This window comes from Zingiber officinale, chromosome 8A (assembly GCF_018446385.1).
Source record: "Zingiber officinale cultivar Zhangliang chromosome 8A, Zo_v1.1, whole genome shotgun sequence".
Lineage (NCBI taxonomy): Eukaryota > Viridiplantae > Streptophyta > Magnoliopsida > Zingiberales > Zingiberaceae > Zingiber > Zingiber officinale.
Window position 1 is genome coordinate 129,967,247 of NC_056000.1, and position 144,179 is coordinate 130,111,425.

The window sequence follows — 144,179 nt, forward strand, 5'->3', positions numbered from 1 at the left end:
ATAAGACATAGATTGTTTAATGTTCTTTTTTTGAAGGGCGATCTGATAAAATTATTAAAATATTGTAGATAAAAGTTAATAAATGAACTAGTGTATGATTGTGATCCCTTGCCCGTTGAAGATAATGAGACAAAACTGCCGCATTTGTCCATATCCACCGTTAATTCCAGTGATTGCCATACACAAAACACCTTTTAATGCATTTAGAATTTTTGCCCCTGGTGGTGAGGGTTCTAATCTGAGCAAGTCTTGGAATGATCAATTTAGTCTTATAAAATTTTTTTATTAGTTATCCAGATAAATTAGAAATTACTCGTGGTAGGTGGTCTAGAAATTCAATATCTCTTGATAAGGTATCCTATTTTAAAAAAATTCTATAAATTTATTATCGATGAGATTAAATTATGAATACTTGAATGACATTCATGATTGATACGAGAGATCAAATGGAAAATATTTTTTGAAAATATGATACATTCATGCTTGTTTTAGAAAATCTAGATGTTTGGTAGGGTTTTGAATTTTAAGTGAGCTTTGGTCAATTATCGAAATATTTTTTTTTGAAAAATAATAAAATAGCACATATATTTAAAATTATATATATAAAAAATTTAGTATATCCTTTGTTACAATGGTCCATCATGCAGCATGGATATTGCTATTAAATATACCCAATAAAATTCCCACCGCCGAACGCTGCAGAGATTAGTTTAAAACGATACTTTGGACCGAATCTAAAAATATTAAATGTTTTTTAAATTGGAATAAAATAAAAATAAATCTAAAAACTCGATTCAGAAAAAGGTCTGTAACAGTTTCAAAACGTTATAGAAGAATGTAGCAGTTCGAATATATCACTAGACGACAACCGAATACGATAGAGAAAGGACATGGAGAAAGGTGTGTACCGGTACAATTTGCTATATACGACAACCGAATAACGTCACTGGAGCCCCTGACACTCCAGTGGCCGAGGCGAAGGGGGCGGAGGGCTGACGGAGTAGCCGTATAATATTTTGAGCATCCGCCGCGCTGCGCCCGTTGCAATTCGAGATTCCCCCTTCGTCTTATCCCTCCTCCAACCTCCTATAATTTGCGGAGCGGGAGGTAGTGCGAGTTGCGACGATGACGCTCGGACTGCCGCTTTCGGGGGAGATTGGAGGCGTCTCCTTCTTGGAGTCCTGCCGGGGCGCCTTTACCCAGCGCAAAGGTGCGACCTTTTTTTTTTTTTTGGTTTTTCTTCTTGTTTGTTAGAATTTGTGTCTGGAGACGCGAGCTGTGTAGTTGGATCTGGTACCTTGGTTTTTCGTTTCCGCTTCGTTGATTTGGGCCGATTTATCTCGAGTTCCAACCTTGAATCAGCGGTTAATTACATTTGGTTGCGATTTAGGTTATCGCCCTATCGATTGTCTTTACATAAATGAATTAGCTGGACTCGAAGAAGGTTTTTTTCCCTACGGTTAGGTCTTTTCAGTGGCTTTTATTTTCTTATTTTAGTTCTGTTCCAGTTCCTTTCCGCAATTGGAGCTTGCAGAAGTGATTTATCCTTTTCTTAATTGTACTTTTAGCTTTTCAAAGTAGTTTTATGAGGAAAAAAAAATCTTTAGAAAAGGGCATCAATTCCTGAAGCTGCTGGAGCAATCCAGAGAACAAGCTTCGCGTATGCTTAGAACCATTTAAGTGTAGGGGTTTGTTACTTGTGTTCGAACGGATAGCATGTGAATTTTTATTCGGCATTGCCGTTCTCAGTGTGCCTTCCTTTGGGACAAAAACAAAAGGGAGCAAAAATTCAATTCTGGAGAGCAAGTTGTTCCATGCAGCAGGGGCCTCCACCGGCCTGGCCTGGTCGAGCTGTTGAGGAACCGGGACGCAAGACTTGGGATGGACCAAAGCCTATTTCAATTGTTGGATCCACTGGGTCAATTGGAACTCAGGTATAAAGTTGAAGGCAGTGACAACATAGATTTCCTCTTATTGTGTATCTTGTAAAATTTTTTTTATCAAACTATTGGCACATTGGGGGAATATTTACTTAAGGGATCTCATCTCATGAATGTTTACTTTCAATATTCTAATTCTAGATGATCTTTTAGAAACTACTAGTTGTTGATTCAAGTTGTTGGATTATTTCTTGCCAAAAAGTACAGTCACTCTTGTTGAGCCTACTTATCAACCAAGCTCAACAGGATTATAAAAAACACAGAATCACTGTTGTTAGGCTTTCTTAAAGACCTAGCGAAAATGAGCACCACCGTTTTGAATTATGACACCAAATTTTTATACTGTTTCTTTCTTTTAATATAATGCGCACAGACATTGGATATAGTTGCTGAAAACCCAGACAAGTTTAAGGTTGTTGCTCTTGCAGCTGGTTCCAATGTGACACTCCTTGCCGATCAGGTAACACTAGTTATGCTAGAGTTACATTAATGTCATTGTACTGTCTAAAAGTCTATTCTTTTTTTTTCCCTTTGATCAGATAAAGACTTTCAGACCTCAACTGGTTTCTGTGAGAAATGAGTCACTGGTTGCTGAACTTAAAAAGGCCTTGGAGGATGCTGAACACAAACCTGAAATCATTCCTGGTGAGGAAGGCATTGTAGAGGTAATTTTCTGTGTGCATATATTGTGAACTGTTCTTAAGTTAACATTGTTCTGATATGAGTTTTTAGGTTGCTCGCCATCCTGATGCCGTGACAGTAGTTACAGGAATAGTAGGATGTGCAGGACTAAAGGTAATGCATTATCTCTTAATTCTATCTCGATATTGTTATCTTGTAATTTAGATTTAGCTTGATGCATATTTCATAATAGTTCATGTTTTGAATGATTGTGGTGCCACTTAAAACATCAAAAATTCTTTTGACATTGAAAACAAACAATTAGACGATGAACCTTTTTGGTTGACTTGATGCTGCTCTTCTCGACAGGATAGACTAATATTTGATCTGTCAAACTGTATCCTTTTGAAATTTACCTTATTGTAGATCAACCCTATAACAACGAATTAGCTTTTCATTTTCAGAAGGTCATTGAGTAACCATTTGATAACTTAGAAGATTGTGAACACCAAGATTGGCTGGGAGAATACTGAATATTGACCTTTTCATAACTATGTTCCTTTGACCTTGCATTAGGTTGCAAATGTTGGAACTTTCGGGCCGCAAAAATCGCTTTTTGCGTTGCGGAAACCCCGAAGTCTTGCCACCGGATCCGTGCGAAGATTAAAATAAATTCATGTACATGTTTGTTATCCTAGATCTACCTTAGATCTACATGATAAGGGGTATGCCTTTGAAGCGAAGCCCTTTGCAAATCCCGCTCGTCCAAGGTTCTTCGGATCTCAAGTGTGTTCAAGTGTACACACCTCTAGAAGTATCCACACGGGACAAGAGATGGAAGAAAAAACACCTAGAGTGTGCTAGCACTCTTGGATGTTTCGGCCAAGGAGGATGAGAGGGAGAGAAGAGAAGAGAGGAGGAAGAAGAAGGAATCAATTGCCTTGAATTAGCACACAAATGCTAATTCATCTCTTTAAGTGGTTGGCCACTAAAGGAATACCAAGAGTCATGGCTCTTGATTTTCCTCATGAGGTGGCACTCACTTGAAGTTGCCTTGATGATGTGGCACATCATCATTGGCCGACCCTATGCCAAGTCACAATGACATGGCATTTGGTCAAGTCAAGGTCAAGTCAAACTTGACTCTTCATCTTCCCTCTCAAGTCAAGTCAAACTTAACTTAAATTCTCCCATGGTTGATCAAATCTAACCATTGATTCAAGCCAATTTGATTTAATGAATCTCTATTTATTAAATCAAATTGATTCAATGAGTCATAATCTAAATTAGACTCATTGTCATTGGACACATGAATCAAATTGAGTCCAACTCAATTAGTTTAATTTGGATTACTCTTAATCCAATTTGGTTCATCACATGAACCTAATCCTCTTGGTTCATCATATGAACATATTCTCCATCTAATTGCCCTTTGTGTGTGACCCTATAGGTTATTGTAACGTTGGCAATGCTCCTAAACCCATTTAGAAGCATAAGTAATGAGCGGTATCTAGCAACACATCATTACTACCCAAGTTACAAGAATGCTGAGATCCAACATCACCTTGTGACTACTAATTGTGACCCTTCACAATATATGATAATGCCCTTCTATCTTTGACATCTAGATTGATCAATTTGAGGCATAGACCGTGTCATCCTCTAATCAATCTAAATCTTAAACTCCAAGTAGACTCACTCTAATCAATTGAGCTCAATATCTCATATTGACTCATTTGGGCATGACCATGCACTTAGTGGTTTCACTTTATCAAGAATGATGATGTCACTCCCATCATATAGGAGGGATAGATTCCATCTACATTACTCACATCCCTCCGCATAATTTGTTACATACCCAGTAATCGCCTTTATGGTCGACCCAGTTACGGGTGACGTTTAACGAAGCCAAAGTATGTAACTCCTTATGTAGGGAACCATGGTGACTTCAGGTCCAAGGACTGATAGTCATACTAATAGTCACATGAGAAAGTATATGACACTCATATAACGATCCATGATACTTTCTCATGGCGGGTCATTCAGTATACATTCTCCAATGCATGCCTATGTGTCAACTTGATATCTCTATATCCATGACTTGTGAGATCAAGTCATCGAGTTGATCTACATGCTAGTCTCATCGCATTAACATTGTCCCTGAATGTTAATACTTGACTAGGAATGATTAAGAGTAGTGTTCTCTATATCATCTCACTATCGATTCAACCAATCGATTGATATAGATAAGAACCTTCTACTCAAGGACGCTATTATACTTAGTTATTTCACACCAATACAAGTAAGTATAATAACCATAAAGAAATGCCTTTATAAACATATAGGAATATGATACATCGAGTCTATACAACAATCATCATATGATTGGCTCTAGGGCTCTAACTAACAGCAAATGCTTCTTCAGATTTCATCACAAGAGAAACACAAAGAATATGTGTTGGATATTAAATGGATGTGCATGCACTTACTTTGAATACTCATATATGCAACGAGCTAGTTCAACATGATTCAGCATACCAACATGTTTATCATCATTGCCTTCATTTTTCAATGGCGCTTGTGACACCTGAAATGGCTGAAATTTAAGAGCTCTAGTTCTTTAAGTGTTCTAGATTTTCAGGAGAAGAAGAATATCTTGACTGATAGTTTTGAAGAATTCCAGGTTTTTTTAATACAATTTCCTAATTTTTTTGGTTATTTGAAATTTTATATGGTTGTTTTATTGTTTGCATTAGAATTATTCAAAAAGATGCATATACTGATATAAAACACATCTGGATCTAATAATTATTCTCTCTACATTCAGTTTAATGCTTTAAATTAATCCAATTTTATATGATCAGCCTACAGTTGCTGCTATTCAGGCTGGGAAAGACATAGCCTTGGCAAATAAAGAAACTCTTATTGCTGGCGGTCCTTTTGTGCTACCACTTGCGCACAAACACAATGTGAAAATTCTTCCTGCTGATTCAGAACATTCTGCCATATTCCAGGTATTCATTTCTCGATGCATCACTCATTCAATTAGCAGTTGGTGATTTCATCTCCTTTTGCTCCAAAATTCTGTTTTTCATTAAAGGCTTGATTTAGTTTCCCAGATACCTGATCTTTAGGAAGTATCATTTTTTTTTTCTCAGTGTATCCAAGGCTTGTCAGAGGGTGCACTGCGACGCATAATTTTGACTGCATCGGGAGGAGCCTTCAGGTATAAGAAATGCAAAGAAGCTTCCATTTGTCATCTTTTATAAATGACTAAAAAATGCTAACAATTATCTGGTTAGGGCATACATTTTAACAATCTATGTTCTAGACACAGAAGAGTGGAGTCCTATGGCTATGGATATAGTCGTGTGACAATTGTACGATCAGTCCATTGTTTATGCATCATGTCAGTTAGACAACACTTATCTGAATCAAACTATAAATTGAAAGACGGTTTTACTTCTTATTATCAAACGATGATGAGGGTTATTATTGGAAAATTTAAGCTCTAAAAAAAAAAAACTGGCCAGGTTTTGTCAATCTGACTGGTTTGGCTTGTGTGACAAAAATTGACTGCTAGGACCAGTTTTTTATTTGTTCAATTGCACATCTGATCCACTCATAGAACCGGACCGGACTAGGACCCAGCCCCAGTGTTTTCTAATTTCATAGCTAGGAGTTAGACTATTGTAACTGAGGTTGATTCCTTCTTTCTCAAAAACAATGCGAGCCTGTTTATGTTTGCAGATATCAGTAATGCAATTCTCTGTTTCCACCTGTGATTTACCATCGAGTAAGTTATCGAAACATCTACTTTGGTGTTTGACATAGGGATTTGCCTGTTGAAAAACTAAAAGACGTGAAGGTTGCTGATGCTTTGAAGCATCCCAACTGGAACATGGGAAAAAAGATCACTGTGGATTCTGCTACCCTGTTCAACAAGGTATTGTCAGCATTATCATAAAATTTGTTAGGATTCGATTCTATACCCTACATTTTCAGATTCAACTAGAATATTCTTTGTCATACAGGGACTAGAAGTTATAGAAGCACACTATTTGTTTGGAGCAGATTATGATAATATAGAGATTGTGATTCATCCACAATCGATAATCCACTCCATGGTTGAGACTCAGGTAAAATCTATCGCAAACCCATTATCTCTGATCTTCGTTATAGATTTTTGTCAACAACTACTGTCATATTCTGGCATAAAGAATGTTAAACTCATAGTTTTGAACAAATTTATGTTTATTTTGCAGGACTCATCTGTATTGGCTCAACTAGGGTGGCCTGATATGCGCCTTCCAATCCTTTACACACTATCATGGCCGGACAGAATCTATTGCTCAGAGATTTCATGGCCTCGACTTGATCTTTGCAAGTATGAGATTCTAATCTAATTTGTTACGTTTTTTCATATCCTACATGCATACTGTCTTGTTACAAAGTTACCGACATCAACAGCGCGTGAAAGCTTTTGCCATTATATTTAGCATTGAGTGAGGCAATGTACAATCATTGAGTGAACAAAATAGAAAACTTATCGCAAATTTGCAATGCAGGCAAGGCTCATTGACCTTCAAAGCTCCAGATAATGTGAAGTACCCTTCAATGGATCTCGCCTATGCAGCTGGCCGAGCCGGGGGCACAATGACAGGAGTCCTTAGTGCTGCAAATGAAAAGGCAGTGGAGATGTTCATTAATGAGAAGTACTTCTCCCTTATTTCAATTCCTTTGATGCTTCATTCTTACAGTTCAACCGAAGTCGCAAAACATAATGTTCCACTTTGCAGAATCAACTATCTGGACATATTCAAGGTAGTGGAACTCACATGCGATGCTCACCGAAACGAACTCGTCGCGCGCCCTTCGCTCGAGGAAATCGTGCACTATGATCTGTGGGCTCGGGACTATGCCGCCAATTTACAGCTCTCATCTGGCTTGAGTCCTGTGGCTGCTTGAGACACACATTTCCTTTATGTAGACTGCTGGCCTCTAAGCTAAATTATGGTCACTTCCTAGAGTCAAATGGTATTATTGTGATTACAATGTACACATTTGTATTGCTCAATCTTTAGGTCTCATTTAGTTTGCATGAATAAATATTTAGCCATTGACTTAGTCCCATCTCCCATGTCAAACTCTTGTGAAGTTCTATCATTTCTTTAGCTTTCAAAACAAGTTGGACAAGCTCTTGATAGAGACCTCTTCATTTTTTAAGAAATAAGAAAACCATTAGAAGAAATATAATTTAATGGTTAGTGGGTTAGATTCACTATTCCACATTAAAATAACCTTAAGACTTATCCAAGTGTTGAAAATTTTCATATTCATTTATTAATTTAAATTTTCAGATTGAAATGGTTAATTATAAAGATTTTCTCATTTTTGGACACAATGAATTTCAATAAGAATTGTTTTCTCTACAAAATGAGATGAAAAGATAATAATGGATATTTATTAATAATAAAACGGGTTTCTTTTATGGGTATTATGCGTCAATGCATTGGCAGGAGCGAACAGCCCCAGTAGTTCCTGCCTGTACGGTAAGAATGACCGCCGCGGTCCCTTCACCGCCTTGTTGGTTGTTCCCTTGCCGTACAAGGGAGGGTTGGCGGTGACCGCATCTGCCTCCGCCGCCCGCGGCCCCTTCTTCGAGACCTTGTTGGAGATCATCTTCTTCGCCGACGCCGACCCCGGCGCCGACGCCTCGATGAACACGAACTTATCCCTCCCGTCGCTTTGGCTCCGTCCGATCGTAAAGCTCCGGAACAGACCCCGCAGCGTTCCGGTGGAGGCGCTTTTCTTGCACCGCTCCGGCTGGTGCTCCTCCCGCTCCACCTCCTTCTCCGCGATTAGAAGCTTCCGGATGGGTATCGTGTCAGCCTCCGGCTCCTCCGCTTCCGCGGGGCGGCGGATCAGATCGCGATTGAAGACAGGGTAGACAGGGAGCATCCGCCCGCCGCAGAAGATCTCGTCCGCGTCGGCGGGAGGAAACCCGAAAGCTCCATTCGATTCGACGGAAAACTCGAAATCATCGCTGGAAGCGTCGTATTCTTCGTCGTCGCCGTCGGCGGAGGCTTTGGCCGGCGGAGGCAGCGTCTCCAAGCGGTGAGCGACGCCGAAAGTGGGGGAGTCGGAGCCATCGTACGCTGCCTTTTCGTACTCGACGGGTGCTCTTCCGAAGCTGGGGGACGAGGAGAAGTAGGGAAACGTCGCCGGCGCCGGGCGTTCAGTCGCCATCTCGATTTCCGATAAGATTTGAGAGAGAAGAAAACGAAAGACGATGACTTTTATAGAGGGAGCAGGAAGGAAACCTTGGGAAGTAAGTTAGTATTCTCAACCGTTGGATGCGATTTATCGATTCTAGAAGTCCAAGGGGTCGAATCTGGACCGTCCGTGGGATGGACGAACTGCTCACTGTGGACGCGTGGAAAGTTTAAAACTAACGGTGAGGACCGCCGTTGCAGTCGTCGATGATTTCGGTTGGTGCGGACGCACGACGTGGGGGTTTTAGTTCCTGTACGCGGTCGCGTGCTCCCAATCACGTGACTAGTCTTCCAGAAAGCTTTTTGTTTTTTATCTCGGATGTAAATATTTTTTGAACGGTAAATTTTATTGGCCAACTAATTATAATATATTATATAATTCATATATATATATATATGATATTATTAAAATATCTTTGATATAATTTATAAAATATATTAAATTCTAGTTATTTAGTATTATCTTTTTTAATAATATTTGAATTTCAAATATATTAAATGATGCAGTGCAATTCTGGAAATAGCCGCCTTTGTTTTTTTTTTGTGTGCGCGCACAGCACGAAATTGATCAAATCGGCATTAAATTCTACGAATATATAATTTATTCGGATCAAGATATCATGCGTACATTGATCGATCAGTAGCTGGGGACAACTCACTGTATATAATTTGCTAATTTAATGTGACCCAAAGACGTTTAACTGTCTCTCAGATACCTATTGTTTAATTTTAAATTATGATGTATTTATAATTCAAGGATGCTGGACGACGGACCGCTAAATTATATAAATCATTAAAAAAAATTAAAAGACATTTTCAATACTATAATAACTAATACAACACGTTAACATCTATTAAATAGGACAAACTCCAAAATGCATCTCTAGTTTTTTCAAATAGTTAAAAAAAAAAAAACAAAATTAAAATCAATTAATTTTTTTTTTATCGAAACGATGCCCCATCCCGTATAAGATACCCCACCCCGTATAAGATGACATGAATATTTTTAAGTAGACAAGTACTATTCTCATTATTATCCCACCTACATGTTACATCTTCCGCCTAAATTTTGAATCAGTCGGAAGCATTGTATCAACTACAAAATTGTAAATGTTACAACATGTGTAGCACATACAATTTCATACCTACTATAATAGGGAAGATACCATTATTACCATTACCTAATATTCATATTGTAATAATTTTAATTTCATAACTATTACAATTATATGATATCTCAATTATAACAACTATGAAATCATACCAACTACAATTATATAACAGCTAGTAGTTTAGTTTCACCATGTCCAGTTCAAAATTTAGATGAAAAATATAAATGAGGGATAATAATAGAAATAATATAATAAAAGATAGTTAAATAATTATATATGGGATGGAGCGCCATAAAAAATTGGGGCATCTGGTGATTTCAAAAATAAAAAAAAATGCCCTTCTAATTTGTATAATACTGAATAACTACTCCCATATTACAATAACTAGTACAACTATATAACAACTACTTAAATAATTACTATAATAATTTTAAAATAATTTCAACTAACTTAATATAATTTTAATAATTTTAATCAAATAAAAAAATATTTTTAATATAATAATATTCTACTTATCATGCGAATTTCATGAAGCCTACTAAGATACCTCGTTCCATCACATTAGGAGAGCAAGTCAAAATAGGAAAAAGAATTGATAAACTAACTGAAACGGCAAGACTTCCCATAAGTCTTGATTTAACCTTTTGTAACAAATTCCAAGTTCCCGAGGAAGATAGCAGTTGAATGGATTATTTTCCAACAGGCCGTTGGAAAAACAAAGACTCATTTCTGCACTTTTCTCGAAGCATAACTAAACCATTGAATACTAAAATCTCGCTTTGGAAAGAAAAAAAGAAGTGAAGAACCTTCTATCTTTTCAAACACACTGCGAAATTGTCATCAGGAACATTCAAATAGATTATAAATATTATTGCTATATTGACCAACAATTTTCCTAGCTGTCCCTCTATCCTCTAGAACTTTTATCTCAGCCTAGAAAGAACAAGGTGGGCATAACCTATAATAGCACATGATGAATAAAACATTCTGAAAATAGGGAAACACATTAAATTGATCACACAGAACAAGCACTTAATTATATTATTCCTACTAAACAAAGATTAATAGTAGAGTATGAAACCACACATACAGCATAACAACTACTTTCCTCAGCATTAAAACCAATTGGTATTGAAGAAATTTGCAGCAAGTTGGCATAATTGTAAACAAAGTGCAAGTCGAGTAAATACGAGTTTTAGTATCTTCTGGATGATCACTACCGCAGGATCCAAACTGCCTTGGAAACACCTTGATGATTATTCTAGTGACCATATTTCTGGAACTCCCATTCGCTGTTGTCTGTAATGAAGAAAAGGTATTATCAGGTAAAAGTATGAGAGAAATGCAGCAGAAAAATCTGAGATCAAGTGGCGGGAGACAAGATTATTTACCCAAGGGGCAGACTTGGCGAGTTTTAAGCCAACGGCTGATACAGTGGAAATGGAAGGCATGATTGCAGACACCTGTCCGAACAAGATAATATTGAACACGGTAAATAAAAAAAAGGAAACAAATGTCAGAAATTATGGATGATCAAAGGAAACAAGTGGTGTATGCAAGGCGTTGTAGATGTGTATCTACAAAATTACCAAAGCTATCTTTCTTTACATAACCAAAAGTCTGAGTTGGTAACTAATGTAAATTTATGTAATAATTAGCTTGACATAGTGAGAATATTTATATATAAAAAAAAGGGTTTCAAAAAGTCATCAATTAGGCCAAAATCATTATGGTTATGTGATTTTCCTGTAAATATAAAAACCTTTGCCTGTAAATAAAAAGGCTATGATCCTGAGAACAAATCTTACAAGTCTGAAACATCTCAACCATATCAAACTGCAATCTGTTTGTAAGGTCCAATCATAACAAAATTAGAAATGACAGAGAGAGACCCTTCATACTCTTGTGACAACCACAGATGCAGTCTGAAACAATGCTTCTATCAGATGTTTGTTCATACCAAACAGGAGATAACATAATAACATATGTTGGGAACAAATAAGACAGAAAGTCATGTCGGGAATAAATATGACAGAAAGCGCCCTCTACTCTACCAATATATCTCTAGGACTTAGATCCAGAATGCAGTCATTCTTCATATGCATAATTATCAAATCACATGCCCTAAACGTAGTCATAAAGAGAAGATATAACTATATTTATGTTTCTTCCCATTCCCTAGGAAATTTTATTGAGGCATTATACTTTTAGTTATAACTTATTCAAGTATCAGGACAATATAGCGGTATCGTATCTGATATTTTACAGTACACTTTTCTGATTGGTTGGATCTCAAAATTATCCCTAAAACACACTTCATGTACATTATCTCATAATACTAAAAGTTCTCTAACTCTCTTCCTATCAAAGTGCAAACTATACATATCAAACACTTTCCGTATGCAAGTGCAAACCATACACCCTAAAATCAGCATCAAGTTCTCTTCAAAATGCACTCTAAGATAACAATTCAATTTTGTGATAATATGAAAGAGACAAAAAAACAGTTTCCTTGTTGGTCTGTAGGATTAGTTATTGGCTGAATTTTTTTCATGCAATAAAAACATAAAATTAAACTGAAATTTTGAAAACAATCGTAGAACAAAAGAATTGGTTGTGCCATATACTCAGAAGTCCTTCAATTTGTTGTTAAAATAAGTAAACGCGAAGCATACCCCAAGCCACTGTGCACTCCTCACTAGTCGCACTCGCCTGGTTAGCCTGGCACTCGATGCCTGCAAACAGACCACAGAGCTAACATTGAGTATCAAATCAAAAACCCTACTAATTTAAACTGAAGAAACACTAAAATGTGCAACATAAAGGCTGCTGAAAACCCAGAAATCACGGGAAGTGAGAGAACTCACAGAGATCCATGATGTGATTCCTACAAATAGCGCAGTTGTCCACCACAATATCTGCAAAATACAATAAAATTAGTATATCTACTCGGAGGACTCAAGCACAGAAAATCAAAGAAATCAAACAGTCAAGAGGAGAATCCAAAATAGAATCCATCAAAAACTTGTGACTAGGAGGCATACCCCAGGCCCAGAGGGAGACAGCGTTCCACTTCTTGATCTCGAACCTCTTCGGCTTTTTCGAAGAGGAGGAAGCGGCGGCGGAGGACGATCCCGCGACGCCGACGCTTGAACCTTCACCGACTGGAACCATGTCGACGTCCGTGTCGATAGAAGCCATGGATCGAAGGAGGGTCGGGATTCGGCAGCAGCACGGCGGAGGAGAAATACAGCGGGTGACGTTTGTCTCTCTGCTGGAACCGAAGTGCTGCCCTAACCCGCGTCCCGAAGGAAATTGGAGAAAAGGATGAGAGGCAGATCGAACCCTTAAAGTCTCTGAAAAACTAATTTGATTAATCAATTGTATTATTTATAGCTAAAGGTATATAGGGCTAGGCATGTGTAAATACTTTTTTTTTTCTAAACAGAAAAACTAATAGTAAATTTAACAACCTGTTTTAACATAAAAATAAGAATAAAAATGAGAATAAATTTAATTACTTATTCTTATATTTTAAAATAAAATACTAAATCAAATATCTCATTCTAAAGAATAATATTTTTTTAAAAAATATTAATAATAAATTTAATGGTTTATTCTAAAAAAAAAAAATACTATATTGAACTCGTTATGTGAATATATTTATTTGGAAATTGTATATTCCATTGTAGAGTAAAATAATTGTGTACTTAGTTTTTTTTTTCCGATGATTTGTATAAATATTTTTTATCGTGAACCAATTGAAAAATATCTCCTTTTTATGAAGTTATGATCATAGTCAGGAGAATTTGCTATTGATGGTCGTACAATTTAGAAATATTAAATTAATTTGAGATAATTTGGAGTCATATTTTATAGTGGAATTGGAGCAGAATCAGTATGATTCCACGTTACAATGATTCTAAATATTTTTTATTGGATTGATTTGTTGGTGAGGTGGCAGATAAGGGACCTCATATGTGGCACGACCTGATTAAAGGTCAAGATATTCAATCAAAAGTTAAGCAGAGGTGTAAGTTAAAGAGATCATCTCAGAACAAAACATACCCTAATCGAGACCAAGCTCATCTGACTCAGTCCACCTGACTCTTTCAACTTGGTTTCATCCACCTCTTTTACCCGACCTCTCTAGACGCCTCCAACTTAGTTTCGGCCAACTTCTCTTGATGCCTTCAGCTCAGTCTCACCCAACCACACCTAACTCTTCTAGCTCGGCCTAGGCTAAGTCTCTCCATAGGCTCCGGCCCCCGTGCTAAATAATACCATATCCTAAGAGCTCTCCTCATCAAAGACCAACGATGGAGGTAGGGGAGGGGGGGGAGACCAAACTCATCTAACTCAGTCCACCTAACTCTTTCAACTTGGTTTCGTCCACCTCTTTTACCCAACCTCTCTAGATGCCTCCAACTTAGTTTCGCCCAACCTCTCTTGATGCCTCCAGCTCAGTCTCACCCAACCACACCTAACTCTTCTAGCTCGGCCTAGGCTAAGTCTCTCCATAGGCTCCGACCCCCATGCTAAATAATACCATATCCTAAGAGTTCTCCTCATCAAAGACCAACGACGGAGGTAGGGGGGGGGGGGGGGGGGACCACCCCCTTGCTTCTAGGAAAAAAAATGAAAAATATAATTATGATTAAAAAAATAAAGGGTATAATTATAATTTTTCAAACTTATTGGACTTTTTCTCAAAAGTGCCATTAAAAACACCTTTCCTTTTCTTTCTCATTCCCGATCATTTTTCTAGCAGCCGAACCTTCTTTTTCTAAGCCAATCTTGTATTCTTCAAACCAAAAACCCTAATTGCGCTAAGAGATCTCATCGTTTCTCCCTCTCCGGTCTCCTCAAACCATTGCCCTCATCTTTGTCGCCTCTTCACTTTATCGACGCCTCACGCCAGTGACGCCACTACTGCTCGCTTGTTCCATCGACGCCACTTCCACTGTGCTCCAGCGGCGATCCTCCACAATAAGCAAAATCCCTTCAATTTTAAGTGAATCTTGTTCCTTATTTCATCTAATTTCTAATTTCATAATTTATATTTGGTAGTACTGTAATTGTTACGTTAATTGCATAAATCAATAATTTTAATGAATTGACATAGGTTATGGAGAAATTTTTAAAACGAAGTATTGAGTCTTCTAAGAATTCTATGAAAGAAAATAGTAAGAAAAAATATTCTCGCGTTGAATTCAACCCGAATGATGTTGTTAGTGACCCAGGGCTACACAAACCAGGGCTACACAAACCAATTAATGAATTTGATGTTTCTATTAGAGATCAGATTCGGAGAAAATATTTGATTATATGACCTTGTTAACCATTTGGTCATAGTTATCCTCAAAGACAATTTGGTAAAGAGCATAGAAATTTCCAAGTTACTTGGTTTAAAAAAATTTCATGGTTAGAGTACAATATATCAAAAGATGCAGCTTTTTTGTTTTTGGTGTTATCTCTTTAAAAATTCTCATAGAAGATGTCGAGTTGGAGATGAGACATTTACTAATTCAATGATGAATAATTGGAGAAAAGCAATAGGAGTATTTAATACGCATGTTGGTGGTGTAGCTAGTGCTCATAATGATGCAAGAACACAATTTGAGGCTTCTCAAAATCAACGACAAAGTGTGTCACATTTGTTACAAGCACAGGGGCGTTGAATGGAGGTTGCATATCGCACTCGGTTAATGATAACTTTGGATGTTACACGCTTTCTTTTGAAACAAGATTTGTCTTTCCGTGGACATGACGAGTCATTGAGTTCCTCAAATAAAGGTAACTTTCTTGAATTGATTGAGTGATATACCCAAAGAAATGATGAGGTTGCCAAGACAATGAATGAAAATGCCCCTAGAAACAATCAAATGAAGCCTCCAATAGTTCAAAAGGATTTAACATGGCCTTGTGCTGCTGAAGTCACAAATGTCATTCTTAATGATATAAAAGACAATATATTTTCTCTTATGGTTGATGAGTGTTGAGATATTTCAGTTAAAGAGCAAATGAGAGTTGTTTTAAGATACGTGAATAAATATGGATGTGTTATCGAAAGATTTCTTGCTATTGTACATGTGTCTGAAACTTCTGCTATTTCTTATTGATGAATTGTTTGCAAAACATAAGTTGTCCTTATCAAGATTGAGAGGTCAAGGATACGATAGAGCTTCAAATATACGAGGTGAGTATAATGGATTGAAGGCTCTCATATTGAAGGACAGTTATCTGCAAGATATGTCCATTGTTTTGCTCACCAACTTCAACTAGTTGTTGTTGCAGTTGCTAAAAGCAATCGAATTATGAGTGATTTCTTCCAATATGTTACTATGACGGTGAATATTACTAGTGCTTCATGCAAAAGAAAAGATAAGTTAGACAACTTGAACATGATAGACTTGTAGAATGTTTGAAGAAAGGAGATATTGTTAGTGGCAAAGGAAAAAATTAGGAAATCAGTTTAAAATGACCAGGGGATACTAGTTGGGGTTCATATTATATGACTATTGTCCGTTTGATGTTTACGCGGACTTCTATTTTTCAAGTGCTTGAAAATGTATATGATGATGGTACTAATGATGATAATAGTGGTATCGCACCAGTTTGATTGATAAGATGGAGAGTTATGAATTTGTGTTTGTGATGCATTTGATGAAATCTTTATTGGGAATAACAAATGAATTGTCACTTGCCTTACAACAAAAGGATCGAAACATTGTACTGGTTGTCAGTTTGATCAAGACGATGAAAGTTCGATTACAAAAATTGAGAGAGGAAGGATGGGAGAATTTTTTGGACATCGTCAACAAATTTTGTAGTAACCATATGATCCCAGTACCGAATATGGAAGAAAATATGAGAACTCGTTGTTACAGCAGATGTAATAGACAAATGATTACTAATTTTCATCACTATCGTGTTGAAATTTTTTTATCAGGTATTATTTTTAAATATTTTATTAAATTTTAATTTTTCTAATAATGTTTTTTATTCATTTTTTTATTGTTACAATATTAGGTTCTTGATATGATGGTTCAAGAGATGAATAATCGATTTTCAAAATCAAGTACAGAGGTACTTACTTGCATTGCTTGCTTAGATCCAAAGGACTCTTTTTTCTCAATTTCATATTTGGTAAGCTACTCCAACTTGCTGAACTTTATCCGAAGGACTTTTCATTAACTGATCGTGTAATACTTGAGGACCAACTTGAGACTTACATTCAAAATGTATGAGGTGAATTTTCTATGATTGAATATTTGGGAAGTCTTACCAAAAAGATGGTTGAAACGGGCAATAATACAGTTTTTTCATTGGTATATCGTTTGATCGAATTAACGTTGGTTTTACCAGTTGCAACTACTTCTGTTGAAAGGGTTTTTTCTGCGATGAAAATTATCAAGACTGATTTACGTAATAGGATGGGGGATGAGTGGATAAATGACAATTTGGTAGTATACATCGAGAAGGATATTTTTGCCACAATTGAAAATAAATAAATTTTACAACATTTTCAATAGATGAACACTCGTAGGATACAGTTGCCTCCTCTTGTTTGTATGTCTAGATCTGGTATTAGTGGTTCAAGTATCAAAAAATAATTACTTTCTTGGTATGTATATATTTTTATGTCTGTATCATTATCATTATCAATTTAGTACTTTTATCTTTTGATATATTTGTTTGATAACAAGAAATAATTTTTTAGTCTCTTCTTTGAGCACCCCTCCAAATTTTTGTCTGGATCTGCCACTGTCAAGGACTTTCTCCCCGACCGTTGTTCACTAGCGACTCACTTAGAAGCATTTCAGACATAAACAATTTGACGTCGTTTATGAGAATTACCTGAGTTGAAACTAAACGATAGTGGAACCTGAGAGAACTGATGAGAATACCAATCCCATAAGAGACAAAGCTCATGATGAAGTTATCACCATGGCAAGAGAGGATTTCCAATTACTGGTCACAGGCTTTGCAGCGGATCCTACAAAGACTCCCGTAAGAAAATCTGACTCTTGAAGAAGTACTTGCCACCTCAACTGAGGTACCTCCTATCCCTAATCAAGTGCCACAGGATCTGGCAGGTCCTCCTCCGTTGTATTTGGAAATCAATGGAACAAGATAGTTATACCACTCGAAAAACACTCACATGGATCGATTGCAAGAGAGACACTTCCTTATAATCGAAATAAAGTCAAAGGACTCTTACTTGTTGAGGAGAGGAATCTTCAAGACATGTCCTTCTCATGCCTCATTGAGTCTTCCTTTGTTTAGTCTTACATTGAGTTCTCATCTAGTTAGGATAAAAGAATAGTTCATGTTATGAATGTTGATAATGACTTTCTTTATTCTCTTAAACGACAAAAATAGAACCCTGGGGCTATAGTGTAGCAGAAGGGTATCAAGTTATCCCTCAAGTATTCACGATTCAATTCCCATCTACGATGCATGTTGTAAAATTTTTCCTTCAAATGGGGCGCACAACCAGAGGATGCTGGGATTCTAGGTCACTCGCCGTGAGTGCTTTCCGATTTAACGGTCAGTGGAAAACTTCCTTGGGGCAGGATTAGTCGCTCTAGATCTAGTATTATCATTTTTTTTAAATGATAAAAATAGAGATTGTTGTGGACTTCTGTATTATTATTATCAATTATTACACAACTTAAATTAAATGGGCCAATACTATTCGTACATAATGATAGTAAACAGAATACTAATAAACTAGATAGGCCAACACCACTCCCACTAGGACAAATACTAGTGCAGCAACCAAAATTATCCTTATCAACCTGGACTCATTTGGGATAATTTCAAATGGGTCAACTTCAAGATTCTCCATTGAATCCATTTCTAGATTTTCCTTGAACATTTCCTAGTCCTCTTCAGACTCTTCAAGCTCTTCTTCACTCATATGGTGAAGTAGTTCCTCACACAGTTCTGAATATGTGACGCGTCCTTCATGACGTCCCCATACATAATTTGCTATTATCCTAGGATACTCTGGCAATGAACTGATCAAAGCCCAGATCCTATAAGTGTCAGGGTTGGAAATTCTTCTTGCTCAAGTTTCCAAAATAGTCTATCAAGCCGTCTAACATGTCCGTCGATTCCATAACATCTCCTGAATCTCCTCCTGGAGTTAGTTTCGTCGCACTTCGCGATGAGTCAATGTGATAATCGTTCATGCCATCTGAAAAATTGAATTTAAATAAGTTAGTACAAAATCAGTTCAATTTATACAGACATAGAACCATCATTATAAATTAAGAAAAATAAATCTTCTCGATTTTTAAGAGTTTAAGTCGACTGATCCATTTGATCGGTCGATCAGAAATTCAGATTCTAAGCTTAGTCTATTGTTCTCATTAGAACTAATCTAATTGGACAGATATTTCTGACCTATATTCTGTTATTGTTTTAATCTAAGTCCATTTAAGTTAATTTCAAACTTATTGACCAAACTTAAGTCCGTTTGATCAATCTAATGTCCATTGGATTAAGTTTGATCCATTAGAACAAATCTAATCTTTTTTGATCAAATCTGACACAATAGAACTAATCATGTCATATTCGATCATCCCAACTTATGTAATCAAAATCACCCCAATTAATTCAATAATAAACCGAACTAGTTAAATCAACAAATGATTTTAACTAGATTTAGGTATTATTGAATCAAACTGGTCAGCTTAAATCAACTAATGATTTAAGCTCGACTTGGGTTTGATTGAATAAGTTGGTCTAGTTTAATTTTCAATTAATTGAACCATAAAATAATTAAATATATATTTATTAATTAATAATACATTTCTATATGTATTTAATTACTTAATAAATATATTTAATTAAATTTTAAAGATGAAATATACTGTTCATGGATGGTTTAACAATCGTGTTATGAGAAAATTTATTTCTTTTTTCCTTTTTATTTAATAAAATAAATTTTTTCTCAAAACACACCTTCGTCAAACTACTGTTCATCTTTTTTCTTCTTGAATCGATTAAAATTCAAATGAATTGATTGATTAATCAATTAAAATGAATTCAATCAATTGATGAATCGATTAAGTACATAAATCACTGTACCATAAAATTAATCCATTCAATTTTCTTATCAATCGATTCAAATGAATGAATCGATTAAAATAAGAAAAAAACTATGCCGTCAAATAGCACTGTTCATCTTCTATCTCGCGACAAACACGAGGCTTCCCTCGGCTAACTTTCACCGGTATTTAAACACGGTCGTCGGCGCTCCTCTGCTGCGACTCTATGCCGTCAAGGACTACACGATTTCCATGTAGCTAGGTGGAAATCATGACTTCGGGATGCTGATTCTCGTAGAGATCGAGTGAAATCGCAACATCGCGATTTCTCAGTTCCGTGCATTGAAATTCATGCTTTCAAAATCGCTCTGATACCATTGTTGTCTTTTTGACAACATGAATCAAAAACAAGAAAAAGCGGTAACAACTCACAGTGATCTCCTGAGAAGAAATCGAAGAAGGCGCTGGATGTCGTTGTCGTCGGAAGCGCGATCACGAATGAACCGGAAAGCTCTTCGAGTTTCACAAGCCAAATCCCTATCCTCTCGGATGTTCTCCTATGCCCACTGTCGCTTCCACTGTGTGCACTCTGATCATCGTTGCCTCACTTGCCGATTGCTCTTGGACACCATTATAAATAGGAAGCATCGGTTACAAACCGATGCGTTTATGGCTTTCAATAGAGGAAGATGAAGGTGAATGAGCATCCCTTCATCTTCTTAACGTTGCAACTGATGCAACGTCTTACACCACCATTTGGCAATCAGTTATAAATTGACTTTGTAATTTACCTCCCTCCACATAACTTGGAGACAAATTATGAGAATTATCTGGAGTGAGCATAATTACCTTTTACTACTGTCATCATCCCATGAATATAATCGTATTAGTAGTTGAGTAATAAATTGTCACATAAAAATAGAGATAGAATTTCCAAAGAAATAATATTTTAGAAATAAAATCCCTCCCATAAAAATCGTCCTTTGATTATTTGATTTACTCTCTTATTTCATCGTGGGATCAACCATGAAAAACACATGAGGTGAGCATCTTTTTGCGTATTTCAATGTCACTTATTATTTCTTTATACTTTCTCTTTAATTTTCTCTTCTTTCAATAGTAAAAGATAATATAACTGTAAGATACAGTGAATAAATAATAATTGTTATTGGAGATTAATCTTTTAAAAATTTTTAGAAATTTTTAGGAATTTTTCAGGATTTATTCTGAGCTTGAATGAGACGTTTAATGGGTAGATTTATTCAATTAAGAGAAGTCTGTTTAGAATATCTATTAAGTGGGAGTTGATATATTTAATTAACATAATGTTTTAATTAAATTAACCTAGGTATAAAAGCTAATGTTATTGTTATTGTGCCCTAAACCGAAGCTTTACCAAAACCTTTCTCCTTCTCCCTCATTTGCGCCGATGTCGGCCCCCTTCTCATCGCCCTCTGCCCTAATCCATTGCCATCTCTTCATTGACGGCTCTGATGCTCTCTCTCTGAGGCCCTTTGTCTTGATCCAACGTCAGCTGAGCTCTCTCCCATTTCCTGATCTATCTCCGATGTCCACTTTTGGTCGTTTGTTGATTTGGGTGTTTGGTACAAGCACGAGGCAACATCATCGGCTTCTTTGCTGTCACGAGCAATCGTTCGTTGGCTCTCCAGCTCAACAATGTCATAACCACAGTGTTCTTCGTCTGTGCAGAGGTTAGTCAGCGATCATGGCTATCTTGGAGGTTGCCACTATCCTGAAGGCAACCGTTGTTCTGTCTCTCATTTTCAATCAAGGTTAGCCTATGTGAGTAGTCTCAAGTTTGGCAACCACCGTGGTTGTTTCCATCTCCGGTTATCAACCACTACATCTAGCCATGTGCCACCGCCGATCAAGTAAGTCATCATCGGATGTTTCATTTGGTTCTATTTTCTTGCTAGCCAAACTCACTGATCTGTAACCTTGCAATTGCATCTGGTTTTCCTTCGCCAAGTAGCGATAGATCAGATTAAGGTAAGATCGAATAGTGTTTGATTATTAGAGTGATTGCTCCATTCTTTGTATTGGGATATTGTGATTTGTTGTTGTTGGCCTTTGTAGCTCTAATCATCACTGATTTTGAGTGATTCAGATACCCGACCATCACTGTTTTCCGGCCCTGAATCCCTCCGGTCATGTGCCACCAGCGATTACCTTAAACTTGGGTGGGTTTTTGTAGATGATTTTGTTAGAGTGTATACTAAAAGCCTGGCTTTTGTATAAACATTTATTTTATAAATAAAGAATCACATTGGTCAAATGTCTACATGTTAAGTGTAGTTGTTCAATTAATTTATATTGTAGATAACATGGTGTGTTGTGTCACATACAGAAGATCATGTTATTAATTCCTTATAAATTATAAACAGTAGATCACGACTAAGATGGAAAGGAACAAACCATTAGAATAGTCGTAGTGTAATTTGGTATTAGTTTATCTTAACTATAAAATTACACTAGTACACTCTGAGTGTATTGAGCAGGACCATTTAAGGTAAGTTCTTTTTATACTGACTGAATAAAATAACAAGACCTTTGTTATTGTGGAAGTGTGTGCTCTTAATCCTAATATAATAACAATCACATATATCTAGTATTTATTTCTTTTACTTATCAATGGGTGAGATTTAGTTCGATAAAATAAGAGGCCCGATAAGTTGGGAAATGATATTATTTATAGTGTGTGTTGTTGATTATAGAAGAAAACTATGTCCTAGTAATCTAGGTTGATAATGTTCCCAAGAGGAGCTCATAAAGATTGTCATGTAAACCCTGCAAGTGGACTTGGTCTGGCATGACGATAAGGTTGAGTGGTACTACTTTTCGACTAGATATTAATTAAGTGAGTTGTCAGCAACTCATTTAATTAGTAGACATTATATATCTTAAACACAGGGAGACTAACACACTCATGATAAGAAGGAGCCTAAAATGTAATTTGAGATTGGTGCGGTGGTTCAATAATAATTCTTTAGTCATATGAATTATTATTGATGAAATTAAGTTGGGTGTTCAAGGCGAACACGGGAAGCTTAATTTCATTGGGAGACCAAAACCAATTCCTCCTCTCAGTCCCTATCATAGTCTCTTATTTATAAATTATTATATCAACTCATACCCACCTTCTTACCCACCTTAAGGTGGCCGGCCAAGCCTAGCTTAGAGCCCAAGCTAGGGCTGGCCAAACCAAGGTGAGTTGGTTTCATTAGGTGGTCGACCCTAGCTTGAACCCAAGCTTGGTGTGGCCGACTGATAACCATGATTTTTATTGCATTATTTTGATTCATATATGCATGGTTTGATGTTGATTTCATAGTTTAAATCATGGTTACATTACATTTTGTACATTGTGTGTATTTTTGGGCATAATTGCAAATTATCTTATTTTAGGTGTTATTTGGTGCTAATATTTAATTCTTATTTTGTAGGCATCAAAGGATCTTCGATTTGGATCTATTTGGACTGAAATTGGGCTCGAATCGGAGTTCAAACAAGAAAATCAAGCGTTGGGTCGTTTTGGACCGTTCATCAAGAATAGGACAGATCTGGACCATCCGTTGAAGATCTGGCCGATCCAACTTAATGGGGAGTAGATATGAGCCATTTATGAAGATATAGAAGTTTTGATCCAGATCTGAGTTCATCCAGCCATTGATCCAGCCGGATTAATTTGGACCGTTCATTGTAGACTGGGCAGATCTGGGCCATCCAGTGATGATCTGATCGATCCGACCTACAGTAGAGTAGATCCAGGCCCTAGATCAACATCAGTACCTTCGGATCGGATTTTGGATGACTCTTCACCGTTGATTTAGCTTCAAATAAATCTCAGCCGTCGGTTCAAATCTGAGATCTGTTTAAATGAGAAGCTACAGTGTTCCAGCGTCTTCGTCGATTCCTCCGCACTGTGCTTCACGTCCCGCGACGAGTTTTCTTCAGGATTTCGGCCCCATCCTCCTTCAGATCTACTTCTCAACGAGTCTAATTGGCGTTGGAGCTTCCATTCTTTTGCTTCTAGGCTCGGATCTTTCGCATGCGTCGGCGATCTCCACCTCCGGAGCTCAGATTTGTGCGATCGAATCCTCTGTTTCAGCCATCGTCGGAGGATTTCTTCGGTGATATTGGCTTGTTCTCCGTCAGAGAGCATCGGGACAGAGAATTCTGATTCCAGATCTGCGGAATTTCGAGCTGGGCAGTTCCATTCTTTTCCAGCTTTTCCAGGAAAGTCTTCTTTGGTGCTGGAAGAGATTAAATTGAATTGAAGTTTCATTCAATTAGTTTGTGTCGTAGCAAGAGAAGGCTTGTTAGAAGAGTAGATTTGGATAGAGATGGCTTAGATTTTGATTTTACAGTCTATTGTTTCTACAATTTTGTTTCCTTTAGATGTTGTTTTCGTTTTTGGATTCCTGCTCTTTGAATTTGAACCGAGTAGTTATAATTGTGCTCCTCTAGGTTTTATTTCTGCAATAAAATTCTGTTGTATCTGTTCTTTGATTAGAAATGGTTTAGAATCAGTTTTTGCAAATGTATGAATTTCTGCATCCTTGTTTCTTTAGCTTATGCTATTAAATTTCTTTGTTCTCGAATTCTGAATTGTTTAGTTCTGTTTTTGTTACCTTCGAGTGCTTTTGTGCAATTCAATTCCATTTTCTCTCCTTCTTGTTTCAATAGCTAGAGTTCTACATTATGTTTTCAGTTTTTTTTTCCTTGCTGAGATTCCAGCTTCGTATCAAGTCTTTGCACATGTTATATTCTGCAATTTAAGTTCCATGTATTCATTTTGGTTAATAAAGCAAAGGGTAAGTTAGTGTCTTTAGCTAGGTTTAAATCATTGTAATTAGATCAGTTTGCTTAGTTGCAATTCAATTCGTAATTTAGGTTATGAACAAAACCAAAACATTTTCATTTTATCAGAAGAAAACCTCAAAAAGAAGAATAACTCTAGACTAAGATCAAACATTCTATTATTAGTTTCCTTGTGAGATTCGACTTGGGACTCCATATTACACGAGATTACTAAAGTTAATTGAGTCCTTAACTTTTATTAATTTGATGTGCCATGTGACATGAAAATGGTAAACACCAAATTTTGGCGCCGTTGCCGGGGAAACTAGTGGAGTTTGCTTGTTTTTAGATTGCGTATAGTTCATCTTTTCTTTGTTTTCACTTTCTTGATTTTATTGTCTATCTATTTTTATTCTAACTATTGATTTTTGGTGATATGACCAGGTCCTCGTGTGGTAAACTACTTGATTTTGATCTAGAAATTGAAAGGACCTTCAGAGCTTTGAGAATTCAAGAGAACATTTCAGAGGACTCAGGAAGTTCTTTATCATCTTCAAATACCCCTATGGCTGATCATAGCAGAACAATGAAGGAGCTTGCAGCTCCTGATGAGGCTTTCAAATATTCTTGCATTACATATCCAGATTTGGCAGGAGACTTCGAGCTTATATCTGGATTGATTCATTTGCTGCCAAAATATCAAGGATTATCTGGAGAAGACCCAAATAGACATTTGCATGAATTCCATGTGGTCTGCTCAACCATGAAGCCACAAGGAATCTCAGAAGAAGATATCAAGCTGAGGGCTTTTCCATTTTCATTGACTGGAGTAGCAAAAGATTGGTTATATTATTTGCCACCAGGATACATTACTTCTTGGATAGATATGAAGAAGGTTTTCTTGGAGAAATTCTTTCCAACTTCAAGGACTGCAATTATCAGGAAAAGTATCTGTGGGATTCAGCAAGTGGTGGGAGAGACATTATACGACTATTGGGAGCAATTCAAGAAATTATGTTCAAGTTGTCCTCAACATCAAATCAGTGAGCAGCTACTAGTCCAATACTTCTATGAGGGTTTGCTACCTATGGACAGAAGTATGATAGATGCAGCAGCTGGAGGAGCTTTAGTGAACAAGACTCCAGAACAAGCTAGGGAGCTTATTTCAAACATGGCAAAAAATTCACAACAATTTGGAAGTAGAGCTTTGACAGCAAGAGGGGTTGGAGAGGTTCAAATGGTTTCCAATGAACAGAAGGAGATAAGAAGCTCATTATTGGAGTTAACATCTTTGGTAAAGCAATTGGCACTGAATAATACTAATCAAGCTTCCATGTTGCCAAGTACACATTTTCCATATCAATCGAAGGGAGTTTGTGGCATTTGTTCAAGCCAAGACCACAATTCAGAATTGTGCCCAAATCTTCATCAAGATGAGTCAGTAGCAGCATTTTCTAGAGCTCAATTTCCTCAAAAATATGACCCCCATTCTTCTACTTATAATCCTGGTTGGAGAGATCATCCCAATTTCAAGTATAGCAATTCATTTTATCAGCAACCAACTTCGAATCAGAATTTCCAGCATTCTTACCAGCCTGCAAATCAATTCCAGCAGCAGAATCAGCCTTTCCAGCAATATTATCAACCTACAAATCAATTCCAGCAGCAATTTCAGCCTTTTCAGCAGTTTCCAAATCAAAATCAGCAATGGCAAGTCCAAAATCAGGGAGTTCAGCAGGGGCAAAATGCAATCCAGAATGCACTTCCAGCACCTTTAAGGTTAAGTTTGACTCAAGGAAGTTCTAATAATTCTTCTAATTCCGATTCACAACAGAAGATGGATGAATTGCTACAACAAATTTTGCAACAGCAGCAATTATTTTTACAGCAGCAGCAACATCAACAAAGGACAGATTCAGCTTTGCAAAATCTTGAAAGACAGATTAGCCAACTAGCAACGAACTTAAATCAAATGCAAGCTCAAGGTTCAAGAAACTACCTTCTCAAACAATGCCAAACCCAAAGAATGTGAGTTCGTTGACTCTTCGAAGTGGAAGGACTATAACTGAACCCATGAAGAATATTCCAATTGGATCAGATTATGTTGCACCAGCTCCGGACTCACATTCACCAGATCTTGCACCAAGAAATTTGAATTCAGAATCCACTCAACCAGTACATAACAGTGGAAGAAATACAGCAGAACAGATTTCAACAGATTTTGGTTCAACAGAACAAAATGACTCGCAATCAGCTCCAATTTCAGCTCAAAATGTAGAGAAAGAATCACAACAGCAAGGTACTGAGATTTCTGCTCCCTTACCATTTCCTCAAAGAAGAATCCAGCAAAAGAAACATGTTGAGGAGGAGAAAGCTAGGGAATTTCAAGAACTTGTTAATTTGTTTAGCAAAGTGGAGGTGAATGTGCCCTTGTTAACCATGATAGAGCAAGTTCCGAAATATGCAAAATTTCTCAAGGATGTATGTGTGCATAAGAAGAAATTAAAGGGAAATGAATTAGTTAGCATGGGAAAAAATGTTTCTGTTCTTATTCGACCTATTCCTCAGAAGTGTGATGATCCAGGAGTTTTCACCGTGCCATGTACTATTGGAAATTATGTATTTGAGGATGCTATGCTGGATTTAGGAGCTTCTATTAATGTAATGCCGAAATCAGTTTTTCTATCATTGGGTATTGGTCCTCTACAGCCTACGGGAGTTGTTATTCAGTTGGCCAACCGTAGTCAGGCTCATCCAACTGGAGTAATTGAGAATGTTTTGGTTAAAGTGAGTGACCTTATATTTCCAGCTGATTTCTACATTTTGGATATGGAAGGTGATGTATTAATGAATAGAGCTCCAATTATTTTGGGAAGACCATTCCTTAAGACTGCTAGAACCAAGATTGATGTGCATGCGGGAACTCTATCTATGGAGATTGCTGATGTAATTGTTCAATTCAGCATTTTTGATACGATGCAACAGAAGAAGAACCATTCTATTTTCAGTGTTTATAAATCTGAATGGCTGGATACTATGAATTTTATTGATGCGGATTATGATGAAATTGTTTCAGTCTCTAATGAATTGGGTTGTGAATCTAAACAGGGAAATAGTTGAGGTAAGATCTGATTGTGGTCAAACTTCTGTGGATGAACCTATAAGTGTAGGGGATTGCAAGGAATCAATATCCCAAGAATCACCAAAATTGGATGTTAATGAGGAGAGTGTAGGGACTTGTGCTATGGAGCCAAGCACCCAAGAATCACTACCAATTATTGCATCTTCATCAGAACTAGATATTGAATCACAGGAAATTTCAAAGGGCATTTCAGAGGAAGTTGTGGAGCCAGTGAGACAACCAAAGGAATTAACTAACCCATTGAACTCTTTTTGTGTTAGTAATATTTTTTCTAATGGTGTTATTGAGATGCAGGAGGTGTCTACTGGTCAACCCTTCAAAGTGTATAGCAACCAACTTAAGAAATTCCTTCGGGGGAGGAAATGATGCAGAGTGGACAAGGTGGACAATAATGATGCAATTCACCAAAATCAAAGGGGAGTTCGTTCCAACTTAGCTTTTATTTTTGCTTTCACAAATAATAAGTCTTTGCTTTCACAATTTAGTTTTTAGTTTGTTTTCTTTTAGCTTGCTTAGTTGCTTAATAAATTCTTTGTTTTCAAATAATAAGTTTAGTATATGGGAATAAATTCTTTACTGTTATAATTTTCCTAAAGAATAAGTTTGAATTTGGAATAAAAAAATGGTACCCCCTTGACAAGTTTTCTATAGCATGTTAGAAGTAGAGAATGTGAGCTAGATTTGAAAATCTATTTTGGAGCTTAATGTCAATTATGGACTTTTAATTTTCTTAAGGTTTCTACTTAATGATGGACACTTGATTGGTAAATTGGATTGATACATTTTCATGCCTAGTGAGGATAAGCCTTAATTGAGTGATGCACTTGTGTTATTGCACTCTAGAACTTGCTTTGATTCTTTCAAAACTATAATTCAATGGATTGAATCATATTTGTGAAGGGTAAATAAATTTGTTTTAATATTCTCCCACACAATATCTTGCTTATCTACTTGTTTATCATCATATCATTTCATTTCCTCTTTTTTTTTTTCTTAATCTTTTGGATATGGATACATAGTTTGTTATATGATGATATTTTGGCCTAGGAGGATTAAGTTGAAGTGTGGGAGAAAGAGTGAGGATTAAATTTTGTTTTGAAGTAATGGGATGCATGAAAAAGATTGGAGTGGTTCAAGATTGGGTAGAGCATTTGTTAGAGATGTGATTTTGTGAAGGATTTCTTGTGCCAACTGATAATTCTATTTTTGAATGACAAGGTTTTAAATGCAAGCTCTTAATATTGCAATTCCAAATAGAATCATTCCTTAAGCTTAATCATGTATAGAGCAAGCTTAATTAGTTTTGAATATCTGAACTTCTGAGCATGGCTAATCTGAACTTCTGTTATGGCCGGGGCGTTATAGATGGTATCAGAGCAACCTTGCGACCGTGAGTGCGCCTGTGGCAGGAGCACCCAGGGCACCACCTAGCAAGGGAGATTCTGGGATTTGTCTGTGATGTGATTCGTGGTTACACAACGAGGACGTTGTGTCTTTAAGTGGGGGTGATTGTAATACCCCGGTTCTAAAGATTCTGGTTAAGTATGGCTTAAAGGTTAGATGGTACTATCCATATCACCAAGGTGCACCTTCCTTTTCGGAAACCCAAACTTAAGAACTCCAAAGTTAAGCGTGCTTGGCTTGGAGAAAACTGAGGATGGGTGACCTCCTGGGAAGTTTTCCAGGGTGCGTGCGAGTGAGGACAAAGCACGCTGAAAGGACCTCTGGTGGTCTGTGGAGCTAGTCATCAAACCGATAGGTAATTCTGGTGTCGTTCCTGGTTCGGTCCGGGGGGGGGTCCCGCCCAAATCAGTCAAAAAAAAACAGAACAGAATTCAGTTCTGAATTGATACCAAAAATGTACCATAGATGATAGAAAGTGAAGCTTACAATTTTTACAGTGAAAGAGTTTCAGAAACAGGAAAGAAGAAATGCTGTTGGAGCTGGAGCTGGAATTTTACAGGTTTTGGACTTGTGGAGCTGTACCAGATTGCTTTAAGTTAAGCTTTGAGAAGACAAAGGTTTCGGTACCAAATGCAGAAACTGAAAGCAAGAAACTGCTGGTGACAGTGAGCATGTGTAGCTGCTGGGAATCTGATTGTTAGGATCGGGATTCAAAATTCAAGTGGAAGAACCACTCCATTTATGAAGTTCTACACCAAGCTATTGGAAGCTTCTGACATTAGTAAATTTGATTGTACTGCTCATTTAATCTTTGAAATCAGATTTTGTTGCTAAAGTTATGGATTTGTGATGTAAGGTTCGTATCAATAGAGAGTTTTAGCTTTCCATTTCTTTACAAAATGCTGTGAACAGAATTCTGGAAATGGAAGCAGTGCACATTATTAGTAACAACACTCAAATCAATGAAGAAATACATTGAAGCTGTTGAATTTTCAGTAATATATGGAATTCTATTGCCTTCCATTACTTCATAAGTTGAACTGGATGGAATTTAGGAAGTATCAAATTGCTGAAATGAAATCAGTGAAGTTGTAGAAACTGCACTGAAAATGCAGAATTCAGAAACTGAACAGCATTGAAATTTTTGTACAAATTGGAAGTAGAGATTGGAGTTTCAAGGCTTTAATCCTTGAGTGGAATCAGAGGCTGAAATGAAACTGCACAGTGATATTTTAGAGGGTGCTGTTTTACTGGAAACTGAGTTATAGAAGATGAATTGTATTCAATAAGCATTCAAGATGGTTTATAATTCAGCGTTTCTGTTGAACATTTCAGATAAGAAGTGTTGATTCTGGGCAGTGCAGAAGAAGAGTTTTGCTGAACCCTGCGGTATTTTGAAGGCAGTTGATTGAAATGTGATTTTAGGAATTATTTGAATTGCTAAGTGCTAATGATATATGTTATTAAGAGGTCTTCATATAGCAATATAATTCTGATACATGTAAATACAAAAAGTTGCAGATTTTGTGCAGAATCTGTACAAATCCTGGAATTTGAATTGTAGCAAGCTTGAGTTGTTTTAATTCAGGAATCTTTGGAGGATGAATTGTTAAGGATTTTAGGAGGCCAGTTGTAAAGAAATTGGAATTTTTAGAGGCTAGTTGATGGAGAGTTGATACAAATTCAGAACATTGCAGAAAATCAGAAAATCTGTAATTTGTTGTGATAACTGGAATTTAAAGTTGTTTGTTCTTTGAAAATCTGTAGGCTAGTTGTTTGTAAAGTGTTGATTAAGAGAATGTGCTATTTTCATAGTTTAGTTGAGTTTTGAGTGGCAGTTTGATACAGAAAAGTGACAACATCTGGAAACAGGAAGTTGAAACTTGAAATCTGATTCTGTCAATTCTGCAGTTGAGTTTTGAATTGCAGTTAAGTTGAATTTGCAGTCATTAAAGATGAAATGCGAAGTGAATTGAGTTGGTTCTTGTTGAGGATTAATTGTAAAGGAAGGCTACAGAATAGAGGATGTTTCCAGCACTGTGCCAGATTCTGTGAAATGCTAAATTACTGAAGTTGTGTTCACAAGTTGTTATCCTGAAGCTGAAAACAGGAAATTGAATATGCCAATTCTGCAGTTAGTTTAGGATTTGAATTTGCAATTATTGATTGAATGAGTGGAGTTGTCCTCATTAATTAATTCGATTTGGACTTCAAAATTGACAGATTAAGGGAATCATCTTGTATCAGAATTTGGATGTTAAGTTCAGGTTTCAAATTTGAAGGAATTCTTGAGTTAGTTGACCATTTTTGTTGAGTTTCATTGCTCGAGACGAGCAAGGATCTAAGTGTGGGGGAAGTGTATAAGAAGTGTATAATGTTTTGCAAGTTTTGGATTCTCTACAAACTGATTTATATCAAGTTCAATTGGGGGGTCAGAAATGCAGCAGTCTGGAAAATGGAATTGGAAATAGGAATTAGTGCTGTATTTCGAACAAAAAGGAGGAAATTCAAGAAAAGGAAGTTAGAAGCTTTGAATTGAAGTTGTTTCATGAGTTGTTAGTTAAAAGAGAATATTGGGAAGGCTTTGACAGAGAATTTTGAAACTAAACAGCTGTTACTGTGAGTGCAGTTTTTTGTGCCGGATTGTGCCGGATTTTTGAAAGGATAAGAAATGCAATTAAATAAATGAAGATTGCTGGAATTGGTAATGAATGAAATGGTTTTCAAGGGTTAAGTTTTAGTTATGCATTCATTGAAATTAAAGGAATGAGAAGTAAATTGTTGAACAGTGCTTGAGCAATTGGAAGAATGTTAAGGAAGAAGGTAAAAGAGGGAAGTATGGTCATGTATTCATTATATAACACTCTTTTGTATCCATGTCTTCCACTAGAATTAAATTCATACTTTCTTTCTTATCTTGTCTTTTGTTGCTAATTCTACCTTTTCTTGCCTTTCCTTGCTACTTATGCTTTGATTTGCACTTAATTCACATTCTTACATTTTCTTTTTCATGATTAATCTTCATAGTATGGTTTGTATCCATGATCATGGTGGAGAGTAGAAGATAAGCAAGCTTATGGTAGTTCATGAAGCACAAGTAGCATGAGTGCTCTCCACTTTTGTGATTAAATTGAGATAGGATGAGGGCCACAAAAAACTCAATCTTGTGAAGTTTGTAGTGTGAAATCAATTTCAATTTACTCATGATGGATGGAAATTATTATGTTGTTAACCAAGAGTAAAGTTTTAAGTCCATGAATGCTTGAGATTTTGGAATGTGATAATCTTAGATGGTCTACTTTCTTTATTTTCTAATCATGTTTAGGAATTTGTTTAGGGGGTGCCATTTAAGTAGGATTTTAGTTCTCTTTACCGACCACATTAAAATAAAAGAATTTTATTTTTTAAAATCTTTTCTTATGTGGAAGTCATGGTTTTAAAAGAGATTTAAAATTTAAATCTTTCCTTTTATAGTTTTCTACAAAAGATTAAGAGAAAGGTTTAATATCTTTTCTTATTTGTAGTTAAAAGAAAGATTTTAATTTTTGATAAAACTTTTATTTTTGTAACCATCCTCATGATTTTAAAAGAGAGTTTTAAAATTAAATCTTTCCTTTTATAGTTTCTACAAAAGATTAAGAAAAGATTTGATATCTTTCCTTATTTGTAGATTGAAAGGAAAATTTTAATTTTAGAGAAAACTTTCCTTTTTGTAAATCATCCACATGTTTTAATATAGCTATTTTAATTTATAAAAGTTTTCTTTTATGACCAACCATGAAAGGAATTTTCAAAAGAGAAATTTTTATTTAAAAATTTCCGGAAACAAATTAGGAAGTTTTAATTTTGTGTTTAAAACTTTCCTTGTTTGGAGGGATTAAGGTGGTCGGCCATATATGGTTTGAAAGAAAAATTTTATTAAACTTTCCTTTCATTGGCAAAGAGAATAAGGAACTTTTAATAAAACTTTCCTTATTTGCCAAGAACAAGGAATATAAAAGAGAGGGTAGAGGTGCCTCACCTTATAACAATATATCTTCTATTGGTTCCTCTCTTCCTTGGTTGTTGGCCGACCCCTCTCTTCCTCTCCATCTCTATTCTTCTTCCTTGGCCGGCGACATCTTCATCTCAAGGAGTTTTTGTTGGTGGCCGGATATTGCTAAAGGAAGAAGGAGAGATAGGAGACTTTGTTTCTAGCATCCCTTGGAGCTTAGTGGTGGTGGCCGAACCTCATCTTCTCTTGGAGTTCTTGTGGTGGCTGAAACTTGTTGGAGAAGAAGGAAGCTTGGGTGGTTCTCGTCTCGGTAGATCATCACCCACACGACGTCCTAGATAAGAAGAGGAATACGATAGAAGATCAAAAAGTTGTTGCTTACAAAGAAAGGTATAACTAGTAATTCTATTCCGCATCATACTAGTTTTCTTTATATAGATTTTGAAATACCAAATACAAGAGGCATATGATTCTAGGTTTCAAATTTGTGATTCGAGTTTGTGTTCTTTTCTTTTTCGATCTTGTGATTCGATTGTTCTTATTGGTTAAACCTAGGGTTAATATAAAGAGATTGAATATTGAATTTTTTTAAAAGGCTTTGTCAAGGAAGTGGTAGATGATCCCATAACCAAGAAGGCCTAGTGCCTCGCCATGTTTAACCTGGAAGCCAATTTTAGAAATAAATATTTAATCAACTTTGTAACATGGGTAGACTTGGATTAATAATGTTAAGCATCGTTTGCGATCTAACTCTAAACCTTTAAGAACAGATAAGTTAAATTTGGAATCAATAATGTTAAGTTCTGCTTGCGATTCCTAATTTAATTTCTAAAAAATACAATAGGTTGTTAGGAATAGTTCAGGACTTATACAAAATTTTTGTACAGGGGAACCGGTACGATATTTCGCGTATCAACCAACAGATTCATATATAAACCCAATCAAAATATGTGGTGGAAATGGAATGAGTTAATTAGCTAGGGTTGAAATGGGATTAAATCATATTTAAGCAGTGAATTGTAGTGAGACCTAACAAGTTAATTGGGGGTTAATCTAAGATCATGTTAGATTAGGGATACCCTAATGAGTTTGGGAATTCAATTTAGCTATTTAATTTATATGAAAGTAGCTAAATTGTTTACGTTGATATAGGACTTTGATTGAGATGAAATCACAATGCGGAGGTTATTTCTGACACTAGTTATATTGAGATGAGTACTTCTTGCTTTATCTCTTTAGTACTTTGATCTTAGTGTATAAGCTATATATTCGGATAGTTGCTGTATTTATCTTGACTCTACTCATATTTTACCTGAGCTTGATACTTACTTGCTTAACCTTAGAGATGTTCAATTTGATATTTAGTAGATACTAGATGTCTTGTTTACTCGCATTGATTGCTATATATACATGTCCTTTGATAAGCATGCCAGTTTCACTATAGCATAGTTGATTGCTATTTATATACCTGTGGTGATTACTGTTCATATCTTGTTCATCATATCATTGCATGCATGTCGATAACCATATCTCCCTTGTGATTGAGAAAGTCATTGGCCAGAGCCGCACACTCGACCACTCATAGGTAGTGGTAGCTGGAGTACGTGTCGCTTGTCCTGTCGTGACTCCACTCAGCCACTCATGAGTAGTGGTTGTTGGAGTTGCGAGCAACAGGGACCCCGTTGCTATGTAGCTAGTCATCTACTATGCAAACCGTCCACTCGATCACTTGAGAGTAGTGGTGGATAGAGTCTTATACAATTGTCATTGTCCCGACCTCTCAACCATCAGGGTCATGGTGCTGAGGGGTGGGTGAGAGTGACCATGTCGTGCATATGCATATGATATTGTGATTGCATATGCAGTTATTTTATTGTATTCATATGACTGTAATATGTTTACATATGATTGAGATATGTCTGTTGCATGTGTATCGACACTGGCTTACATATTGGTAGTATGTATATGTCTTACATGTTGCTCTTATAGTTATGAGCAGTATTATTGCAGATCCTCACTTACACCTGACTTTCTATTATTTGCTTAGTATATGGTGTAAGTACTCCGTGATAGTTTTGATGTGACCAACAAAGTTAAGTTAGATCCTATTTGTATTTGATGCCTTGTGTCTAAGTATGAAGAAACTTAGAAACACAAAAAGTTGAGCAAAAGACGTAGCTGATGATAAGGATGGCACGAGAATCAAGTTGATGAGTTCGGTGCATCCAAGGGACGAAAAGTGGAAGAGTATGCTGATGGAGTGAGAAGGATGTGCACAACACTTCCGAGGGACGAGAAGCCAGAGCAAAAGTTTGCTCGAGGAGAAGGTCGGAGTTGAGTTTGGGTAAGCTTAACTCCGAATAATCGGGGCATCACCCACTCAAAGAAGACCAGTTGAAAGTTGATAAGCCTTGTGGAAGGTGCCTTCAACCAGATTGAAGGCACCTTCAATACTTTATGGAAGACGCCTTCAAGCATGTTGAAGGCGCCTTCAATACCCGTTAGGCGAAGATAAAATTTTATCTTCTGCGGATAAAACTTGTCTTATATAAGGCGCCTTGAACCTACTTAGAGGCGCCTTTGAGCAGCAAATAAATTTTTCCAGGGGCTATAAAAAGATCCTTGGAGCTAGGAATTAAACAACAACTCTAGTAAATAATTCTTAGTTTATTCCTGAACTTTTAAAGAGTGTAAGAGGTTTTTTCGCCTTCAACGAAGGAGATTTTTATTGAGCTTTCAACCGTCTTGAATTAACAACCACCTAGGTTGTAACCAAGTAACTATTGTGTCTCTTTTCTTTTAAGTTATTATTATTTCTTTAATGTTAATTGCTTGTGTGTAACTAACTTATATTCTTGCCAAGTTAGAAAAGCAAAAGATTATTCTATTTTATTCCAGGGCTATTCACCACCCTTTTTAGCCGGCCTACCTGCACCAACAAGCGGTATCAGAGCCTAATTGCTTCAGAAGTACTAACCGTTGATTGAAGCATAAAGACGATTGTCGGACCTAGCATCTACCCGCCTAAGTTCGAGGGGGAGTTTGTGCCTTGGAAAAATAAGATAGAGATATTCTTTAAAACAGATTTCGATTTTTTTTAATAATGAAATATAGTTTTGTAACATCTCAAGATCAGCAAGGAGCCGATAAAGAAGAATATCTGTGGACAAAGGAGCAAGTTGACTTCGTGGCTAATGACAAGGTAGAATTCCATCTGCTAAACGTTCGACCACCACAAGAAGTCAACCGGATCAGAGCCTACGAGTTAACCAAAGACCTTTGGAAAAAATTTCTGGAACTGCACGAAGGTATGAAACATCCCTAGTTTTTTTTAATTTTTTTCCTGAATCACAAATCCACTTACAACCATAACATATTCCCGATTTAACTGATGTACTTAAGTAGTTCTTAAAAATAATTAACCACTAGCAACAATAGCTGGTCATATAGTTCTAAAACTTATTATATAAAAAGGAAACATCTAACTAGTGTGAAAACTAAACTGGAAGGTTTTCATATTGTACTACCATTGTCCCAAGCTGACTCACTTGTCAACACCTCTAGCCTCATTCATCTCATTATTTGAAATAGTTAAAATCGGTGAGTCAAGAGACTCAGTACATCCAACCCATACTTATGCATTAATCAGTTCCTATATTCATGGGTCCTAAAGAGTAATCGAGTGCATACTAAGACTTTATTCTTGTTAAAGTATTTTCTTTGCGTTTACATACTAAAACATGAACGTAAACATACCAAGTGCAAAGTCATGCACATGAACATGAATATGAACATGAACATAAAGGTATATATATGCGCATGAACATACCTAGACTTAAGCATAAACTTATAGGAACATAAATGTGAACATGAGCATGAACATACATAATATAAACATATATAAACATAATCGTGAACATGACCATAAGAGCATAGGCATACATATTATAAACATAACCATGTATGAACATAAACGTGAACATGAGCATAAGAGCATAAGCATGAGTATGAACATACATAACATAAACCTAAACATATACGTACATAAACGTGAACATGAGCTTAACAAAAACATAATCTGAATTAAGCATAACTAATGTGAAGATCTAAAACCTATCAAGAGCATAACATAAGCAAGAACATAACTAGGAAGCATGGAGCATAAATTTACTTTATATAAAAGAAAGCTTATGCATAATTTAATAAGGGATGAACATGATGCAGGTGTGGTGACCATCATAAGAGCACATTCTTTTGGTTCATGATCATGTAGTTAGTTGCACAACAAGCATATGACTTATGGTACAACTCACACTAGTTGAAACCAATGCATTGTACTATTATTCATTTTGGAAAGACTCTCCCCTGAGCTCATCCTGAGGCACCAATCCTATGCTGTCATCACACATGCACATATTCCTCTAGAGGAGGATTTCATGGCATGAAAAACACTAATAAAACCAAAACTAACAGTCTCACAGGGTTCCCCAAAACATGAGGATTTCATGGCCTCCTAAAACCCTCAAAACGACAACTTACCCAATCTAGAATATGAGACCTACTTCAAGCCTGCAGGGTTATCTTGATATGGAACAAGTAGAAATATAAACACCATCACAACTAACTAAATTCCGTAATTATCACTTAAACTATCATGGTGTCTAAGCGTGCGTGAATTTAGGGAACTAGTTAAAGCATAAGAAAGGATAGAACATGCTTGCAACTCCTTCTTGCTACTAAGCCTCTGACTGTTCACTGATTCAACAGCTACTCATGGAAACAAGTGGCCAATGAAGGTGTTGACGACATGAACATAAACAACAAGAGGAATTAGGGAATTTCGTCAAACAAATGTTCTGCATCACCGATATGACCAAATGCGCAATTCATCGACATAAGAGCAGTGTTGACAAAGACATCCAAGTCACAACCAACCTTAGTAACGCATTCATGATGGCAAGATGGGCGATCGGGAGGTGGCCATAGTAGGGCGGCAGGGTCATCACCAATGTCGGTGACGTCAGGATCGATGGTCAGCAGATGAAGAAAAAGCTACGGTGAGGGGGATCCGACTCTAGGGTTCGCGCGAAGGGGACTCGGGTAGCTGGTGGCCGACTGACGCCGATTTACGGAGTCGGCAAGGGTGACGACGCACGAGGGCGGGCGGAGTGGCGAGATCGTGAGGAAGAAGCAAAGGATCAGGTGGAGAGGGGGAATCAGGACGTTGACACAAAGAGGGGAGGAGATCGGGAGAAAAGTGAGAGGCAATATTATTAGATTTTTCCCATTTATACCATAAACCTAGGTTAATAAGATTAATCAACTCCCAACTTATTTGATATTCAAAACAAGCTTTTCTTTAAGTCTAACCAATTCATTCCCTTAAACATGTCATATGACGTCCATTTAAATCCCGAAAATTTTCTAAAAATTTTCGAAAAATCCAGTAAGGTTATTTATCTAATAACACTTATTATTTAATTTGTTATATTTTACATACCTCAGAGGTGAAACTCACAAGACGAGATATGCTCCGGAATCATATCAGCAACCTCTGAATGGAAGAAGATGAAACAATTGCACATCTACACTCAAGATTCAAAGAACTGATCATCGGACTCACGAATCTTGGAGAAAAGGTAACAAACTGAGATTCATTAAGGTACGCTTTAAATGCATTTCTGAGAACGCCCGAGTGAACATCGATAGTCAACTCATTTTATATCTCTAAGGACCTCGAGGCTAGTACCTTAGAAAATTTATTTTCTACTTTTGAACTTTACGAATCGAGATGTGCAGGCCTAAAAAATAAAGAAGAAAAGACAACTCAAAACGTAGTACTGAAAACTAACCAGAAAGATGAACCAGATTTAGACATATCGCTTGACAAAGACGAGGTTGCATTTATGGTAAGTAAATTTAGTAAATTTCTTAAAACTAACAAATTTAACAAGTCGTAGGCTAAAAAACATTCACGAAGCAAATGAAATGTGAGATGTTATAACTGCCAAGAAAATGGCATATGAAAGATCATTGCCCAAAACTGAAGATAAGGAAAATAATAAAGGGCCGACCCAGACGAAACACAAAAATCTAAAGGTGACGTGGGATGAAATTTCATCATCAAAATTAAAAATCGAAACCTACGCTAGACTTGCATTGATGGCAAGTCATCAAGAAGACGACGAAGCGAGTTCATCCAAAATGAGCATCGAGAGCATCGATGAACGAGGAGCCACTTTAGAAGGAAGCAAGAATACAGGGGGGAGTATCGGATAATGAGTTCGACAATGTAAGTCAGATACGATCTCTACCTCCTGACAAATTATACAAGTTCATTAAGATGCTTTCTAAGAATTCCTGTTAATTAAAAACTGGAAATGAAAAATTATTAAAGGAAAACTTAGAATTAAAAGAAACTTTAGCAAAATCTTATCGATTAGAAGATTTTGACAAGTTAAAAATTAAAAAGTCAAATAGAAAACATGAAAAAATCAGTTATGCGCACATATTTCAAATTATAAGAACTATTAAGGACTAAATTGATATTTCAAATATCATAAGAGTCAAATTAAAAAAATAACTAGAAAATTTATTTCTAGAAAATATTTGATTAATCCAATAGGTATGAACCTATATTGGATTCTAAAATCATACTTATATTAAATTTTCATGCATTTACCTTAATATTTTATTTGCATGCTTAAAATTATCAAATCTTTTCAAATAAATTGTTTCATATTCTTTCTCTTCGAAATTAATTAGATCTTAATTTTTTTCGTGAAAAATCATTTTATTACTTATCTATAGAGAAAAATTTTAAATCTTTTGACTGTTAATGAATTTTCTATAAATTTTTTACCAAAATATTAATTTTTAATATTAAAAATTCTCAAAAAGTCAAATTTTGAAAATTAATTTTTTCTAAATATATAATTTCTGTTTTATATAGAAAAAGATACAAGAATTTTAGAATTCAAAATCTATTTATTAAGCATTTTTCTTTACAAATACATCTCCTTGTGTAAAATAATTTATTACTATCTATATTAATTATGTTTATTCGTGAAAATTTTGTCACTATTTTAGATCAGTATGTTTAACAGTGACAAAAATTTTCAAAATTTTTCAACAATTAAAAATAATTTATTTATTTATTTTTTCAAAAACTAGTTTTTAATTCGTCAAAATTTAGATTTTTTGAAAAATAATTCCTAGAATTTTTCTATGTGTTTGTCACTGTTTGTGTAACAATAGGATTCTTACCCCTATTTTTAATATGATCAAAGGAGGGAGAATTATAGATTAAGTCTAAGGGAAAGTATATATATATATATATATATATATTGCATATTAAGTGTTTTAACTTTACATATTTATCACTTGCATAACATATTTATTAATTGCAATTATTTCCATATTATTTTACTATTTTTTTTTAAATTTTTTAACCCTAGCTTAAATTTGGGTTGATATACATCAAAAAGAAGGATATTGTAAGTACCCTGTAGTAGTTTTAAAGTAATCAACCAATTTAAGTTAGGTCCTGTTTGTGTTTGATGTCTTGTATCTAAGTTTGCAGGAACTTAGGAGCACAAAAAGTCGAGCGGAAGATGCAGCGGATGAGAATGATGACATGAGAATCGAGTTGATGGGCTCGGTGCATCTAAGAGATGAGAAGCTACGGAAGAGTATGTCGGTGGAGCGAGAAGGACGCGTACGACATTTCCGAGGGGCGAGAAGTCAGAGTAGAAGCCTGCTCGAGGAGAAGGTTAGAGTTGTGTTTGGGTGAGCTCAACTCTGGATAACCGAAGCATCATCCACGCAAAGAAGACTAGCTGAAAGTTGATCAACCTTGTGAAAGGCACCTTCAATGCCTTATGGAAGGCACCTTTAAACATGTTAAAGACACCTTCAATACCCGTTAGCCAAAGATAAAGTTTTCTATTCGGCGGATAAAAGTTGTCTTATAGAAGGCACCTTGGACCTACTTGAAAGGGTCTTCGAGCAACGGATAAATTTTTCCAGAGGCTATAAAAAAACTCCTGGAGCTAGGAATTAAACAACAACTCTAGTAATCAATTCATAGTTTTTTTCTAAGCTTTCAAAGAGTGTAAGAAGCTTGTCCACTTTTAACGAAGGAGATTTTCATTGAGATTTCAACTGTCTTGGATTAACAACCATCTAAATTGTAATCAAGTAACTATTGTATCTCTTTTCTTTTAAGTTATTATTTCTTTAATATTAATTGCTTGTGTGTAACTAACTTATATCCTTGCTAAGTTTGAAAAGAAAAAGATTGCTCTATTTTATTACAGGACTATTCACCCCCTCTAGCCGACCTATCTGTGTAAACATATGAGTTCAGGTATGGACATTTACTATGATATAACTATTGTTCTTGCTATTATTTCCTCATAAGAATGTATACCTTTGAATTTCTAAATATATTATGTTCATATACTATCTGTCTATTATCCATTAAGTCATCCGTACTCATCACCCTTTGTACTAGTTTTCTTTCGCTAGGGAATAGACAGGGGATTTATGGAGTCAGCTAAAGATCTTGTCCGCTAATCACATGTCACATCTAACAACTTCTTTCATTATTACTTCCACTGCTCAAGTCTTAAGGCCTATGCCTTAGGCTCTATAATATTGGGACCTATTATTATTAAACAAAATCAAATAAATTTAATGATTAAAATTTGTATCCGATAGAACATGCATCACGTCGTGAGTGCACATAACACTTTGATTTTATAGCACCATGTTTAGATTTTGCTCCACGCTTTGATTAACCTAACTTTATTTCCGCTCCAGCACTCATCAATTAATTCCAATGATGACTATCAATTAATTACATATTAATTATAATTGTTATATTTCCCGATCCTAAAATTCTATATAGAGTTAAATATAAGACCGAATTTTATTTTATTTTTTCATCCTTTTTATATTAGTTGATGATCTCGTATCCTCGATGAGTCATTCTCATTGATGCTTTACATTTTTCCCTATAGTGATTCGCTACTATCTAACAAGACATCATTCTTCTTCCTTATTTGGTAATATTTTTTTTGCTCTTTTATTCTTCCTCAAAATATTATTTATTATTTTGTATAAATGATAAATTAAGGATGGAATAGATTATGGATCTAAACATCGTTGGAAAATTATTAACAATTGCAAGTAATTTTTTTTTCCATTTTTTTTGGTGCAAGCAAATTACTACCATAACAAATATAATTTATACACTTAAAAAGTCATAAAATATGATTCATAGTTTTTAAAATACTTTTAAAATGTACTTATTTGATTTATTATATACTTTAAGTGTTGGTTCGTTATTTCTGTTTAAATTAGTTGATTCAAATCAAAATTAATAATTTTTTTTTATTTTCTTATTATATTTGTGTGGATAATAGTCAAACTAAATTTAATAATAATTTTAAATCTCAAAAACCTAAAAAACTAAATTTTATATAAAATCTATTTTTAAATTAATATTTTATTTTTTAAAATAAAAATTTGAACCCGTCGTTGTTGGTCCCAAGTCTGAATGAAAAAGTTTGAGGAAAAATATTATTTTTTTATAAAATTGTTAAAGGTCTCTAAAAAATTTTGACCTAGGGTCTCATGGAACCTTGAGACGACCTTGCTTCCACTCGCATTATTAGTTTTGGACTTATATATGTAATATGTATCTTTTGTATGGAGTTTAGCTTTGTAGTTTCTTGTACTTGTTTTGATGTTGTTGTGTCAAGTCGGGCTGACTTGTAGTCAATTATTTGAGGTTTAAAGGTTTACTTTATATTTTCAGCTGTGTTTTTTATCCAGCCATGTAAGCCACATATTATACTACGTTTCCAGCCGTGTAAGTTGTAAATATTATTTTACATTGCCTTGTGCCCATGTATCCAAATTTTATATGTTATCATAAGAGGAGAGATATTATCCGTTTATCAAACAGGGACTCTCTCAGGACATGACAATAACTTTATAATACGAGGATCGTATGTTTTAACCTCATTGTGAATATTAGGATAATCTTTTACTAAATGTGTTCAATTATTCATATGCATACTTTTTTATAAAAAAAATACTCAACCAGTTAACATAAAATCTAAACCAACTCTGTCCCATAAAAATTTCCATCAGCCTTTAAAATAAATCAAAAAGTGTTTACAGCGGACAATTTAGAAACTTAGAGCTCAATAACCCATGATTACATGTCTCATCTAAAATAAAAATCTCTATAAATACATCATAGTTGAAAATTGAACTATAAATTCCTAAATGATAATAATTTGACACTCATCCATCGTGCCATAAAGAATCAAAGAAAGGGACTACGACCTTATGCTATGGTTGTGATCTATTAAATTTCAAATAGAGAGAGAAAAAAGATTCCCCTTATTCCCTATCTTTAATTCTTCAGCAGAAATAAGTTGTTTTTGTGAATTAGCAAAGTTTTGATTAAAATTTCTCTCAAGTAATATTCACAAGCATACAAATGGAAAACATGGAAATGGCAACATAAATGGAATAGATTGGCTTCCTAAGTGTTCAGTTAAAGCGTCTAAATATCAAACAATATTCATTCACACAAGCTCGTCCAAGACGGCAATTCATTCAAACAAGCTCACTAAAGTGTTCCCCCAATATTGTACCTTCACCTGAATCACAATTCATCAGATAGGAAACATCACAGAACAACTATAAGTTGTTCTAGATTTTTGAAAGAAGATGATTATTTTCACAAGTTCTACTTTTTGCATAAAGATGAAAAACTTGGGAGCTCATGTAAAATGAAAATTTCAGGCCTACATCAGGTAGCAAGTTCAAGAATAATTGTCCAACCAAACCTAACAGAAATTGGTTGATCAGAAACTCATTAATGACTTAAGACCGAGGCTTCTCCTTCTTCTCCTTGAAAAGTGCCAACAAGGACACTCCCGAGACCTTCACCACCTTGAATCTGACTCCAGGAATATCACCCACAGCATGACCCTTACGCCCAAAACCAGCAATCAAGACTTCATCCTGCGGGAAAAATGAAGAATAGTCTTGTAAGCTTCTACAAAGCACACAAACAAAGAACTTAACAATAAAGTGTAGCTAGTGCAATAGCCTTAAAATTAATTGACTCGAAGTGATTCAATATTTTATATTCAAAATAATAATAATAATAATAATAATAATAATAACACAGGTATACTGATCTTTTAGCTTGGGTGCAACTTTATGGATATTGTAAGTACTAAGTTATGTGCATTGCAATTATTGCAGAATGGTGGCAGGGGATTAGTTGATTCTTCTGAAAAAGCTAGATGACAATCAGAACAAATAGATAGATGCAACTCACATTTTCTTCAATGTAATTTAAGCAACCATCATTAGGAACAAAAGCTGCAATTTTCTTCCCATTCTTAATCAGCTGAACTCTAGCACATTTTCTGATAGCAGAGTTGGGCTGCTTAGCTTCAATACCTCTGCAAGAGGCAATGTAATATAGTACTCCAAGCATGAGCAGCAGTAAACTGAAAGAAATATTAAGTAGGATGTTGCTTACATCTTCTCGAGGACTATACCCTTGGCATGTGATGATCCAGCAAAGGGCTTCTTCCACTCATTGCCCAGATGACTTTTCTTGTATGACTTGTCTGCCCATCTTTGACGCCTCCTGTGAGTTTTGAGCTTGCGCCCAGCTCCCATACCACGAGTTTTCCTGCGACATCGCTTACAATTGAGCGGGAAAAAACTCAATTCAAACAAACATGTTTACTCTCTGTGATGACTGAAGTGGCAAAATCTAAACTTGGTTTGTGCTTCTTGTTATCTTAGAGCAAGTCTATTATCATCTTCAGTGCACATTTAAGAGTCAGCATCAAAAGCTGGTGAATTACAAACAAATTGGAGGCCAAAATATTTTTCTAGTTGCCAGAAAATGCATATCTTCAACATCTTCTAATCAAGGCCAAAATTAAAAACATCTCTCGTAAAAATACCCAAATAACTTTATCAATTTATGATATGGACAGCCAAAATCATAGAAATCATGTTCCAAGACAATATAGCTACATGGACGATAAATTTGGAACCACAATCAAGTTAAGAATGGCAGTATCAGTTAAGCAAATAATGCAGGACCAAACACCAAAATAACCAAAACTGATTTTTTTGTTAACTTACAGTATGAACAAGACAAAGATACCTTAACCTGGTAGGCTTATACGAAAATAATATGAAAGACAGAACAGCATATACATTAGTTAATAAAAAATAATCATCAGTGAACACTACACAACTATTCAATGGATAACAATACACTGTAATTTTCCTACAAAGCCATGTTTCTCAGTAATAAAAGCCAGATATGGGAGTTTACTGCCCACACATTTACAATTCGTCGTCTGACTTTCCATATAGATTTACAAGATCTGGACCAAGACAAATGATCAATTTATGCAAGATAATAGCCTGTTAACGGTCCAGTTATACGGACTTATACAGTTGCTAGTAGCGAATCCCAAAAATGCAAATGAAGCACCCTACCACCAGTAACCTCATCAATTCGATAGCCATAATAGATAACTAACACCTGCCATATATCTTCTCCAGCTATCACTTCCAGTACCTTTCAAAAATCTAATCTTTAGCCACAGAACGTACTCCAATGTTTCAAACAAAAGAAACCACCCAAACATAATCCAAGAATCTCGGTACAAGGAGGAAACCAAACAACATGGCCAACTGAGAGCAACGTGCTCCATACATTTGTGTTCGTACTTCTCATTAAGGCTAAAAACAAATAGTAGTATCAGATATTGGGGAGAAAAAACTAACCCCATCGTGTTAGATGCCGAGGACCTCTTTCCTTTCTTCCACTACGTCTGCGTCTTTGCAGGTGCGATGGAGGAGCAGAGTCGGCAATGCAAAACCCTAGAGGCGGCCTCCTTATATCGCCATAGTATTCATAGATCGCATGTTCTCGACCGGACTTGTGTAGTTCGGTTTGAACCGAGTTTCTCTCTAAACCTTAAATTTTATATAAAAAAAAACATTAAACAAAATTATACTTGTGCAACATAATATAATCCTATATATACAAGACAGGATCTCCTGGATCATTTTTTATGGTCCAGATCATTAATATTTACGATTAAATCATGACTACGATCTGGTGGTAATTAATTGTGATCCTTTCCTCGGTTCATCATCTCTATCAGATTATAGTTTGGTTCGGAACGGATGATCGGAAGTCGTCCGGAAGCCACCGATGATGGATAAGTGATCAGATTACTGGGCGTCGAGTAAGGGTATCCTTCGGGTGGCCTCCAACCGCCCGCTTCGAACCAAATTATAATTTGATGGGACGGTGAACTCAGGAAGGGACCGCAACCAATTACGACCGGATTACGACCACGATCAGACCGTAAATACAAATGCTCCATCTCTTGGTTCACAAAAAAAATGATCCAGGAGATGTGTTCTCCCTATATATATATATATTACAAAATTTTAAAAACTTGGCTTCAAAATCATCGATTACTAGATTTAGATCTATTTCTAAATTCATCGAACATGAAAAACTTGTTTCATATTTCCAATCTAAAATCGTTTTCTTTCTTCATTTTTTTTTTATCCCCACTCAAAGTCGAGATCGAGATTACAAAAAAGCATCGAGTCCACAAGGTTAACAAAGAACAGAAACATATTCCACTCCAAGTAGAGAAAGCGTCCAATAAAGATGAGAAACAACACAAAGCAACTAAAGATAAAACTAAACAACAATTACTAGTGTTTTCAGACGGCTATTCTCCAGCGTATCATATACCAGGCTAGTGGATGAGAACATTTGGATGGAAGCACAGAAAATAAACGTTTTTAACAGAATATATCCTTCAATTTTCCAATCGAGTAAAACTAATAAAGGTATCAATTAAGTGAAGATACTGAACATCTGGATGCTCTTAACCCCGTGAGAGATCAATCACTTGACCGGCTACTGCTTCCAGAATTCCTTTTCCCTCCGTACCTCTGAATCAAAACAGTAAACCAATTCAAGAAAAACCCACAGGAATACATTTATCAAAACACATGAAAACATAAAAGTTAGGGAAAATAAAGTAATCTTATTTTCAAATTGAACATTAAAGTCCAACATGACTCTAATTTAACCTCTTGAAGCGCTAATCTTTTAGTTTTAACCGTTATAATTTAGTATCAATTTTCAGTTAACAGTTATTTGAAATGAGTTAAGATGATTCACTATATTCCGCAACTTAATTGACTTCTTAGGAACATTAAGGGCCAAAACAATCAGAGGCAAAATGAGAAGCTAATCTTAAACCTATTTTGCCATTATGTTCAGGTATCAATAAGAAAATAATTGGTCTTTTAACTGAGCATATAGACTATATCAATTTTGCTAGCTGCCTTAAGGCAGAAGCAAGTCAAGTTTACATGAAGGGAAACTAAAGGGGATATAGGAAGTTATATTTTGCGAAGAAAATAATTAAATAATGATCATCTTTGCTTCACTCCTTTTTTCCAAGTAAACAAACTGTATCCATAGTGAGTATCCTGGCGTTGGCTAGAGTTGTGCCTTTGTATTCTAACACTTTCAGAACCATTATAATGAAATATTAAAGAAAGAATTGTGACTCCATAACTGTAAAGCCTAAAATACTACCGAGACTAACCTGCTTCCCAAGGCTGAATGGCACATACTTGAACTTGATCATGTGGGTAATTTGACGTTTCATTGTCAGAAAGAAAAGAACCACCCAATAACATAGCAGTATGGGCCAGAAGACAGGAACATCAAACACAGAGAAGAAAGTCATCACAAAAGCAACACAGAAAGCTTTTGTTATTGAATACCTGAATAATTGTGAAGTAAAATGATTACATGGACATTATACTTAACGTCATTTTAAATGAACAGGTAACAGAAACAAAGGGATGACAAAGTTCAAACATAAATATAAAAGTAGAACAGAAATATATATCAGCAAACAGCAACAAGTCAAATTAACTCCTTAGACATCTCTAAAAGTAGAACAGAAATATATATATCAGCAAACATCAACAAGAAGTCAAATTAACTACTTAGACATCTCTAAAAGTAGAACAGAAATATATATCAGCAAATAACAACAAGAAGTCAATTTAACTCCTTAGACGTCTCTAATAATTTAACTGATTAAATAAACGGCTACACAGGATAACTAACTGTCTCTTGGAGGCAGTATCATATAATTGTAAAAATTGGACGCAACAGAAAAAAGAGAATGAAGATGTTATCAAACATGAGTTTATGATATAATTATTAAAAAATTCTATGCAAACATCACACAGCTTCGCTTACACTTTTTTCATATTGTTTTTTTAAATCATATCAATAATAATGAAGGAATTAAATTTTGTTCCTCTTCCTGTTTATGATTTTTATTTGTAGTAACAACCATTTTTTATGAGATTTGATCACTGTACAATGCTTGTTTATGTTTTGAAGAATGCTTTATTTATCCATTATCCTTGTTTAACCAAAATGTAGTAGTCTATTACATTAGCAACCAGTGATGCTATTACATGGGATCACTGTTATTGAATACACTAGGAGATTTTGAGGCTGGAAGATACTGCAATGCTTGAGTTGTAAGAGACGAAAGGTACTAATCTAAGCATAGTATGAACTTTTATATAAATATATCATTTTAATATATATAATTTAAATATAAGGAATAAATAAAAAATCACTACCCTATCTTAGAACTTTATCCATTAAGTCAACAAACAAATAAATCAATATTAATAATGATAATGGAGCAATAAGGATTCATAGACCCCCCAACTTCCAAGTGTAAATCAAGTGCTCAACTAACGCTAGAAATAATTGACAAACTCTATTTTAAACTATCCATTGAGGTTGAGCATTAAATGATAAACCTAGAAAGAGTAAAATACCACAGATGTAAAACATACACAGTATTGATCGACATTACCAAAGCAAGATTAAAAAAAAGGAAAAAAAAATGGGAAAGACATCTTGAATTTTTCCTTGTCCCTCTTATAACTTGAATCAGTGAGGTGACCACCTAGATGCCTGGGATCCAGCTGAAGACACTTGCCTAAGTCATGCCTGGCCGAAAGCACTCCCTCAAGATGCACTGGAGGTGCTCAAGACTCACCTGGTCTGACCACCTACATGAGCACCTCGAAACAGCAGTGGATACAAGCAAATCATGGGTGCTGCATGTGTGAAGCTGGAAAGTCCAAATACCCACAGAGGGCATAAGCAGCTGCATAGCACAGAGCACATGATGCAACCAACAGAAGTGGAAGAGCATGATACTACAGGCCACTGGCGAATACTATTAGCCAAGGTCGGTAAAGCTGCATGCAGCAGAATGAAGACCACATGGTCACAGATCAAAGGCTACAAGCTACAAGGCCATGACAAATAGGCTGGGGTTTGGCATACTGTAAGCTGCATGACTGCCACACCATATGACTTGGAATCACCAAAATCTAGAGGGTCAGAATGCATGAGCCACAATTATTGTCAGTTTTCAGGAAGTTACTATGGTATACTTTTATATCAATTGTAGCAATCAAATGTTATCTTACAACTACAATTGGATGTTCACCTACAGATTCTAAATGGATTTGTTTTACCTAAAATAAAACAGAAGTAAAATCATAGTGCTAAATGGATCAAAATAACTAAAAGCAAGCTCAGAACCTGACTAGAGAGTTATCAGTTTAAACAGAGGCAGATGAGTAGATTCAGAGTGAGCTTAGACCAATGGGTCAGATACATGTAAACGGAAATAGATTCTCTATCATAGTACTAAATGGATAGAGAATAAAAGCAAGCCCAGAACCTAACCTGAGAATTATCAGTTTGAATAGAGGAAGATAAGTAGATTCAGGGTGAGCCTAGACCAATGGATCAGATACATGTAAACTAAAATTGATAACATATCAACATTTCAATAATCAAATTACCTTTAGAATTCCTCTTTTCCAAACACTTTGACTATCATGTCCATTAGCACTAGCTTACTTAGTCACTAGACCATTTAGTTAAGACTATGATAGGTTTATCAGTATGTCTATTATTTCATTTTCTAGTAACAGGAACGTCTCAATGGCAAATCAGGAAAGGCGAGCATGTTCCTCAATAGCTCATATTTGCATGAACATGAGCACGTCTATTGTTAGATCATCACCCTAAATGAACGTTGCATGAACTAAATTTATGGGTAATGTTATTGTCCATAACAGCATCATACTCGGTCAACAGGCAAGGATGTTCCTAATTGATGACAGGAATACCTTCAAACAAAAGTTGAGTAAGACATGTCGCCCGCTAACATTGGGTGTCTTGTTTTACCAAACAAAGAAACGTCATTAAGTTAGTGTATTTGTATATCTATAGTGTTGGTTACTGATATAATTACACCTTTCAAATGTCTTGCAATCACCAAGATGCCATACCCATTACCCAAAAAATTTATTTATCAGAACAATTTTTAAGTTTCATTTTTTTTTTACACTGGTACTTCAAGAAACTGATAACCCTTTTTCAGATACGTAGGTAAATATCAAGAGTAGACGATGTCAAAACAAAAGATTCAACCATAATATATTCATACAACAACCTACTCTTTGGAAGACAAATAATAATGTATATCACGAAGAGAATGACAGACTTTCCAACATAATGTGCATCATAAAAGCTAATGTCTAACATATGGTCTGTCTAAACATGTTTTAGCTCCTTTTGCAGCTTAAAAAATGTCGAATAGTTTGATGGAAGCATCTTTCTCAAACAAAGCAGACCATAGTAGACATCATATACACAATGCACATGAAGTTAAAGTTCTGAGAAGTGGAAATTGAACTGGATATTGGAAATTTTTAGGAGCGAGTGGATCTAAGAGAAAGGGAAAGTAAATTCATCCCGGTGGCTAATAAAATAAAAGGCAAATAAAATTTTACCAGAACTTGAACTCCGGAAGACGACGAACGAAAGGTTTGAATTCGTCAGAGCCCCTTGTAGGCAGAGCAAGGCCGTCAGAAACTTCGAGCTCCGGATCAACCAGCGGAGACAGGAACCCAATCAGGAGATTCAACAGATAGATCCCCAAACCGTAGCTGATGATATAAAAGCCCTGCAGTAAATACACGCGCAGGCAGTAGATCGCAGCGACTCCAGCAGTCCCGATCCACCTTTCGGTCGCGTGGGGCGTCGATTTATCCAAGTAGTACTGAAACGCCCTGGAGAAATCACTTCTCCATTTTGCCAGGGGAAACGAAGCAGTAGGATCATCAACCTCCATTAAAGTCTCCCACTTCTTCTCCTGACGTCGATCTACGGATATTTCTTCAAGAAGATGAAGTTCTGAAAAATGGAAGATCAATTAGGTCAGTCGACAAGGAGATCAGAGTTCGAGACCAAGGAAACGATGAAGAAGCATCGGATTAACCGAGGATTTACCTGCATGAATCGACCTTCTCCTCTTCGGCGATTTGGGACGGAGCAACCGACGGAAATCGAGGGATTGGAAAAGAACGACGAACTTCCGGATCCTGAAAAGAGGAATCGAGGTCAAAGTTTCGAAGACACGGAACCCACACGCGTAGTCGACTGAACCGGGCCGGTTCGACCGCCCCTCGAAAGAAGTGGCTTGGAAGTTGAACCGACGAGACGAACGTCCTTTATTCGTGAAGAATTTATAGTTTATATTTATGAATAAACAAATTGAAGATGGTTGAAGATGCATATTCATTTAAACTAAATCAGTTATTTAAATTTATTTACTTAATTGAAAAAATTGATATAATAACAAATTATATGCAACACTTCTATTTAAGAATAATGTTATTTTATGTTAAGTCTATTTTAAGATGAAAAATAAAATGATAATTTACCGACGTATGTATAGATTTAAATTTATTAAAATACGTACATTATTTTGGTATTTATCAAAGAACGATACATTTTTAAGTACATTTCCGATTTTATCCTTATGACAAATCTGACCTTTTTTTCACTGTCATTTTCTCACTCTCTCTTCTATGTAGTTTATCTTATGTATGCAATCAATCTAATTTTTCCTCTATGCTCTTCTCTTTCCTCTCTTTTTTTCCATGCCTGCATGCATAACATAGGCCTGATATATAAATCATATCAGGCCCACAATGTTTAGAATTTAGTTGATTTTTTTGATAATATTAGAATACATTTGGAGAAGTCGAAATAATCAATAGATGATATATTTGAATTTTTTGTAACCCCATAAATCAATAGAGATTGATCCATTATTTATTTCAACTTTTATGGAAATGTAAAATTATAATAATAATGAATTGACAAAAATCCTTATGTGTGGGTCTGATATGAATCATATCAAGCCCAACGTATCGAGATTGTTTTGATGATTATTTTATCTCCTCATATCAGGCTCAATGTGGGTCTGATATCTCCCCATATCAGACCCAATGCCTAACAACAGAAAAAATAATAAAAAAAGAAAGAGATATTTAAGTTTTTCAAAACCTCTGGTCCACCACTAGAAATAATAATGGAGAGTATATTTGGACTCCTTGCAATTTTAAAAATCCACAGGGCCTGAAATGACTGCAATCTAAGGTCTTTAGGTCGATTAGTGGGTTTCGGTCAAAACTCATTGATGGACCTAGAGAGCTCCGATTGTACCCATTTTCAGTTCCTGTGAATTTCTGATATTTGAAGGAGTTCAAATATATTATCTATTATTTATTTCAACTTCTAAAAGATGTTAAAATATAATAAAAAAATCAGCAAAACAATCCTCAACGTTTTAGGTTTTTCAAAACCTCCGGTACACCACTAGGAATGTCAAAAATAATAATTGAGGACATATTTGGGCTCCTTGTAATTTTAGAAAACCACATGATTTGAAATAACTGCAATCTGAGGTCTCTAGGTCGATAAGTGAATTTCGGTCAAAATCCACCGATGGACTTAGTGAATAACTGCAATTTCAGTTTTTGTGGATTTCTAAAATTGTAAGGAGTCTAAATATGATCTCCATTGTTATTTTAGGCATTCCTAGTGGTGGACTAGAGGTTTTGAAAAATCTAAATATTTCTTTCTTCCTTTTTTTTTTTTTTCCTTTTTTTCTTGTTGGTAGGCCTTATATCACCTCATATCATGGCCACATTGGGCTTGATATGGAGAGATATCAGGCCCAACGTGGGTCTGATCTCCTGTAACATGTTTGAGAAAAAAAAAAAAGAGAAGATAAAAAAAAGGATAGGAAAGAGAAGATACGTAGAGAAGGGAGAGAAATGACAAAGAAAAGAAAAAAGAAATCAGTTAAATTTATTAGGAGGATAGAATAGGAAGAGTATTGTAAAAAGATGCCTCCTTTGATAAATACTACAGTAATATGCAACTTTTAGTAAATTCAAAAAATCTAAGTATGTGTTTTGGTAAATTACCGAAAATAAAAAGAGGACTCCATGGAGATAATAAAAATAAGGGGGCGCTTTTTCCAATTTTTCCCCTACATTTATGAGTCTCTAATCGAAGGATATAAAAATGCAAGCTCAATGACCAATTTCAATGTCTTCACATTTTGCAAGCGAAGATCTGAATTCTGTTCCTTTGGACATCTTCCGTGCCCTAACGCTCTTTGTCTCTGCATCATCTTCCTTGTTTCTATCTTTCCCTCCTCTCCATCATCCGCCAATTAGCTTCTGCTTTAGAGCGAACGACCCGTTCCCATTCCGAGGAGTTTCGTGTTACCGTTGCCTTTTTCCTTCCGGCGGTACGTGGAGCAGGTCAGCGATTTCCCACCATTCGCAGTATGAGCCACAACGGGAAGGTATGAACAATCCACATTGGTACAGGCGATAACAATTTATACACGTTCCGAGAATGAAAAAAAAAAAAAAATCTAATTTTGAGGTTTTTATATGTAAATTTAATCAGGTTTCCTTCTTAGTAAAATTGACTCCAAGCATGAATTGGTGCATTCCTTTTGATCGTTAGTCGTTTAGAATGTTAAATCTCAAATTTTGAATCTACTCTCCTTTCCCCTCGTTTTTCTGTGTGCGAAGAACAGATGATCGTAGGAGAAAGCACTGCCAAGGATTGGTTCTACAAAGGAGAAGGAGCTGCCAATCTGGTCCTGGGATATTGCGGCTCTTCTCCCTTTTTGGTAGCCTTCGTGTTATCTTAGTGTTGATATTTTTTTCCCTTTTTTTTGGGTTTGCTTATGGGTTAAGACGTTATGAGCACATTGCTTAGATTATTTTTATGGACCTTATGATTTCTTTCCTACAAAAAACAAATAGACGAAACAGTGCCAATTTGATGTTTTTATGAAGCAGGTCGGAAAGGTATTACGCATTCAGAAAATTCCAAATAAGAAGACTCTGTCTGCGCATAAAGGATTGGACCTATCTAATCATGAAAAACTTATATGGAAAGATGTAGGGGAAATTCTAGAGTCCGCTACCAGAGACTTTGCTTCCAGAGCTTTTATTCAGCATGTCATGGCTGATTTATTGAACTCCAAACATATAGATGCGGGGGTAAACTTTTTTGGAGCCATTTTATTTTATTTTCTTATGTACTATGGTTTCCTGTCTTGGTTGAGATCTTTATAATCTTTGTTTGTTTATCAATTTAAGATAAAGACTATAATTCATACTGCAATCTTTTCCTATTCAAGCTCTTTTACTTATTTCCTGTACTTAGAAGACATGTATCCAATTTTGGCATAGGGATGCTTAGTGCCTGAACGTGTATGTGATTGAGTAGGTATTTTCCATACCATATTCTTCTATTCTATATGATGAAAATCAACATTGATCATATAAGCTTAAAAGACCTTAAACATATACTTTCTTGAATGGCTTGCACTTTTGAAATAATAGGACAGGTTTACTATGAAGCATACTGCATGCTTTAGTTTTTATTCTGTTATCATTATCTCTGTCATACTTTTGCAGTGTTTGGAGTAGCTGCAGCTTTTATGTATGAGAGATTTTTGAAGTTGCTAACAGTTTTCAGAGTTCTCACATTCTTTTCTGTTTTTTTTTTCTTTCAATTTGCAGATTCTTATCTATGTTTCTAAGGAATTTTTGGATGTTATGGAGACGAATATTAAAAGTCAACGTCCAACACGGAGGGTTGATGCTGCCAATATCAATAAGCTGTGTGAATTTGCGCTTCTTATTTCTGACCATTCAGTTATTACTAGTGAGAACTAAACTATTTTCCTCATAACATAGTTTGTTTTGTTTTTCCATGGAGGAACATTGTCATGTTAAGAGCATGACAGAAACATGCATTATACTCTTCAGGAATGATAGTTTAACCCACTAGTTCCTGCAAGAAGGAAGAATGTGGATCAGTAAAATAGCCTCGTATTTTTAAACAAGCCATAGGAAACGCAGAAACGTAGGTAATGTTAGATACTTAGGAAATGAGCTTCTAGCATCTAGTATGATTTTCGTGTCTCTTAAGCTAAAAAGAAAATTTTATAAGATTGCGGTACGACTTGTCATATTTTATAAGTCAAGAGTATTAGGACTCTATAAAACAAATTAATGTAGCTGTCTAAGAATCTTAAGATGAAAGTGTGGAGTTACATAGAAGAATAAAATTAAAAAAATATATTTGAGAGCAATTAAGTGGAACTCTAATAGATGATAAAATGAAAGCAAATACATTGAGATTTGAGATGGTACAAATATATTCAAAGTTGGCTGACTGATTCTATTGTGAGAAGACTTAAATTTATTAAAGTGGAAGGGATAAGGGGTAGTGGGAGATTAAATTTGATATGATATTGCCTTGCATAGAGCTCGATGGAGTGATCAAATTTGAATTGATCCTAGATAGTTGGAATGAACATGACCTGATAATGATGATGATGTCTAATGGGTGGATATTTAGAAGAACTTGCCCATTCAATTTCTGCTATAGGTTAGTTTGTGGTAGCCTGGTAGGTTCTTTTTCTTTTTTAACTTTGTTGACTCTCATCAACTTCTTCTGTAAAATTGAATACAATCTGGATTTTATGTAGGCAATGACCAGTAGAAAAATTGTATGTCTTACAGGGTTTATTACAACGTCTTGGCATACTGAATTACCTAACTGATACTGTGATAGTGTGTTATGGCCTAGGATCCATTCCCCCGTGTGTTTGACATGGTTGTGCTCGGTTGTGATATTGTTGGGTAGAGAACTCACAATTTGTTTGAGAAGTTGAACTTCAATTAATATCGGTGTCCAGAGAACTTTTGATGTGTTCTCTTACTTGGTACCATACCTTCAATTTTCACATCTGAATGTCTAAACTTCTCATCTATCCTCTCCTTAGTAATACAAGGTGATCTCAACAAGTTGTTCACCAACTGGCGTGTAACTCCCCACTAATTTCTGTCATTACTTCACAATTACATGATTCCTTATGGCCAGAAAATCCAAGATAGGGATAAATGCCTATGACTTTGTACTTGACCATGTCTACCAATATGGCAATATGGAACACAATTAGCTAAACATGACTCCAACCCTAATAGATAATGTGCAAGTGTGAATGTAACGCTAATTCAACAATGCTACTAGGAATATAAGCTGCATACAGATTAGATTGAGTCTGGCATAGGAAAAGAATCATGGGTGTAGGCACCAGCAAGTGACAAACTTCACTGTAATACTGATTTTTGAGGAAGAAATTTAATATAAACTAATACAAAAACAATAATTTTCAATAAGGGAATAAAAATTTGAACAAGATCAATTGATATTAAACTGCCTAGCCTTTAAGTAGCCAGAACCCAGAAGTAAACTAGTGCTTAAAAGATTGAAGCGACCAGCATTCGACTAACAATGCAATAAAATTCAAATGCAACAAGAATTTTTTTATATTCTGATAATATGTTATCAGAAATATTCAAATGCTTATGTATTAACTAGAACACTAAAAAAACAAAGATGTTTCTTATGGTTCTACATTTACCCACCTGCTGATAGATGGGCATAGAGTGAAAGGGCAAATACGAACTTTTGCTAAGAATTAATAGTAAAAGAAAATGACTTTTCTAGTAATGTTTCATACAATCATAGTCTGCAGAATTATACCTTTTAAAATTTTAATGAGATGTTAATTAGTGGGCCAACTAGGTGACTGTTATGATCATCTTTCTTACATCTCCAAAATTTGCAGGTACTTTTGTTATTCAAAACACTCAATTACACTCAGATCAAGCAATAGTAGTAAAAGCAAAAAAGTTCATTAGTGATAAAATTACAACAGGTGGATTAACAAGATAACAATTAAGGACACTGAAATTGATTATATACATGTGCACATGCACATGTTATTGAACTGCAGTATAAACAGCAAGAGCAAGTTTTCTGGCTGATTTTTAAGAAGAGTTTTCTGGTTAATTTTAGTAGATAGTGGAGATAATGCCATATTCTCAGACTACATGTTTCTAGGTTTTTCCCTGATATAAATTCCATCACTTCTAGCCCTTGGAGGGAACAAAATAAACTTCCAGAGTTCCAGGCTTCCAGCCTTTGTAGCCAGCATGAGACTCAAACATAATTTCAGTAAAATTTTAGTTATTTTCTCAAAGGAAATTTCAACTTTCAACCTTGGGAATGTACACAAATAATTATTTAATGATACAATCTGTTGCCTTTAACCTGTCTGTATTCATATTTTTAATCAATTGTTATTTGCCAAAAAAATTCTCTGCTACATGCCTTTTATCATAGTTTGTTATTCGTCTTTCACTAATTTGTCTCTCTTCTGTATGACTTTTATTATTAACTCTGACCAGAACCTATCAGCTTTTTTTATTTTCTGTTGAAGAGACTATTTTATGAATATGCTTTGAAGGTACATTTTTAATGCTTATCACAAAATTGTGCCTTGGGATCATGACACTTTCAGCACAATTTCAGGTACTCCGAAATGTGATTTCAGCATTGCAGTTGAAATAAAGGTGCTTCCTCTTATAGCAGATCAGTTTCTTTCTTTTCCCGTTTTGGCTTGGTTTCTATTGTACCTCAGCCTTACTTCTAGCCTGTGGTTCCATTGCTTAATCTTTTTTCATGACAATGTATTAGCCAAAGTGTGGTTTCCTCCCATCTTCAGAATACATCACAGAAGCAAATGCAATTAAGAAGAATGCAACACGATTTAAAATGCATCAATTCCTAAAACATCATCGGGGAGAGGTACACATTGCTTTATTATATTTCATATTTTGATTTTTAACGTTGACAGTCATTTGAAGTTTTGCCAAAAGCTATTCGTACGATACTGTCTGAAAACACAGGTCACATTGGTTCCTGTAATTGTTTTATCTACTAAAATAACACTCCTTTTGATGCCAACGTCTCTCTTGATTGTTAACATGATTATTAATATTGAAGCTTATGGATCATTAACTATCAACATCTACATTTGTGAAGCTTTCTTGATATATTACATTTTTTGTATTGCAGATCTTACAAATAAGTGGGTACAACCCACTTGATCTATTCTCTGGATCAAGGGACAGAATATTACAGGCCATCGTTGCCTTGTTTGAATCTCCTCAGAATAATTTCCGTATATTTTTTGATGGATCTCTTGTGTTTGGAGGATTGGGTGGTGGCTTAGATAATACAACTGAACAGTTTAATAACAGCAAAGAAGCAATTGCAAACTTGATTGCTTCCAGTGGCTTACAGTTAGCTAGCTTTTTTGAACTAGTAGCAGAGACAGGCTTTAGGTCTGGGATCTTTGATAGACTTTTAGCAACTCAGAAGTTGGATGTCCTTGACATAGAAGGGGCTATTCATCTATATTACAATATTATTTCTCAGCCATGTCCAATCTGCAAAAATTTGAGCAACATGAAGGTTTTGCACAAGTATTCCTCCTTGCATTCTCTACCATTAGAGAAAAGCATGAAAATTGTTAGGGAATATCTTATATCAGCTACTGCAAAAGATTGCAGCCTGATGATCAGCTTTAGGCCTTCAGAACTTGGCTGTACTACATCTAATTATGATTCTGTATTTCTCAGATCATCAAATCAAACCTATGCTTACAAGGTATCCGATCATTGTAGTTGCTCTTTTACTTATGATCCCTATTAATCCTAGGAACATCCATGTCGAATAAGGGAATCCTGTAAGAATGCTAAACGGCCAAGAACAAAGGCACATGCTATTTTACACATATTCACCTTGGCGTTATCACATTTCTGTTTCCATGTTATAGATCAGTTGCAGTTTTAGCATTCACATGCTTCTCACTCAGCCGTAAACCAGTCTTCTTAAAACTAGATCGGCAGGAGAGCTGGTGGCTCCTCAGCCGATCCAGTTCTTGAATCAGCTGGTCTTTTTTTTTTTAATTATTGCCTTTAGCATATTAGCTGGCCTACAAATATTGCATCCTTTTGGATTTACTAGTTACTACAGGTCTGACTTGGTATGTTTTTGTTTCCAGGCTTTTTTTATTGACTTGGATTTGAAACCTCTAGATAAGATGTTTCATTATTACGAGTTAGATCAGAAGATTGTGAACTTTTATAAAATGAATCAGGAGATTGAACAAAAGTGACAGTGCCAGAAGAGATCCATCTGCAGCAGTGATGAAGAATAGTGGTTAAGGATATATTTGCATCCTGCATTACAAACCGAGGTAACTCCTAAAGGAATTTCAATTCCCAATCTTTGTGAACCTGTGTTATGCTAGTGTGTCAAACCTTGATGGATCATTGCATGCAGTAAACAACATGTTCTGAAGAATGTGATCATCTAAAACATTCTACCTCAACGTGCAGAAGAGGATTTGATCAGCTGGTTGATACTGTAAGCTCCATGATCCTCAGAGCCGAATTTAATCAATTAATTTGTCAGAATTGAAAAATATCTAAGGATTGCACTCCTACAATGCATGATTCATGGTTGGACTTGTGTCACGCATACTCTCTTTCATTTCTGCAACACTTAAGACCAACAAAAGTAGAAAATCTATAAAGACAGACTCAGAAACTTTTCCCTTAAGTGAAGTTATCGTGCTTTCTCTTCCATTTGAATCAGTAAATTGCTTGCTACATTCTTTTGGAAATAGCTTTACTGTATATTATCTGAATATTCTTCATATCTCATCTTTTGCCATCATTATCCTCCTACTTTTCTTTCTGACTGTTCAAAAGTCATGGAAGAAAAGACAGCCAAAATGAATGGATTAGTTCCTCCTATGCAGGACATGCTTTTTCGGCCCCTCTTTAAACACTATTGTCATAATATTTGATTCATCTGATCTGATGAAACAAAACCACATAGCTGTTATCATCAACTTCCATTATTGATCCTTAGCTAGCTTTTGCATGTACCTCTCCGACATATGGCTACTGTGCATATATATCTAATTTATTCTTTATAGTCCTGAAAAGACCTCTTTTGATTCCTGCCATTATTTTCCTTTTTTTATTTATAAAAGCTAAAGAAGAATTCCATTCAAGTGCTATTCTCTATAAGTGGGAAAACTGACTAGATTACAACTCCATAACATTATAATATCTCCATATTTGATGACATTGAAGAAATGGAGAATTGAATCATGATAATTTTGTTTGCAAACAAGTTTAAGATGGTTTTTTCCATGTACATATTTGTGAAAAAAAAGGGAAGAACAAAAAAAAAAAAACTTTCCCTACAATTTTGACAGTTCTTAGAAGTCTGCACAAGATTCACAGTGAAGAGTTATTGGAGCACAATCTCCTCAAACAAAATAATGATAACAATAATAATATATCAACAAACCTAAGTTTTACGCTAAGAGGAACATGATTCATGATGATGCATGCAAAGTAAAACGGTTGTCTTTATTTTAATTGCTAGTGGTTGAAAGAATCCCAATGGTTAAAACTAAACTCTAAACCCTAAATTTATATTGTGGGCTAGATTCAACCCCCCATTATCCAATAAAGGAATGACTATCTGATCTTTGGCCAAAAAGAAGAAAGAAAGATTACGAGGGCTAGAATATGTCATTCTCGGAACCATATCCCACCTCATTGCATAAAGTGAGTGAAAGAGGTGAGAATCCAAGGTTGTTTTCTTCAACTTGCACATTATGACTTGGGTTTTGAGGTTGTTGTTCAGTGGAATAGAATCCACTTTGTCATGGAAGAAGAAGCAGCAGGAGAAGGAGAGGCACATTAGGCTCGTCGGGAGGTTAATTAGTATCGGGATTAGCATATCCTAAAGTGTACTTAACATTTTAAATTGAATTTAGTCCTGAAGGGAATCCATCACCTCTATAGATTATTGTGCTCAAGGGACATGTGATAGTAAATTAAAAAAGAGTAGAAAACAAGAAGATTTCTACATTATTGTTATTAAGCGAGGTTTGTTGTTCTACTTTTGCACTAGCAAACCTGCGACGTGTGTTAGGTTCGAGCCTGAGTCCAAACTATTGGTTCCGAATCGGTTCCACCACTACCTCAGTCCCTATAAAAGAGCCCCCTATCACGTACCCCTTCTCCAAACAACTTCCTCAACCCCTTTCACTCACTGTTCCATCCAAACCTCTTCAATTCCCTCCCCCTCAACATCCAACATGGCCTCAGCATGGACCGAGCATCAGAACAAGCTCTTTGAGCGCGCTCTAGCAGTCTTCGACAAGGACACCCCCGACCGGTGGCACAACGTGGCCCGAGCAGTCGGCGGGGGCAAGACTGCCGAGGAGGTCAAGTCCCACTACGACCTCCTAATCGAGGACCTCAAAAGCATTGAGTCCGGCCGCGTCCCTTTCCCCAACTACAAGTAGCTAGCCGTCCAACACCTACAGGTACACCACTTCCTCCCCAATGTCATTCGGTATCTTACTATCGATCCCAGCTTGTACCTTTGAGACACCAAGAATCTAAGGACTTTGTCTGTTACTGAACCTAGCAACCTCACGTGAGATGTAATCATAGACATAATCTCACTTTGTCACCATATGAATACAGAAAATTAACTAGCTATATTTTTCGATAGATTCGATAAGATACTGACATTAATTCCTCTGTTCATAACAAGTTTCTTAAATATTTAAGTTTCAGGGTGAGCAAGTATATGGCCTTGGAGTGGAGATTTCACTTATTCAGTATCAACTATTATGAAGTAGATGGGCCAATGCTATGTATCAATGACAACTTTTATAATGAATGAGTAATGTTATAGTACACCTGAGAAGTTTGAATTAGAATTACTTGAAACACTGGACCGTCCGCAAACCTATATGCATTTGGACCGTCCGCAAACCTATATGCACTTCTCCGAACCGAGCTAGTAAGAGGTTCGAGCTTGGCTTGGTTGGTTTTCTCCCTAAACTCGAGTTCGGCTTGAATTTGATTCGAGCTTTAATTCTTAAGCTCGAGCTTGGTTCGTCATGAAATTAAATAGTTCACGAACAGTTCGAGCTCGGTTCAAAAATAACTTGTTTAAAAGTTAAACAAGCTTAGCTCAAGCTCGGCTCGAGTTTGATTCGAGATTTACTTCTTAAGTTCGAGCTTGGTTCGTAATGAAATTAAATAGTTCTCAAACGGCTCGAGCTCAATTCAAAAATAGCTCGTTTAAAAGTTAAACGAGTTTAGTTTGAGATTGGCTTGTTCACATATCATTTTCAGATTGTTAAACAAGCTCGAGTTCTAACTCGTTAGACATATAATTGAGTTCAAATTAACTGATATATATATATATATATCTTAAAATTAAAAAAAAATATTTTAGATCCTTACAGGATGTGCAGTGTAAGAGGCGTATCAAAACTCACTCTCTATATATAAACGAGTCTCTTCTTAACGAATATGTTTACGAACCTCTTAATGGATGGACATGTTCATAAGTCTCAAAATGAATATATTCATAAATTCACGAATTAAATATTGTTAAGTTTGAGCTTAGCTCGATAATATTAGCTCGAAATTAAGCTTGAACTCAACTCGTTAATTTAATCAAATTATTTTTTTTTTTCAAACTGAGACCCTAGCGACTTGGCTTATTTACAATTCTATTTTCTGATTTATCCTAGTGGCAGTGAAAAATATCCATGGGATTGCACCCCGATCACACGTAGATATAAAGAGTAATACTAGACATTTATAATCCTGAATTCTTGATCTCCACGCATATGACAACGTTGGCCCAATTAGCTTAGGATTTGGACCGGCCTAAAGGCCATTTGTTGATCAACTAAAATGTTTAAAATCCAAGAGGTAGGGAGACTATGGAATTTAATTTTATTCAGTCACTTTTTGATAAAATTTTAAAATACAAATTGGCCCTTGGAGCTACACTGTTGTAGTGAAAGGATCGTAAGTTGTCATCCAAATATTTACAATTCAATCTTCAATTACGATATATTTACATAAATTTTTCTTTCACATGAGGCACGTAATCATGAGATGTTAGACTTCCGGACAGTCCAACGTGAGCGTTTTCTTATTTATCCCGATGATTGATGAAAATTTTTTCTAGAACCAGATCGATCATCCAAATTTAATGTTACTGGTTCATCATTATATTTGAAAATGTAAATTGAAAAAAAAGCTACATGTTTTTGACAAAAATATTTTTTAAAAAACTTTCGTTTTTAAGTTGCTGCCTAATCGGTCTGGTCCACACCGACCCCTAGACTAAGCATGGAAAATAGTTTTCGGTCTACGATCATCATGATTTTTTTTTTTATTAAATTATCAGTAGAATAAAATATCATTATGTGCCAATTAAGACAGCTGAGTCGACCGAATATATATAGTAAACCAAACGTGATAAAAACGTACATAAAATTAGCATTCACCAATAAAACATGAGCCGTACTGGAATTAGATTGTGTTTTTTTTAATATATATATACCTGATAAAAATCCCAACAGGAAGCCCATGCACCTTCCTCAGCATATCACACCTAACAATCTACCATGCAATACAACGATCGACGTCATATCGATTACGTTTGTTTAGTTTAAATTATATATATTAATAAGACTAAAAAAAACGAGATTCATGTTGTCTTATCCGTGATCACCAACTACAGTTGCTGATGGGAACATTGCTTCTTCTTCTGAGTTGGAATGACATGAGGACGAGCATTACATTCTCCTGATGAAAGATTTATTTTATAGAGTTTGTTTAAATTACAAAGATGGCATTGCAGTCTAATTTGTTGATCCTACGTGCTCCAAAAGTAAAAGATTTATTTTGGAGGGAGATACATCGGTGACGTGATAAATATATATTGGCTGTTGCTACTTAGAAATATCAGAAGAAGGAGAATAAAGAGAAAAACCACCGTCGTCGGAGAACCTAAAGAATAATTGACTGAAAATAAGAAATTAGAATAGGGCTGGAATGCCCTAGCATTCTCATTCCGACGTTCAAATCAGAATTAGTCAAAGGATGAGATCAAAATAGAAACAGGAAACAGTTGAGAGTTATTTTTTTTAGAATTAGAAAAAAATAAGTGAAGGACCATTAGTATAAGGAAGATAAGAAGTCATCTAAGATAGCATAAAAGGGGAGTCAGCAGGAGGCAAGGTAAATTCTTCTTTTTTCTAATTCTAAAAAAGCAATTCTCAACTGTTCCTTGTTTCTACTTTATTCCCTTTCTTTGATTGGTTTTGACTTCATAAGAGTGGTAATGCTGGGGCATCCACTACAAAACAACTACTATTTAGGGACGAATTTGATAAAAAAATTCGTCGCAAAATTTTTTGCGACGAATTTTGGGATGAATTTATATTCGTCCCAAAAATGGCGTTGCAAAATGTTAGCGACGAATACATAATTTTCGTTGGAAATATTTGCGACAAATTTAAATTTTCGTCGCAGAATTTGTTGCAAATCTGCAACGAACATTTATTCGTTGCAAATTTCATAATTTTATATTGCGACAAACATATACTTTTGTCCCAAATTTGCAACGAAAATTTTTCGTCGCAAAAAACGTTGCCTAATTACAAATGACTAGAGGGAAAAAAACCTAAGAAATTTGTGACAAAAAAATATTTTCGTCCCAAATTTGCGACGAATCCAGATTCGTCGCAAATTTGGGACGAATCCAGATTCGTCCCAAATTTTGGACGAATCCAGATTTGTCGCAAATTTGCGACGAACCTAGATTCGTCCCAAAAACATCGCTTTAACCACGTTGGGTAAAAAGGCTATTTGCGACGAATTTTGGGACGAATCTGAATTCGTCCCAAAAGTTGTTCCTAATTTGCGACGAAAAACTTAATTTTGTCCCAAATCTGCGACGAATTCTGGGACAAATCTTAATTCATCGCAAAAGATTTATGATAAATTTGCGACAAAAACATATTTGTCGCAAAATTTATCCCAAAAATTAAAAAAAAATCCAGAATCTATTTTTGATTTTTCTATTATTTTGTTTACTTATTACACTTGCAACATCTTCAACAATTTATATCAAATACATCCATATACAACATCCAAACAAATCATCCCAAAACTAAACACATCATATCCATCACATCCATAATCCATATATCTTATATCCAAACAAATCATCCCAAAACTAAACACATCATATTCATATATACAACTAACCAAAATCCAAACAAGTTCAACAACTCATAATATCAAACATGAAAGTTCTATAACAATCCAAACAACAAATGTAACAAGACATTCAAAGGAAAATAAAATACATATCGTCATGTCTCAGGAGCTTCGGTCGCCTTCCATTTTTCTTTTTCTGCGTCAAATTACAAATAAGTAACATTTATAACTAAAAAAAAATGTATCAAACATATTAATGATATCTGTATCTAACATTTACATACATGAATGAAATTTGTTACTAAGATTGTTTGTTATAACATGCAAAGTATCATCATGACATAAAATGCAAAGTATCAATGTGAAATTAAAGTTGTTTGTAATTCATATCCTTTGTTCAAGCCTCATGTTCATATATACAAATAACCAAAATCCAAACAACAAGTTCAACAAATTGATAATGAAATAAGTACATTGATAATCCTTTTACTACTTGGGTGGTTAATTTTGTATAGTTAAATGTGTGTATAAGTGCTCTTAAAAAGAGCACATTAGTATACTCACATTAGTATATATATTACATATATACTCATAAAATGCACTCTTAGTTCCTAATAGTCACTGTTATCCCCCCTACCATGTTGATTGTTGTTCAATTGGTATGCATTTGATTGTATTGCATCTGGAGGATCTGCTTGTTCTATCACTTGGGTGTGAAACTTATTACATTATTTCACTTTTTAGAAAATGTTGTTAGATGTTCACATCTCCTATGTGTGAATATTTTCAAAGTTTCATTTGTTAAATATTCTTTTTCTGTTTCTTTATCAGAGTATCACATCATTTTTAGTTTGAAACCGTCTAACCGAATAGATTTCTTCAGAACTGTTTCGAGTCTTGCATTGAACATTCAGATAGTTCCTCGATGAGTATGACCACATGCACTCCTTTTAATGATCATGGAGTGGATTCCGTATTTGCTTATGTTTAGCCTTGCTTATTTCCATGTTGGCCAAAATCTTTTGTTCAAATCATTCATATGTAATGTGTTCTAATTGTACAATGGAGGGATAAGAACTACAGCCAATCCCAAATAGTTGACACTAATATGACTTGACAGTGATGATTATATGTTGTCATTTATTCTCTTTAATTTGCAACTCAGTGAATATGCCAAACATAAGCCTTCCTGATTCATATTTCAATATATATTTGCATATCGTTATGTAACTTTTCAGGTTTGAGAACTACATTGCTCAAATGATAAATCATGTAACTGATCAGCCCCCTTCATAATTCTATTCCATATTTGCTCCTTATTCTACTTTATCTAATTGGTATATATATTAGTATATATATTACATATATACTAATGTGATTATACTAGAACAAGATTTCCAGTGCCAACAAAAATAATAACAAATGCTGGTAAAAGAATTGACAAAAGAACTCAAATCAATATTAGAGATAGTTACTCTATGAAAGGTTCAAAAGAATGATCACCAAATTAAACTAATCACTGCATCAAAAAGATGACATAATTGTAACTCAAACATCAAAATTATGCAAAGGCAGCATGGAATTAGTATAACACATCACAGTATAAGGTGTTCTAAAAAACAATCAAAAGAGCAAGGACATGAAGATACAAAGCTAAATTAATAATAAGGTAGTAGAATTTGTTTGGCAGCGTTATCTTATATAGATAGCAAACATGACATAAGAAGCAATGTATCAAGGTAAAATGAAAATATAGAATCAATTATAACATGACATGAAAAAAAATTCAAACATAAAATTTACCATAAATTTATCAAGAATCACCACCACCGCCATTATCATCATCACCATCATCATCGTCACCGGGAGGAATTTGACTTGAAACAGAACTTAACTGAAGATGCCGCATAATAACATCTTGTTGTCGACGCATTTCTCTCATTTCTTCATCCCTGTCCTTTATAATGTCCTTCAACTGGGAAATCTCTTCAGTCAAGTTATGCATCTGCTGGGTATGTGAGGAGTAGGAAGAAGATATACGATCAACCCTATGTGTTCTGCTCAATGAACCCATTCCGAATATCTTTCTTCCCCCTTTTGGCCCCCCCACTCGCCTGTAGCCATAAATTGAAATCACTACCAACAGATGGCTCAGACCCCTCAATATCAGAACTAGCAGAAGCTGAACATCTCTGTGGTACCTCTAGCTCAACATATTTTTCTTGTATTGTAAAAAAAAAATAAAACAAATTTATAATAATAAAATTTTAGGAATGCAAGAGTATAAAGTTAGAACAGATACATTAATAATAGATTCTAAGTTATAAATTAAGATCCAAAGTTTATTCAAACCTTAATTGCTTTAGCTCTGTCCCCGCTCCAAGTCTTATCTTTTTTCTGAAATGTGCGGGTGAAAGTATCTATAAAATTAGGCTCCTTTCCCAATTCTTTGGTCTAAACAAGATAATTAGAAATAATTAAATAGTAAAAAAATATATTAAGAAAATATTTGAGAGTTAAAAAATTACCAATCTACGTCTATGCTCATCCACATTGATAGAGCCTCCTGCATATGTCGAAGACATTTCTCCAAGAATTAAAAGATTGATTTATTTTATTCTGTTGACTTCTTTTTTTAAACTCCTCACTTTCCCAAAAATTTGAAATCCTTATCCAATTTTCCTCGGTGATGAATGGTGGTTTTTTCCCCCTCGACTTTGCATGATTGAGTACATGACGAATGTGATCGCCACATTTTTTCATGAAAATCCTCTTTATTTCCATCTCATCAAACATGTCCCAAGTGAATGATCGCTGCAATAGAAGAAAAATAAATATTATATATTCACTTTTATTTAAGATATAAAATGATTGAGATATACCTTAAATTCACTCCACCATAGCTCTCTTGTCGGTGTTGGAGTGCTTGTATAACTCATCGAGTCTCCTCTCCAATGGTTATTCACGATTCTATTAGTCTCGTGAATAACATGGACAGAATTATCAAATCTATTATAAATTATAAAAAAATTTGTTAAATAATTTAAATAGTTAAAAAATGAAATAGTTTGATTCTACTTACGAATCTCCACAAGGGGATATATGCTCTCGAGTGTCTGGTCTCTCAGCAACTGAGTGTCGAGAAGGAACGAAAGAGGGTACTGGCGACTCAATCGGTGAAGGTACTGTGGAAGGAGAAGGCACTGCCGAAGGAGAAGGCGATCATATAGAGGAAGGTACTGGCGTAGCTATATGCGATCGTACTGGCATAGGTGTATGCGATGGTACTGGCATAGGCGTATGCGACGGTGCTGCATCCTCTACTGGGGGTGTAGCAACAGTGTTTGCAGGTGCTGTAACTTGAGAGCTCCGTCTACGACCACTCCGTCGAAACATATTCTGAAAATTCAAAAATATGATAAAGTAAATACAAATATTATGCTTAATGACTAATTTGAAAAAAAAACTCACCATAATTCCTAAAAATAAGAGAGTGCACAAACCCCTGAGACGACAATGAAATATAACTTCTAATTACCTATAGAAAAACTACAGAGTATTAACATATAAAATATATAAATGAAAAAATAAAATAATTATATACTAATTGAGACAGATTAACTAATTGAGCTATGAGTTTTGTAATTTGCAGATTAAAACTAAATTTGCTCCTAAAAAATCAGTATCATATATGAAAATAAAATATCATAAAGTTTATTTTATTAAGATAACAAAACTTATCCATTACAAAAAATCAAAGTCCTCATTGTCATTATCATCCTCGTCATCATCATCGTCGTCTCGTCGTCGTCGTCGTCGTCCTCCTCCTCCTCCTCCTCCTCATCATCATCATCAATTTCAATTTCAATTGCATCCACATTTATGACTACTCCACTGGGATCTCGTAACGTTGGAATAATATATTCCTCAGTATGAAATGTATTTGTAACTTTCTCTTGTTGATAAGCAATGTCCTCCCAACGTTCCTTAATTTTTTTTCCGTGCTTTCGTTTTACAAACGACCCACCAATCAACTTTGTCACGTTTCAAACTAGGATATGAAGCATAGAAAACTTGAATTGCTTGTTGTGCCAACACAAATGGTTCATATTTCTTGTACAATCTCTTATGATTTATTTCAACCAAATTATATCGTGGATGCACCTTCATCCCTCTGATAGGGTCAAACCAACGACACATGTATAGAATTACTCGCATTTCTGGGCCAGGATATTCTATCTCTAAAATTTCATCCAGCAAACCATAAAAATCATTGCTTGCATCTCCATCATTGGATGACTTAACACAAACTCCACTTCTGATTGTAGTTTTTCCCATTCCATAATTTTCAGTATGAAAATTATATCCATTTATGAAATAAGCTGGCTAAGTGTGTACCATTGCTTTTGGACCCCATGCCAGATGGATTAGAAATTCTTGTTGAATGTTAGTTTGATTATCAAGAACCTAAATTCAAATACAACAATTATTACAAAATTCATAAACGAAAACCAAATTTAAATAGACTACTTACATATGATTTGAACCATGGTGCAAATTCTTCTTGACATAAGCAATCAAGCTCTTGTGTTGACAAATCAGAATATAAGTTTTCAAAAATCCTACAATAAAAAAAAAATATATAACTCTAAATGTTATGACATAAAAAATATAATATCTATATATATATATATATATATATATATATATATATATATATATATATATATATATATATATATATATATATACTAACTCATAAAATGATGATACTTCTGGACAATTCAGTAAAATATATGTATGGGATGCCCGCCATTCTTGACCAGTTAAATATCTCTACTTACAGGGTCCACTTGATCGACCAAGGTAGTTAAAAATTGAGAATGAGTTTAAATTCGGATCAATAGGGCCCTCATCGTTTCTTCCTGGCCTTTGCCTTTTGTTCTGAACGTGAGACTCAAAATAATATGATGCAAAAGTTGTCACTTCCTCAACAATGTATGCATTAACAATAGATGCTTCAACATGTGTCTTATTTTTTATTTTTTTCTTCAAATGATATAAGAATCTGATGATGATAAAAATAAATTGTATTAGATATTAATCTATAATTAAATTAGTAAATTTTTATGCATTCAGAGTATGGAAGTATAGTAGAAAAAAATTACCTTTCAAAAGGATACATTCATCGAAAATGAACAGGTCCTCCAACTTTGGCTTCGTATGGCAAGTGAATTAAAAGGTATTCCATGGAATCAAAAAATGAGGGTGGAAATATCCTTTCCAAGTTACACAAAATAATTGGAATGTCTCTTTCTCATTTCTCCATGTGTGATTGTCTCAAAACTGTGGAGCATATATCATGTAGAAAAATGTTTAACTCTGTAATAGCACCCCATACAAAATTTGGTAAGAGTTCCCTAAAGACAATAGGAATGAGTCTTTGCATGATTATATGATAGTCATGACTTTTCAAACCAATCAATTTGCATTCTTTCATATCGACACATATTCCAAGATTAGAGACATATCCATCTAGAAATTTTAATGATTTAAACCATTCACACATAACACGTCTCTGATCCTTATTCAATGTATAAACAACCTTTGGCTTTTGTCCCTTACTATTTTCATCGACATCAAGAGTGGGCCTTTTACAAATGAGTCGCATATCTTTTCTTGCATTCAGGTTGTCTTTGGTTTTTCCATTAATATCCATCACTGTATTTGTGAGATTATCAAAAACATTCTTCTCAATATGCATTATATCGAGATTATGATGAATCAAATGACTAAACCAATATGGCAAATCCCAAAATATACTCCGTTTAATCTATTTATGTGTACTTCCATATTCATATGTTGTATCATGTGGCTCTTCAATAACAGATGAAAAGTTAACTACTCTCCACCAAATCTGTTCACCAGTTAATCTCAATGGTGGAGGGGTTCTTTCAATTTTATTCATAGTGAATTCATCTTTATTTCTTCTAAAAATATGATTTGGTGGTAAAAATTGTCTATGACAATCAAAATAACTCGGCTTTTTTTCATGTTTTAATCGGATTGACTTCGATCTCTCCATACATATTGGGCATCCTAATCTCCCAGCGATACTCCAACCCGATAGCATACCATAAGCCAGAAAGTCATTTATGGTCCAAAGAAGAGCAGCCTTCATTATAAACATCTGATTAGTTTGAACATCGTATGTAGGAAAACCTTCATCCTATAATTGTTTCAATTCTGCAATCAGTGGTTGCTCTTCTTTGGAGACCGACAGTTGAAACAATTAAGCAGCTGCTGACGGCAGACGGAGACCGACAGCAGCCCCCGAGGCATCCAGGCGGTCGGCAACAACCCAACACCATTCTAATTCTTATTTTCAGTCTATTATTCTCCAGGTTCTCCAATGGTGGTGGTTTCTCTCTTCGTTCACCTTCCTCTAACGGTTCTAAGCGACAACAACCAATATACAATTGCCATGTCACCGGTGGATCTCCCAGTCTTGGTGCAGGATCATTTGTAATTTAGTTAAAACATTGAGACTTATATTATACATCATCCTGCGCTAAGACTTTTGGAGGAAAGCCCATTGGTGACATGGCGAATATATATATTAACTGTTGCCGCTTAGAACCACAAAAGGAGGAAGAACGAAGGGAGGAACCATTGCCCTGGGAGAACCTGGAGAATGACAAAAACTGAAGAGAAGGGTTAAAATGATGCCGGGATACCTTAGCGTTGCCACTCCAACTCCCAAGTAAGAACCAATTCAAGGATGGGAAGTAAAGTGAGCTAATGAATAGTTTAGAGTGACTTTTTTCTATGAAAAAGAAGAACCTGGTTGTTTCTTGCTTGCTCCTCTTTTTATGCTACCTTTCATGACTTCTCATCTTCCCTGTATTAGTGAACCTTTATTTCTCTTATCGATTTTACACCTTCCGGATGTGCTAATTATTATCATTTAGTGGGTGTGTTAAAATTATAATTTAATGGGTGTGTTATAAATTATCATTAATCATAGGCATATTAAGGATGATCATTAGTGCCCTTGACCCTTCGTCTTCGACCTATTGAATGCTATCTCACACCAATAGATTATCAGCCTAATGGAACCATTCATATCAAAGGCATAACTGCTCAAGAGAACACGGACATCGCTGGTCAAGGGTCTAGGGTATAGCCGCTTGGGAGTAATTGCGAATGAGCATCTAAGACGACTAAGCGATCCTTGTCTCGGTTGGCAGGGTGAGCATGTCTAATCACCTTCTCGGTCGGCTAAGCAATCTTTGTCCCGGTCGGCTAGCAATCCTCGTCTCGGTCGATGGGTTGAGCATGTCTGATCCCCTTCTCAATTGGCTAAACAATCTTCATCCTAATCGGCAGGTTGAGCCGGTCTATCTTTGATTTCTTCCACGTAGACAGATATCTTAACTTGTAAAAAACACATGGAGGCTCTACTATTCCCTCACACTACAAAAAAAACCTAGTTTACCAATGGAATTATCGACAGAAATATATTTTTGTCGGTATTCCCCGATGGAACTATTCTTCCATCGGGGAAGCACAGATATAATAAAAAAACTAAAAAAGTACTGACGAAATCACGATTTCATCGTAATACCATAAGTGTTTATCGACTAAAATGTGATTTCATCGATAATTGATAACTAGCATTTTTATCTATTATTGTGGCTCTTATTCTTGTATTTTTACCTTCTCATATGATAAATTTAGTGTTTATATTATATTTTACGAGTAGGAATTCATTTTGGACTTAATTATAAATTTCCTACCATTGTGGAATTAAATCTCATGATTTTAATGTGGTTTTGTAGAAAATTTAAAGAGTTATGGATTAGGGTCGAGTTGGATCAAATTTAGCTTGATTTGGAGATAAAATGGAGGAGATCAAACTAAATCAATATAAATCGTTGATCTAAATCTAGAGAGATCTTGTTCTTTCACTCAGATCTAGTCATCCAACCTTCTATCCAGATCTAGAGCTACATAGACTATTTGTTCAAATTAATCTCAATTTAATTTTAAAAGATCTAAACTGCTCATCTCATGATCTAATGGTCAGATCTTCATCCATCTTCCTCATCAAAATGGATGGCTGAGATTGAGAGAAAACCTTTTATTTCCTCTCCTCCACACGAATAAATAGTGGGGCTAGGTTACTATGGTGATAACCTTTTCTTCCCACATGCCTGACGCCCCCTTTCCTATCCCCAATCGAAGACGAAGAGGGTGACGGAGGTGGCTTCCGGTAGAGTTGCAGCAGCGACGTCCTAAGGCTGAACCGGAGTGGTCTTGTTGGATCAATCACACGTAAGACGGAGGTGAATCACGTGATTTTCAAAACTTTTCTTTTAGGTTTTAAAAACATATTAGAGTACGCAGTGGAAAATTAATATGAAAAATCCAACACCAGAAAACACAAGCGGTTTACTTGGTTCGGAGCCTTCGGTGACTCCTTCTCCAAGACCCAGGTTCCACGGACCTATCGATGGGTAATTCACTAAAGACCTCTTCCGGTACCCCCGGAAGAGGGAATCGAATATAGAGAATAATTTGAATAAGTGTAACAGGCTACACTTTCCGTTTGCAGAATGTAAGTACAACAGTAAAGTTTGTTACCGACACCTAGAGTTTGAATGTGGAAGTGTTCTTGTGTCGATGTCGGCCTACCGCCGCGATCGGATGTCCTTGGTGTTGGTACCCCAAGGTAGTTTTGATATGATCAAACAAGTTAAGTTAGGTCATGTTGTGTTTAATCTTATGTCTAAGTGTACAGGAACTTAGGAGCACAAGGCGTCGAGCGAAATACGCAGCTAGCGAGAAGGACGACACGAGAGAGAGCCTACGGGCTCGGTGCGTCTGAGGGACGAGGTGCTGCGGAAGAGTACACTGGTAGACGAGAAGGGAGCGTGCGGTGTTTTCGAGGGATGAGAAGTCAGAGTAGAAGATTGCTCGAGGAGCAAAAGACATAGCTATCTGAGGGACGAAAAGTCGTGGAAGAGTATGCTGGCGGATGAGAAAGAAGCAAGAAGTGATTCCGAGGGACGAGAAGCTGGAGCGTAAGTTTGCTCGAGAAGGCCGGAAGTTGAGTTCGGGTGAGTCCTATTTCGGATGGTCGAAATCACCAAAGCGAGCGGAGCCAGAGCGGAAGACTCGGACCGAGGCGAGCGGATCTAAAGAAGGAGGCTTGGACCAAAAGTCAGCAAAAGGCTGACTTTTGATGCCCGGGGTGCCCGGACCAGTCCGGGGCGGCCGAATCAGTCCGGGGTGCTCGGACCAGTCCGGGGCGCCCGTTACCATTCCAGGCACTTGGAATCCGACTTTTATCCAGATCAGCCCGATACTTATCCGCTACGACGTCAAAAATTTATCTTATGAAAGGCGCCTTCCATAGCCATGGAAGGCGCCTTCTATAAACAGTAAGAAGGCTTGATTCAGAAACGAGTGTGGACTTGTGACTTGATTCATCTTCAGACTCGTCATCTTGATCCATCTCATTTTCTAATTCCAATTTTTGGATGCTATCAATGCGAGGTAGTTGTGATGCTTCCGATATTCAATGTCCTATTCTTCGGAAGAAGCCTCATCCCAAGTTACATTTTCTTCTTCCTGCATTTTGATGTTAGGTATTTTATTCAGAGATGAATCCTTTTCAGTTATCTTTGTCTCGTTTGTTCCTTCGTGCAACTCGATGAGTTTATCCCAAAGTTTCTTTGCATTTTTGTACGGGCCGATACGGTTCAATTCTTCCTTCATGAGTCTGCACTGGATCGTGTTTAATGCCTTAAAGTCGGTTTACACCTTTTTCATCTCCAAATTCTAGTTTTCTGGGTCCATTGGAATTCTAGTGTTGTTAGCAACCGAAGGCGTGTATCCTTTGCGGATGCTAAACCATTGGACGAAGTATGTCTTCAGATACACTTTCATACGCTTCTTTCAATATGGGAAGTCATCCCCGTTGAAGAGGGGGGATGAATGGTGTTGTATCCCTCATTTTGGGCCATTAGTTTCTGAAAGAAAAACTTAAAAATATTGCCAAGACTTAGTATTGAGGTAAGTGGTGTGGGAGAAAAAAAGACCTGATTGGTGTTGCACTAATTCAAGTTATTGCAGAAAGAGACAAGAAGATTTTTCCAAAGAGGTAATTGCACCAATTTGGATTATATCGAAAAACTCAAAACTGAAATAAAAAAATTAAAAGAAGGTTTGAAAGTCACCCCCTTGCCTGATTGGTGGTTGCACCAATTTAGACCTAACTTGGCTATGATACCACTTATTAGATCAGAAAGACGCTAGAGGGTAGGTGAATAGTGATCGTTACTTTTTAGAAAATCAAGAATACGCAGCAGAAAAGAAACACAAAAGTTCAAACTCTAACACAAGTAATTTTTTATTTGGTTCGGAGCCTTCGACGACTCCTACTCCAAGGCTTGCACTCCCTGAGTGATTTGGTTAGGCAATCACTATCAGTTCAAAAATGAGTTACAATGATATCTGAGTATAAAAACTAAAATGAAAATGTTACCGACAAACAGAAAGGAAATTTCAAGAAGTTTTCGTTCTTCGAACTTCAGAGCAACCTTTTAGTATCATCGGAGCCTTTTCGGAGCAGCGTGTGAATATGAAAGTCATAGCAGATGATTGTCTGAAGATGTTGGTGCGGGAAGCATCCGACGATCGAACCTTAGTTTTGATAATGGCAAAGGATTCAAAGTTAAGTTAGTGTGTGATCTAACATGTTTGAATGAGTGTCTCAGGAAAGTCCTAGCTGCAGCTAGGTGGAGAAAAACCCTAAGGGGCGGTAACCTTAGGTCCTAGGGGGCGGTAACCCTAGGTGGAGAAAAACCCTAAGGGGCGGTAACCTTAGGTCCTAGGGGGCGGTAACCCTAGGTGGAGAAAAACCCTAAGGGGCGGTAACCTTAGGTCCTAGGGGTTGATAACCCTAGGCGGAAAGTCTAGTCGGTCTGGAGGACCGGGCTGCCATCAGGTAATCTCTCCTGAGGGGAGTAGGTGAGGACGCGTTCCCCGTAGAGAGAACAGTAGGCGTCGGGTCGACCTAGGGTTTCCGGTTGGAAATCCGAAGTCAGACTCGGACAGTCCGAAGACTGTCAGCTCTTTTTCACGTATGAATTATCAGATTCTAACATTGTCTTGCAGGGTATGAAATTGCTCGGACTAACCTTGTTTTGTAGGAGAAGCGGCTCCTGGAAAAAGGTGGTCCGGGCGCCCGGAATGGATCCGGGCGCCCGGGACCAAATTTTATCCCCTGCGCGACTTCACCACGTAGAGCAACCTAGTTGGCTGGCCACGTCACACTCCAGGCGCCCGGAAAGGTCCCAGGCGCCCGGAAAGGTCCCAGGCGCCCGGAACCTCATATAAAAGGAGGGTTGAGGTGCAGCTTTAGGAAACAACACATTCTAAGCTTTCTTCTGTGAAGTGCTGCCAACGAGACGACCTTGAAGCGCTACTACTCGACGTCGACAACCCGAAGCTCAGACTCTTCGATCTTTTGTTGTCGGTATTAGTTTACTTATTGCATTAATTGTAATTCAAATTGTAATCTTTCCGATATTATAGTTGTTGCCCATCGAAAGCGGTCAAGGATCGCGGGCATTCGAGTAGGAGTCGCCATAGGCTCCGAACGAAGTAAACATCTGCGTCTGTTGTGTTTGCTTTTACTTTCCGCTGCGTAACTCTTTTACGATTTCCGAAAAACGTTAAAATAGCCACGAGCGCTATTCACCCCCCTCTAGCGCTTTCGATCCATCAATTGGTATCAGAGCGGGGTCATTTTGAATCGGTGCAACCACCATTCAAAATATTTTTTCGTGGTATTTTTTTTATTTTCGGAGTCGATTAGAATTTAGCCTCATAGCTATATTCTAATTCTTTTTCCCTCGAATCGATTTTTCTCGGAATTGGTGCAACACCACCCGAGTTCGTAATCCATTCTTTTTCCCTACCGCACTACTAAGCCAGGATCAATCCTGGGACATTCCTTTTTGGTTGTTTTTTCGCTTTAGGTAAAACTGAAATGACCCTTCAAGAAGGCTACAGTATTGCCCGCCCTCCGCTATTCACCGGAGACGACTTCGGGTACTGGAAGAGTCGGATGGAAGCATATTTCCAAACTCACTTTGAAGTCTGGATGATTGTCAAAACCGGACTGCAACTACCAACTGATAGCGTCGGCAAACCACTACCATACGAGGATTGGGACGCATCTCTAATTAAGAAGGTGGAAGCAAATGCAAAAGCAACGTATACACTTCAGTGTGGCTTAACGAATAAGGAGCTGAATCACGCCGGCCCATTCTCAAGTGCCAAGGAGCTGTGGGAGAATATGATTGAGTTACACGAAGGTATTCCTGATACAAAAACAGGTAACCATGTTTTAATAAATAAATTATTTGAGCAGACTAATACTAGTCCGGCCGAGGAAGGTGTTGCGTTATTTGCAGGAACAAGCAAGACGAAGAAAGCACTGAAGGCAACATGGGACGAGTCTTCCTCCGAGGAATCCGACGACGAAGAACTAGAGCAGACTAATTTTCTCGCATTGACAGCCCGGGACTACACCAACGAATCCGGAAGCGAGGACGAATCGGAAGCCGAGTCCGAGAGAAGCCACGGATCCGCATCCATTTCCGAAGGGCCAAACCTCTCTGTAAGTCAAAATAGGTTATATTGCATAATCAATTATTTAATGCATAAAGTAGCTAAGTCCAAAATTCGAATCAAGTCGCTTCTAAAGGAGGTAACACTCCTTAAAGAGACGACTAATAACGAATCCTTGACTGATCCAGTTTAGACTGGAACCTCAACTCAAGTTCAAAAACTCGAGGAAGAGAATTCCAACCTGAAAAGTCAAGTCATGGATTTGAAGACAACCTTAGAACGATTTTCCTTGGGATCCAAGAATCTTGACATGATTCTTGGAACACAAAGGGCAATCTACAATCGAACTGGACTAGGATACAAAACGAAAAACAAATATAGGTCATACCTATCTCTCATACAAAGAACCAATAGAAAAATGGTCCAAGCATGGGTTGCCAAGTCCAACTTGATCAATCAAGTTGGATTTGGACAGTTTTGGGTCCCTAAGGATCAAATACATTACCTCAATAGACCTTATCGAGGCTATGATCCAGGGGGATCTAAAACGATCAAAATTCGAAATTAATTATTAAAATTCTAAATTCTAAATTCGAAATTAATTATTAAAATTCAAAACTCTAAATTCGAAATTAATTATTAAAATTCAAAATTCAAAATTCGAAATTAATTATTAAGTATTAAAATTCAAAACTCTAAATTCGAAATTAATTATTCAAAATTCAAAATTCGAAATTAATTATTAAAATTCAAACTCGAAATTAATTATTAAAATTTAAAATTTAAACTCGAAATTAAAATTCAAAATTAATTATCAAAATTCAAATCCGAAATCAATTATTAAAATTCAAAATTCAAAATTTGAAATTAATTCAAAAATTCAAGGAGGGTCCAGAATAGCTGGCAACTCCGAAATCTATTTACCCGACTGGGTAACCGAACTTAATTTACCCGAAATGGGTAAACAAGAGTAGATTACCCGACAGGATAAGTAAGGATAGATTAAAAGGGTTAGTTTTAACTTGAAACATAGTACTGGTGAAGTTTTTGGATGATAGTAAGTTAGGGAAGCTTGGACATCGCATGTCTAGGAAGATATGGCTTCGACCTGGTGCATTTGGCCAAGTGGAACTGACCGAAGCTACCCTTAAATGGATCATAACTAGTTAGACCAATGTTTAGTATTAAGTTCAATGGATATGACTATTTGGAAAACCTCGAAGGCATGATTACTTTAATGAGTTCCTTGTGACTCACCATAGCCCAGAAGTTTATCCAAAGAATGCTTACTTGTTGAACCCAAAGCTAAACCTGAATCTAACACAAAGTTAAACCAAACCCTTAAATTGAACCTCAATTCATCTCACAAAAATTATAGGATTTCTTGATTGAAAATTCAGATCGGGTGAGATGACTAAGTAATTAAAAACAAACTGATAATTAATTCAAATTCAAATTAATTTCAAAATTACTTCAAAACTTAATTTTAAAATTTATTTAAAAATCTTTCAAATTAATTTCAAAATTACTTGAAAAATCTTTTAAATCATTTAAAAATTATTTTAAAAAAAACTCGTTTAAAAATCATTTGAAAATTCATTTCAAAAATCTTTTGAAAATGCATTTCAAAATCATTAAATTTCTTTCAAAATATTATTCAATTAATTTCAGAATGTTATTCAATTAATTTAAAAGGGTTTAAAAATATTTAATTCTCAAATCATATTACAAAATTATGATTGCAAATGTTAACTCAATCTCACGCTCACTCATATGCTAAACATGCTTGTTTATCTAGAATAAGTGAGATGGAAAGATAGGAAAAAAAATTTTTAACCTCTTATGCTTGGACTCCTGAACTCAAAAATTTATTAAGGTATTTATTAAGGGGAAGTGATTTTAAATTGGTTTTAAAATTAGTTTTTCGTTAAAATAAAATTTTAACTTGACCTCAAAATTAAAAACTATCTTTTACTTATCTTCAAAAATTCAGGTTATTCTTAACTTAACTTTAAAATTGAAATTATTTATGACCTGGCTCTTAAATTATAACTCTTCTAGAATGTTTTCAAAGCCAAGCCTTTATGTAAAACCTCTTTAAGCTAAGTACTTAATCAAGTCTTCTTTAACTAAGCTTAGTTAGACTATACTCTAAACTTAGCTATTTGGCAAGAAGTTTTCTCAAGGCAATCAGTTTTAAGCTAAATATATAGCTAAGTATTTTCAAATTTAGCTAAGTATTTTTTAAAGTTAAAAAAAAAAAATTAGTTAAGTGTCTCTCAAAGCAATTGTTTTCAAATGCTAAGTTTTGCTGAAAATGCTAAGTATTTTTCAAAGCATTCTCAAAATTTCATCAAAACATTTTTTTAAACTAGGTCTTTTTAAGGTTAAATACTTAACAAAACTATTATCTTCATAAGTTTAGCTAAGTCTTTGATAAAAGTATTTTAAATTTAAAAATCTTAGCTAAACTGAGTCTTGATCAAATTTCTTGTGCTAAACTCCCTCTTTAAAAACTAAGAATTTAAAGTGTTGTGATATCACAAACATTTGCTTAGTTATTTGTTAAAGACAAAAATAACCTTATGTTAGCTAAAAGTATCTCTCAAACTAAAGGAAATGGAAATATTAAGATTAAGCATACTTGTACTTTAGGGCTCTGATACCTGATCAACACCAATTAGATAATTTAATTGTTGCTTGCACCTAAGGGATCTGATACCTGATCAAAACAAATCTTAACTCATGCTTGGACCTTAGGGCTCTGATACCTTACTAAAACAAAATTTGTAAACTATTAAACACTAAGGTTAACACTTCTCCTTTGCCTTATGTATTCTTGAAATTCATTTCAAAAATATGCCTTAAACAACTTTTCAAAAACCTCTCCAAATTTAAAACTCTCTAGTGTCCTCTATTTTGAAAATTCTTTTTTGGAATTTTGTTAGAAAATTATTTAAGCAGAAACTTTTTCGAAAATTCGTTAAGTTAAAATTTTTTTTCTTAAGTTAGAAAATTCTTTAAAGTTTGAAAAATTTTTGTTAAGCTGCAATTAACTTCTTTAAGTTGAAAATTTTCCTTGGAAATGTTCTTTAAAAAAAAAAAACCTGAATATTTTTTTTCCCGGAAAATTTCTGAAGTTGAAAATTGTGTTTTGAAAATTTTCCTGTGAAAATTTTGGAAACTCCTCAAAATACACTAAGTTAAAAAGAGCTCCTTTTTGCTATATCTCTTCAAGCAAAATCAATTCTAAGGTGTTGTCTTTCACTTGCTCCTTGCCTAAGTTAAAATGTTTTCTGCTAAATTCTGTCTTGAAAAGTTAAAATTTTCAAAACTAGCTCATTTTTGATATATGGCAAAGGGGGAGAGTAGAGAAATTCAAAGAAATATTTTAAAGGGAGCTTGTATTAAGGGGGAGCTATGACTATTAGTAAAAAATTCAAAGAGAATCACTTATATTAAGGGGGAGCTATGTTTATCTTGCTATCACGCTTATCTTGGTTCTTGTGCTTATACATAAATCTTGGTTCTTGTGCTTATACATAACTGCATATTTTTACTTAACATTGAATTTCGGTTGCCATTATCAAAAAGGGGGAGATTGTTGGTGCGGGAAGCATCCGACGATCGAACCTTAGTTTTGATAATGGCAAAGGATTCAAAGTTAAGTTAGTGTGTGATCTAACATGTTTGAATGAGTGTCTCAGGAAAGTCCTAGCTGCGGCTAGATGGAGAAAAACCCTAAGGGGCGGTAACCTTAGGTCCTAGGGGGCGGTAACCCTAGGTGGAGAAAAACCCTAAGGGGCGGTAACCTTAGGTCCTAGGGGGCGGTAATCCTAGGTGGAGAAAAACCCTAAGGGGCGGTAACCTTAGGTCCTAAGGGGTGGTAACCCTAGGCGGAAAGTCCAGTCGGTCTGGAGGACCGGATTAGCATCAGGTAATCTCTCTTGAGGGGAGTAGGTGAGGACGCGTTCCCCGTAGAGGGAACAGTAGGCGTCGGGTCGACCTAGGGTTTCCGGTTGGAAATCCGAAGTCAGACTCGGACAGTTTGAAAACTGTCAGCTCTTTTTCACGTATGAATTATCAGATTCTAACATTGTCTTGCAGGGTATGAAATTGCTCGGACTAACCTTGTTTTGCAGGAGAAGCGGCTCTTGGAAAAAGGTGGTTCGGGCGCCTGGAACAGGTCCGGGCGCCCGGGACCAAATTTTATCCCCTGCGCGACTTCACCACGTGGAGCAACCTAGTTGGCTGGCCACGTCACACTCCAGGCGCCCAGAAAGGTCCCAGGCGCCCGGAACCTCATATAAAAGGAGGGTTGAGGTGCAGCTTTAGGAAACAACACATTCTAAGCTTTCTTCTGTGAAGTGCTGCCAACGAGACGACCTTGAAGCGCTACTACTCGACGTCGACAACCCGAAGCTCAGACTCTTCGATCTTTTGTTGTCGGTATTAGTTTACTTATTGCATTAATTGTAATTCAAATTGTAATCTTTCCGATATTATAGTTGTTGCCCATCGAAAGCGGTCAAGGATCGCGGGCCTTCGAGTAGGAGTCGCCATAGGCTCCGAACGAAGTAAACATCTGCGTCTGTTGTGTTTGCTTTTACTTTCCGCTGCGTAACTCTTTTACGATTTCCGAAAAACGTTAAAATAGCCACGAGCGCTATTCACCCCCCCTCTAGCGCTTTCGATCCATCAGAAGATGCTGGTCGAAGGTCTTTATATAGGCTCATTTTGGTCACCTGTGTTAGAATGTATACTAAAAGTCTAGTTTTTTGTATACACATTTATTTTGAAATAAGAATCACATTGGTCAAATGTCTACATTTATATGCTAAATGTAGTTATTCATTTAATTTATATTGAAGATAACATGGTGTGTGGTGTCACACAAAAGATCATGTTATCAGTTCCTTAAAAATTATAAATAGTTGCTCACAACCAAGATGGAATGAGACAAATCATTGGAATGATTGTAGTGTAATTTGGTATTAGTTTATCTTGACTATAAAATTACACTAGTATACTCTGAATGTATTGAGGAGGACCATTTGAGGTTGTTCTTTTTATACTGACTGTAAAAAAAAGAACAGGACCTCTGTTATTATGGAAGTGCGTACACTTAATCATGATATAATAACAAGCACGTATACTTAATATTTATTTCTTTAATTTATCAAAGGGTGAGATTTAGTTCGTTAAATCAAAAAGCCCGATAAGTTGAGAAATGATATTATTTATATGGTGTGTTGTTAATTATAGAATGAAACTATGTCCTAGTGAAATGAGACCCTAACGACTTAGCTTATTTACAACTCTACTTTCTTATTTATTTTAGTGGCAGTGAAAAATATCCGTGGGATTGCACTACGATCACACGTAGATATAAAGAGTAATACTAGACATTTATAATCCTGAATTCCTGATCTCTACCCATATGACAACGTTGGCCCATTTAGCTTAGGATTTGGACCGGCCTAAAGGCCATTTGTTGATCAACTAAAATGTTTAAAATCCAAGAGGTAGGGAGACTATGGAATTTAATTTTATCCAGTCACTCTTTGGTAAAATTTTAAAATGTAAATTGGCCCTTAGAGTTACGGTGTAGTGGAAGGACGGGGTAGTGGAAGGACAGTAAGTTACCATCCAAATATCTATACTTCAATCTTCAATTACGACATATTTATATAATTTTTTTTTTCAAATGGGACTAGCAATCATAAGATGTTAGACTTCTGGATAGCTCAACATGAACACTTTTTTATTTATCTTGATGATCAGTAAAAATTTTTTTTAGACAAGATCAATCATCTGGATTCAATGTTACTGGTTCATTATATGTTTGAAAATGTACATTGAAAAAAAAGCTACATGTTTTTGACCAAAATATTTTTTAAAAAAATTTCACAATAAAAAACTTTGTTTTTAGGTTGCTACCTAATCGGCCTGGTCCACACCAACCCAACCCCTAAACTAAGCATGGAAAATAGTTTTCGGTCTACGATCATCATGATTCTTTTTTTTATTAAATATATATAGTAAACCAAACGTGATAAAAACGTACATAAAATTAGCATTCACCACTAAAATATGAGCCGTACTGGAATTAGATTGTGTTTTCTTTAATATATATATACCTGATAAAAATCCAAGCAGGAAGCCCATGCACCTTCCTCAGCATATCACACCTACCAATCTACCATGCAATACAACGATCGACGTCATATCGATTACGTTTGTTTAGTTTAAATTATATATATTAATAAGACTCAGAAAAACCGAGATTCATGTTGTCTTATCCGTCATCACCAACTACAGCACCTGATGGGAACATTGCTTCTTCTTCTGAGTTGGAATCACACGAGGACGAGCATTACATCCTCTGCCTATTCTCCTGATGAAAGATTTATTTTATAGAGTTTGTTTAAATTACAAATATGGCATTGTAGTCTAATTTGTTGATCCTACGTGCACCAAGACTTTTGGAGGGAGATTCATCGGTGACGTGATAAATGTATATTTGCTGCTGCTATTTAAAACTATCAGAGGAAGGAGAATAAAGAGAGAAACCACCGTCCTCGGAGAACCTGAAGAATAATTGACTGAAAATAGGAAATTAGAATGGGGCTGGGATGTCTTAGCGTTGCCACTCCGACGTTCAAATCAAAATCAATCAAAGGATGGGAATAAAGTAGAAACATAAACAATTGAGAGTTATTTTTTTTAGAATTAGAAGTTAGAACAAAAAAAGTGAAGGACCATTAATATAGGGAAAATAAGAAGCCACCGAAGATAGCATAAAAGGGGAGTCAGCAGAGACAAGGAGGTCCTTCTTTTTTCTAATTCCAAAAAAGCAATTCTCAACTATTCTTTGTTTCTACTTTATTCCCTTTCTTTGATTGGTTTTGACTTGGACGTCAGAGTGGCAACGCTGGAGCATTTCAGCGCCATTCTAATTCCTATTTTCAGTCTATTATTCTCCAGATTCTCCGATGGCGGTGGTTTCTCTCTTCGTTCACCTTCCTCTAGCGGTTCTAAGCGACAACAACCAATATACATTCGCCATGTCATCGGTGGATCTCCCAGTCTTGGCGCAAGATCATTTGTAATTTAGTTAAAACATTGAGATTTATATTATACATCATACTGCACTAAGACTTTTGGAGGAAAGTCCATTGGTGACATGGTGAATATATTGACTGTTGCCGCTTAGAACCACTAAAGGAGGAAGAACGAAGGGAGGAACCATTGCCTCATGAGAACTTGGAGAATGACAAAAACTGAAGACAAGGGTTAAAATGACATCGAGATACCTTAGTGTTGCCACTCCAATGCCCAAGTAAGAACCAATTCAAGGATGGGAAGTAAAGTGAGCTAATGAATAGTTTAGAGTGACTTTTTTCTATGAAAAAGAAGAACCTGGTTGTTTCTTGCTTGCTCCTCTTTTTTATGCTACCTTTCATGACTACTCATCTTCCCTGTATTAGTGAACCTTTATTTCTCTTATCTATTTTACACCTTTTGAATGTGCTAATTATTATCATTTAGAGTCCCCTCGGGGCGGTGTGATGGTTAAGACATGGGTGTTACCACATGAGATCTTGGGGTCGAAACTCGGCGTGACCGAGCATAACCTCCCTCATGTCTTGTCCATTTGCACTAATGGCTAGTAGCCACCTGTGATTTACCTCCTCCGCGTTGGCCTAGGGACGGGTTGGCGGAGGCGCTGGGGGCGAGCGAATCACCTTTTTGCCACATAATTATTATCATTTAGTGGGTGTGTTAAAATTATAATTTAATGGGCGTGTTATAGATTATAATTAATCATAGGCATATTAACGATGATCATTAATGTCCTTGTCCCTTCGTCTTCGACCTATTGAATTCTATCGCACACCAATAGATTATCAGCCTGATGGAACCATTCACATCAAAGGCATAACTGCTCAAGAGAACATGGGCATCGCTGTCAAGGGTCCAGGGTATAGCAGCTCGGGAGTAATTACGAAAGAGATCCTTGTCTCGGTCGGCAGGGTGAGCCTGTCCAATCACCTTCTCAGTCGGCTAAGCAATCTTTGTCCCGGTCGGCTGGCAATCCTCGTCTTGGTCGATGGGTTGAGCATGTCCGATCCCCTTCTTAATTGGCTAAACAATCTTCATCCCATTTGGCAGGTTTAGCCGATTTATCTTTGATTTCTTCCACGTAGACAGATATCTTGTAAAAAACACATGGAGGCTCTACCATTCCCTCACACACTGCAAAAAAAAAAAAACTTGGTTTACCAATGGAATTATCGACGGAAATATATTTTTGTCAGTATTCCCTGATGGAAATATTCTTCGATCGGGGAAGCACAGATATAATAAAAATATTGAAAAAGTACTAACGGAATCACGATTCCATCGTAATTCCAGTAGTGTTTATCGAATAAAATGTGGTTTCATCGATAATTGATAACTAGTATTTTTATCTATTATTGTAGCTCTTATTCTTATATTTTTACCTTTTCATATGATAAATTTAGTGTTTATATTATATTTTACGAGTAGAAATTCATTTTGGACTTAATTATAAATTTCCTACCATTGTGGAATTAATTCTCATGATTTTAATGTGGTTTTGTTGAAAATTTAAAGAGTTATGGATTAGGGTCAAATTGGATCAAATTTATCTTGATTTGGAGATAAAATGGAGGAGATCAAACTAAATCAATCGTTGATCTAAATCTAGAGAGATCTTGTTCTTTCACTCAAATCTAGTCATCCAACCTTCTATTAAGATCTGGAGCTACTTAGGCTATTTGTTCAAATTAATCTCAATTTAATTTCAAAAGATCTAAACTGCTCATCTCATGATCTAATGGTCAGATCTTCATCCATCTTCCTCATCAAAATGGATGGCTGAGATTGAGAGAAAACCTTTTATTTCCTCTCCTCCACACGGATAAACAGTGGGGCTAGGTTACTATGGCGATTCCCTTTTCTTCTCCCACACGCCTGATGCCCCCTTTCCTATCCCCAATCGAAGACAAAGAGGGTGAGGAGGTGGCATCCGGTAGAGTTGCAGCGGCGGCACCCTAAGGTTGAACCGGAGTGGTCTTGTTGGATCGATCATACGTGAGACGGGGGGTGAATCACGTGATTTTCAAAACTTTTCTTTTAGGTTTTAAAAATAGATTAGAATATGCAGTGGAAAATTAAGATGAAATCCGACACCAGAAAACACAAGCGATTTACTTGGTTCGGAGCATTCGATGACTTCTACTCCAAGACCCAAGTCCCGCGGACCTATCGATGGGTAATTCACTAAAGACCTCTTCCGATACCCCCGGGAAAGGGAATCGAATACAGAGAATAATTCAAATAAGTGTAATATGCTACACTTTCCGTTTACAGAATGTAAGTACAACAGTAAAGTTTGTTACCGACACCTAGAGTTTGAATGTGGAAACGTTCGTGTGTCGATGTCGGTCTACCGACCGCGATCGGATGCCCTCGGTGTTAGTACCCCAAGGTAGTTTTGATGTAATCAAACAAGTTAAGTTAGGTCCTGTTGTGTTTAATTTTGTGTCTAAGTGTATAGAAACTTAGGAGCACAAGGCGTCGAGCGAAAGACGTAGCTAGTGAGAAGGACGACACGGGAGAGAGCCGACGGGCTCGGTGCATCTGAGGGACAAGGTGTTGCGGAAGAGTACACCGGCGGACGAGAAGGGAGCGTGTGGTGTTTCCGAGGGATGAGAAGCTGGAGCGGAAGATTGCTCGAGGAGCAAAAGACACAGCTATCCGAGGGACGAAAAACTGTGGAAGAGTATGCTAGCAGACGAAAAAGAAGCAAGCAGTGATTTCGAGGGACGAGAAGCCGGAACTTAAGTTTGCTCGAGAAGGCCGGAAGTTCAATTCGGGTGAGCCCTATTCCGGATGGTCGAAATCACCAAAGTGAACGGAGCCGGAGCGGAAGACTCAGACCGAGACGAGCAGAACTAAAGAAGGAAGCTCGGACCAAAAGTCAGCAAAAGGCTGACTTCTGATGCCCGGGGCGTCTGGACCAGTCCGAGGCGCCCAAATCAGTCCGGGGTGCTCGGACCAGTCCAGGGTGCTCGAACCAGTCCGGGGTGCCCTTAACCATTCCAAGCACCTGGAACCCGACTTTTATCCAGATCAGCCCGACACTTATCTGCTGCAACGTCAAAAATTTATCCTATGGAAGGCGCTTTCTATAAACAATAAGAAGGCTTGATTCAGAAATGAGTGTGGACTTGTAGCTTGATTCATCTTCAGACTCATCATCTTGATCCGCCTAATTTTCTAATTCAGATTTTTGGATGCTGTCAACGCGAGGTAGTTGTGATGCTTCCGATCTTCAATGTCCTATTCTTCGGAAGACGCCTCATCCCAAGTTACATTTTCTTCTTCCTACATTTTGATGTTAAGTATTTTATTCAGAGATGAATCCTTTTCAGTTACCTTTGCCTCGTTTGTTCCTTTGTGCAACTTGATGAATTTATCCCAAAGTTCCTTTGCATTTTTGTGCGGGCCGATGTGGTTCAATTCTTCCTTCATGAGTTTGCACTGGATCGTGTTTAATGCCTTAAAGTTAGTTTGCACCTTCTTTTTCATCTCCAAATTCTAGTTTTCTGGGTCCATTGGAATTCTAGTGTTGTTATCAATTGAAGGCTTATATCCTTTGCGGATGCTAAACCATTGGTCGAAATCTATCTTCTGATACACTTTCATACGCTTCTTTCAATATGGGAAGTCGTCCCCGTTGAAGAGGGGGGATGAACGGTGCTGTATCCCTTATTTTGGGCCATTAGTTTCTGAAAGAAAAACTTAAAAATATTGCCAAGACTTAGTATTGGGGTAAGTAGTGTGGGAGAAAAAAAGATCTGATTGGTGTTGCATTAATTCAAGTTATTGCAGAAAGAGACGAGAAGATTTTTCTAAAGAGGTAATTGCACCAATTTGGATTATATCGAGAAGCTCAAAACTGAAATAAAAAAATTAAAAGAAGGTTTGAAAGTCACCCCCTTGCCTGATTGGTGGTTGCACCAATTTAGAGCTAACTTGGCTATGATACCACTTATTGGATCGGAGAGACGCTAGAGGGTAGGTGAATAGCGATCGTCACTTTTTAGAAAATCAAGAATACGCAGCAGAAAATAAACACAAAAGTTCAAACGCTAACACAAGTAATTTTTTACTTGGTTCGGAGCCTTCGACGACTCCTATTCCAAGGCTTGGAATCCCTGAGTGATTTGGTTAGACAATCACTATCAGTTCAAAAATGAGTTACAATGATATCTGAGTATAAAAACTAAAATGAACATGTTACCGACAAACAGAAAGGAAATTTGAAGAAGTTTTCGTTTTTCGAACTTCAAAGTAGCCTTTCAGTGTCGTCGAAGCCTTTTCGGAGCAACGCGTGAATATGAAAGTCATAGCAGATGATTGTCTGAAGCTGTTGGTTGAAGGTCTTTATATAGGTCCATTTCGAGCACCTGGAACCCCCCTAGGAGCTTGGACCATTTCTAATGTGGTGATCTCTCGTCGAAACTTGATTCGTCAAATTTATCCACCTCTTAGCGCCTGGACACCCTCTGGCGCCTGGACACCCTCTGGCGCCTGGACCATTGACATGGGTTCGGTTAGTTGTCGAGCTCCAACTCAACTTCTGGATGATTTTTTTAGTCCAGGCATTGGACCAACTCCGGGTACCTGGACCGCTCGGGTGTTTGCCCAGGCACCCGCTGCGAAGCTTACCCAAGCACCTGGAGCAACTCTAGGGGGTCAGACCATCCAGGTGCCTAGATCGCTTCAGGCGCTTGGACACCTTGTTTTAAGCCCCCTTTTCCCTTTTTTCCTGCAATAAGGTTAGCACAAAGCAATAATAGGAAAAAGGAAAAGTAGCAATTTGACAATCTCTGGACTGTCTGGTCTTGACCTTTTGTTTTGCTGAAACTCCTGGGTCGGATCGACGCTTACTGTTTCCTCGATTAGGAATGCGTCCTCATTGAATCTCTCCTCCAGTTGTTTACCTTTTACTTACCAACTGGAGTTGCTTGACTCATATTTAACACACTAGGTCTTCCCATCAGTTGTTAGATCCACAAACCCAACTGGAATTTGGCCGGTTGTCAGGCTCCGTGGATCCAACCAGACTTCCCTCTAGATATCAGGTCCCATGGACCTATCTGAAATTCGCACCAACTATCAGGTCTCACCAACCTAGTTGAATTTCAGCCTGGTGTCAGGTCCTACAAACTCGTCAACTCCTGCACACTTGCTAAAGTAATTAGACCATAAACACTCTAACTTTAATCCACTTGTCATTCATCAAAATCTGAGTTAAATCATTAATGTAAATTGCACAAATAATTTCTCCCTTTTTGATACAATGACAACCTAGGTTAAAATTAGAAAAAAAAAATTATTGAAAGGCAGTATGCAAATAGCAAATAAATGATCTAAGTTAGTTTTCAGTTTGATTTACTTGATCAAGTTTGCCTGTTCTTTTTCTACATTAACCCTTACTCTCTCTCTTTGGTATTCATTAGAAAAACTAATGTGAAAGAAAAATAAGCATAATATGTGATTAATAATGCAGAAATATAACTGAAAGTAAACACTTTATATATATCGGATTTAGGGAGAGGTTTGAACAAAAGTTCAATTTAGTAAAAAAAAAAATTTGTAAATATTTTTAAAAGTATTTTTGAAGTAAAGGTTTGTCAAAAATTATGTTTCAAGTAAGGCTTTGAAAAAAAACTTTCAAGTAAACTTCTTTAAAAATTTTTAAGTAATCTATTTTTAAAATTTTTAAGTAAACTTTTTCAAAGGATTTTTATAAAAAATTCTAAGTGAACTTTTTCAAAGTAAGGATTTTCAAAAAAAAATTCTAAGCGAGCTTTTTCAAAATAAGAATTTTCAAAAAAAAATCTAAGTGAACTTTTCAAAGTAAGGATTTAAAAAAAAAAATTCTAAGTGAGTTGATATTTGGAGGATTTTTTTTAAAAAAATCTAGGGGGTTGAATAACGACTATCACTTAAAAAAAAAAAAAGAATCAAGAATAAAACGGAAAAGAGACACAAAAATTCAAACGCTAACACAAGTAATTTTTTATTTGGTTCAGAACCTTCAATAACTCCTACTCCAAGGCCGACAAGTGAGAGTACTTTCGATGGACAATCACTATCAATTCAAAATAGATTTACAAGTTAAGTACAAATAACTGAAATATAAATGTTACCGACAAATAGAAAGAAAAATGGAAAAAGTTTTCATTCTTCAAACTTTGGAGCAACTTTTTGGTGTTGTCGGAGCCTTTTTGGAGTAACGCGCGAATATGAAAGTCATAGCAGATGATTTTTTTAAACCGTTAGTCAAAAGCCTTTATATAGGCTCATTCCGAGAGCCTAGAACCCCTCCGGGCACTTGGACCATTGTGACGTGGTGATCTCTCATTAAAACTTGATCCGTCAAGTTTATCCATCTAATTACTTTATCTAGTTAGAGTGTTTGTGATCTAATTACTTTTTCAAAGTAATAAACTATTTACTATTATTTATTGTTATGATTTAATTAACTTTGAATTGTGTTGCCATAATATAAAAGGGGAGATTGTTGGTGCAGGAACACCAGATGATCAAACCTAAGTTTTGATTATGGCAAAGGGTTCAAAGTTAAGGTTTCTTATTATCTAACAAGTGTAATTGAGTTTGCAGGAAAGTCCTAAGTGATTTTAGGTAAAGAAAAAGTCATAATTGAGGCTAGGCAAGTGGAAAGCCCTAGCTGTGGTTAGACAACGAAGTCATGGTCTGGGGGAAAAATCTTGGCAAGTCAAGGACTTTGGGCAAAATCCTAGAGTCAAGGAATCTAGGTGAAAATCCTGGGGGTTGCGGATACCAGGTGGAAGATCGGACAGGTCGTGGATCAGACTTCCAGCATGAAGTCCTGAAGTCTCGAATGGTAAGCAAAAGTCCAAACGGTATGGAGAACTGATCTGACAAAAGATAAACTCTCCTGAAAGGAGTAGGTGAGGACGCATTCCTGAAGAGAGAACAGTAGGCGTCGGTCCGGCCTAGAGTTTCAATGAAACTCAAAGTTAAGATTGGACAATCCGAAGGCTGTCAAAACTTATCGTTCTTTACATATTATTACCTAGACTAATCTTATTTTACAGAAAGATAAACTTAGCAAAATGGTGGTCCAAGCGCCCGGAGGGAGACTGGTCGCTCGGAGTCCAGGCGCCCGGAGCTGCTCATAGAACCCGAGAAGCCTTCACCTGGGCAGGGTTCCTGGCCAAGCGCCCTCATGGTACGAGGATCCGAAGTTGCTCAAGGCGCCCAGACCGCCAAAAGATGATTGGTTTGATGAGCTGGAGGGCACTGACTTGCGAGACTACGTCATGGTCCAAGTGCCCGGGGGTGGTCCGGGCACCCAGAGGTGGATAACTTTTGGCTAATTGAGTTTCGACGAGAGCACACCATGTCAGCCCAATGGGGGCACCCGGGAGAGGTTTCGGGTCCCCAGAGTGGGCTATAAAAGGAGGATTCAACCATCTCCTCAAAAAAAGCATTCTAAGCATCTTCCGCTTCTACGCACTACTCCGATAAATCCTCCACGACACCCAAAAGTCTCTACTGCGCTAAAGATTTGATTCTTCAAGTCGTTGGTATTATTTACATTTCAAATTGCATGTACTTAAGTTGAAATTGTACTTGTAATCTTCCGTTTGATTAGTGATTACCCATTGAAAGTAATCTCACGTGCATGTCTTGGAGTAGGAGTTATCACAGGCTCTAAACTAAGTAAATCTTGGTGTGTTTACGATTGCTTGTGTTTTTACTTTCAATTTTCGCTACGAGTTATTCTGATTGAACATTTTTTGAAAATTATGAAAACCGCGAGTGCTATTCACACCCCCCCCCCCCAACGTAATGATCCTACAATATCGAAACCTCAATGGGCGTCTGTTACATCAGGTATTCTCTCCATCAGCGTTTGACATGTGGCAACAAAATACCAACGACATTTATGAGGGATGGACGATAATAATCTAGCTTATGATGAAAATGCATGCTCATTATGTTCTGCATTAATGATGAGTGATGTGCCATATTTCCAAGGTATCATAGTGACGTCAGCTCGAGCTGAGCGGGCAATGTTGCAAAGAGGAAGAGTTCGTTCGGGAAACAAATGATACTAAAAGTGTCAACAAATAAGTTAAACATTAGATTAAGCCAAACGGTACAATAAAGAACGAGCATCCAATCAGAGGATAAGGGAGCACCAGCGACACAATTATCTAGTCAGTCGGACTATCAACCTCCTTCAACTAGATTTAAAGGGAAGCTTGTGATACGGCAGATAATGTGGAGCCTCTGAGGCTGGTCAAAGTTAAGAAGGTCGGTTGACATGACAGTCAAAATCAAGAAAGGATCAACCTTTGAACCTAGCACAACTGATCGACTGATCAAGAGGTTATCCGATCGGACTAGTGGGCCAATCAGATGTCAAGTTCCTCAGCATTGAGAAATAAAGATGAGTCAACACTCTCCAGAGCCAAGACTTCTTTTCTATTTGAAGACAGCACGATTATTAGCAAGGTCGAGTCATCCAGCCGATCGGAACTGCGCTCCGATCGGACAAAATGGATGCCTGTTTCGATCTAACTCTTTGGCTAAAACAGATAGGTCGAGTGATGGACAAGTTCCTGGAAACACTCTATAAGTCTGATTAGCTTGAGCGATTATCGATCAGGTCGTAGAAGGAGCTCGATAGACTTGCCATATAAGCACATTATGGGTCCCTATCTCAACAGTCTCATATTTTTTTTTTAGCATTTTGTGTCACGGAAGGCATAGAATATTCTACATGCAAGTTGTACATAAGAAACTTCCTCTTTATCAAACACAAAAATTACGAGTCCATTTTAGAAAAGATGTCAAAATATCTTTATGGTCTGTCCTTTTTTTTGGAAACATTTTGAAATTTATGCACAGATAAACAGTAACACTATAAAAGGAGATCTCTATCTACAGGCACAGGTATGCTCACACGACATAAGGTCATATAATTTTACACACACATATATTATTTTTACTATTGTTCATCACTTTTTACCAATCACTGCCTTGAATATTAGAGGACCTATATTAAGGACTTCTTTCTTGATCCAATCACTCAGGCTCATTTTGACACATAAGAGTATTTGAAAGTTATTTTTAGGAAAAAAAAAACATCTTTATTCAGTCAACATTTTATCAGAGTCACATATCCAGTACTTCACTGATTTCAGGATCAAATGGTTTGTCTAAATTAATTGAAATATAGTAATCACTTAACATTTTGGATTGTTCAAGCTCTTACTTTCTAGCCAGTAGGCGTCCAAATATGACTTGACATTTGCATGGGATTCACATTGAATTGCTTGCTGCCTTGATAAAATTGAATAAAAATTAAATATTCAGGGTAGTAAAAAATAATTACGGCGCACCCTTCGTTTTTAAGTTATGTAAAAAATAAATAAATAAATAAATAAATCATATTAACTATGATATTATAAATATTTATGTAAAAAATAATTATACTCGTTTCAAATATCTTTCATAATGTATTTTCAATAATACGAAGAAAGATAAATTTATAATCGACCGTCAAATGATTAAAGTATGGGAGGAATTTTTTTTCTTCGAAAACATATACACGATCAACTTATAATCAATCGTCAAATGATCAAAAAGTGGAAGCAATTTTTTTCGTCAAAGACAAACATCAGTCATGAATTAATCCTTTATCCCACTAATTAAAGTTGTCATCTTCTCATCAACAGGACACCCTAATTCAAAATCTAGAACTGGTCGTATTAAAAACCTCCAAGCAACAGCGAAAGGTTTTATTATCTGCCAAAAGCTGAGACGAGGTTGGTGGAATGGAGGTCATGTTTGAACATCTAACAGAGAAAAAGAACAAACACAGAACTAAATACTGACCATCACCATCAACAAGAATGACATTCATGGCAGTGGTAGGTGATTATATATGTGGCTAATTATAAACGCGTACGTGATACAGTTGATTCAATCAACTATGATCATTAAAATTTTACATTGCATTGAGTGTGACCGTTCTGGACAATGATCTGTTATTAACATTTTTTTTCTACCTATTCAACTGTGTAACGGAAGTATTAATGATCCATCTGAAAGTGATCAGATGTTAATAGTAAATACGTAACCTATAAATTATAGAGAAGAGAAGAGAACAGCTAGCAAAAACTTCAGCAATATTTCTTTGCAATGGCATTCGGGTACCTATAAATTTATAAATTTATCATGAATAATCAGTGCTTGATTGTGATGACGATTATTCATAAGTTATATCCTAAAAATCAAAAGGTTCAATATAATCTAGAAGCACTGTGTCTCGAGAAATCTACATGGTGGTTAAGAACTCAACTCGTTCGGCTAACCCAACAGTGCTCGGACTCACAACAATATCATCTTCCAATACATCAAACCATCTTCACAAATAAATCTGCTTATTTAATTTTTTAAATTTTTGATTCACACTATTTCATATATCTCCAATAAAATCTATAATAATTTTGAAATTGTCCAACAACTTTAATACCTTTCGACTACCGGCAATGAAACTCCTAGTATTATAGAGTTCTACGGGTGGAAATACAAGATACCGTCCCTTATTCCAAGTAAAAATCATCCTTCTATATTTGAATTTCTGGATTCGCCACTAGATACAATGGATAATTATTAGTTCTGTAACTAATATAGGGCATAAGTTATTGAATTGTTGATTGAGGTAGGAATATCAAAAAGGGTAATGCTAAATGGCCAGAATCTGGTCAGCTAGAATCAATACATGTAAATGTACACATGGGTATTTTGGTAATATCATCTATGTACATTAATTACATGTATGTATATACATGCATTTTAATTGAAGCATAAAAAAATCTAGCTGGCCAGATTCTGACCTACAAGAATTATCGTATACTCTGTCAGTTAAATTAAGGAGAAATACTAAAACATAGAAAAAATTTGGCATTACCGAGAAAGACACGGCGGATAAAAATAATAATAATAAACTATCTCAAAATAACTAAAAAGGTTACTTATAAAACCCAAAATTGTAATTGCAAGACTAAAATAATAAAAATATTTTAAATACGAAAAATATAAAAATTATTAAAAATAGTAAAAAAAAAATATTCGGACCCTCAAAATACTCTAAATGATGTTTTAGAATCCAAAAGCAGTCGGTTATGGATTTTATCTGATAATAAATCTAGGTGATGTCTATCAAGATTAGATTCAAATGTAATATTTGAGTTAAAAAATCATAGCATTCAAAAGTGATGAATATATGTGAATAGAGAAGAGATAAAAAGGAAAAAAAGTTTATTATGAATAGGACTATACTCCTATATTGGGATTTTTCAAAGCATTAATTTATATTGATTCGCATGTTTTGATGATATGAATAAATACATGAGTAGAGGTTCTTTTTCTCACACTTGAGTACATAGGGGGTGTGAGCACGACCCGCGCGTGCCGTACGTTGGATTAGTCGAAACAAAATTTACCTAAGTAGAACAACCAATATTTTACCATATAAACTTTTTACTATTTATTTAAGTGTGTAACAGATGCATTAATAATGCAGAATATAGTGAAATGTTGACGTTTCACAGCTCGACGAGTAATGATCATTGATTTGAGCTCCTATATAAGGAGGTTGCGATTACAGACAAAAGACACACACAAAGCTGAAGCTCTTCACCTACGTCCCCCTCCTCTGTCATGCATCTCTTACTCGGCTGAGTACTCATGATAGAAGTCGGGTATCTCTCAGTTCGCTATGACCACCAGTACTTGGTGTGTATCATGGTTAATCGTTGTATTCCGGGAAACAAATGACTCGAGAAAACCTCGAAATTACAGCCAGAGGTGAGACACATCTATTTCAAGAAAAATACGTCCATCGTAGGCCTTGGTTCGCTTCGCCCGCTCGACCTGCTTTGCCCGTTCAACCACATTACTTGATCAGCTGTTGTGTCGCGTTGGCCACTCGACTTGGCCGATTTGATTTGCTGCTCTGCTCACTCGACCATACTACCAGATCGGCTGCTCTGCCCAGTCGACCACTAGGCTTGATCAACCTCTTTGCAACTTGGCTCCACTACCACTCAGTTGCTTGGCCCGCTCAGCCCAATTAGCCGCTTTGCTGCTCTTCCCGCCCAGCCACTCAGCCACTCTACTTGCTTAGTCACTCTATAATTTACATTTGATAGAAACCAGTCTCTACTAACAATCTAAGATTATTTGTTTAGATCATCTCGACATATAAATTAAATTTAATTTAGTATAATTTAAATTTAATTAATTCCTTAAAATCGTAGTAAATTGTAAAAAAAAAAAAAAAAAAAAAAAAAAACTCCGTAACTCACGTAGGCCCAGACTCTGTGTTTATTAATTTTGATTCAAACTATTTCTTATATCTCCAATAATATCTCTAATAATTTTGAAATTGTCTAACAACTTTATGCAAACACTTGTGTTAATATCTTTTCCTTCCCAAAAAAACTCAATGTTATTGATCCGGCGGATAATTATCAGTTTCTCGTAATTAATGTAGCTTAAGTTATTGAATTCATTGATTGACGTACAAATATGGTAAATAGTCTTATACAATTATCCGTTGATTAAAAGACAAATACCATAAAATAGGAAAAAAATTGATGTTATCAAGAAAGAGACTACGATTAGAAATAGTAATAAGTATAAAATATCTCAAAATAATTAACATACTCTCATATAGACCTAAAACTTTAATCACAAGATGAAAATATCAAAAATATCTTATTTGATACGGCGGATAATTATTAATTCTGTAATTGATGCAATGTAAATTATTAAATTCGTTGATTGACATATGAATAACAAAATCAATTTTCAATAACTCGTTGATGTGAACAAAAATATTAAAAAAAAAAATTGACGTTATAAGAAAGAGTCGATAATTAAAAATAATAATAATAAAATATCTTAAAATAGTTAAATATGATGTCTATATAGACCCAAAACTTTAATTACTCGAAGAAAATACCTTAAATATTAAAAAAAAATTAAAAATATTCAGATCTTTTAAAAAAAGACTCTAAATAATATTTTTTTTTTAATAAAAAGATGATCTTTTAAGGATTTTATCTAATAATAAATTTATATCTCTCTACAAATTTTGATTAAATCAAATAACAACTCGTTGTGATAGTTGAGTCAAAAATTAGATCATGCAAAAGTTTACTCCGTCGAACCGTATCAGCGGTCGAGACAATGTTTTTATAAATTTTGATTCACACTATTTTTTTTATGTTTCCGATAATATCTCTAATAATTTTGAAATTGTCCAACAATTTTCTGCAAACACACGTGTCAATATAATATATGTTCCTTGCCAACAACGTCAATGTTATTGATATCGTGGATAACTATCAGTTCGTAATTGATATAGCATAAGCTATTGAATTATTAACGTACAAATATCGAAAATAATATTTATTTGAAGAGAAATACTATTCGAAGAGAAATACTATGAAAAAAAGTGACCTTACCGAGACAGAGACGGTAATTAAAATTAGTAATGATGTGGGATAAGGGAGAGTCTATTTGTTACGAGTTAATTGATATGATATCAATTAAAATTAAGATGGTCAATATTGAGACTTATGAAAAGAGTCTCGATCAAAGGTAATTATCTTGGCCGACAAAGAAAGAGTTGAGCGGATTACCCGACCGGTCAGACAAATGAACATCATAGGCCAATCGGGCGAATGGACAAACCTGTAGCCGATTGTTTCAATCGGTAGGAAAATAAGCCGCTCGGACCCCGTCCGATGTAAGGAATGACATTACATAGAAGGGGACGAGAAAATAAACGAAAACACTCAGTCTATCATTAAATATAAAAAAGTTAAGACAAAGAAGAACACTCCAACTATCATTAATGCACGAAAGTTAAGATAAAGAAATCTTCCTCTGGCAATTAATATCATTAAATAAGGGTAGATGAACGATCAAAAAAAAGGTATAAAAGTGTACACTAGGTATGAGGAAAGAAAAAATTTATCTATTTTTTGATTACTCATTTTCTCTTTCTGATTCTAACTTGAGTGTCGGAAGATCAACACAAGGACTCCTTCCCTAAGTTGATTTTATTTTACATGATTAAAATCTTCATCCCATCAATAATCACTCCATCCTTCCAGTTTCCCTCATTCAGACATGATGAAATAATAAATACAAACATTATAAAATAATTAAACATGATACTCATATAGACTTAAAACTCTCATTACAAAATAAAAATATCAAAAATATCTTAAATATTAAAAATATAAAATATACTCAGATCTTTAAAAAGGATGTTTTTTAATCCAAAAGATGATCAATTATAGATTTTATTCTATAATAAATATAATAAATCTAGATTTATGAATAAACTTCAATGCAAATCAAATAACGACTCCTTCCTTCTGATATCACAACAACAAAAATTATGATATTCTAAAGTTTACTATATCAAATTTCCATTCGCATTCGCATTTGCTCTGTTTTGATCGAGTGTTCAGATTCGCGTGTTAAATCAGGGTAGTTGAGTCGATAAACCAGAAGAAACAGGTCAACCAATTGACTTGAATTGGTTGGTGAAATCGAACCGGGGTTGGCATCGATCCACTCCCATCCCACTTGAATAGAAGACCGGTGCGGCCTGGCCTATAAATTAATTCCACCGATCGAGCATCGATACTTGCGCCGCAGCCAGTTCGTCTCTCTTAGCTTTCTCCTTCATCTTCTCCATGGCCTCCATTAACAACGCCGTCGTCGATGCATTCCCCAAGCCCCAAAGGGCTCGAGGTCCAGCCACCGTCATGGCCATCGGCACCGCCAACCCTCCAAACCTCTACGAACAGAGCGCTTACCCCGACTTCTATTTCCGTGTCACCAATTCCGACCACAAGCCGGAGCTCAAGCAGAAGTTCCGCCGTCTCTGTAATACACAATTCATCATCCCGTCGCGATCGTCGTCGCCTACTGTTAATTTGATCAATCAATTAATGATCGTGTCTGTTGCTTGCTTGCAGGCGAAAGGAGCATGATCAAGAAGCGATATATGCACCTGACGGAGGAGCTGCTGAAGGAGAAACCCGGGATGTGCTCCTACATGGACACTTCCTTCGACGAGCGGCAGGATATCGTGGTGGAGGAGGTGCCTCGGCTGGCCAAGGAGGCCGCCGTCAATACCATCAAGGAGTGGGGACGTTCCAAGTCGGAGATCACCCACTTGGTTTTCTGCTCCACCAGCGGCGTCGATATGCCGGGGGCTGATTACCGACTCGCCAACCTTCTCGGCCTCTCCTCCTCCGTCAACCGCATCATGCTCTACAACCAGGCCTGCCACATCGGGGCGCAGACGCTCCGCATCGCCAAGGACATCGCCGAGAACAACCGGGCCGCCCGCGTCCTCGTCGTCGCCTGCGAGGTCAACACGCTCATTTTCCGCGGCCCCGAAGAGCGCGACTTCCAGAGCCTCGCGGCTCAGGTCGCGTTCGGGGACGGAGCGGCGGCGATCGTCGTCGGGGCCGACCCCGTCGAGGGCGTCGAGAGGCCGATCTTCGAGATCATGGCGGCGCTGCCGTTCACGGTGCCGGAGACCCAGATGGCGGTCGGCGGGCAGCTGAAGCAGATCGGGCTGACCTTCCATTTCGCCCACCAGCTGCCGGGGCTGATAGCCAACAACTTGGAGACCTGCCTCGGCGAGGCGTTGAAGCCGCTGGGGATCTCCGACTGGAACGACGTGTTCTGGGTGGCTCACCCGGGGAACTGGGGGATCATGGACGCCGTCGAGGCCAAGCTGGGCCTGGAACAGGGGAAGCTGCAGTCGTCGAGGCACGTCTTCAGCGAGTTCGGGAACATGATGAGCGCCACCGTTCTGTTCGTGATGGACGACGTGAGGAAGCGAGCGGCGGCGAAGGGCGCGGCGACCACCGGCGACGGCCTGCAGTGGGGCGTGCTCTGTGGGTTCGGCCCAGGGCTGTCCATCGAGACGCTGGTGCTTCGCAGCGTCCCTCTCTAGCCTATTCCGGCGAGCTAACTACCGCCGATCGAACACAAATAATAATAATTAAAAGCTGTTTAATGCTAAAATATTATAATCGATTAAATTAATTACAGTTGTTACCAGAACAGATGTCTCCGTTCCTTTCGTCATCTTTCTTCCTCACTTTTCTTCGTCAGCAAGATTCTCTCATGTTATTCCAAAGATTATTAAATAACAATGTTAATTAATTAATCTCTGATGTCTGGAATTTTAGTAGTCTAAGGCCGGATGAGTTATTGCTGAGGTTGACGGAGAAATAATTAGGATGTCTTTATCACACGTGCTCAAGAAAATACATCCTCAAGCGGCGCTGACGAATGACGGTTACTGAAGCGGCGATATTTCGGTACTTGGAGCTCTATGCACAGATAAGTACATAGAATGTTAAAAATCAGACACTAAGGAAAAAGTCCTTGATGCAGATCCGTCGACGCTCAAGTCAGGTACTTTTCCCTCGGAAGAACAATATACGAAGGAAAATGAAAAGTATAAGATAAGTAAGAATTTAAGAGAGAGCGTATCTGCTCAAGGGAAAGAACCTCCCTTTTTATATGCTAGTGCGTACCTTTGGAGCCTGACCGATGTCGAGGAATGTCGGGTGTCAAGGCCTATTTGGTGATGGAGGACGTGTGACACCCTCTTGTGGACTAGAAGAAGGTTCCATTCGCAGATGACCGTAAACTATTGAAATATTTTCTGACATACAACAGTTATTCTCTGACAGACGGTTACGATTCCTTAACCTTATTGTTGCGTAGCGCCTTATGTCCCACCCAGGTATAACTAGGAGCAGCTTAGAGTGATCTATCAGGTATAACACCTGACCTAAGTCGTGAGGAGCAGGAAGAGCTGTGGCCAAATCACCCAAGAGATGACCGGAAGTTAGCTTACTGAGAGAACCAGGCCTGGATATGATCGCGTTGTGAAAACCCAGCCAGTCCGAATAGGTCAGGGCATCACCCTGGTTGCACATCCTGATTCAAGTCTGTGGTCCTGATATGTAATCGTCCACTCGGGCATCATGCGGTTGATAACATCAGGCGGTCCTACCTTTTCTTTCCCTAACTGTTGACTGCCACATCCTCCTGACTGTTGATTGTCACACCCCTTGACTTCTGACTGTCACGCTTCCTTGATTTCTGACTGCTACATCCTCTTGATTTCTGACTATCACTTCTCCTTTACTTCTGACTATCTGACCATATCGGACCTTGCCACTTCTCCTTGACTTCTGATTATTTGACCTTATCAGACTCTACCATTATGCATCGTATCAATCTTAATCGATGATCTTATTGCAATGTAAAAATGGTAAAATATATATATATATATATATATATATATATATATATAGAAAATACAAAGAATCTAATGTCGTTCAACCTAATAATACATTCAAAATTTAGAGATTTTAATATATAACCTATTACTCTCAATTTTAAAATATTAATATTTTTAAAAATACATCTTTATTTTTTAATAGAATATAAATATATATTTTTTATTTAATTTTTATAATTTAAAATGAAAATTTTGCTATAAAAATATTAGGGGTATTTTTTATCCAAAAGTATAAATATTGAAAGATATTTTTAGTTAAAAAATTTGATTAATCTCAGAATCTAGAAAAATCTTACTTTTTCGAAAATTTTCGATTCCAAATTGTAGACCCTTTTGCCTATGTGTCAGGAATGAATTATTACTCGGGAACCACTGATTACTTAAACTAAATAGAATTTTTTATGAATAACTAAGATTAAAGATAACCCCTAACATGATAGGATCTCCTAGGATTTTCTCAACCTGGTTTCACTCATCAGGACTCGGTATTCAGCTATCCAGGGATCAAGTCCTCCAGACTTATCCACCTGTCTTCCACGATATACTGAGATTTCTCTCCTTGCCTAGCCTACAACTAGAACTCAGTATTCGGCTACCCAAGAATCATGTCTTCCAGACCTATCCACCTGGCTTCCACGACATACCGAGATTTCTCTCCTTTCCTAACTTACAACTAGGACTTCTTTTGATTAAGCTCCATACTTAAACATACTTAAACATATTTGTCTGACATTAAAACCATGAAGGTCGATTGTACCAACACAAACTTGTCATTGTTACGCGCTATGTGTCGAAAACATCACACGATACCGGTTTAATATTTCTCACGGCATATAGCGCGTAAAAATGACAAGTTTGAAGGTGAACATCACACGATATCGGTTTAATATCCCTCACGGCATATAGCGCGTAAAAATGACAAGTTTGAAGGTGTCAAAATGGATGCCATTATGGCTCCTTGTGAAGCACACAAACAACAATGGCAAACAAATTAAAATTAAGGTCGATCACTATCATTTTCATTCAAACACGTAAACATTATGGTGCTGAAACTCCATTCTCACGTCTGGAAGTTGGTGGATTACTCCATTTCTCACGTCTGGAAGTTGGTGGATTATCAAAAAATAGTAATAAATGGAATGAGTCCGTCCATTTGACACTAAATCTAATGGATCGGATCCATTTTGTCACCTTCAAACTGTACGTGATACCATATCATGCAAAAACATCGACATCACACAATATCGGTTTAATATTCCTCACGGCATATAGCGCTTAAAAATGACCAGTCTGAAGGTGAACATCACATGATATCGGTTTACTATTCCTCACAGCATATAGCGCGTAAAAATGATAAGTTTGAAGGTGTCAAAATGGAGAGAGCAGATCCTTTGATCCGCAAATTATGGATCAGGGGATGATCCATTACATAAGGATCCTTGATTTGGATTGATCCCATCTTTAAATAGGTGGAGTCCATCCAAATCAAGGGTCCACATCAACGGATCATCTCCAGATCCACAATTTACGAACCAGAGGATCCTTACTGCAAAATGAATGGCACTATGGCTCCTTGATAAGCCAACAAACAACAATGGCAAACAAATTAAAAGGTCGATCACTATCATTTTTCATTCAAACACGTAAACATTATGGTGCTGAAACTCCATCTCTCACGTCTGGAAGTTGGTGGATTACTGAAAAGAAAGAAATAGTTGGCGAGTGGGAAACCGCACAGCAACCTACCTCGTCTCCTTCTTGACCCGACCCACCAACCCACGACGGCTGACTAACTAATCGACTACTAGCTAGCTAGGTGTGTGACTGGTCCAAGAAAGACCACTCTCAGTGGAATCCGAGCATTCGACCGCACGTGTCGATTCCAATCTGTTTTCCTCACACCAACCCATTCAATCGAGCGTTCGGAGCTGATCACTTAATTCATGCATCCAATTTTCCGAATTGGAAAATTCAATTTTTCCTGTGTAAGAAGTGTTGCAACGTGATTAAATTGGATGACTTCCACTGATCCTCCGGTAAGTCCCAAACACCGGATACATAGTCAAGGTCGAATTTTCGCAATTCTTACTGTTCTAGATCGATCTGATTTTTTATAGGTTAATCGAGAAGTGTATGAGTAAATGGTCTAGCTATAGCATGACAAGTAACCAACCATCACTGTTGTGTTTTCTAACCAATATATCCAGATCAGACTAAAATTAAGTTAGGTTGTTAACCGGTAAAAAAAACTAGATAGATTGATATATAACAGATAGTGTAGGTCCACATGGACATCATATGCTACAATAACATCGCTACTATAGTAAGTCGCTGCTACGTGACACTACACTAAATCGTTATAATAACAGGCTCCTACACTGCTACAGTAAGAATGCTACAATCTGCTCACTGCTACAGCCCGGCCAAATGTTCATCCGAGCTATCGTTACAATATGCTACAGCAATTGAGCATTTTGTTCAAGCAATCGCTACAGACTGGTTACAACAATGTTACACTACGGTTACAGCAGTGCTACAGCGCCTCAACCTGCCCCTTGAGCAATCACCTTCTATGTGCGACACTAAACATTATAGTGTACTCATTACAACATGCTACACTATCAAATATCTTGTTTATCCAAGTAATCGCTATTATTAGTACAGTAGGCTATTATCATCCCAGCAATAACAGATGCGTTTTCCGATTTACTTTGATAGTCAATAAAAAATTTTCATAGAATCAGATCAATCATCCAGATAATAAATGAAGTTAACTGAGATTATTTTTTTTAATAGTACTTTCTATTATTATCCGAGCAATGTAAATATTATCATTTGAACAATAATTAGTACAGCAACCGTCACAGATACAGTATGTTAATTAATGCAGTGTTGTCCACAATACCTTACCTGTTATCGTATCTTCCCATTATTTTCCGAGCAATACTACTAAGTGCCTTGTCTGCTAGGTATCTTCAATGCTACTAAACCCTCTAATTATTGCCGCGGCAATGCCATGTTGCTACAGTAAATTACAGTAAAATAAAGTTGTGATGCTATCAAAAATCAATCTATTTTGCCGAGCAATATAACTAAATTCAACCGAACATTAGAGGTCCTGAAATTTTTAGTTAATGATATGTGGTGATGAGGGGAGAAGCGGACATGTATGTCCTAGGTGATTTTCTTAATTCTTTCTTCTTAAGACTTGACAATTAATGAATGGAAGGATGACATAATGGCCTATAAGAAGCACAACATTGGATGTCAAGATATTTTTCTGATAACTATATAAACATCATGTATGATAAATTCTAGGTACGTTGGTTTTTTTCTTCTCGCAAAAGGAGGCGACTCCTTTCTATTTGTTTTCTTCTTCATATTCTTCTTTAGTCATCGTTTTCTTTTTCTTTCTTCTCTAATCGATGACTAAGTTAAGTGTCGGAGGGACTCTGCAGGCAAGCCAGTCCTAACTTTAATCGGTGTTTTATCTCAAGTCATCGGATTTTGGGTGAACATTCGGTTAATTTAATTAATTTTGCATACTTTTTTTAATTATTTTTTAAACAAATTCGGTTAACCGAAATAATTGATTTTTAATTTGATTCAATTAATTTGATTTTAGTACAATTTTGATTCGATTCAGTTAGCCAATATTAAATCGATTTTCGATTAATTCGATTAATTTATGGATCGAATCAACCAAATGCTCACCCCTAGATCTAGTTTGGTGGGAAGCCGATTTCGCGTTCTAGAGATCTAGGGGTGAGCATTTGGTTGAGTAGGACCATTTGAGGTCGTTTCTTTTATACTGACTTTATAAAGGAACAAAGACCTCAGTTATTATGGAAATGTGTGCTCTTAATCCTAATATAATAACAAGTACATATATTTGATATTTATTTCTTTAATTTATCAATGGGTGAGATTTAGTTCGATGAATCGATAAACCCGATAAGTTGGGAAATGATATCACTTATAGTGTGTGTTGTTGATTATAGAAGGAAACTGTGTCCTAGAGATACTAGGTTGATAATGTCCTCAAGAGGAGCTCATAAGGATTGTCATGTTAAACCCTGCAGGTGGACTTAGTCCGACATGACGATAAGGTTGAGTGGTACTACTCTTGGACTAAGATATTAATTAAATGAGTTGTCAGTAACTCACTTAATTAGTGGACATTCGATATCTTAAACACAGGGAGACTAACACACTCATAATAAGAAGGAGCCCAAAAATGTAATTTGAGATTGGTGCGGTAGTTCAATAATAGTTCTCTAGTGGAATGAATTATTATTGATAAAATTAAGTTGTGTGTTCGGGGCGAACACGGGATGCTTAATTTTATCGGGAGACCAAAATCAATTCCTCCTCTCGGTCCCTATCGTAGCTTCTTATTTATAGAGTACTATACCCACCTATACCCACCTTCTATACCCACCAATAGGGGGCCGGCCAAGCTAGCTTGGGAACCAAGCTAGGGCCGGCCTAGGTATAAAATTGGGTGGCCGGCCCTAGCTTGAACCCAAGCTAGTAGGGCCGGCCAAATTAAATTAAAAAAGAAATTTAATTTTAATTTTTATTATGTGGAAGATATAATTTATTAAAGAGAATTAAAATTAAAATATCTCTCTTGTAAAAGATCTACAATAGATTAAAGAAAGAGATTAGATCTCTTTTCTTATTTGTAGATTGGTGAGATATTGTATTTTCTCTTTAAAAATTATTCACATGTTGTAAAATTAGAATTATGAAAATTTCTTTTTATCAACCATGAAGAGATTTTTGAAGAGAAATTTTAATTTTAAAATTTCCGGAAACAAATTAGGAAGTTTTAATTGTTGATTGAAACTTGTCCAATTTGTTCTTCATGATGTGGCCGGTCACTTGAATTTAATTGAGGAAATTTTATTTTATTTTTCTCAATTAAATCATGTCAAGGAAATTAAGAAAATTTTATTGTAATTAAATTTCCTAATTTGCCTAGGCCAAGGAATATAAAAGAAGGGGTGAGGGTGCCTTCATGAGACACAACCTCTATTATTTCTCTCCCTCTTTTGTTCCTTGGTGTGGCCGGCCATCCTTTCCCTCTCTTCCTCTTGTGGTGGCCGAACCCCTCTCTTTCCTTGGAGCTCTTGTGGTGGCCGGATACTACTTGGAGAAGAAGAAGAAGAAGAAGAAGAAGAAGAAGAAGAAGGAGAGAAAGCGAGCATCTCTTGGAGCTTGGTTAGTGTTTTGATTTTCTTCCTTGGTGAAACTTCTTTCTTTGTGGCCGATCCTAGCTAGGAGGAGAAGAAGGTGGTTGGTGGTTTCTCATCTCGGAAGATCGTTGCCCACACAACGTCCGAGGTTAGAAGAGGAATACGATAGAAGATCAAGAGGTCTTTCTAGAATGTATAACTAGTAGTTTTTCCTTTTCCGCATCATACTAGTTATTTATGGAAATAATACCAAATACAAGAGGCTTACGTTCTAATATTTCGAATATGTTTTTCGATGTTGTGTTCTTTTGTTTTATTTATCCTTGTGATTTGATTGTTCTTTTCGGTTAACCTAAAGTTATTTTAGGAAATTAAATATTAGCTTTCTATAAAATGTTTTGTCTAGTCGGTGGTGGTTGCTCCCATATCCAAGAAGGCCATGTGCCTCGCCACGTCAGTACTGGGAACCAATTATGGAAATTAATATTTAATGGAATTAATAACTTAAGGCTATTTGGGTCGAACGTGTTAAGTTCCGCAGGAGTCCCAAGTTAAAACCTAAAAGAACGAATAGATTAAGTTTTGGATCAAACGTGTTAAGTTCCGCAGGCGATCCAAAATTTAATTTAAAAGAACACATGGTAGCTAGGACAAGGTTCAGATCTTTGTACAAAATTTTTGTACAGTGAAACCTCTAGGTTTTTCGAGTAGCAACCAACAATTGTTTGGCTTGAAATGAAGCTGGTGTTGGGATCTTAGATGGCTAGAGGGGGGTGAATAGCCTCTTTGAAAACTTAAACACAATCTTTCTTAAAGAAAAACTTGTTAGCTCAACGGAAGTAGAAAACTAAAACGAAGGAAGAAAAACACACACAGCAGACACAAGGATATACGAGGTTCGGGGATAACTTGCCCCTACTCCTCGGCGTGTCCGTAAGGAGGACGACTTCTTGATCTTTCGGTAGATCACACCCCAGACAAAATTCGGATAAAGATGTCTCCTTCTCGGTGGAGCAACCTCTCAACAGAGTCTCAGTTGATTATAGAATTAAGCACAAGACTTACAGTGGCTGAGAAGAATAATCAGATGAGCTTACAGCCACGTGGAGAAAAAACAGAGCAGAGAGCGCACAACGACCTTCTTAGCAAGGAGCTCACAGCTTCACCAACTTGCTTTCTCAAAGGATTGATCGAAAAGAAACAGAGAATGCAGCTCTTTCTGAACCTCTCTTCTTCCTTCTTATGTCTCTCTGCTTTACTGGCTCGAATCACCGCCGCCTGCAGAATCGCTGCTGCCAACAAGGCGTAGCCAATCACCTCTCCTCCTCATCTGGTTCTCTGAACCCATGCCAATGGAAATCACTGGCGTCTCTGGATACGAACCAATAAGTAGAGGTCAAACTGAGCGCAGCCCAATCGCAATCAGATTCGCCAGTGAACGTTGATGCCTCAAATGCATCTGTTGCAGCAAATCACAGTGAAAAGAGCACTTGTCTTCTTCTCTTAATGAAGCTCAATTTGAATTCAACCTTGAGAGTGTGACCTGCAATCTGCAAGATAAAAAGACTCACAGCAGATGGTTAAAAACAGATGGGTGAAAACAAATACGACAATCAGAAAAAGTGCATGCAAAACAAACAATACCGTGGGTCGGTCTGCAGACCGATCCACGCTTTCTGGATCATCGCTGATCGGTCTGGCAGACCGATCAGGAACTAATCTGATCGGGCCGGAGACTCGTCTCGCAACCAGCCGCCGACGATCGATCGCGAGCGTGTGTCAATGCTGACCCCGTCGATGGATCGGGTGAGCTCCAGGGGAATCGGGTGATTTCGGCGGAGTGGACACGAAGGGAATGAGGCGGCCTTTAGGGCTCGAGTCACCGTAGCTTCTGATTTCGATCGGTCGCCAGACCGATCAGGTGTCCAAGGTTTCACTGGATCGGTCTGCCGACCGATCTAGCTTCTTGACTCAGTCCGGGTCGAGCCCTCTCTGACCTAGTCCGGAGAAACGAGCTCCCTAGCCCTCTCCGACTTCATCTGGTCCTAGAGAACTGTTGGGTTTTTCGGGCCGTGAAAACCGCTTTTCGCGTCGCGGAAACCCCGAATCGCCCAAGCCACGGATCTCGTGCAAGGTAAAACCGAACGAAAATACGAGTACGAGTTTGAAAACTTTAATCTACAGTAGATCTACATAAGGATAAACCATTTATACCTTTGATGCGATGCCCTTCGCGTTCCCGCTCGTCCAAATGATGCCGGATCTCAAGACCGTCAAGCGTCGGTCCTCTAGAAGTATCCACACGGACACACTAGATGGAGATGACCAAAAAAACCAAGGTGTGCTAGCACCTATGTGGTTCGGCCAAGGGAGGAGAGGGAGAGGGAGAGCTTGAGAGGGAGAAGGAGGAAGATGCACACAAGTGAATGAAAAATGAATTTTTTCACCCAAAAAACCAAGTGGCCGGCCACTTTTCAAAATTCACATTAATTGCATTAATTGCAATTAATATGAAACCATAAAATCACATTAATTGCAATTAATATGAAACCATTAAGAGAGTGGCTTTGTAACTTCCATGAGGTGGCACCCATGATGATGTGGAACATCATTATTGGTCCACCTAATGCCAACTCACCAATGAGGTGGCAAAAAGGTCAAGTCAAAATTGACCTTTGGTCTTCCTTCTCAAGTCAAGTCAAACTTGACTCAATCTCTACCATGGTAGATCTAATCCAACCATTTGATTCCAGCCAACTTAATATAATGAATCAAATTCATTAAATTAAATTGATTCAATGAGTCAAAATCTAAATTAGACTCATTTAACACATGAATCAACTTGAGTCGAACTCAAGTTAGCCCAATTAGGATTACTCTTAATCCAATTTGATTCATCAAATGAATCTAATCCTCTTGGTTCATCATATGAACCTAATCTCCACCTAATTGTCCTAAGTGTGTGACCCTATAGGTTCTTGTAGCGTTGGCAATGCCCTAAACCCATTTAGGAGCATAAGTAATGAGCGGTATCTAGCAACACATCATTACTACCCAAGTTACAAGAATATCGAGATCCGACATCACCTTGTGACTACCAATTGTGACTACTCACAAAATAATGACAAGTGTCCTTCTATCCTAGACATCTAGATTGATCAATATGAGGCATAGACCGTGTCATCCTCTAATCAATCTAAATCTTGAACTCCAAGTTAGACTCACTCGATCAAATGAGCTCAACATCTAATGTTGACTCATTTGGGCATGACCATGCGCTTAGTGGTCTCACTCTATCAAGAATAGCGATGTCGCTCCGGTCATATGGGAGGGATAGATCCCATCTACATCACTCACATCCCTCTGCATAATTCGTTACATACCCAGTAATCGCCTTTATAGTCCACCCAGTTACGGGTGACGTTTGAAGAAACTAAACTACATAACTCCTTATGTAGGGATCCATGGTGACTTCAGGTCTAAGGACTAATAGTCATACTAATAGCCACATGAGAAAGTATATGACACTCATATAACGATCCATGATACTTTCTCATGGCGGGTCATTCAATATACATTCTCTAATGCATACCCATGTGTCAGCTTGATATCTCTATATCCATGACTTGTGAGATCAAGTCATCGAGCTGACCTACATGCTAGTCTTATTGTATTAACATTGTCCCTGAATGCTAATACTCGACTAGGAATGATTTAGAGTAGTGTTCCCTATATCATCTCACTATCGATTCAACTAATCGATTGATATAGGTATGAACTTTCTACTCAAGGACGCTATTATACTTAGTCTATTTGGCACTAATATAAATAAGTATAATAACCAAACAAATGCCTTTATTAATATACAAGAATATGATATACATGAGTCCATACAATCATCAAATGATTGGCTCTAGGGCTCTAACTAACAATCTCCCACTAGCACTAGTGCCAATCAGTATAGGCTCTAAGGCCTAAAGACCTAGTGTGACCATCATGCTTCCTCGTACAAAGCCTTGGTCAAGGGATTTGCGATATTAGCATCTCGTAGGTACTCTACAAATCTTCACATCTCCTCTATCGATAATCTCGAATGAGATGGAAACGTAGTAGTTGGTCCTCCGGTGTGAGCGAGGTTCCTTCGCCCGTGCTATAGCTCCATTGTTGTCACAATAGAGCTTAATTGGGTCAGCGATGCTAGGAACCACCCCAAGTTCGATGATGAACTTGCGGATCCAACGCCTCCTTCGCCTCGATGCAGCAATATACTCGTTGTAGAATCACCATCGTATCCCGCTTGAACTCTTCCAAATGACACCACCATTAATGCAAAATACTAACCCGATTGCGATCTATAGTCATCGGTCGGAAGCTAGCATCACTGTAACCCTTTACGGTTAGCTCATCATTGCCTCCATATATCAAGAAATATTCTTTAGTCCTTCTTAAGTACTTAAGAATATTCTTGACCGCTATCCGATGACTTTCACCGGTATCTGTGCGTCATGCTCAAAGCATACAAGACATCGGTCGAGTACATAGCATGGCGTACATGATCGATCCTATGGCTGAGGCATAAGGGATCTGATCCATGCGGTCTCTCTCTCTCTAGAAGAGGGACCTTGAGTCTTGAAAGACTCACGCCATGTGACATCGGCGAAATCCTTCTTGGAGTTCTGCATGGCAGACCGAAGGAGTACCTTGTCAATGTATGTACTCTGACTTAGGCCAAGTAATCTCTTAGATCTATCTCTATAGATCTGAATCCCTAGAATGCGGGATGCCTCACCTAAGTCCTTCATTGAGAAGCAACTCCCTAGCCAGGTCTTGACAGAATGAAGCATAGGAATGCCCTTCCCAATGAGTAGTATGTCATCCACATACAATATGAGGAAGACAACTATGTCCCCTACAACCTTCTTGTAGACACAAGGCTCATCTTCGTTCTTGATGAAACCAAACTGTTTGATCGCATCATCGAATCGAAGATTCCAGCTCCGAGAAACTTGCTTTAGTCCATAAATGGACCTATGCAGCTTGCATACTCTACTAGTATGCTGTGGATCTAAAAAACCCTCAGGTTGTGTCATGTACACATCCTCGAGTAGGTTTCCATTCAGAAACGCGGTTTTGACATCCATCTGTCATATCTCATAGTCATGGTAGGCTGCAATAGCAAGCATGATCCGAATGGACTTAAACATCGCTACTGGAGAAAAGGTTTCATCATAGTCAATACCATGAATCTGCTTGAAACCTTTAGCTACCAAGCGACCCTTATAGATAAGTCCATCCATGTCAGTCTTTCTCTTAAAGACCCACTTACACCCAATGGGTTTTACCCCTTCAGGTGGATCAACCAAAGTCCATACTTGGTTGGTGTACATGGATTCCATCTCGGATCTCATGGCTTCTAGCCATTTCTCGGAATCTGGTCTCATCACAGCTTCCTGATAGGTGGTAGGCTCATCCTCTATGAGCATAATGTCATCATGGTCAGACAAGAGAAATGAGTATCTCTCAGGCTGACGACGTACCCTATCAGACCTGCGAAGAGGTATGTCTACTTGAACTGGTTGTTGTTCCTCAACTCTTTGTGGAACAACATCATCCACAACACTTTGTGGTTCCAGTTCAACTTCCATCGAGGCATCAGTGCTATTGTTCGCATCTTGAACTTCTTCAAAATCGAACGCGCTCCCACTAGTCTTTCTAGAAACAAAGTCCCTTTCTAGAAAGACTCCAGTCTTTGCCACAACTACCTTGTGCTGACTGGGAATGTAGAAGTAATATCCCTTAGTTTCCTTGGGATATCCGATGAAATAGAACTTGTCGGATTTGGGTCCTAATTTGTCTGAGACTTGACGTCGTACGTAAGCCTCACAGCCCCAAATCCTCATGAAAGACACCTGGGCATCTCTCCCAGTCCATATCCTATATGGTGTCTTTATCACGGCCTTGGATGGAACTCGGTTGAGAATGAAAGCTGCCGTGTCTAGAGCATATCCCCATAGATATGTCGGAAGATCTGTGTGACTCATCATAGATCGTACCATATCTAATAAGGTATGATTCCTCCTTTCGGATACACCATTCCACTGTGGTGTTCCAGGAGGAGTGAGTTGAGATAAAATCCCACACTCAGCTAAGTAGTCACGAAACTCATGGCTTAAGTATTCACCACCTCGATCTGATCGAAGTACCTTAATACTCTTGCCAAGCTGGTTCTGTACTTCATTCTTGAATTCTTTGAACTTTTCAAAGGATTCAGATTTATGTGTCATCAAATACACATAACCATATCTACTGAAGTCATCAGTAAATGTGATGAAGTACCTATAACCGCCTCTAGCAGCGACATTGAAAGGGCCACATACATCACTATATATGAGTCCTAACAAATCAGTCGCTCTTTCACTGTGCCCACTAAAAGGAGTCTTGGTCATCTTGCCTCGTAGGCATGACTCGCATATCTCATATGATTCAAAATCAAATGAATCCAGCAAACCATCCTTATGGAGCTGGGATAAGCACTTGTCATTTATATGACCTAAGCGACAGTGCCAGAGATAGGTGTAGTTCATATCGTTCGATTTGAACCTCTTGATACTAACGTTATAGATAGGGCTCTCTAGATCTAGAATATAGAGTCCGTTTATCAGAGGTGCACTACAATAGAACATATCGTTTAAATAGATAGAACAACATTTGTTCTTTATTATAAACGAAAATCCTTTCTTGTCCAAACAAGAAACTGATATAATGTTCTTAGTCAATGCAGGCACATAACAATATTCATCTAATTCTAGTACAAGGCCAGAGGGCAGAGATAGATAGTAAGTTCCTACAGCAACAGCAGCAACCCGTGCTCCATTACCTACTCGTAGGTCTATCTCACCCTTCGTCAATGCCCTGCTATTTCTCAGTGCCTGTACATTAGTACAAATATGAGAAGCACATCCGGTATCTAATACCCACGATGAAGAAATAGAGAGATTAGCTTCTATAACATATATACCTGAAGTAGAAATCTTATTTCTCTTCTTCTTAAGATCTTCCAGGTATCCTTTGCAGTTCCTTTTTCAGTGCCCTGCTTGTCCTTGATATAGTTGATGAAGATGTTCAACCATATAATAAGCACCCATCAACTCGTGTTGCTTCTGAGCTCAGAGTTCATTGTCACGAGTATAAGACAAGACACATCTAATGCGTCCTCTTGATGCTTCTGGTAAGCATCTTTGTCAGCTCGCGTGGCAGGAGGAGGCTCGGAATGGGCTGCTCCAGGATGTACGTTCCGAGTGAGAACTATTCTCAGGTTCCTGTACCAGTCCAAGAAATTTGCTCCGTTGAGCTTGTCCTTCTTAAGGACAGATCGCAGGGAGAAAATGTTCGTATTCGACGTCATGGCAATTCTACAACAGAAATAAATGCAGAAATAAGTATCATATTCTTTAAAATCATTTAATTAGGCCTTTAATTAAATGATGCTCCCACTGAATTCTATAATTCTTGTGGGACAAGATCCACATCATACTAACCCTTGAGTTAGCTTTGGCTAATACGCCCAAGGCTTAGTATGATCGGTAGGTAACGATTACCAATTACATCTCTATGCAACTCTTGTTTATAGAATCAATATCCGCATTTATATTAAAACTCGAGTTAGCTTTGGCTAATTCGCCCGAGAGTTAATATAGATGTGATATTGACCTATCTTTCCAACTATTGGAAGAATGCCTATAGTCGACTCGATCCAACCGAGTAACTATGAATACTCAATCTAATTGAGTTTGTATTCACCCATGCGTTGATAGACGGGACCAAGATTGTCCCTCCGTACCCTACCAAGATAATATGTATTGCTCTGCTTTGGCAGATTCAACAATACATGTGATCGAGGTAGTGATAGGTATCACGGCACGGTTAGGCATTTTAGAGTTGGTTCGATCTAGATCTAATCTAATCGAGAAGAATGCATCTTGTGCATGACTTAGATCTAATCTAATCGCAAGGGTGCATCATGTGCACGACTTAGATCTAATCTAATCGATAAGGCACTAATTAATTAATTAATTATTAAACATGCATCAAATACATAATAATTAATTAATTAATCTATTTGTGATTTAGTCATGGCCCTACTACGATCTTCTCAAGCCAATGAGAAGATCGATTGGTCAACCTAGGGTCAACAACTTCTCCAAGCGCCTCCCTTTGACCACCTTGTGTTGCTCGTGCCCACCTTGGAACTCCGTCTCGTGTGGACCCTCCACCGCTCCAATTTGTACATTACAATTTGAAACTCGAGTTACATTCGAGTCTAAATCTAATTTACAACAAGAAAATAAGAGAAGGCACGACGCGCAGGTCGCAAATATAATACAACACTCGCAAACACATAACGGCACGCAGGCCGTATTATGAATTACAACACAATCCAATCATATTGGGTTTTTGGGCCATGACTATCACAAAATTAATATATAATTCAAAATTATATATTTTCATAATTTTCTATAATTTTAAAATAATTTTTACAATTTTTACGAGTAAAATTTCCCGGCGGACCCGTTTAGCGGTTTCGGGCGCAATCGCGGAAAGGATCCCCTTGCGGGGCCAGGGGCAGCGCCCCTACCCGCGATCTAACCATCGCGAGGGTTCCTTTGCGATCCAACAGCGCCTAAACCCGCTGTCCCAAAACGATTTGGGCCGAGACATTGACGTTTCGGAAAAATCTTCCCGGCGGGTTCGTTTTTAGCGATTTCGGGTGCAACCGCGGAGCAAATCCCCTTGCGGGGTTAGGGGCAGTACCCCTACACACGATCTAACCATCGTGAGTTGCTCCTTTGCGATCTAATGGCACCCAAGCCCGCTGTCCCAAACGGATTTGGGGCAAACCGAAGCCGTTTAAGGAAAAACTTTCCGGTAGCCGAAGCCTACAAGTGTCGAGACACTTGTGCTTCGTTTCTACGGAAAAATTACCCATAAAAAATAAAAATCTATAATTTTACAGAAAATCACAGAATGTTTTATTTTTCATAAAAATAAAAACAAACTCGTACAAGCCTTGCACGTGGCTCTGATACCACTGTTGGGTTCTTCGGGCCGCGAAAACCGCTTTTTGCGTCGCGGAAACCCCGAATCGCCCAAGCCACGGATCTCGTGCAAGGTAAAACCGAACGAAAATACGAGTACGAGTTTGAAAACTTTAATCTACAGTAGATCTACATAAGGATAAACCATTTATACCTTTGATGCGATGCCCTTCGCGTTCCCGCTCGTCCAAATGATGCCGGATCTCAAGACCGTCAAGCGCCGGTCCTCTAGAAGTATCCACACGGACACACTAGATGGAGATGACCAAAAACCAAGGTGTGCTAGCACCTATGTGGTTCGGCCAAGGGAGGAGAGGGAGAGGGAGAGCTTGAGAGGGAGAAGGAGGAAAATGCACACAAGTAAATGAAAAATGATTTTTTTTCACCCAAAAACCAAGTGGCCGGCCACATTTCAAAATTCACATTAATTGCATTAATTGCAATTAATATGAAACCATAAAATCACATTAATTGCAATTAATATGAAACCATTAAGAGAGTGGCTTTGTAACTTCCATGAGGTGGCACCCATGATGATGTGGAACATCATTATTGGTCCACCTAATGCCAACTCACCAATGAGGTGGCAAAAGGTCAAGTCAAAATTGACCTTTGGTCTTCCTTCTCAAGTCAAGTCAAACTTGACTCAATCTCTACCATGGTAGATCTAATCCAACCATTTGATTCCAGCCAACTTAATATAATGAATCAAATTCATTAAATTAAATTGATTCAATGAGTCAAAATCTAAATTAGACTCATTTAACACATGAATCAACTTGAGTCGAACTCAAGTTAGCCCAATTAGGATTACTCTTAATCCAATTTGATTCATCAAATGAATCTAATCCTCTTGGTTCATCATATGAACCTAATCTCCACCTAATTGTCCTAAGTGTGTGACCCTATAGGTTCTTGTAACGTTGGCAATGCCCTAAACCCATTTAGGAGCATAAGTAATGAGCGGTATCTAGCAACACATCATTACTACCCAAGTTACAAGAATGTCGAGATCCGACATCACCTTGTGACTACCAATTGTGACTACTCACAAAATAATGACAAGTGTCCTTCTATCCTAGACATCTAGATTGATCAATATGAGGCATAGACCGTGTCATCCTCTAATCAATCTAAATCTTGAACTCCAAGTTAGACTCACTCGATCAAATGAGCTCAACATCTAATGTTGACTCATTTGGGCATGACCATGCGCTTAGTGGTCTCACTCTATCAAGAATAGCGATGTCGCTCCCGTCATATGGGAGGGATAGATCCCATCTACATCACTCACATCCCTCTGCATAATTCGTTACATACCCAGTAATCGCCTTTATAGTCCACCCAGTTACGGGTGACGTTTGAAGAAACTAAACTACATAACTCCTTATGTAGGGATCCATGGTGACTTCAGGTCTAAGGACTAATAGTCATACTAATAGCCACATGAGAAAGTATATGACACTCATATAACGATCCATGATACTTTCTCATGGCGGGTCATTCAATATACATTCTCTAATGCATACCCATGTGTCAGCTTGATATCTCTATATCCATGACTTGTGAGATCAAGTCATCGAGTTGACCTACATGCTAGTCTTATTGTATTAACATTGTCCCTGAATGCTAATACTCAACTAGGAATGATTTAGAGTAGTGTTCCCTATATCATCTCACTATTGATTCAACTAATCGATTGATATAGGTATGAACCTTCTACTCAAGGACGCTATTATACTTAGTCTATTTGGCACTAATATAAATAAGTATAATAACCAAACAAATGCCTTTATTAATATACAAGAATATGATATACATGAGTCCATACAATCATCAAATGATTGGCTCTAGGGCTCTAACTAACAAGAACGAGCTACCGAGCCCTCTCTGACTTCGCATGCCAAGCTTCCTTCTTGGACTTTTCAACACCAGATGTCCGATCACCCTTGATCCATCTGGATTTTCCCTTGCCTGACTTCACTCACCAGGACTTGCACCTAGCTTCACTCACTAGGGTTTTCACCTGGCTTCACTCACCAGGATTTCCAATCTGCCTGGCTTCACTCACCAGGACTTTCAATCTGCCTGGCTTCACTCACCAGGACTTTCCAACTGCCTAACATCCCAGTTAGGACTTCCTCAATCAGGTCAACCAAGTCAACCTAGATTAGTAATTAATCTGAGTTAAATATCTGATACAAACTTAAATCAGTGTCAACAACGAAACCACGTCCGACTGTATCAACAATCTCCCCCTTTTTGTTGTTTGACAACATGATTTAAGTTTAGATCAGAAATGCTCATATACCCATAATTTTTAGGGAAATCAGGATCCTCCCCCTAAGACGGATATGCCTTAGTTATCTTCTCCCCCTTTTTCATATTGACTCGATGAAGTCAATTCATCACTTAACTTAACTTAGTCGAATAGGTGCGAATTAGGTAAGAGGATTCAAAAAGACTCAAAGTCATCCTCTCCCCTAAAATCAACCTTTCATTCATTTCTAAACTTAGTTATCTTTTTCTAAACTTAGTTATCTTCTCCCCCTTTGTCAAACACCGAAAAGGTGCGAATGGGGTGATAAGATTCAAAAGACTCCCCCTTAACCCATACTGTCTTGCACCTAGAGTTCCCTCTAAGTGTATAATATGACAGTAAGAAAGAGATAATATACAATCAAGTCATGGCATAGGAACAACATATTAATATGAACTGAAGGATAAGGAAAAACGAGAAATGGACAAATGAATAGCAAAAATATATGAGTAGCATAAGTATCCAGGTCAGACAAAGATATCCAACAAATATCATCCAATATACAGACAGGCAAAATAACATATAGAATGTATCAATCAATATCCTCAACATGAGGAAACTCATCATCATCCGCGGGAGGCTCGTAACCCTGAGGCGGCATGCTGGAGCTCGAAGGTGGATGGCCCGAGTAATGCTGTGGAGGTGGGTAGTTGGCCATCCAGCCCAGAAGCAGCTGCTGACTACGTAGATCATCGTAGCGCTGGTCGATCCGAACGCGCATCCATGGAGCTCAGCAGCCAGCAGCTCAGCTCGGCGATCTGCCAGCGTAGATCAGGATCGGCCTCTCCATCGTCAGCAGCAGGAGGAGCAGCAACAGGAGCAACCTGTCGTGGAGGTCCCCGTGGTAACTCACCTAGTGCTCTTCCATCCTTCCACCGAACATTCCCATTTTGTCCTATGATTCCAGACTTGGAAAATGCCCGCTTCCCAAGTCTGCAATCCTGTCTGACCATCTTCACTATCCTACCCTTAGACACATCTATCTGAAGGGTCTCGAGCCAATTGGTAATTATATGCCCATAAGGCATATAAACGGTGGAGCTGCTAGACTGAGAATAGGAGATGATCGAAGAATAGATGCTGGACATAATGTCAAAGTCGAGACGCCGACGCAAACCATAAAGCATAAGACAATGATATGGTCGGATCTCAGATAATGGTTTAGATGTGATAGGTAGAAGGCAGTTCGTGACAATCTTAAAAAGAATGTAGTCTTGAGGAGATAATCTCAAGGCTGCAAAAGTAGGGAAGTCAACATCTAGCTCATCTAGTCCATCCGGTCTAGGGTGTCCGAAGAAATACTCATAGATGGAATCAGGTGAGACATCAAGTGGAGGAGGTAATGACTCTGGTAAATCAGGATAGATGGGAAAAAGATCTCCTGAACACATCCGACAACCTAGATACCCAAAGAATTCTCTGATGGAGAAATCGATAGTTCTTTTAGCGACTCGGGTTTTATAAACACCATCACCGCTCTGATGAAGATTGTTATAGAATTCAGAGACTAGATCACAGTTGATGTCCCTTTCTAGGTAGACTACCGAGTCAAGGTTATAATAGGCTAGGGTTTCTGATACAGAGAGACAAAATTCATCCATGTACTTTCGATCCACAGATCGACATGGAAGCAGTTTGAATGTCCTCTGTTGAAATGCTTGCTCAAACTGGCGGTTCGGGAATCTTGACGAAGAGGAAGGTTGAGGTCGGGAGGGTGCATGGGACTTGGATTTCTCAGGTGACTTAGATTTAGAGGTCCCTTCACCCACTACTTTCTTTCTAAGGTTTAACAAGTGGTAAAATGGGGCAATGAGTGAGCACCGGAGCCACCAGCACAACAAAAACATATATGGTTAGAAATGAAACCGAACTACCAACGTTCTAGAGAGGTAAAGAGTTACCTTGGTGCCATTGAACTTTTGGCTAGAGTTTCGGAGAGCTAGAGCTTCAGCTAGGGTTTGGTTAGAGGTCCGCGTGCAACGAGAAGAGAAAGAGTGAGGTGAGGGAAGGAGTCGGCTAGGGTTCCGCGTGAAAGAAGAAAAGAGGGGATCGGGAAGTTTTAATGGTTTACTGATGGGTATACAGTTGATGAAATGATCGGACGACTGTCCGATCAGGAGAAATCCTGACCGATCAGGGAACGTCCTGATCGGTCAGGGAGTGTTCTGATCGGTCCTGGAGACCAATCAGGGAGCTTCCTGATCGGTCCCTGGACCGATCAGAGGTGGATCAGAGGTGCCATGAGGTGCCACAGCGTGCCAAGCCTCCTGATCGGTCGTGGAGACCGATCAGGGAAGCTCCTGATCGGTCCCCAGACCGATCAGAAGTCGATCAGTAACTGCTGATACGTGCCAGAACCACTGATCGGTCTGCAGACCGATCAGATATCGAAGAACTCTCCTGATCGGTCGTAGAGACCGATCAGTGTCTGATAATCAGTGACTTTAGTCTCTGAAATTCGTATCGACAGCTCTGAAACTTGGTTCAACAACTTCCAAGTTCAGAACCTAGGATCTGAAAAGCCCACAGTTTATATTCAGTGATACCAATGAATATTTCCTAATGATGAGCTCTAATGATTTTGAATTATCAAGGGCTCGAAAGTTTCAGACACTTCATAACAAATGTGTTGAATCTCAAAGTTTCAAGAGAGAAGTTTGTGTTAGTTGTTTGCTGAAACTATGATTTAAAGTGAACCAAGGTAATAAATCTGACTCAGGCTATCGGTTCACGATATATCCTTCCTATGAGTAGTTACAAGTTTGTCAAAATATGTCACATTTCTTCACCAACTTGTCCTATTTTCAAACAAAATCAGGAAGGTATCAATCAAGGGTATCAATCAACACATCAACCAGGTTAGATGATTTCTAGACAAAGATCCAACCAAGATTCCTTGGTTGGAATATATGAGTAAGATCTAGGAGCCAAATACACATGAATTATGTAATGGCCTTCCCCATACTCAATTTATGTCTCTTCAACCTAATTATTCAAGGGATGCATGATACATTTTGAATAATTTGGTTGATCCTAGCATCTCACCCCATTTCTAGCAAACAAAAATATTTTGTTAAACCTTATAGTTTGTGTGAGATGTCCCCAAGTTGCCCAAATTAATTTGCCAATTTCTCTTGTCATTTTAATGGTCCTTATTGATCATGATGTGGTCAAAATGACTTATTGAGCCAAACACATTCCAAATTCCCTCCTTAAATGACTAAATTCATTTTCCGGAAGGGGTTTGGTGAAAATATCGGCTAAGTTTGACTTTGACTCAACATATGTGAGTGCAATGTCTCCCCTAGCTACGTGATCTCTAATGAAGTGATGACGCACTTCAATGTGTTTGGTCCTAGAATGATGGACTGGATTTTTCGTTAGGTTTATTGTGCTAATGTTGTCACACAACACTTGCACTCCTTTATATGAAAGTCCATAATCTTCTAGAGTGTGAATCATCCACAACAATTGTGACACACTCTCTCCCATGGCAATGTATTCAGCCTCGGTCGTGGAGAGAGCAACACAATGTTGCTTCCGACTTGACCAACTAATCAACGATGAACCTAAAAATTGGCAACCCCCACTAGTGCTTTTCCGATCCAATTTGCATCCAGCATAATCGGAATCGGTATAGCCTATCAAATCAAAAGACTCCGTACGAGGGTACCACAGTCCTACTCTAATTGTGCCCTTGAGATATCTTAGAATTCTCTTAACTGCAGTTAAATGAGATTCCTTGGCACAAACTTGATATCTAGCACACATGCCCACAGCAAAAAGTATGTCCGATTGACTAGCTGTGAGATATAGAAGACTACCGATCATGCTTCTATATTGCGTTAGATCAACTGGTTTCCCACTCTCATCAATGTCAAGACGAGTGTTTGTCGCCATTGGAGTGGACACTTCCTTAGAGTCACTCATGTTGAATTTTTTGAGCATCTCTTGAGTGTATTTCGTTTGATGGACATAAATTCCATCTCGAGTTTGTTTGATTTCAAGTCCAAGGAAGAAAGTCAATTCTCCTACTAGACTCATCTCAAACTCACTTTCCATGTGAGAAATAAATTCATTTAAATAGCCCTTGTTATTTGAGCCACAAATTATGTCATCGACATACACTTGGGCTACAAAAATGTTTTCACAATCTCTACGCAGAAATAGTGTTGGGTCTATTTGGCCTCTTACAAAACCCTTTTCTAGTAAATATGTTGACAACCTTTCGTACCAAGCTCGTGGTGCTTGTTTAAGCCCATAAAGTGCTTTCTTGAGCTTGTACACGTGGTTTGGAGCTTCGGTATTCAGAAACCCCGGTTGTTGTTCAACATAGACTTCTTCTTTAATAAAGCCATTTAAGAAGGCAGATTTAACATCCATTTGATAGAGCTTGAAACCTCTATGTGCAGCAAAAGCTAGCATCAAATGAATGGACTCTAATCGGGCCACGGGAGCATAAGTCTCATCATAATCGAGACCTTCGACTTGACTATAGCCCTTGGCTACAAGTCTTGCCTTGTTTCTTACAACTTCTCCCTTTTGATTTAACTTATTTTTGAAGACCCATTTAGTTCCAATAATGGTGGTCTTCTTAGGTCTCGGAACTAAGTCCCATACTTGACTCCTTTCAAATTGACCTAATTCGTCTTGCATAGCTATAATCCAATCAGGATCGTGCAATGCTTCATCAACTAGTCTTGGTTCAATCTCTGAGATTAAGGCAACCTCATTGGACTCATTTCTAAAGAATGATCTAGTCCTAACCCCTTGTTGGATGTCTACCACAATCTAGTCTTGGGGATGACTAGAGGCTAACCTAGACTGCCTTGGTGTTGGCGGTGCCTCATGAGTGGTCTCACTCGGCACAGGCGATGACTCAGTATCAGGCAACGGGTCTGCCTGAGTTCTTTGTTGCCCTTGCTCATCATCATCAGAGTCAATTTCGACTCTTTCCATGTTTGGATCATTCAAACCTAGCCTTCTAAGTTCGAATTGAATTTCTTCTACATTCCTTGATTGATTATCAGGGATTTCTTCGAAAGCTATATCCGAGGACTCTTCAATCAATTTAGTCCTCTCATTGTAGACTCGATAGGCTTTGCTGGTAAGAGAGTACCCGACCAGTATCCCTTGATCAGCCTTAGCCGTGAACTTCCCAAGATGATCCTTGGTGTTCAAGATAAACACCTTACAACCAAACACCCTAAGATGTTTAATTGTAGGCGGTTTCCCAAACCAAAGTTCATGGGGAGCCTTTCCTAAAAACCTATGTATTAAAACTCGATTTTGCACATAGCAAGCTGTATTCACAGCTTCAGCCCATAAGTAGCTATTGAGCATGCTTCATGCAGCCTCTTGTAGGACTCGGTTCTTTCTCTCCACAACCCCATTTTGCTGTGGGGTCCTTGGAGTAGAGAACTCATGCCTATATCCCTTTTCTTGACAAAACTCTAAAAACCTATGATTTTGAAATTCCCCACCATGATCACTTCTAATGGTTTTAATTGTTGTCGATTTTTCATTTTCAGTTCTTCTACAAAAAGAAATAAAAATATTTATAGTTTGGTCCTTATGTTTCAAGAAGAAAGTTCATGTGTATCTAGTAAAATCATCAACGATTACCAAGCAATATCTACTTCCATTCAAAGATATTACACTACTGCAATCAAATAGGTCCATGTGCAATAAATCTAAAGCAGTAGATGTACTTACAGTGCTTTTACCTTTATGAACAACTTTTGTTTGCTTACCCTTTTGACATGCATCACATAGTTTGGTCTTGTGGTACTTGATGCTGGGTAAGTCTCGCACTAATCCTTGGTTGGCCAACTTCCGGATGTTCTTCATGTTTACATGTGCCAACCTTCTATGCCATAGCCAAGACTCTTCTTCTTTTGACATGAAACACTTAATCAAAGCATTAGTAGCACTTTTAAACGATACTTGATAAATATTATCAACCCTTGTGCCTACTAGTACCGTGTCAAGTGTGTCAATGTGTTTAACCAAACATTGACTTGAATGAAATTCAATTGTGTAACCCGTATCACACAATTGACTGACACTTAGGAGATTAAAAGTGATCCCCTTGACTAGAAGGACATTCTTGATATGGAGACATTCGGATATATGAATGTCTCCAACTCCTACAACCTTAAGGCTACCATTATTACCAAAAGACACATTACCTCTACTTTTGTTTTGAATGGTTGTAAACAGTGATTTGTCCCCGGTCATGTGCTTGGAGCATCCACTATCAACAAACCAAGTTGATAGATGCTCCCCCTCGACCAATGCCTACAAGACACGGAAGATAGAGGTTTTAGGTACCCAAATCTTGGGACCTAACGCTTCTACAACGAAAGACCTAGGAACCCATGCCTTGGTCATACCTTTCCTAGTTCCATGAGCCCTAGAAACATGTGATATACTATTTTGAGTTCTAGACATTAGAGAAATGAAACTCGACTCCTTGGGTTGATACCCTAGCCCGACCTTGTTGTAGACTGCCCTTTGAGCATTTAGAATCATGTCTAGAGTCTTAGAGCTAGTTGAGAACTTCTCAAGCATTTTCTTGAGTTTCTCAACCTCACCCTTTAAAGCCTTGTTCTCATCCTCAAGGACTTCTAGATGTAGGTCGTCGACCTCATCTTCCCTAAGGGTCCTTAAGGTTTTTACTTCTTCTTTTAACAATTTATTTTCTGTTTTTGACTTTTTAAACAATGTAGATAAGTGAGTGATAGTCTTATAATACTTTTCTATATGAAAAGAGGTTACCTCTTCATCATCCGACGATGATGAAGCCGCGGTTGAAGTGTCGCTCGAATCTCCCTCACTTTCGGAGTCCGAAACCTCCCTTGCCATGAGTGCTAATTGTCGTGTGCTCTTTTCCATCTTCTCTTCTTCCTCCGATGAGCTTGATGAGGACTCATCCCAAGTGGCCTTGAGAGCCTTCTTCTTCTTGACTCTTTCCTCCTTCTTTTTGGCTCGTTCCTCCTTCCTCTTTAATTTCGGACACTCGCTCCGAATGTGTCCTTTCTTGCTATACTCATAACATATAACATTAGATTTATCAAAATTTTGATCATTAGTTTTACCTTTTCCTTTGTATCTTCGGCTTCTTCTTATAATCCTTCTTACGAAGTTCGCCATCTCACTTGATGATGATCCACTTTCATCATCGGATTCGGAGGAAGAGGTGGATGAGGAAATCTCCTTTTCCTTCTTCCTTCTTCCATCCTTGCTCTTTGGTCCTGCAAATAAAGCAATACCCTTCTCTTTTTGACCTTTGTTAGCAAGCTCATGAAGTTCCATCTCACAGAAAAATTCATCTAGTTTAACAATGGAAAGATCCTTGGATACCTTGTAGGCATCCACCATAGATGACCACAAGGCATTCCTAGGAAAAGATTTAAGAGCGTACCTTACTAGATCGCGATTCTCCACTCGTTCGTCCACAGAGTGTAGACCGTTGATGATCTCCTTGAATCTCCCATGAAGTTCACTTACCGTTTCATTGTCCTTCATGGTTAGATTTTGGAGCTGATTCAAGAATAGGTCCCTCTTGGCAATCCGAGAATCTCGAGTTCCCTCTTGGAGCTCGATGAGTTTGTTCCATAGGTCTCTTGCACTCGAGAATGGACCTACCTTGACGAGTTGGTCCTTGGCGATTCCACATTGCAAGGTGACCATAGCCTTGGCATCGGCTTGTGCTTTGCGGAGTTGTTCGGTAGACCACCTTGACGAATCGAGTTCCTTACCTTCTTCATCCTTTGGTGGTATGAAACCTTCCTTGACTGAGAACCACATGGCAATGTCGGTCTTGAGGTAATACTCCATGCGGCCCTTCCAATATTGAAAATCTGCTCCTTCGAAGTAGGGTGGTCGATTTGTGCTAAAGCCTTCCTTCATAGCCATCCTTGTTTGCTCTTTTGGGTGTTAATCCGAATCAAAGAGCCCCTTGCTCTGATACCACTTGTTGGGATCTTAGATGGCTAGAGGGGGGTGAATAGCCTCTTTGAAAACTTAAACACAATCTTTCTTAAAGAAAAACTTGTTAGCTCAGTGGAAGTAGAAAACTAAAACGAAGGAAGAAAAACACACACAGCAGACACAAGGATATACGAGGTTCGGGGATAACTTGCCCCTACTCCTCGGCGTGTCCGTAAGGAGGACGACTTCTTGATCTTTCGGTAGATCACACCCCAGACAAAATTCGGATAAAGATGTCTCCTTCTCGGTGGAGCAACCTCTCAACAGAGTCTCAGTTGATTATAGAATTAAGCACAAGACTTACAGTGGCTGAGAAGAATAATCAGATGAGCTTACAGCCACGTGGAGAAAAAACAGAGCAGAGAGCGCACAACGACCTTCTTAGCAAGGAGCTCACAGCTTCACCAACTTGCTTTCTCAAAGGATTGATCGAAAAGAAAAACAGAGAATACAACTCTCTTTCTGAACCTCCTTTCTTCCTTCTTATGTCTCTCTGCTTTGCCGAATCGCTGCTGCCAACAAGGCGTAGCCAATCACCTCTCCTCCTCATCTGGTTCTCTGAACCCATGCCAATGGAAATCACTGGCGTCTCTGGATACGAACCAATAAGTAGAGGTCAAACTGAGCGCAGCCCAATCGCAATCAGATTCGCCAGTGAACGTTGATGCCTCAAATGCATCTGTTGCAGCAAATCACAGTGAAAAGAGCACTTGTCTTCTTCTCTTAATGAAGCTCAATTTGAATTCAACCATGAGAGTGTGACCTGCAATCTGCAAGCTAAAAAGACTCACAACAGATGGTTAAAAACAGATGGGTGAAAACAAATACGGCAATCAGAAAAAGTGCATGCAAAACAAACAATACCGTGGGTTGGTCTGCAGACCGATCCACGCTTTCTGGATCATCGCTGATCGGTCTGGCAGACCGATCAGGAACTAATCTGATCGGTCCCCAGACCGATCAGATGTCGCTCTTTCCAAATGCGCACAACTTCTGATCGGTCTGCGGACCGATTAGGCACTAATCTGATCGCACCCATGTCCGGATCTGTACTGGCGACTGATCCCCTGGGTCGAGATCGACGATCGCCGGAAGTCCGTCCGTCGATGCTCGACTGGGTCGCCAGACCGATCAGGTGTCCAAGGTTTCACTGGATCGGTCTGCCGACCGATCTAGCTTCTTGACTCAGTCCGGGTCGAGCCCTCTCTGACCTAGTCTGGAGAAACGAGCTCCCTAGCCCTCTCCGACTTCATCTGGTCCTAGAGAACGAGCTACCGAGCCCTCTCTGACTTCGCATGCCAAGCTTCCTTCTTGGACTTTTCAACACCAGATGTTCGATCACCCTTGATCCATCTGAATTTTCCCTTGCCTGACTTCACTCACCAGGACTTGCACCTAGCTTCACTCACTAGGGTTTTCACCTGGCTTCACTAACCAGGATTTCCAATCTGCCTGGCTTCACTCACCAGGACTTTCAATCTGCCTGGCTTCACTCACCAGGACTTTCAATCTGCCTGGCTTCACTCACCAGGACTTTCCAACTGCCTAACATCCCAGTTAGGACTTCCTCAATCAGGTCAACCAAGTCAACCTAGATTAGTAATTAATCTGAGCTAAATATCTGATATAAACTTAAATCAGTGTCAACAGCAAAACAACATCCAGGTCAGACTGTATCAACAGCTGGTTCAAAGATTTAGATTTGTTACTTAGAGAAACCCGTAACCTCAAAATGTTGGATCCTAAAAATACTGTTTAGACCTTTTTCTGAGGTTCTAAATATCCATTTTATCATTTTTGATAATTTCTATTTTTTATATTTAGGGTAATTTTTGAGAGTCTTCCATATTATGAGTGAGGGTTTGTCTATCTATATAAATATATGCTCAGCTATTTAAAGAATTATTCTCCATATTTAATAAATTTTTTTTTGATAAAACCCACAGAACGATTGGTTTATTTTGATTTTTGACGATTTCTCTTCTCGTATTCCTCTCAAATATCACATCTCATTAGTCCACAAGATAATCACTATCTTATTTAACGTCAATAGAAACATGACTTGAAAAAAGAGCAAGTGCGTGAGCAGAACAAGTGAGCAAACTGATTGAATTCTGTTAAAAATTTCACTAGAGGAGAGATCATTTCATCACAGTCCCTCGTTTCTTCCTCCTTTCATTCTGCCATGCTATTCTTCTCTCGGTAGATATCCGTGATAACGTTTAGGTATATGCTCAGCTCTCCACATTAACCTGTGCTAGATTGTGTCATGTTCTCACCGTTTTATCCTAAGAAACAAACGTTCAAGTATGACCTCTTAGCATTGCCGGATGGGATGAATCTATTTTAAGGAGACTGCCTTGCTACTCAGATACAAACTCCGTGTTTGTTTGGCGTCCGTCTCGATCCATCGGCATCAACGTCCTCAACTCGACACTCAGCGAATTCACCAACGCAACAACTTGACGATCAACCTACTCAGACAAGTCGACAATTTGAGATTATCAACTCAAGTCATCTTGACAGATAAATAAATAATGCCCCTCTACATATTATAGATCAAGGTCCAACAATACTCATTGATCCTGTCCGAATAAAGGAAGCTGGAAAGCCAGGGATGGGATGACCACTGATGGATGAATACTTCAATCCTGCAAAACAAAACCAAACCAGGGAAGAGATCTCTCGTGTTGGCCTTCCGACGCTCAAATTAAAATCACGAAGAGAATGAGTAATCCAGAAAATGATAAATCTTGTCTTCCTCATACCTAACGTACCCTTTTATACTTTTTTCTATGATCGTTCATCTGCCCTCATTTAATGATATTAATTGCCAGAGGAAGACTTCTCTGTCTTGACTTCCGTATATTAATGATAAATGTAGTTTTCTTCTTTGTCTCAGCTTCTTCATATTTAATGATAGATGACGTGTTCTCTTTTAGTTTCTTGTCTCCTCATGTGTAATATCATTTGTTGCATCGAACGGGCGGTCCGAGCGGCTAGTTATTCATCTGACTGGCCATGACGTCCATTCGTCTGACTGGTCTATGATGCCCATTCATCCAACCGGCCTAGTGATGTCTTCTCGACCAATCCTTTGCCACCGGGATAACCGTAAACCCAGCGTTGACCGTCTTGACTTTGATCGACACCGTATCAATTGACCCGTGACAGGTGAGGCCTCTATTATCACCTCATCACAAGCCTCCCCCTCAAGTTTAATTGAAGGAGGTTACAGGTCCGGTTGACTGAACAACTGGTCCTTGGCAATTTTCACGTCCAATCGGAATGTTCGGTCCCTAATGTCTGATCAACGCATCAACCAACGCTGCTCGGTCGTTGTCTAACCATGACAAATGGACGAACAGAGTGTTTGGTAGCATGTTCTCTGTGCAGCGCGGGGCAATGAGTGGCGATACTTAGAGAATTCTCCGAACATGTTTCTTCTAGCGATCTTGGTCATTGCTAACATCACCCATATTTCTTGAATCCCGTGTAAATCCTCAACAATTAGTAGATCCTGTCCGAATGAATTAGCTAAAATGGCTAACTCTTTGACCACTTGGATGCTGGATAAAGCAATAGCCTAGACCTTTCTAATAGCTCAGATAGATCTGCCGAACAATATTGAGGAACCAATTGAATGGAGGGCCCCCGATGATCATTTATCTTCAATAAGGCGTCTTACTTGCTGATTTAGAAGAGGTCAGGTTGATCAAGAAAAGAGCTCATATGTATACCCTGATCGGAGACCAACTGTACAAGCGATCATTCTCTAGACCGCTACTCAAATGCTTAGGACTGGAAGAGGCGGAGTACGCTCCGCAGGAAGTATATCAGGGATGTTGTAGCAACCCTGCGGGAGGTAGGACGATGGCCCGAAAAGTATTACTGGCTGGGTATTTCTGGCCCACTCTGCAGAAAGATGCTCAAAGACTGGTGAACACTTTCTTATCCTGCCAAAAACATCAAAACCTGACCCATCAACCAACTGACATGCTGAAAACCTCAATAGTTTCATGCCCCTTCGACCAATGGGGCATGGATATTGTGGGACTGTTCCCAATGACGCCAGGTTAGAAAGGGTTCTTGCTTGTAGCAGTGGATTACTCTTCTAAATGAGTGGAAGTAGAAGCTCTGGCTAGGATTACAGAAGGAGCAGTTATTCAATTCTTATGGAGGAACATTCTCTGCCGATTTGGAATACCGAACAAGTTGATTTCAGATAATGGAAGACAATTCTAGGGTCGCAAGATCCAAGCATGGTGTCAATGATTCGGCATAACTCAGGCCTTCACATCCATGGCATATCCTCAGAGCAATGGGCAAACCGAGATTACCAATAGGGAGATAGTTCGGGGGTTGAAAGTAAGTTGGATCGTGTTGGAGGCGATTGGGAAGAGGAGCTGCCCAGTATCCTCTAGGCCTATCACATGACACCCCGAGAAAGCATGAGACTCACCCCATTTTACTTGGTCTACGGTAGTGAGGTTGTAGTGCCCATAGAGGTCAGAGTGCCCTCAGTGAGAAGACTACTATATGATGAAGGAAACACTGAGCGACGATTTTCAGAGTTGGATTTGATCAGTAAAATTCGTGAACGCACAGTTGCCCGCTACATATCAGCAAAGGATGCGCCAAAACTATGATAGAAGAGTTGTCCCCCGGTTCTTCGGAGAAGGGGACTTAGTCTGGAAGAGGACAAAGCCCGTAGGGGAGGTGACCAAGTTGGCACCTCAGTGGGATGGCCTGTACAAAGTCGTCAAAAGGTTAGCTTCAGGTGCCTATTATTTGCAGGGCGCTCAGGGTAGGAAGCTAGACCATCCCTAGAGTGCTAACTACCTCCATCCCTATCGTACTTAAGTTAATACTTTGTAAGACTTTAGATCGGGAGATATTACCGATCGGGTGTGAGAAGCCAGGTCAGGGTACCTTAGTTCAGAACACTCTAGCATCTTCTTTAAGACCTAGTCAGACCCCGTGCTCGGGTTGATAGCTCAGGCCCCGCTGAGTCAAGATTAAGGAGAAAACATAACATCTAAAAAGTAGAGTACAATAAAATGTTCATACAGTTTATACATAAGTTATTTGAATTCCATGAATACATCGTCGGACATCTCTCTGAGGATGCAACAATGATCCAAAAAATCTTCAGGAGGGACAAAAGGCAGATACCCTTTCTCCTTAAGTTGCCGAAGTGCCCCCACCACACCATAGACCACGAACGTGACAAAGCGTTCCCTCACCTGTGCGCCAAACTCTGAAGAGTGTAGATATTCCTCTCGGCTCACTTATAAGCAGTCACTCTCCCTAGCTTTATAGGTCTCCAAGGCGTTAACAGAGCTCGATAAAGAAGACTGAGCTTGAGACAGCTCTGCCTGCACAGAACACAGCTCTGTTGCTTGAGACTCCAAATCCTGCCTCTGGTCCATGATCAGCAAGTCCCGGGAACTAAGCTCCTGGGCCATATGCTCCATCTCCTGCATATGTGTACGCTTGAAGTCCTCTAGAGCTGCAGATCGCTGAGTTAGTTCTGATTGAGTCTCTTGACATTTAGCCTTAGATGCCTGCAAGAGAGCTTCAAGCCTGCTCTTATCATCTCGAACATGACTGATCTCTGCTTGGGCCTCTTCCAAGGTATGTTCCTGGGAGGTGCTTACTTTCTTCAAGGCCGCCACTTCTATCCTAAGTCCAGACATGACTATATCAAGGTCAGAGATTTGAGACTTCAGATCTACAACTTGGTCCTTTAAGATCTTATTAAGACGGTATATGTGCAGGATTGTCTGGTTCAAGTGGAGCAATTGGACGAACATCTGTTCATAATCATGGAGGAGTAAGAACAGAAAGACAGAGTAGGAGGAGCATAATCGCAAGAAATAGCGGAAGCTTACCATAGTGACGGTTTCAGTGGATAAGTCCACCAAGCCAGGCAAAGTGCAGGTGCCCATCGCCTGTATGGTGTGCTCCCACTAAGATTCTAGGACACCCCGCAATAGGATATTGCTAGCAGGAGCAGCGAGAGAGCAACGCATTCCCCACTCTGTGGGCAGAGTGGCTCGGTAGCGGAGATACTGAGGCTTGGAAGAGTCTGGAGCAGTCCCGCTCGGGCTCGTCTGGGTGGAAGCGGACCCTGGTTGAGTGGATGGACCAGGCGGGGTAGGAATAGACCCTGGCGGAGCAGAAGGGCCAGATGAAGACTCAGGATGAACGGAAGGATCAGGTTGAGAGGAAGTGGTTGGTCGAGGAGAAGGTCTGGCCGGGGTGTGGGATTTATGTTGCTGCCCCGAGTCAATTTCTTCTTTAACAACCAGAGCGTTCTCTCGTTCAGCTTCAGCCCTGTGTCAAGGCGGTCTGACAGGATCACTCGAGGGCTATTGATCTGGAACAGACGTAGAGGCTGGTCGGGATGATGGAGTGGCAGTCGGGGCCTCGGATGCCAGGTTGGGTCCCATGGGTTGGCGTCTGGTCCGTTGTGCAAGTGGGCGCTCATCCGAATCTGACTCCTCTGATGAAACTCGGTGCCGATGGATAGGAGGCATGAGCGGAGCATGCCTTGAAGACTCAGTAGTGAAGCGAGAGCGCGGGGTTGCTTGGGCGACCGACCGAGGAGAAGTTGAGGTGGTTTCCCCTTGGGAAAGGAGAGCAAGGTGCGATAGATCCCTCCTATCCAGTATTATGCGGCCCCGACGTTGTATTTCTATATCGTTTAGGGGAAGAGGCCTGATCGGGGACGCCCGAGCTAGAGTCTCGGATGCAAGAAGAGCATCAAAATTAGAATAGAGAAACGAAGGTCAGGTGATGTAGGGCAGGTTGTACCTAAGGAATGTCGTAGCTCTGAAGGAATGCGGCTCAGTGGTGTAAGCCTTTTTGCATGTCATGTGGCACATCAAATTAATTAAGATTAAGAAATCAACTAAAATAAAGACAAGTATTGTAGCAACGAGTACCAAGTCGTATTTTTCCAATAATAGCTAATAGGTGTGTGTATTCTAGATTCAAGTGATTCTTTTCAAGTTTTATTAATTAAATTGAGTTGTCTAGTTTTGATTTGTGCATAAGGGAGTATCTGAAATAAATCTAGCAAGTAAAGTTATTCATGCAAAATGATATCCAATTCAAATTTAACCGATCATGTCAACAAAAATAACCTTGACACTCTCGTTAAGTTCACATTCTAAATGGATGCTCATGTCATTCTCAACAGTGCATTAATAAAAACTACAACCTTACTAAATGAATTACAATTCAAGATCAGAACAAGATTGACATCAAAGAAAGATGATTCTCATATCAAGATGATCACCTTATTTGAACTAAAATCGAACACAATTCAAATTGCAACAATTCAAATGTAAACATAAAAGTTATCTATTTTCAATAAGGGATTTATGAAATGTAGTAAAGAAATCAGAAATGAACAGAGGACATATTACAAAATCTAGTATCAGATCATCAGATCTGAGCATATTCATGAACAATTCAAAGGAAAATAAAATCAAATTGTATTCCACACCCAAATCTTAGATCAAACCTCAACAATATGCTATCAAACAGAAATGCTCTCAGAACTTCCCATTAAGCATTCAACAACGAATCTCTAAACTTCCAAGTATTTTCAGAAGGTGCTCACAACTCTTAGAAACCTCCCTTCAAGCTCCATCCAACTGGAAACCTCATCAGCCGAAGAACAAAGCTCAGATTTTGTGAATTGCAAATCAAATTGAATGATCAAATCGATCCAGTTTTGCTTCGAAATGAAGATTGGTAAAGGATCAGCAACTCTAAGAAACCTCCCTCGAAGCTCTGTTGAATACGAAATTCACTGATCGAGAACCTCCCATGAACAGGAATGTGGCGGCGAACAAAATCCAAATCGTGGCTGAAGAAACCTCCCTTCTGCCGCTCTCTGATCTCGGAGGATGAACGCTGGCAGCTCAAGATCGTCGTCGGTGAAGAAACTCAACTCTCGGATCTGGAATGTGGAAGGAGCATCGCGACGAAGATGATGAACAGTGGCAATGTCGTGAGAAAATGCTCAGCTCAAGAAGCACTGTAGCTTCTCACGGCTTTTAAACCTCTCCCAATCTGATCCAACGGCTGAGAATGATCGGAGCTCAATCAACGGTGGAAGATCGCCTAAAATCTGATCCAATGGTACTGATCTTCATCTACGGTCCAGATCCACTCCTTATTAGGTTGGATGGTCCGGATCTTCAATGGATGGTGTAGATATGCTCCAATCTTGAATGAATGGCTATGATTATTTTGGAGCTTGATTGTCTCGTTAAAACTCCGATCCGAGCACAAATTTAGTTCAAATTCATCCCAGTCCAAGAACCTTTGATGCCTACAAAATAATAATCAAATATTAACATCAAATAAAGTCGTAATAAAATAATTTATAATTAAGTCCAAAATCGATACAGTGCATAAAATGTAATGTAAATATGAGTTCTATCTATGAAAACTACATCAGACCATGAATGTACAAAATGAAAATAATACAATAAAATCATGGTTATCAAATCCCCCACACTTACTCTTGAACGTCCCGTGAAAGTCAAGAAAAACTAAAAATCATCTCCACACAAATTCCCTAGCAATACCTAGAAGATGGTAAGAAGAATTCAACTAAAACCATCTAAAGATCACTAACAATAATGAATATAATCCAAACAATAATCAGTAAGTATGGTAGTTTTAATCCAATTGAAAAATTAAGCAAGTTGCAATCTCACAAGGTTTTTACCTATTCTATCCCTCACACTCAAACATGTATAAAAGTGGAGCTCAACTCAATGCAACTCACAACATTTCACTACCATAAGCTTGCTTATATTCTCATTCTCCACCACTATAAAACATAGCATACATGAATCAAAAGGATTTTATCAACAAGAATTGAAATGAAATAAAAAAGAACAATGAAAATGAATGAAATATGCAAAAGAAAAGAATTCAACGAAAAATTGAGAAGATAAGAGTATTGGAGGAATATACTTGATGAGTTGACCATTTTGATGTGAAAAGAGATAAATACCATTTGTAATTACCAATTCAAAAGATCAAGCTAACCTCCCTTTTAATTTGATGGCCATCCAAAATTTTTGATACTCTATCTCCACTCTTGATACTCTTTTTGATTTGCCTTTTTTTTTTAAAAAAAAACTATTTTTACCCTCAATTCCATCACTTGGAGACTAGAACAATCTTAAATCACCTTATGGAGAAGAGTTCCCTCCCCCACACTTAAAATGTTGTCCGTCTCGGACAATGAAATACAACATGCTTACTAATTCCTTATCTGGTTTCCCACAAAAAACTTGCTGCAATTTTCAAATTCCAAGTAAAAATCAACAACTGCATTCTTCCAAGCTTCTGAATATATAACCTTCCCTGCAATAACCAGCCTGAAGAAAATTCTGTTATCCAATTCACAATTTCAGATCCAAAAATTACTTCTCAGAGAACTTCAAGTTAAAGCTTGCACAGTTCAGCTTAGGAGAGTGAATCATTTGGCAATGCATATTCTTATTGCTATCATAGATCAAAAGCTTCACTTGGACTTCTTATTGCATAGCAACTACAAATAAGAACTTAGCACATAGGTTTCATACTTCCAAAAGTTTCAATGAATTTAGATTCAATGAAATTTCAATAATCAAATTAAATCCTTGATAACAGAATTTTCCTACCTTTCAGCATTCATAAACTTCAGAAAACAATGCCAATAGGATCTTAAGGCACCTTAAAATCTCAGACATTATAAAGGATTTTGTAGAAGCTCTAACACCTTTCAATTTCCACCCTATAGCAGTTTCAAGCAATGATTACTGTCTTTATGCAAGGTATCTGATTCAGATGTTAGAGTCTAAAGAATTTGATTTTTTTCGTAGCTAATACTCAATGTTAACCACTAATTCAGAGCCAAAGAAAACTCCCAATTCAGAGCCCTTAATTCTGTTTTAGAATTCAAATCATGCATTTAATAGCTCTTGAATACATTGGCCGGATTCATGAAGATTAATTTTGGAAGCAAGCATCATTTAGCACTGAAATGTTTAGAACTTGAATTCAAAACGATGCAGATCAGAAATGACATAAGGATTGGGCACACACAAACAAATTCCTGTTATGCAATTCTGCAATCTTCCAGCACTTCTACAGTTTGTTAATCAGATTCAAGGAATTTAGGTTCAGAACTTAAGTTCTAGGATTCTGACTCAAAGTAGTCGAATGCTTTAAGTTCAGGCAGACTTGAAAATATTGAGAGCTCGAATGCAATAGCTGCTAGTTCACAATTCCCAAAATCAGATTCAATGAAATTGAATTTTGATTCTGATTTCAGCAGCCCCTGACAAGTTCAATTCCAATTGATTTTTTGCTAAGAAACAATATCTGGAGTTGGCACACAATTAAGTCCAGCTTAAAGATCAAATGTATCTAACAGAATCTGACTCCAAGAAATCAGTTACACATTCACAGATTGCAAAATTCAAATTCTATTTTGCTAAATTTCAGAAACTGTAAACTCACAAAATTCCAGCTTATCTAATAAACAATTCTGTTAAACAAGTCAATACTATTCAACATTTGATTGCTTTCGTATCAATTCAATGAGGTAAAAACTCAACTTCAATCGATTCCTACTCTTAATTTCAAATTTAGTTTCATTCTTCAGTTTCAACAATCCCTGAAACTTCCCTGTTCCTTTGAAACCTTTTCCAGCAATAACACCTGAAACCGGCAGTGACATCTTCACCTTGCCCTTTTCTTTTTATACATAACTGATAACAACTTAATATCTCTATACTACTAACAACATCAGCTAAGAAGTCTCTAGCTTGTTTCAATTCGTTTTTCATATTGGCACAGAAATACCACATTCATTTTTCTGCAGAATTCTGCATTTCCTGATTTCCTACTCTCTGATCATTTCTGCCACTGCAGCAACATGCCCCCTTTTTTTCTTCGTTTGTTCAACTTCCAAGCTAACTTAGATTATAATCCTTGACTGAAGTATCACTTCACAACTTGAAATCCATCACTATCTGCCTTCATTTCTGTCTCTACAACTTGAAATTAGAATCTGATTTGTTAAGACATTGCATCTAAAATCTCAGCTCTTGTGAATATAACACTATTGCCATTAGCAATGACAATATAGAATTGAACTTCTGTATTAACAACTTCTGCATTTCTTTTTAAAAGAATTCAACTCTTTCACATTTAGATACCCACTTCCTCCTTAGCTTTGAATCGATTGAAAATAAACTTCACAGAGAAAATTGGAATACCAAATGACCAATGAAAGAACAAAAATTACACTTAAAATGCCCACTTATCAGTTTCTGAAATTTCAGAACTTGTATTCCTGCACCTCATAGCAATGTTTAGATTTCTGCACAATGGAAGCAAAAGATTTCTGCATTTCTATTTCAGATTTTTTAAGGATTAATGATAAACAAATTTCCTAAAAGCTATAGCACAGCTCATGGATAACATCCCCATCAGAATAGTCACCTTCTTCAACATATGTCTCCTAGAGTCTTGAATGTATCAACATGGTATCAAATCTCAAATTCCAAAGCAATTGGATCTTACTCTTGACATGATAAAACTCAAGATATGGATACATTTAGCATTCAATCTTAAGAGCATTCCATTCATAACAACATTTTTAGCATTTTTTCTTTTCTAGAACAGTAACACCTCAACCTTGAAACCTTTAGCATTTAACTCCATTACATCCTTCCAAATCTCCACTATTTGCTTGAGTTTGAATCCCGACCATTAACAAATGAATCCAAGCATTCAAAAACACTACACACCTCCCCCACACTTAATCCTTTGTCCATCTAGTCAATCTAACTCATCAAAAATTCAACCAACACTCCCAATGAATGACAAGCAAAAATGATCAAGGATTAGAATGCTAGATGAAAATATTTCAAGAAAATTATGGGAAGGAAATTGGAATTCATGATGGAACAAGAATGAAAAATATCTTTCATCTCCATGCACACATATGCTATTGTGACTTTGAAAAGAAGTTAAGCAAGTTCTAGAGTTTCAATTGTTGTGAATGCATGTCACACAAAGATATAATAGTGTTTAGGCTTAAAGTGGTCCTCACTAGGTAATTTTCATACAATCAGACTCAATTAATCAATATGGAATCCACCACCGCACTAACCAATATCATGTAAGAAAAGCATCCAATCAAGTCAAATGACCTAAAATTGATGGTCAAATTTAAGAAACTTTTTTCATCTTAAAAATATTACTAGAAAATTCCCATGAAGAATTTTATTCAACTAACATGCTATGTGCTAAACAAAATGTAAAATGTGGAAACAAAATGTAAATGTAAAATATAAAACTAAGGAAAGACGCAACAAAGAATTTATTAACAAAGCACGAATTAAAATGCATAAGAAAATGAAATTAGAACCAACTCCCCTTTAATTCCCGTTGGTTGAAGAAGATTTAGCAAAAGAATCCACACCAGTAGAGGTATCATTGTGGTTCTAGACAAATCCTTTATATTCTTCATTTTTCCATTGCAAATTCTTTCTAAAGGATGGTGGCGGTTCAGATCAAGTAACCATTTCAAAATCCTATGGCTACCTGCAAGATCAAAGAAAAACACCTCCCGTGCACTCACATAATTTGGAGAAAATGAAATGTAATTAATGTCTAAACTAAATGGATAAAAATGAGTATCACATGTTATAAAGTCAAAAATAGGTACATTAAAGAAGTTTCCTAGAAAATCACAAGAAATACTAACCTTATCATGTTGAAAGGTACCTAGAGTGGTGTTTGTTGCCTCTTCCTCATCAAGTAAAGGCTCAGGTTCTGGTTCAGGAGAATGTACAACCAAAGGTAGTGATTCTTGGGTACTTGGCTCCATAACACAAGTCCCTACACTCTCTTCATCATCATCATCAAATCCAGGTGATTCTTGAGGTAATGCTTCCAGTAAGCATTCCCTTACACTTAAATCATCTTCAACATCAATACCTGCATCATTTCCAACTTCTATAGCAATAATATCAGTAGAATCAAAAGTATGTTCAACTACATCATCACAACAATAAAAGTACTTAAAGAATCTAGTGAAGTAGTAGATGCAGTGTCATACCTGACAAGAGCTCCACAATCCATCTCCTCACTAGCGCTTTGTGTTTGTAACTGATTGATGGATGATGCAATTTGATCCAATTGTAACTGTATGTTTTGAATTCTTGAGAATTGTTGCTCTTGATGCTCTCTCATTTGTTGTATAATCTCCTTTGACTCTCCATGTTGACTCTTCAATTTGAAGATCATTTTGTTGATAAGGGTGTGACATAAAAGATGTTGAAACCTCTTGAAACCCATATGAATTCTAATAGGATGGATATGGCTCAATAAATTGTCCTTGTGTACTTTCATACCTGAAACATGAATTATCCACCCAATTAGCATTATAAGCATTTGAAAATGACTCATACCTATTTTGTTGTTCCATTGTTGGGTAAAATTGATACTCAGGCTGAAAATACCGACTCTCCAATCCACCTCCAAAATTCTAAAAATATGGATCCATGCTAAAAAAATCTCTTGTTCTTACACTACAACACTAACAATCAAAATTAGAAGATTCAAGAGCATAAAGTTTCAAACACATGGAAATATGAACATAAAAGCACTTAACAATTCAGAAACAAGCCAACATGAAAACATAAAAAGAAATAAGCAATCAAATCAAGAAAGATGCTAAGAATAAACCAATCAATGTTCAATCTAAAATAAACACACACTACTAGTTAATTCCCTGGCAACGACGCCCAAATTTGGTGTAAGCCTTTTTGCATGTCACGTGACACATCAAATTAATTAAGATTAGGAACTCAACTAAAATAAAGACAAGTGTTGTAGCAACGAGTCCCAAGTCGTATTTTTCCAAGGATAACTAATAGGTGTGTGTATTCTAGATTCAAGTGATTCTTTTCAAGTTTTATTAATTAAATTAAGTTTTCTAGTTTTGATTTGTGCACAAGGGAGTATCTGAAATAAATCCAGCAAGTAAAGCTATTCATGCAAAATGATATCCATTTCAAATTTAACCAATCATGTCAACAAAAATAACCTTGACACTCTCATTAAGTTCACATTCTAAATGGATGTTGATCTCATTCTCAACAATGCATTAATAAAAACTACAACCTTACTAAATGAATTACAATTCAATATCAGGACAAGATTGACATCAAAGAAAGATGATTCTCATATCAAGATGATCACCTTATTTGAACTAAAACCGAACACAATTCAAATTGCAACAATTCAAATGTAAACATAAAAGTTATCTATTTTCAATAAGGGATTTATGAAATGCAGTAAAGAAATCAGAAATGAACAGAGGACATATTACAAAATCTAGTATCAGATCATCAGATTTGAGCATATTCATGAACAATTCAAAAGAAAATAAAATCAAATTGTATTCCACACCCAAATCTTAGATCAAACCTCAACAATCTGCTATCAAACAGAAATACTCTCGGAACCTCCCATTAAGCATTCAACAACGAATCTCTAAACTTCCAACTATTTCCATAAGGTGCTCACAGCTCTTGGAAACCTCCCTTCAAGCTCCATCCAATTGGAAACCTCATCAGCCGAAGAACAAAGCTCAGATTTTGTGAATTGCAAATCAGATTGAATGATCAAATCGATCCAGTTTTGCTTCGGAATGAAGATTGGTAAAGGATCAGAAACTCTAAGAAACCTCCCTCGAAGCTCTGTTGAATACGAAATTCGCTGATCGAGAACCTCCCATGAATAGGAATGCGGCGACGAACAAAATCCAAATCACAGCTGAAAAAACCTCCCTTCTGCCACTCTCTGATCTCGGAGGATGAACACCGGCAGCTCGAGATCGTCGTCGGTGAAGAAGCTCAACTCTCGGATATGGAATGTGGAAGGAGCATCGGCGACGAAGATGATGAATAGTGGCAATGTCGTGAGGAAACACCGAGCTTAGGAAGCACTGTAGCTTCTCACGGCTTTTAAACCTCTCTCAATCTGATCCAACAGCTGAGAATTCTCGGAGCTCAATCAACGGTGGGAGATCGCCTAAAATCCGATCCAACGGTACTGATCTTCATCTACGGTCCAGATCCACTCCTTATTAGGTTGGATGGTCCGGATCTTCAATGGATGGTGTAGATCTACTCCAATCTTGAATGAACGACTACGATTGTTCTGGAGCTTGATTGTCTTGTTAAATCTCCGATCTGAGCAAAAATTTAGTTCAAATTCATCCCAGTCCAAGAACCTTTGATGCCTATAAAATAACAATCAAATATTAGCATCAAATAAAATCATAATAAAATAATTTACAATTGAGTCCAAAATTTATACAATGCATAAAATGTAATGTAAATATAGGTTCCATCTATGAAAACTACATCAAACCATGAATGTATAAAATGAAAATAATACAGTAAAATAATGGTTATCACTCAGCCTGAATAGAAATAAGACATCCACGGTCAGTAGTCTGAGTATGTCCAAGCGCCAGCATCCCAGTTATGTGAAGACCTCTGTGAAATCAGGCTGTCTGAAAATCCCTTAGATGTGGTGCCGGAGGAAGAGTTGAGTACCATTGAGTAGGTCATTCCACGACTAGGGGAAAACTTAGGAAAAAATATTTTTCCTTCCAATCCGAATCAGAGGATGGGAGGGGAACAAAAAAGGTAGTCCAAGTACGGGCTTGGAGATGGAAAAGGCCCTCACTGTGACGGCGGGGAGTAAAAAAGAAGTGGAAAAAGCGGGGAGTCCAGGGTATGTCACACACTTCGCAGAGGAGAATGAAGCCAGATCAGATCCTTATGGAATTAGGGGTAAGTTGGCAAAGGGGAATACGGAAATAGTGACTCACTTGGGAAAAGAAAAGATGAAGGGGAAGGCGAAGGCCAGCAACAATCTGTTCTTTAAAGAAGGTCACGTATCCAGCCGGAGGTGAGGAGACCCGGTGTGCCTCAGAAGGTATGATAATGTGCATGGCACTGGGGATTTCATAGGTGAAGCAAAGATCATTCAGATCCACACCAATAAAGGTTGAAACTCCAAGAGCATAGGTAGGTGCAGGGGAATCCATGAGCTGATGCTAATGTAAAACGGAAGGGATAGAGCACAACCAGCGCCGGAGACAAGAGGAAGGCTTACTCTTGAGATGAAAAGTTCAATAAAGCGGAGGGGGAGGGATATTTAGAGTTGCCAAGGGGACATAGAGGCCTCGTCATCAGCGTCCATCAAGCGATTCGTATTTAAAGTAGCTGGCGTCAGTCATAAATGTAGGAGTAACGCCAGCCACAAGATCATCCTAGAAAACTGTGTCACGGGGGAATGTTGGAAAAAACGAGAATGATAGACATGC

At 37.5% G+C, this 144,179-nt stretch overlaps 8 protein-coding genes and 1 long non-coding RNA gene across 10 annotated transcripts; 4 read left to right on the forward strand and 5 right to left on the reverse strand.

Moving 5' to 3' along the window:
* Window positions 1-934: 934 nt before the first annotated feature.
* On the forward strand, window positions 935-7,688 carry LOC122010235 (1-deoxy-D-xylulose 5-phosphate reductoisomerase, chloroplastic-like). Of its 2 annotated transcripts, none has more exons than XM_042566701.1 (12): window positions 935-1,210; window positions 1,750-1,934; window positions 2,314-2,400; window positions 2,480-2,605; window positions 2,673-2,735; window positions 5,447-5,575; window positions 5,720-5,787; window positions 6,396-6,507; window positions 6,596-6,700; window positions 6,827-6,948; window positions 7,130-7,276; window positions 7,361-7,688. In XM_042566701.1, exons 1-12 carry the CDS (start codon window positions 1,126-1,128, stop codon window positions 7,527-7,529), a joined length of 1,398 nt encoding a protein of 465 aa, XP_042422635.1. In that variant the 5' UTR covers window positions 935-1,125; the 3' UTR covers window positions 7,530-7,688. The 2 variants fall into 2 exon arrangements, with proteins under 2 accessions (XP_042422635.1, XP_042422634.1); XM_042566700.1 differs by having other exon boundaries at window positions 937-1,210; window positions 5,426-5,575.
* A 243-nt stretch (window positions 7,689-7,931) lies between these two features.
* Window positions 7,932-8,848, reverse strand: LOC122010236. Its single transcript, XM_042566702.1, has one exon. It carries the CDS (start codon window positions 8,808-8,810, stop codon window positions 8,028-8,030), a length of 783 nt encoding a protein of 260 aa, XP_042422636.1. The 5' UTR covers window positions 8,811-8,848; the 3' UTR covers window positions 7,932-8,027.
* Window positions 8,849-10,959: 2,111 nt separating this feature from the next.
* LOC122010237 (RING-box protein 1a-like) lies at window positions 10,960-38,625 on the reverse strand. The gene is made up of 6 exons (XM_042566703.1): window positions 38,306-38,625; window positions 12,993-13,312; window positions 12,816-12,866; window positions 12,624-12,683; window positions 11,340-11,411; window positions 10,960-11,247 (listed from the first exon to the last, which is right to left on the reverse strand). Exons 1-6 carry the CDS (start codon window positions 38,371-38,373, stop codon window positions 11,210-11,212), a joined length of 609 nt encoding a protein of 202 aa, XP_042422637.1. The 5' UTR covers window positions 38,374-38,625; the 3' UTR covers window positions 10,960-11,209.
* Window positions 38,626-43,973: 5,348 nt separating this feature from the next.
* On the reverse strand, window positions 43,974-46,376 carry LOC122010239 (40S ribosomal protein S23). Its single transcript, XM_042566705.1, has 4 exons — window positions 46,220-46,376; window positions 44,946-45,101; window positions 44,739-44,865; window positions 43,974-44,416 (listed from the first exon to the last, which is right to left on the reverse strand). Exons 1-4 carry the CDS (start codon window positions 46,222-46,224, stop codon window positions 44,276-44,278), a joined length of 429 nt encoding a protein of 142 aa, XP_042422639.1. The 5' UTR covers window positions 46,225-46,376; the 3' UTR covers window positions 43,974-44,275.
* Window positions 46,377-47,069: 693 nt separating this feature from the next.
* LOC122010238 (protein RER1B-like) lies at window positions 47,070-52,085 on the reverse strand. The gene is made up of 4 exons (XM_042566704.1): window positions 51,885-52,085; window positions 51,386-51,788; window positions 48,079-48,259; window positions 47,070-47,413 (listed from the first exon to the last, which is right to left on the reverse strand). The coding sequence occupies exons 2-4, from the start codon at window positions 51,724-51,726 to the stop codon at window positions 47,363-47,365; spliced, it is 573 nt and encodes a 190-aa protein (XP_042422638.1). The 5' UTR covers window positions 51,727-51,788; window positions 51,885-52,085; the 3' UTR covers window positions 47,070-47,362.
* A 1,914-nt stretch (window positions 52,086-53,999) lies between these two features.
* Window positions 54,000-60,429, forward strand: LOC122012864 (inositol-pentakisphosphate 2-kinase IPK1-like). Its single transcript, XM_042569521.1, has 9 exons — window positions 54,000-54,258; window positions 54,499-54,594; window positions 54,767-54,970; window positions 55,496-55,640; window positions 58,362-58,402; window positions 58,527-58,637; window positions 58,908-59,501; window positions 59,899-60,093; window positions 60,180-60,429. The coding sequence occupies exons 1-8, from the start codon at window positions 54,241-54,243 to the stop codon at window positions 60,010-60,012; spliced, it is 1,323 nt and encodes a 440-aa protein (XP_042425455.1). The 5' UTR covers window positions 54,000-54,240; the 3' UTR covers window positions 60,013-60,093; window positions 60,180-60,429.
* A 1,531-nt stretch (window positions 60,430-61,960) lies between these two features.
* On the forward strand, window positions 61,961-62,629 carry LOC122012865 (protein RADIALIS-like 6). Its single transcript, XM_042569522.1, has 2 exons — window positions 61,961-62,250; window positions 62,507-62,629. Exon 1 carries the CDS (start codon window positions 62,020-62,022, stop codon window positions 62,227-62,229), a length of 210 nt encoding a protein of 69 aa, XP_042425456.1. The 5' UTR covers window positions 61,961-62,019; the 3' UTR covers window positions 62,230-62,250; window positions 62,507-62,629.
* A 5,687-nt stretch (window positions 62,630-68,316) lies between these two features.
* On the reverse strand, window positions 68,317-68,537 carry LOC122009156. Its single transcript, XR_006119482.1, has 2 exons — window positions 68,494-68,537; window positions 68,317-68,419 (listed from the first exon to the last, which is right to left on the reverse strand). It is a non-coding gene; the product is annotated as an uncharacterized LOC122009156 (long non-coding RNA).
* Window positions 68,538-100,440: 31,903 nt separating this feature from the next.
* Window positions 100,441-101,875, forward strand: LOC122010241 (curcumin synthase 3-like). Its single transcript, XM_042566706.1, has 2 exons — window positions 100,441-100,684; window positions 100,777-101,875. Exons 1-2 carry the CDS (start codon window positions 100,492-100,494, stop codon window positions 101,766-101,768), a joined length of 1,185 nt encoding a protein of 394 aa, XP_042422640.1. The 5' UTR covers window positions 100,441-100,491; the 3' UTR covers window positions 101,769-101,875.
* Window positions 101,876-144,179: the final 42,304 nt, after the last annotated feature.

Bases quoted from the DNA above. Each gene is read 5' to 3' on its own strand.
- LOC122010241 (XM_042566706.1), top strand. From the start codon at position 100,492: ATGGCCTCCATTAACAACGCCGTCGTCGATGCATTCCCCAAGCCCCAA. The intron at 100,685-100,776 runs GTAATACACAAT...GCTTGCTTGCAG, and splicing joins GCAGAAGTTCCGCCGTCTCT to GCGAAAGGAGCATGATCAAG.
- LOC122010236 (XM_042566702.1), bottom strand. From the start codon at position 8,810: ATGGCGACTGAACGCCCGGCGCCGGCGACGTTTCCCTACTTCTCCTCG.
- LOC122010238 (XM_042566704.1), bottom strand. From the start codon at position 51,726: ATGGAGGTTGATGATCCTACTGCTTCGTTTCCCCTGGCAAAATGGAGA. The intron at 48,260-51,385 runs GTAAAATTTTAT...ACAATTATTCAG, and splicing joins CTTCCGGAGTTCAAGTTCTG to GTATTCAATAACAAAAGCTT. The intron at 47,414-48,078 runs GTTAGTCTCGGT...GTTTTGATTCAG, and splicing joins CATTCAGCCTTGGGAAGCAG to AGGTACGGAGGGAAAAGGAA.
- LOC122012865 (XM_042569522.1), top strand. From the start codon at position 62,020: ATGGCCTCAGCATGGACCGAGCATCAGAACAAGCTCTTTGAGCGCGCT.
- LOC122010237 (XM_042566703.1), bottom strand. From the start codon at position 38,373: ATGACCCTGCCGCCCTACTATGGCCACCTCCCGATCGCCCATCTTGCC. The intron at 13,313-38,305 runs GTTGGTTGTGAC...TAATCAAATTAG, and splicing joins ATCATGAATGCGTTACTAAG to TTTTTCAGAGACTTTAAGGG. The intron at 12,684-12,815 runs GTGAGTTCTCTC...GTCTGTTTGCAG, and splicing joins GAATCACATCATGGATCTCT to GCATCGAGTGCCAGGCTAAC.
- LOC122012864 (XM_042569521.1), top strand. The intron at 54,595-54,766 runs GTAGCCTTCGTG...TTTATGAAGCAG, and splicing joins GCGGCTCTTCTCCCTTTTTG to GTCGGAAAGGTATTACGCAT. The intron at 59,502-59,898 runs GTATCCGATCAT...TTTTGTTTCCAG, and splicing joins ATCAAACCTATGCTTACAAG to GCTTTTTTTATTGACTTGGA.
- LOC122010239 (XM_042566705.1), bottom strand. The intron at 44,866-44,945 runs GTAAGCAACATC...TGCCTCTTGCAG, and splicing joins GGTATAGTCCTCGAGAAGAT to AGGTATTGAAGCTAAGCAGC. The intron at 44,417-44,738 runs GTGAGTTGCATC...TTTTTCCCGCAG, and splicing joins TAAATTACATTGAAGAAAAT to GATGAAGTCTTGATTGCTGG.
- LOC122010235 (XM_042566700.1), top strand. From the start codon at position 1,126: ATGACGCTCGGACTGCCGCTTTCGGGGGAGATTGGAGGCGTCTCCTTC. The intron at 1,935-2,313 runs GTATAAAGTTGA...TAATGCGCACAG, and splicing joins CTGGGTCAATTGGAACTCAG to ACATTGGATATAGTTGCTGA. The intron at 2,736-5,425 runs GTAATGCATTAT...TTATATGATCAG, and splicing joins TAGGATGTGCAGGACTAAAG to CCTACAGTTGCTGCTATTCA.